Raw genomic sequence first — 136721 nt, forward strand, 5'->3', positions numbered from 1 at the left:
TTCACCATGTTGCCCAGGCTGGTCTCGGACTCCCGGCCTCAGGTGATTTGCCTAGCCTCCTAAAGTGCTGGGGTTACAGGCGTGAGCCACCACACCCAGCTTATTTTTTATTTTAGGTTTGGGGGTACATGTGAAGGTTTATTACATAGACAGACACCTGTCATGGGGGTTTATTGTACATATCATCACCCAGGTATTAAGCCTAGTACCCAACAGATAAATTCTTTACTAAATGACGGAAGATCATTGGGTGATGAAAGCTGGGCTGATGAGACAGCCCTATTTTATTTGCTGGAGTTATGGGGAAAGCTATACTCTTTCTGCCAGGGTTGTTTAAGCTGGTAGAATGAGGCTTGGCTATTTTGCTACCTACGAGAAGACAACCTGCCTGAGAATGAAGACAGTCCAGGGAGCCAGGCATGGTGGGTCACACCTGTGGTCCCAGCTACTGGGGAGGCTGAGGTGAGAGGATCGCCTCAGCCCAGGAGTTCGAAGCTGCAGTAAGCGATGATTGTACCACTGCACTCCAGCCCAGGTGACAGAGCAAGACCCTGTATCAGGAAAAAAAAAAAAGAAAAAAGAAAAAGAAAGTCCTGGGAAAAGCAGAACTAAAAGAGACTGAGACCAAGTTCAAATCAACATTGTTTGAGCCTCAGGCTCCAGCCATGCCTGAAGTCATTCTATCTCTGATTTTTCAATTATTTAAACCAATAGACCCCCTCTCTTTTCATGTTTAAGTTAGCTGAAATTAGGGTTTCTAGCAGTTATAGCGGAAAGCATCCCGAGTTTTACATCCCTGCTTTTGAAGAAGAAGCGTTTCTCCCCTTCGTATTAATGACTTAACCTGGGCCCTGGGTAATGTCCCCACCAACCTTCCCCGCAACCTTGCTCCTTCAGCGACCATCCTCCCTACTGATTCCTTTCCCCTTAACATTTCCAACAAAATCAGATCTTCCTCAAGATAGAAACAAACAAGCAAACCTTTCTACCTTCTCACACTTACAACCTGCCTTCTCTCTCTCCTTCCCTTTTCAGCCAAACTGTGTAGAACATCTCTCCACATCTTTCCTCCCACTTCTCGAATTTTTTTTTTTTAAGACAGAGTCTTGCTCTATCGCCCAGGCTAGAGTGCAGTGGCACGATCTTGGCTCACTGCAACCTCTGCCTCCCAGGTTCAAGCGATTCTCCTGCCTCAGCCTCCCAAGTAGCTGGTATTTCAAGCACACACCACCATACCGGCTAATTTTTGTATTTTTGGTAGAGATGAGGTTTCGCCATGTTGGCCAGGCTGGTCTCAAACTCCTGACCTCAAGTGATCTGCCCACCACAGCCTCCCAAAGTGCTGGGATTGATTACAGGAGCCACCACGCGCGGCACTTTTTTTTTTTTTGAGACGGAATCTTGCTCTGTCGCAGCAGCACGATCTCGCTCACTGCAAGGTCCGCCTCCCAGGTTCATGCCATTCTCACAGGCGCCCACCACCATGCCTGGCTAATTTTTTGTATTTTTAGTAGAGACAGGGTTTCACCGTGTTAGCCAGGATGGTCTCGATCTCCTGACCTCGTGATCTGCCTGCCTCAGCCTCCCAAAGTGCTGGGATTACAGGCGTGAGCCACCGTGCCCGGCCTTTTTTTTTGAGATGGAGTCTCGCTCTATTGCCCAGGCCGGAGTGCAGTGGGATGATTTCGGCTCACCACAGCCTCTGCCTCCCGGGTTCAAGTGATTCTCCTGCCTCAGCCTCCCAACTAGCTGGGATTACAGGCATGTGCCACCATGCCCGGCTAATTTTTGTAGTTTTAGTAGAGGTGGGATTTCACTATGTTGGCCAGGATGGTCTTGAACTCCTGATCTCGTGATCCGCCCACCTCGGCGTCCCAAAGTGTTGGGATTACAGGCGTGAGCCACCGCACCCTGCCATCTTTGAACATTCTTAGGTGAGTCAGGATATTTATCCATCTTCCCCTCTTGGGTTATTTGTCTTCGTGTTCCAGGATGGGCACTTGATCCAATCAGCTACTCAGTTCTGGAAATTTCATTGGGAATCTCAGAAAAGAGGCATGCTTCTTCTAGGAGAGTTGCTAAGCTATTAGGGTTCAAGCTTGGAGCTACAAAAAGCCATTTTGCCACTGAGAGAGGAGAGCCTGCCTGAGGGTGAAGCCAAATGCACCAGGAAGCCAGAACCAGAGATGGTGAGCCACAGGTTCCTATCTCTTCTGGCCCCTGTGTTCACCTGTCTGGAATCTGTCTGCTCTGGACTTTTCGATTACTTGGGCCATGGCTTCCTTTATTGTTTAGGCCAGCTGGAGCCGGGTCAATGAGAGACTGGATGGGTGGAGGATCTCACTGTGCTCATGCTTTCCACTACCCTCCATACTTTAATTGTTCTCGATTTCTCTAACTGGCCTTGATGTCTCTTCTGATCTCCAGACCACATGCCCACAGATGTCCCAAAAGCACGTCTGAAATTGACCTCGTTATTATTGTTGTTACTATTTTTGAGACAGAGTCTCGCTCTTTTGCCCAGGCTGGCAATGGCAGTCTTGGCTCACTGCAACTTCCGCCTTCCGGGTTCAAGCGATTCTCCTGCCTCAGCCTGCTCCCAAGTAGCTGGGATTACAGGCGCCTGCCACCACGCCCAGCTAATTTTTTTGTATTTTTAGTACAGACGGGGGTTTCACCATGTTGGTCAGGCTGGTCTCAAACTCCTGACCTCAAGTGATCACCGCGCCCGGCCCTGACCTCATTAATTCTTTTTTCTTTTCTTTTTTTTTTTGATAGGGAGTCTAGCTCTGTTGCCGGGCTGGAGTGCCCTGGCGCCATTTCGGCTCACCGCAATCTCTGCCTCCCGGGTTCAAGCTATTCTCCTGCCTCGGCCTCCCGAGGGGCTGGGACTACAGGCGCGCGCCACCACGCCCGGCTAACTTTTGTATTTTTAGTAGAGACAGGGTTTCACTGTGTTGGCCAGGCTGGTCTCGAACTCCTGACCTCGTGATCCACTCGCCTCGACCTCCCAAAGTGCAGGGATTACAGGCGTGAGCCACCGCGCTCTGATCTCATTATTTCTACCTCCCATCTTCATCTCCAGTTTCAGAGATACAAACTCCCGGACCGCCTGCCTCTCCTCAGATAAACCAAGGTCGTTAAGTTCAGGCTCCGCCTCCTCACAGGGCCGCCCCAAGGTCAGCCGCTTCTTCCCCCGCTCAGCTCCTTGGGGGCGTTGTCCGCGTGCCCCTCCGCAGCGGGGCCGGCGCTCTAGGCTGCAGCGGGCCGTTCACACAGCCTCATCATCTCGCTGGTTTCCGGTGCTCGGCGGCTACTCTAGCCCTCAGCCGGGCCCTGGGACTCTATCCCCTAAGGCGGCTTCTCTATGGTCTACATCGTCCCTTTGTCCCGAATTTCCTCCGGGAGGACGCTCTGGTGGGATCCAAGCCCTTCCCCCGCCGCGTCTGTGGCCGCTTTTAGGTGCAACTGGAGAAGGCACTGAAGCCCTACGAGATTCACACCGTCTTCGGTCTCCCGGGGTCGGCGCCGAGCGGGAGAATGGCGGAAGTAAGTATGGAGGTGCCCTTCCCTCCCGCCGCTCTTCTCTATGGTCGCTTCCGTCAGCGACGGGAAAGGGGGTCCTGGCGCCTGCGCGGAACCGGGCTGGGCGCTCGTCGCGTAGTGGGTGGGGGCGCAGGGAGCGGGAGTCGCCGCTGCCGCCGGAGCTAACCGCGGGGACCGAGATGCAGGTGGGACCGGAACCGGAACCCCCCTCTTCAAGTGCCTCTTCCCTCTCCGCGACCCGGCCCTGGCGCCCGAGAGGATCCCTGGGTGGGGGTGGGCGTGGAGGGCCGGGGGCTGGAGGGGCACTCGGCCCCGGAGAGTGCAGCAGACAGGGCTGGTCCCGAGGCGGATGCGGCCCCGGAGAATGGGCGGCTGGGGGGTGTCCAGGGAGTAGGGTCGGGTCGGAGTGGATGGACCACCGGGCCCGGAGGGTCCGAGCCAAGAGCGGAGCCTGCACCCTCCATCACCCGCCCTTCGGGAAATATCAGAACTGAGCCAGGAAGCAGGTGCACCGGGAAACTGTGTCTGAGTCCTGCTTGGCAGAAGAGAAACTGAGTCACCAGCTTAGGAGCCGCAGGGTCAGCGGGCCTGAAGGGGGCTGGGTCTGTCTGCGGTGCAGAGGGTTGGGTGGGCCTGTGTGAGCGGAGGTGGCCGCTGGCTGGAGATTGGTCTGCACCTCTTGGCTGGGTTCCCCCCTGCTCCATGACTCCTGCATCTCCTGACTCTTTCTCGTTGGTTTGGAGTCGTCCCTGCAGTTGGAGCCATCTGAGCTTGTAGGGTCGAGGCCCAGGAGGAAGGGGAGGGTTCGCCGACTTACAGCCTGGCTGTAGGTTTGAACAGGAGTCTGAGGTCGCTGAGGGTTTGAGAAGACTTTCCTGGGCTGTCCTGGCCCCAGTCCTGGGGCTGTCACCTTCCAGTATTGCGTGGGGGGGAGGAGCGCTAACAAAAGAGCCAAGGGTTGTAAATTCCACACCCAGCTCTGCCACTTTATAGTTGTAAGACCTTGAGAGGGCTCCTGCTATCTCTCATTTCTCTTTTAGAAAACTGGAACTATAATGTTTTTCTCCCACATGAAGATGGTAACAATGGCAGTCGTTTAGCGGATGCTTACTTTGCATTCAGCGCTGACATATCCCATTCCATGTAATTCTCTCAACATTTCGAGGGGGGAGGGATCATGAGCTCTGTTTAACAGATACAAAAACGGAGGCTCAGAGAGGACGTGGGATTTGTTCAAGATAACATCGCTTATAAGGTGGCTGGACTGGGCACTCATAAGGTGGTTTCAGCCCTGGTCTGACTCTAGTCCATGGCCTTAACCAGAAGGCTAACCTGCCTTTAGGGCATACTCCCCAGTGGGAGAAGAGGAAGGTGAAAAATCCTAGGGCCCCAGCTCTCCCTGTGATGTTTTGTTTATGTGAGGCCAGCAAAGACTTGACCTGACCCAACCTAGTTGCTCCTCTGGGGTCCTTGCGGCCTCTGGCCCCATACTGAAGGGATACCAAAGAAGTGGGCTGCAGCTATTTCAGATCTCCTTCACGCAGTGCGTGTGTGCTGGACTCTGGGGTCAGCTTTCAAGACAATTACTGTTTTGGTCCGTCATGCATCCATCCTCCTTAGTGAATCGGCCCCCTTCGAAGAGCTGGACCCTAAGATGTGTGAGGCAGGCTTTCTAAGGTCTAGAGTCCCAGCTCCCCTCTAGCCCCCTGCGAGCTAGGGCGGTGAGGTGCTATGGCTGAGGTTGGCCCAGCTGGTCCCTGGGGACAGGGACTGTGGAGAGGGGAAAACAGTAGACTTGGAGTTCTGAAACTTTTCTGAGCTTCGGTTTCCTCATCTGTTTGAGGGGTCTTTGAAACCTCTCACAGAGAAAGGTAAGATAACCAAGAGGGAGCCTCTCAAATGGCTCATGGGAAGTGTGACATGAATATTGGAGGATCCGACGTAGAGAAGAGGGGTGATCTGGAAAAGTTCTCTTTTTTAGGGGGAAGGTGCTCCAAAGCCCTCTACCGCTGGATCCAAAGCTAAGGAAATTGGGGACAAACGCGGCAGGCTGGGGCAGGCTGCTGGAGAACCAGTTGGCTGGGGCCTGCGGGGTGCTAGGATCTGGGAGAGGGAAGGGAGGTGTTGGGCTCCCTTCCCCATGGCTCTCTGTGGAGTCTGAAGTAGGGATGAGCGTCTCTGGCTGGGGGTGGGATGCAGCCCCCAGTGCGCCCTCAGCAGTGACCCTCGTGTGTGCCTCTCTCTTCCTTCCGCAGCTGCTGCCGCCCACCCCTCGTCTTCTGGCTGCCTCCCTCTTTGTGCCCCGCAGGCTCCCCCTCTCCACCTCCTGGGGCCCATCATGAATGGTGCCCCTTCCCCAGAGGACGGGGCCTCCCCCTCGTCTCCCCCGCTGCCCCCACCCCCGCCCCCTAGTTGGCGGGAGTTCTGTGAGTCCCACGCCCGGGCTGCGGCTCTGGACTTTGCCCGCCGTTTTCGCCTCTACCTGGCCTCCCACCCCCAATATGCGGGGCCCGGGGCTGAGGCTGCCTTCTCCCGCCGTTTTGCTGAGCTCTTCCTGCAGCACTTTGAAGCCGAGGTGGCCCGGGCCTCTGGCTCCCTGTCGCCACCCATCCTGGCTCCCCTGAGCCCTGGTGCGGAGATCTCGCCACATGACCTGTCCCTTGAGAGCTGCAGGGTGGGTGGGCCCCTGGCTGTGCTGGGCCCTTCTCGATCATCTGAGGACCTGGCCGGCCCCCTCCCTTCCTCAGTCTCTTCCTCCTCTACAACCTCCTCCAAGCCGAAGCTCAAGAAGCGCTTCTCCCTGCGCTCAGTGGGTCGCTCCGTCCGAGGCTCAGTCCGTGGCATCCTGCAGTGGCGGGGGACCGTTGACCCTCCCTCCTCGACTGGGCCCCTGGAGACCTCATCAGGTCCCCCAGTCTTAGGTGGAAACAGCAACTCCAACTCCTCTGGCGGGGCTGGGACTATTGGTAGGGGACTGGGCAGTGATGGACCGTCCCCTGGGGAAAGATGGACTCACCGTTTTGAGAGGCTGAGACTCAGTCGGGGAGGGGGCGCCTTGAAGGATGGAGCAGGGATGGTCCAGAGGGAAGAGCTGCTGAGTTTCATGGGGGCTGAAGAGGCAGCCCCTGACCCAGCCGGAGTGGGCCGGGGAGGAGGGGCGGCTGGGCCTCCTTCAGGGGGAGGAGGGCAGCCTCAGTGGCAGAAGTGTCGCCTGCTGCTTCGAAGTGAAGGAGAAGGAGGAGGAGGAAGTCGCCTGGAGTTCTTTGTACCACCCAAGGTGAGGCCCCATGGAGGGTGGGTGACTGGGAGCGAGGGAGAGAGTGCTCAGAGTGGTCACAGCCCTGCAGATAAGCTCTGGTGTTTACCAGCCCACGGCCCTGGCGTCGCTCACTCTTTGTTTGTAAAGCTGGCTCCTGGCTCTCTTAGCAGCTGTGGGAAGGACTGAGAAAGCAGTGTGGCTGCCTTTAGTCTAACTTCCCGAAGATGTAGAAGGAAAGATGACTGTCTAGAGGGAAGGGAAGGGTGGTCTTTGCAAACCAAACACCTGGATCTATTTCTTTCTCCTGACCTAGGCCTCTCGGCCCCGACTCAGCATCCCCTGCTCTTCTATCACAGACGTCCGGACAACCACAGCCCTGGAGATGCCTGACCGGGAGAATACGTTTGTGGTTAAGGTAGGAATTCAGCTTCCCACCCGCCGGCAGTGCTTAAGTGTGTTAAAGAGAAAGTCCTCAGCGCATTTAAGCAAGTGGCGTCACTGAAAGGAGGTATGTATATGTGTCCAGTGCCTTGAGAGTGTGTCCCTGGGGCTGCAGCTTTTCTGGGATAGGGGAAGACAGGGAAATGTTCTTACTCAAGAATAATGCCTCCACTTCAAAGGGAACTGTGGGGTTTTTGTTGTGGTTGTTTTAGAGAGACAGGGTCTCCCTCTTTAGCCTAGGCTTCCTCTTTTGCCTAGGCTGATTATAGCTCACTGTAGTCTGGTGTAGCCTCGAACTCCTGGGCTCAAGTGATCTTCCTGCCTCAGTCCCTAAGGAGCTGGGACTACAGGCATGTGACACCATGCCTGGCTAATTTTATTATTTATTTACGTTTGAGACAGAGCCTCACTCTGCCCCCCAGGCTGGAGTGCAGCGGCGCGATCTTGACTCACTGCAACCTCTGCCTCCCAGGTTCAAGTGATTCTCATGCCTCAGTCACCTGAGTAGCTGGGATTACAGGCATGCACCACTACGCCCGGCTAATTTTTTTGTATGTTTAGCAGAGATGGGGTTTTGCCATGTTGGGCAGGCTGGTCTCGAACTGGCCTCAAGTGATCCACCCCCTTGGGCTCCCAAAGTGTTGGGATCACAGGCCTGAGCCACTGTGCCTGGCCTTACTTTATTTTATTTTTTTATTTTTTATTTTTGAGACGGAGTCTCGCTCTGTCGCCCAGGCTGGAGTGCAGTGGTGCGATCTCGGCTCACTACAAGCTGTGCCTCCCGGGTTCACGCCATTCTCCTGCCTCAGCCTCTCCAGTAGCTGGGACTACTGGCGCCTGCCACCATGCCCGGCTAATTTTTTGTATTTTTATTAGAGACAGGGTTTTACCATGTTAGCCAGGATGGTCTCGATCTCCTGACCTCATGATCCGCCCGCCTCAGCCTCCCAAAGTGCTGGGATTATAGGCATGAGCCACCGCACCCGGCCTATTTTATTTTATTTTATTTTTATTTTTTATTTTTTTGAGACAGTGTTTCACTCTGTTGCCCAGGCTGGAGTTGAAGTGGCATGATCTTGGCTCACTGCAACCTCCGCCTCCTGGGTTCAAACGATTCTCTTGTCTTAGCCTCTTGAATAGCTGGGACTGCAGGCACCTGCCACCATGCCTGGCTAATTTTTGTATTTTTAGTAGAGCCGGGGTTTCACCATATTGGCCAGGCTGGTCTCGAACTCTTGACCTTGTGATCCGCCCTCCTGGGCCTCCAAAGTGCTGGGATTACAGGTGTGAGCCACCGTACCTGGCCTCCAGAGAGAATTGGAATGCATCTTGTTTTTAGACATCCTACATACATTGCTCTCATTAGGTGTGGATTAAGCCGCCTCCCTGCCCCTGCCCCAGCTGAGGTGTCGTCTCGTCTCTGTAGGTGGAAGGTCCCTCTGAGTATATCCTGGAGACAGTGGACGCCCAGCATGTGAAGGCCTGGGTGTCTGACATCCAAGAATGCCTGAGCCCAGGGTGAGGAGCCTGACTTCCGTCGCTGAGGGACATAGGGTGGGGTTGGGGAGCAGCCTCGCGCCTCTTACCTGGTGACTTTCCTCCCAGCACCATCTTCCCTGTCTCTGCAGACCCTGCCCTACTACCAGTCCCCGCCCCATGACCCTCCCTCTGGCCCCTGGGACCTCATTCCTTACAAGGGAGAACACAGACAGCCTGGAGCTGTCCTGCCTGAATCACTCGGAGAGTCTACCCAGCCAGGACCTGATGCTTGGACCCAGCGAGAGCAATGACCGCCTGTCGCAGGGTAAGGGTGGAGCCTTAGAGAGCTCGGAGCCTCAGAACCTGCCGTGCGGGGCCCCTGCTGTCAGGCGCCATGACCTCTCCAGACTCCACTGTGCCCCCATCCCTGTTTTCCAGATGCCCCACCCCAACCCCACCAAATGTTGGCCTTTTGTCCCTGAACACAGCCACAGTTTGCTGTTTCGAATCATCGCGACCCCACGCAGGCCCCAAGCAAACCTTAGCCAGCCTTCTGCATCCAGCCTTGTCACTTTTTCAGTCAGTTTCCTGCCGGCCAGCACTCTAGCTGGAAATAATGGTTGTTTTCTCCAAGCTTCTGGAATACTTCGTAGAAATCTTTGTTTTGCTCTTACTCTGCATCTCTGTGTCTGTCAGGGGCAGCTACATTTTCTCTTGACTCCGTACTTTTTGTATACCCAACCCACACACACACACACACACACACACAAAGATGTGTTGCCCGGTCCCAACTCATATCTCCAGATTAGGCCTCCACTATAGCCTTTTCTCCTGACCCTCTGTTCTGAGTTCCAGCTGCATAGTGCCTAGCACACAGGCTGTATTCAGTGAATGAACACATGAATCATGGAATCTTAGATCTAGAGTGGACCGTGCATCTCATCAGATCGCAGTAGCTAAGACCAGGGAGAGGACACTTGAGGGTCACTGAGGAAGACGGGCTGTGCCACCCTGTCTCCCAAGCCATGCTGTCTGTGCACCACACGCCTGTGTTCTGAGCACTGCCTGCCTGTGACATTTGTGTAGGCTGTGGCCTGCCATTGGACAGACTTGGAGGATGCCCCTAGTGCATACCTGGCCCTGCGCTGTGTCCCGGGCCAGGATGGGGTAGCTAGGATGCCTGAGATGAGCTGCTTGTCCTCTGGAGGTTTTCAGCTGGGTTCACGTCACTCCCTGTAGAAAGCTTAGTGTCCCCTGAGCAGCACAAGCAGGAAGCATGTTGGGAGCTCAGGGGAGGAAGAGAGCAGGGGAAGGTGGGAGAGACAGGGACTGTGACGCCAAGGAGAGGAGAGGACACGCCTGGGGATGCAAAGGGCAAGAGCAGAGACCTGTGGAGAGGGCCCAGGATATGGGGACAAATTGGATGGGATAATTTGGTTAAAGTGGAAGAGACATGAATACAAGGTAAGGTAAAGATCAAGTTGGTGTGGGTTGGGGGAGTAATAGAAGGAGCATCTTTGATGCCTCCTAGAGTTAGGGGACTTTGTCCTATAGTTCAACAAAGGACACTTTTTTTTTGTTTGCTTGTGTGTTTTTGAAATTTTTTTATTTTTAAAAATTACTGTTTTTGTTTTTGAGATAGGGTCTCGCTCTGTCTCCCAGGCTGGAGTGCAGTGGTGCCATCACAACTTCCTGCAGCCTTGACCTCCCTGGCTCAAGCCATCTTCCTGCCTCAGCCGCTCAAGTTGCTGGTACCATAGGCGTGTGCCACCACCACACCTAGCTAATTTTTTTTTTTTTTTTTTTTTGTAAGAGATGGGGTCTCACCATGTTGCCCAAACTGGTCTTGAACGCCTGGGCTCAAGTCATTCTTACACCTTGGCCTCCCAAAGGGCTGGGATTACAGGCGTGAGCCACTGTGTCCAGCCAGAATTCTGTGTGTGTGTGTGTGTGTGTTTTGAGACAAGAGACTTGCTCTGTCACCCAGGCTGTGTGTGTGTGTGTGTGTATGTGTGTGTTTTGAGACAGAGACTTGCTCTGTCACCCAGGCTGCAGTGCAGTGAAACAATCTCAGCTCACTGCAACCTCCACCTCTTGGGTTCAAGCAATTCTCCTGCCTCAGCCTCCTAAGTAGCTGGGATTACAGGTGTGCACACCACGTCCAGCTAATTTTTGTATTTTTAGTAGAGACGGTGTTTCACCATGTTGTCTAGGCTGCTCTCAAACTCCTAACCTCAAGTGATCCTCCCACCTCAACCTCCCAAAGTGCTGGGATTACAGGTGTGAGCCACTGCACCCGGCCCAGGACTCCTTTTGAATGTCAAAATATTTCGGGCAGCTGGGCACGGTGGCTCATGCCTGTGATCCCAGAGCTGAGGTGGGCAGATCACTTGAGTCCAGGAACTCAGGGCTGACCTGGGCTATTATATAGCGAGACCCCTTCTCTACAAAAACACATATGTATATATTTAAGACATTCTATTCTCCGTTTCTGCAATAGTCTTTCAGCTGTTGATTCAGAAAAAGATAGAGACACATTTGGACTTTAGGACCTCCTTGCAATAACTCTGCAGTGCCTCAGCAGCACAGGAAGCATCAGTTGGGAGCCATTGGTAAAAGCATCAGGGGTCACTACCCACAGAGCTGTCTGGCATCTTGGCCAGCGACTACACACAGGGTAGACTACTGATGAGGAAATGGGCCCAGGACAGTCCTTAAGAAGAGGAGTTTCTTGGGTTCTCAGCTTTGCCCTTTTTCTTTCCAGGGGCATACGGGGGCCTCTCAGACCGCCCCTCGGCATCCATCTCCCCCAGCTCTGCCTCCATTGCCGCTTCCCATTTTGACTCGATGGAACTGCTTCCCCCAGAGTTGCCCCCCCGCATCCCCATTGAAGAGGGACCCCCAGCAGGGACAGTTCATCCCCTCTCAGCCCCCTACCCTCCCTTGGACACTCCGGAAACAGCCACAGGTACCAGAGGTGTGAGTGTGCATGTCTCCAGGCTTGGGTGCCTGCCTTCCTGACCACCCCTCCTGGGATCCCGAGGGAGCTGGCCCGGGGGAGTTGGGGACGCATGCGGGGAGCAGGCGCCTCGAGGGGAAGGCAAGGCTTTTTTCTCCCAGGATGGGGGAGGCTGCCCTGACACCCCGGTTTCCCTCCCTCTCTCCTTCCTGAAGGGTCCTTCCTGTTCCAGGGGGAGCCAGAGGGCGGTGAGGGGGACCAGCCCCTCTCAGGGTATCCTTGGTTCCACGGGATGCTCTCTCGGCTCAAGGCTGCGCAGTTGGTGCTGACTGGTGGCACTGGCTCCCACGGTGTCTTCCTGGTGCGCCAGAGTGAGACAAGGAGGGGTGAATACGTCCTCACCTTCAACTTCCAGGGCAAGGCCAAGGTGAGCCACCCTTCAGGAAAGGCTCTGTTTTGTGCAGAGTTGGCGGTGGGGTGGCGGAGTGCTGCCGGGGGAGGGGGTTTGTACCTGGCAGGGTCTTTGCCTCCTACCTCACCTCACCCATACCGCCCTCAGCACCTGCGTTTGTCGCTGAACGAGGAGGGTCAGTGCCGGGTCCAGCACCTGTGGTTCCAGTCCATTTTCGATATGCTCGAGCACTTCCGGGTGCACCCCATCCCTCTGGAGTCAGGAGGCTCCAGTGATGTTGTCCTTGTCAGCTATGTCCCATCCTCCCAGCGACAGCAGGGTGAGCAGAGCAGGTCTGCAGGGGAGGAGGTGCCCGTGCACCCAAGAAGTGAGGTGTGTGTGCCAGAAAGATGGGGCGGGGGGTCTATGACAAGGAGAAGCTTTGCTTGGGAGAGCAGGGTAGAGGAGGCTGCTGTGCCTGGGGGTTTGGAAGGGAAAGAAATGTGCTGATAGGACACAGGAAGGCAGAAGGCTCCTGGCTGGAGCCGGGGCGGCAGCTGAGAGGTGGGCGGGCGCATCCCCATTCCATCGGATCCTCTGTTCCATTGTCTGTCTGTCTCCTGGACCCATCCTGGCCTCGTCTTTGCCCACCATCGCAGCCTGGCCTTGGGCCTGCCCTTCCCGGGGTCACTCGGTCTGATCCCCCTCCCTCCTCCCTCAATGTCTCATGTCCCTGTCTGATCTCTCCCTTTCCCCTGCCCCACCGTCCCATCTGTCCCCACGTTGCCCCTCCCCCCAGGCCGGGAGCAGGCTGGGAGCCATGCGGGGGTGTGCGAGGGAGATGGATGCCACCCCGATGCCTCCTGCACCCTCATGCCCTTCGGAGCGAGTGACTGTGTGTAAGTGTGGTCCTCCTCTCACCACCGCCCATGATCCATCTTCCATGGATGGGGGGTTGCTCAGGAGATGGGATGTGGGGAGACAGCCACGCTCCTGGAGGGCAGAGTGAAGGGGAGGCTGCGGCAGGAGCTCACCTGCCTCCACAATTGGTCTGTTTTCTTACCATTCCTATCCAGAACCGAACACCTCCCATGACCCACCCCAGCCCCCTGAACCCCCTTCATGGACAGATCCCCCACAGCCTGGGGCAGAAGAGGCGTCGAGGGCGCCAGAAGTGGCGGCAGCAGCAGCCGCAGCAGCCAAAGAGAGGCAAGAGAAAGAGAAAGCGGGCGGTGGAGGGGTCCCGGAAGAGCTGGTCCCCGTGGTTGAGCTGGTCCCCGTGGTTGAATTGGAAGAGGCCATAGCCCCAGGCTCGGAGGCCCAGGGCGCTGGTTCTGGTGGGGACTCGGGGGTGCCCCCAATGGTGCAGCTGCAGCAGTCACCACTAGGGAGTGATGGAGAGGAAGGGGGCCACCCCAGGGCCATTAACAACCAGTACTCCTTCGTATGAGCCAACCCCACCCACTCCACCCTTTTTAAGCGCCCCCCCAGCCCTGCTCGTGAGATTGGGCTGCGTAGGGACAGAGGAGGCCGAAATTCCTCCCCCATGCTTCCTGACCCTTGTCGGCCAAGGGCATCTTCGATGGTACAAGCAGAGGCTCAAGAGAGGCTCCCATCACACACTACAGGTCCCCTCCCCAGGGCAGGGGATTTGGGCTCTATGAGCTCCTTGAGGGGCTCTTCTGGTCAGCCCCACCCTGGGGGCCATTTCCCCATTAACCACCCCCAGCCCGAGGCAGGGTGAGGGGGAAGGGCTGTCAGTTATATTAAGGTGGTTGTTGTTGTTGTTTTAAACAAAATGGAGAAGCATAAATAAATAAAAAGGTTTATCTCGGTTCTATCGTGATGGCTATGGCCAGTGTTTGCTATGGGGACTGGGGCAGTTGGGTTGGGAAGGCGGCTCACTCAGTGCCCACAGGCCAGAGGGCTGCTCCAGGCTGAGTCCCTGTCACTATGCAGTGCTGTGCTTTCGGTGCCATCCCTGTCTCTGACAGCCTTGTTTGTGGAGCGCTAAATGATGCTCTTGGGGTCTCCTGTGAGTTCTTGTCATGGAACGGTGCTGTGAATGGCAGGCATAGGGATCTCCAGCGGCCCTTCCTGAGTTATGGCTTCCTACCCTAGAGAGAGCTGGCAGCGAGATGGGGGACATGGTGGCTGTGCTGGGAGAGATCGAATGTGGCAGTCGCAGAGGGGCCCGATGCCCCCCTTCTCAGAGCCAAGCTGGGGGGTGGACGGCAGAGAGCACTGGCTTCTGTCCTGGTTTTGCCACTCACTAGCCTGGGCAAGGCGTAGCCACGCTGGGCCTGAGCATCCTCATCTGTGACATATGAAGTTTCATCTGCTGACATGGTTTGCTTGGCCTGGACATGGTGTCCATTTGAGTTTCACATTAAAAATTCAGATCACAGGCCGGGCGCAGTGGCTCATGCCTATAATCCCAGCACTTTGGGAGGCTGAGGTGGGTGGATCACCTGAGGTCAGGAGTTCGAGACCAATCTGACCAACATGGAGAAATCCTGTCTCTACTAAAAATACAAACAATTAGCCGAGTATGGTGGTGCGCGCCTGTAATACCAGCTACTCAGGAGGCTGAGGCAGGAGAATGGCTTGAGCCCAGGAGGCGGAGGTTGCTGTGAGACGAGATGGCACCATTGCACTCCAACCTGGGCAACAAGAGCAAAACTGTCTCAAAAAAAAAAAATAGCCGGGCATGGTGGCATGCACCTATAGTCCCAGCTTTTCAAGAGGCTGAGGCAGGAGAATCTCTTAAACCCACGAGGTGGAGGTTGTGGTGAGCGGAGATTGCACCGCTGCACTCCAGCCTGGGCAACAGAGCGAGACTCTTGTCTCAAAAAAAAAAAAAAAAAAAAAATTCACTGGCTTCTCTTGAAAATCAGAAGATCCAGTAGTGCAGGTCCACTTCCACATCTGCCCCATCCCCACCAGCTCACTTTGCTCCCTGGGAGGGCTTGGCCTTGTGGGCATTTGAGTTTATAACACCACCCACATTGTGGCACACCCCTCCACCTCATCAAACACAGGCTCTGCTGTTGGAATCAGTCTTCCTGATCCGCGGCTGTGCCCTCCAACAGAGGGCACCCCTGGGCTTCCCAGCTCTGGGAGCAGTGGGTGCCAACAAGGAGGGGCCTGGGGCTGAAGAATCCCACCCGCTGAGCTCGGCCCTCTCCCTTCCCCGCTGTCCAGCTCTGCCTTTCAGCATCCTGCCTCACTCCCCGCCCAGGCAGCATGGAGCCCACACCCTCATGCCCCTCAGCCTCAGCCCCCACCTCCAGGAGGCCCTACCCACGCTCATGACCTTGCTATTCTGGGCCTTGTGTCCTGTCGGGAGATGGACAGGAGACAGCTGGGTTTCCAGGCCACTCAGGCGGGGGGCTAGCAGAGGGAAGCCTGCTGGCTCTCCTGCTTACTCTAATTCCTGGGGCTCCCCAAACCTTGGCCTCAGGAGACTGGGGATAGGACCAGCCTTGAAAGTGGGGGAAGCTTTGGAGAGCCGGGTGCTGTGTTCTTAGTGAGATGACCAGCGAAGGCTGTGGCGCCCGGGGGTAAGCAGGGCCTGATCCCCTCCTAATCTTCCAGCAGCAACTGGTGCTCTGAGGCTCCCCTCCCCCAGCCCTGCCAGGGACCTGCCTTTCAAAGATGGGCAGGGGAGGGGGACGGGGACACCCACCCACTCCTCAGACCGGCACGTCTTGGCTGTTGGGGCCTGAGAGACTTTCGCTCTAAGCCTTTCTTTACAGATGGTTAAACCAAAGTTCTGCACTCATCAGGGACTGGCCAGGCTGTCTCCATGTCCCATGCTTTTAGCTCCAGCCCTCAGGTGGGATAGGAGGATCACTTTCCATCCCTGGGCTTGGAGACCCCTGTGGGAAGGGATCCCCAAGGGCGCCTCTGGCTCAGCCTCCCTCCATGGCAGTTCACATCCGCAGCCTCCCCGAGGGTGGCCCTTCCGCAGCTCCTGGCGGATGGCTTTCCCTCCCTGGCTTATTTCCCCCTCTGGGAAGCCGGGGGAGGTAGAAATGAATAACCTTAAAGGCCTGTTGGCAGGAATGTGCTGCCAAGCCTGCCCCCTGCCCTCTGTCTCAGGCTCTTGACTCCCTTGAAGCTGCCCATCTCTCGGTCTGCCCCTCTCCATGTTTGGGCATTCCCACTGCTGTAAGACAGTAGCCCCTGTCACTCCTCCAGGTGCTGGTGGGGAGACGCTGGCCAGCGCCAAAAGCCTTGGCGGGTGTGAGCCTGAGTCCAGCAGAGATGGTGGGTGCCGGGCCGTGTGGAGGTGCCGGGGGCTGTGTCCCTTGGAAGAGAGGCTGCTAATTAATGCCCTCCTGCACCCTCAATTCAGCCCACTGTCCCCCACTCCCCTCAGGTCACAGCAGGACTCTGCTTCAGGGGAGGGGTTTGTTGGAACTGTGAAAAGGAGGGGGGAAGGAACGCCTTGTCCTCAACTCACCCGGGAGGCCGCGCCTCCCCCAAGTTCAGGCAGAAGAGATGCATCTGGGAGGCTGAACCCTCAAGTTCCATCCACCCCTGCTGCCATCCCCCTCCCCAAAAGTGGAGGCCTCCCTTTTCGTTGCTCTGCTGTCTCCTATTCTGTCCTCTGCCTCGGTGTTTGAGCCCCAGAATGGAAAGCAGCCTTAAGAAGCTACACTTAGGAAGTCCACATGCCTCTGCTCATTTCAGGAAACAGGCCTAGATGGAGGATGGACTTGAGCCCAGGGCACCAGGCCCCTTCCCCTCACCGACCTTTCACACTGACTCTCATCCAGCCTCTGCCTGCCTGTCCTCCCCTTCCTGCACCCCAGTACCCTCCCTCGACTTCTCCAGCAGCTGCCCTGGTGGTAACCAAGAGACGCCCCCATCCTGGAGCAGGGGTGGGGAGGGGCAGCTCAAAGCAGCTGCTTCTCTGAGGAAGCTGACACCAAGGCCAGCGTTCAGCAACAACTTGTGGCTTTGCACCCAGCGCCGGGGTCCCCGCCCACCTGGCTCCCTGCTGTCCCTCTTCCCCACTGCTCCTCAGACTTCCCTCTGACCCTGGTTACTCTGTGTCTCTGCTCCCTCTCTCCCTAGGTCTAATCTGTCCTCATTTCCCCCAGACCTGTCCCCAGAAGTCCACCCTTCCCCATTCCTTTGATCTGGAACCCCTTCTTGGTCCGGCTTCCCCAGGCCCCGACACCTTTCTGTGGGGCCTGCCTAGCTCCTCGGCACACACAGCATGGGCCTGATCCTGTTCCCCTTGTGGGCAGATGCAGCAGGGCAGAGTGCAGCACAGACCACAGGCCTCTGGGGCTGGCCATGGAAACCCCGTGGATTAGAGCACAGTGTGGGATGAAGTGACCCTCAGTGCACGACTTGGGGTGACCCCTGCCCCCATCCTGAGACAGTTACCCTTCCCCCTCTGCCATCAGCACATTCTGTAGCCTCTTGGGTTACTTGGCTGCCTTGGTGTCCCATTTTCTTGGGGGGGGGTGGGGATTCCCTATCCAGGATGGGGCGGCCCTGAGGGCTCTGTTCCCGGAGGCTGAGTTAGAGCGATGGGGAAGGGGGGGCAGTTTTGGGGAGAGACAGGCAGTGCTCACCAGGGCCTGGACACTAAATCCCTTGTTGATGGCTGTGGCAACCCCTCCCTAGGGTAGGGTTACCATCTTCGGCCCTGTCCCCTTGACTCTCTCCCCTCTTCACTTCCCCTTGTCCCTCTAGGAGCCATTTCCTCTATCCCCCAAAAGATGTCTCCCTTCATCAGTCCCCCAAAGGCTTGGGGTATCTCTGCCACTCCTTCAGCGAAGCAGGTGAGGAGGAAGGAGATTGCGGCAATGGAAACAGGCTCCGGGCAGATGAGGCAGGAAGGGGGACAGGTGAGGCCGGGGATGGAAGAGGGTTCAGGGAGGAACTAGGGGGATGAGTTTGGAATGGGAAATTCAATGCAACTGGGGAAGTCGAGGCAATGGGGGGGCGGGGTCAGTCGCAGATGACAGAAAGTGAAGTCTCCCTACCCCACTTCCCTGGGGCTGGGGCTACCTTTGCGTCCCTCATGAGTGACATCTCAGGCTGCAGCCCCACTGTTCCCCCTCTGTCAGCAGAAATATCTCTCTTCTGACCCCTCCTGCTGGAGTCTCAGCCAGCCAATCCCTGATCTGGAGGAGGGGGGAGCCCGGCCTCCCCCCTGCTCCCTCATAAGGACCAGCCGGGGGCCAGGGGGTGGCCGGCTGCTCAAGTGGGACGGGGGTCAGAGCTTTGTGGAAGGAAGAAAAACCTGGAGGGGGCAGGAGAGTAAAAAGAAGAAACCCAGGCAGACAGGCAGTTGGACACACTGAGGAAGACCCCCCACGAGTGGGAACCCCTTGGAAGGAACACACCGGCCCCGGCCCCCAGGAAGGGAGCGCAATGGAGGCCGCTCACGCTAAAACCACGGAGGAATGTTTGGCCTATTTTGGGGTGAGTGAGACCACAGGCCTCACCCCGGACCAAGTTAAGCGGAATCTGGAGAAATACGGCCCCAATGGTAAGTGTCCCTTGGAAGAGAGGCTGGTAATTAATGTCCTCCTGCACCCCCAAAACACACGCACACGCATGCACGCGTTTCTCCCTTCAGGGTATCTTAAGGAAGAGCTGGGCCCTTGTCCAATGCTCGCAGGGGTAAGAGGATACTGAGAAAACAGAGTCCCGAGATCCAGAGTTTTGGGAGGTTTTAATGGGATGACCTTGATGAACCTCAAGGTGGCCTGATTCTCTTACCTTAGCCACAAAGTCTTGGGTGTGGGGGGCATGAGGCTGAACCCCAAATGAATCTGTCTTTTTCTTCTTTTTCCTGGGTAGAGCTCCCTGCTGAGGAAGGTAAGTTACTGAAATCCCTGAACTCTCATAGATGACCACCCCTCCCTCCCGCCCCATCCCACTCCCTCCTCCCTGCCTTTTCTTTAGATTCCTTGAGCAAATACCCCTTCCCAAAAGGCAAATCTCCCTCCCTAAAGGTTAGAGTCCTGTCCAGGGCAGAAGTCTCCCAGACACTTTCTCCTTGAAGCATCCAACCCTTGAACTGCTCCCCACTTTGCCGAGTCTGTTTCTGTACTCTAGGCGAGATTCTCAGTCCTTCTCTGGGCACCAAGCTGCCTGCCCACCACCCTAGAGCCTCTTCACTGCAGGCCGGAGTCCAGGGGGCTCCATCCCAGACCTTCACCCCCTAGACCTTAACCCGGGGCCCTCCCCTTGCCTCCTTCCCCAGGGAAGACCCTGTGGGAGCTGGTGATAGAGCAGTTTGAAGACCTCCTGGTGCGGATCCTCCTCCTGGCCGCATGCATTTCCTTCGTAAGTGTGGGAGGGTCTCTGGGGGCTGGCTGGGGGTGTGAGGCTGGGATCGGGTGAATGCGGGGTTCGCAGTCACTGGATCCTCCCGTCCGAGCCCTGAGCATCCCATTGTACAGACGGGGCGGGCTCGGGGGCAGCAGCGGGTGTGATTCGCTTCCTCCTCTCTCCTCCCCCGCACCCCACAGGCAGGTTTTATTTTAAGCTTTAAGGGTGTTCTCAGCCAAAACACCGAAGCTAAGCCACCCTCGCGGCTTCAAGAGCTTGGAGGGCTCGGGTTACCCCCCGAGCCCCGGGCTCCGGGTCCCGCAGCGATGCCGGCTGCAGCTCGGGGGCCACTGCCACTCCCGGCATGCCCCGGGCGGGCGGCCGTTCCACCAATCCCCGCGCCCGCCGGCGCCCCTTCCCTGCCCTCCCCGGCCGCCTGACGCTGATTGGTCGAGAGGAGGACTCGCTCCTAGTGGCGGGAAAGCGCGGTGGTGCGAGGATGACTCCAAGGAGCCCGGCGCCCAGTCAGGGAGGGCACTGGCATCTCTCGCCTCACCGCCCAGCCTGGCCCTAGCCCTTCCCCGCGCTCCCTAGGACCCCCCACCGCCGCGGGGCATCCCCAGGGCCCTGCCTCCTCTCCCGCCCTGGGGGCTACTTCCCATCCCGCAGTCCATCTGCATATCGCGGGTTCTTCTCCAGCATGAGTCTTGCTGGGGCCTCTGGAGGCAACGAAAGCCTCCCTGTACCTTGGTTTCCGAACGCAGGCCCCGTTGAGTTAAGCACAAGCTGGCAGGGCCTCTCCTTTCCCTTCTCAGATTTGCTCCTTGACATTTGCCTGCTGCCTGGCGGTGGCAACAGCTGGGGCGGGGCGCGCGCAGGAGGCCCCGTAACCCTATCCCCGCTCTGGCTCCCTCGTGAAACCGGAGCTTCCCTGCCTTGGCCGAGGGGGAGGGCTGCGGGGGTCAGACGGCCTGCGAGGACCACAGGGTTTTTCCTCTCGGGTTTTGGCTCCCGTGGGATGGATGTGGCTGTGCGGGGAGTTGGCCTGAGCTTCGCTTCTAAGCCAGCAGCTTGGTTAGGGAAACCTGAAAGCATTCCCAGCTAATCCCCCTACTGGTGCAAGTCTGTGCGCGCTCATCCCGCTGAGTAAGGCGGTGGCAGGGCCTGCAGTGGGTGGACAGACCCACAGACGAATGTGGGGCCACAGCGTCCCCATCATACCCGGTCCCCCTGCTGGCTACTGCGCAATTCTCCCCTCTGCAGTGGGCCACTTCCTTTCTCCACCCCTTTCCGGGCCTCATTACCTGTCATTCTCCTTTCCCCTGCTCTCCAGGTGCTGGCCTGGTTTGAGGAAGGTGAAGAGACCATCACTGCCTTTGTTGAACCCTTTGTCATCCTCTTGATCCTCATTGCCAATGCCATCGTGGGGGTTTGGCAGGTTAGCTTTGACCCTTCCTCACCCCTTCATGTCCCAACACTGAAGGAGAGGCCAACCCTTCCTCCAGTCTCCTCCTCCTGCATCACCTCCCCCATACTTGCCTCTTCCTCTGGTCCTATCCCCTGGTCTGGAATGGGATGGAGTGTGGGGAAGAGGTGGGAGACTGTGACCCACTGTCACTTCCTGGCTGTGTGACCCTGAGCAAGTTCCTTCATCCCTCTGAGCCTCAGTTTCTTCATCCATAAAATGGGGCTAGCAATCCAGTGTGAAATCGACTAAGATGATGGATGTGCCTGGCACACAGTAAGAATTCAATAGACGCTAGCTTGATTTCCTTCTTCCTCTGACCTGACCACCCTCTACATGTCCTGTCCTCTGCTTCCTGGGTTTTTTTTTTTTTCTGTTGTTGTTGTTCTTGTTGTTGTTTTGTTTTGTTTTAGGTCGTTTCCATAGTGAAAACCCAAATGCTACCTTGCTTTGGTTCTAAGGAATGTCAGGCTATAAGCCATTTTTTGGTGCTCACTGGTTTCTGAACACTGAGGATAGAAATAGCCACTTTCTCACTTTGGGAGGCCGAGGCGGGTGGATCACTTGAGGTCAGGAGTTCAAGAGTAGCCTGGTCAACATGGTAAAACCCCATCTCTACTAAAAATACAAAAAATTGGCTGGGCATGGTGGCGGATTCCTGTAATCCCAGCTACTCGGAAGGCTGAGACAGGAGAATCACTTGAACAGGGAGGTGGAGGTTGCAGTGAGCCAAGATTGTGCCATTGCATTGCACTCCAGCATGGGCAACAGAGTGAGACCCTGTCTCAAAAAAAAAAAAAAAAAAAAAGAAAGAAAAAAAGAAAAAAACAGAAATAGCACTTTCTCTTTGCCCCAGTGTTACAGGTACAGCAGAGCCACGGTGTTTGTGGTGCTGGCAGGTCTAGGACAACATCTGCAGGGCAGCCTCTGATTTTCTTTGATTTTTTATTTAGATTTTTCTTTTGAGACAGGGTCTTGTTATGTCGTCCAGGCTGGAGTGCAGTGGTGTGATCTCAGCTCACAGCAACCTCTGCCTCCCGGGTTCTAGTGATTCTCCTGCCTCAGCCTCCCAAGTAGCTGGGATTACAGGCACGTGCTACTACGCTAGGCTTTGTTTTTTGTTTGTTTGTTTGTTTTGTTTTGTTTTGTTGTACTTTTGGTAGAGATGGGGTTTCACCATGTTGTCCAGGCTGGTCTTGAACTCCTGACCTCAAGTGATCCACCTGCCTCAGCCTCCCAGAGTGCTGGGATTACAGGTGCGAGTCACCACGCCCAGCCTGATTTTCTTTGATTCTTCTTTGTTCTCTCCCCAAAACCCTCTTACCTGTTTTCAGCTGTAGGTGACAGTTTCCTCAACACACACACACCCCTGCCCGTGTGGGGTTTTGTTGCCTCCCCTGTGCCAGGAGCCACAACTCCATAACCCTGCCTCCTGTGCATAACCATGCCTCCTCCACCCTGTCTCCTCAGGAGCGGAACGCAGAGAATGCCATCGAGGCCCTGAAGGAGTATGAGCCAGAGATGGGGAAGGTCTACCGGGCTGACCGCAAGGCAGTGCAAAGGATCAAGGCTCGGGACATCGTCCCCGGGGACATCGTGGAGGTGGCTGGTGAGTGACAGGGACGGCTGGTCCAGGATGCGAAGCTTTGGGACTGAGGCCTAGGAGACGCTGGGGGCTGGTCAGGCTCAGATCCCGGTGTCCAGGAGGATGGCGGAGTCTGCTTCTCCTTCCGACTCCTCAGAAGGTCATCCCAGGCCACTCCGGCCACGGCCCCCCTTCACCAGCAGAGTCTCAGCAGGAACAGCCAGTCCTGTCCCTGAGGCTGCAGGCAGACCCCCTGCTCTCCATCCTCTCACCCTGCACTCGCACTTGCAGGCAACAGGTGGAACTCGGTCCCTGCCAACGGCCCCGTCTCCACCCCCTCCCGGGGCCTGGCTTCCCCCTCCTTCCACCCACCCCAAGCTTGGTCAGCTTTCAGTCTTGACCTCTCCGTGCCCTTGAGGCCTCTCAAAGGGGAAGGAGCGAGGGTAGAAGGGAGGAGGGAGGCCGAAGGCTCGAGCCCCCGGCCATGTAAGGGAAACTCAGGCCCTGCACGGAGCACGGGACTGGGGAGGAGGGAGCTCAAGGAGGGCCCCGCCCGAGGCAAGGGACACTTAATGCCTGGCCAGGGAGGGGTGGGGGCTGGGTGGCTAAGATTACTGGGATTCTGCCCCCTTCAGCGGTTTTTATATTTGCCCTGAGCAGGCCTTCCCGAAGCTCCAGGCCCCTGCCAGGGGGAATGGCTCTTCTGAGGCCTCCTTCCCTGTAGCAGACACCCGAATCACCACCCCAGGGAGCCTGGGGATAGGGAGTGAGGGCAGGCCGAAGACCCCGGCACCCCATTACCGCCGTGACAGCATGGAGTCAGCGCCATGAATGTCTATAAATATCACACGGGCTTGGGTGACAGGGCGTCCCGCCTGACTCCATCCCGACCTCCCTCCTCCCTCCTGGGTCCATTTCCTCTGGCACAGGAGGGGGCCTTAGAAACAGAGGGAAAGGAAAGCGATTGGATCCGGTCCCCAGTACCATCCCTGGGACCAGTGTGGAATTAGGCAGCGGCCCTGGGAGGTTCTTAGGCTCCTCCTAAGGTCTCTGAGTCTGGCTGGGCATCCACCTCTCCAGCCGCCCCCAAGGTGGTTTCCATGTGTCTGTCAACCCACCTGTGCACTCCCTGGCCTCACCTCCACCCATTCACTCTCCAGCCTGTGCTGCCGGCCCTGCTCCTCCACACCTGTTTCCTGCTCACCCCCCCCCCCCCCCCCGCTTCTCTCTCGCCCCATCCGTCCTGTCTTGTCCATGTTCCCAGCTTACTTTCCCCAGCTCCTCACCTCCCTGCCTCCCTGAGATGCTCAGACCCAGCTGTCAGGTTCCTGATATGTGGTCCCCTCCATGACCACCCTACGCCCCCTGCTGCCTTGAGTCCTGCCCACTCATACCTTCCGCTCACTCCTCTCCTGCCTTGCCCTCCACTGTTCTCTTGGTTGCCCTCGATTTTCTCAATTTCCATATTTTCTCGTTTCTCCCTGCCTTCCCTGGCTGTCCACTTCATTCTCTCACCCCAATACTCCTTCTCTCTAACACACCCTGTTTTTCCTGAGTTCTTTCCTTGCCTTTCCTCTTTGCCTTTCTCACTCCTGTCTCCCATTCTCAATTCTAGCTTCTTATCCTACAGCTGGACTGTCCTTAATTTCGCCTCCAGTCATTCAGTGGGCATTTATTTAGCATGTATTATGTGCTGAGCAGTATGCCTGCCCATCCCTTCTCAGGGCTCACAGCCAGTGGGAAGAGATGTGGGAATTCAAGACCAATGAGACTCCAGCTCACCATGGACACGGGGGCAGAAGGGATGGGTGTCACGATGGGTGGTTGCCAGCTTCAGGAGCTCATGCCAAGGGCCTGATGCAAGCCCTGGGAGCCTCCCTGAGACCTGAAGGATGGATGAGGAGAATGAGTCAGACACAGATTGGGTTTTTCTTAGGAAGGAAGAAAATTCCATTCCCAAGTGACCTCCCTCTTCCCTACTCTCTCCACAGTGGGAGACAAAGTCCCTGCAGACATCCGAATCCTCGCCATCAAATCCACCACCCTGCGGGTTGACCAGTCCATCCTGACAGGTCTGCTGGCCTGGGTGGGAAGATGCATGGGGGTGGGATGTGGGAAGGAAGAGGCAACAAGGGGGAGGTGAATGGAAAGACAGAGAACCCTCACTGTCTGAGCAACATAGAGAGACCCTGTCTCTAAAAAAATTTTTTTAAATTAGCTGGGCATGTTGTTGAGTGCCTATAGTCCTGACTACTCAGGATGCTGAGGTGGGAGGATCACCTGGGTACAGGAGGTCAAGGCTGCAGTGAGCTGTGATCACACCACTGCACTCCTTTCTGGGCAACCCTGTCTCTATCAAAATACGAACAAAAGGCTGGGCAAAGTGGCTCATGCCTGTAATCCCAGCACTTTGGGAGGCCAAGGTGGGTGGATCACCTGAGGTCAGGAGTTAGAGACCAGCCTGGCCAACATGGTGAAACCCTGTCTCTACCAAAAAATACAAAAATTAGCCAGGCATGGTGGCAGGCACCTGTAGTCCCAGCTACTCAGGAGGCTGATGCAGTAGAATCGCATGAACCCAGGAGGCTGAGGCTGCAGTGAGCCAAGATTATGTCACTGCACTCCAGCATGGGCAACAAGAGCAAGACCCCATCTCAAAAAAAAAAAAAAAAAGCAAAAGACAAAAAAAAAAAAAAACCAGCACTGGGGCCTCCCCCGGCTCACTAGCAGTGGCTGTGGCAGTGGCAGCACTGTTTGACGTTTTCTTTTTTTTTTTTTTGAGATGGAGTCTTGCTCTGTCACCCAGGCTGGAGGGCAGCGGCGCAGTTTCGGCTCACTGCAACCTCTGCCTCCCGGATTCAAGCAATTCCCTGCTTCAGCCTCTGGAGTAGCTGGGATTACAGGCGTCCACCATCACACTCAGCTAATTTTTGTATTTTTAGTAGAGACAGGGTTTTACCATCTTGGCCAGGCTGGTCTTGAACTCCTGACCTCGTGATCTACCTGCCTCAGCCTCCCAAAGTGCTGGATTACAGGTGTGAGCCACCCACTGCGCCCAGCCTGCTTGATGTTTCCATCTGTCCCAAGCCTGAAATGGGATGAGTAGTGGGAGAAGGCTGGACGCTGTTGCCCACTCTCTAGATAGCCGCGAGCCCACCCCTTCCACATGGACATAGGGTCACACACACCTCGAGAACTGTCCTGTCTCCTTCAGCCTCCTAAAAAATCCTCCAGGGAGGAGACATGAGATTCTACGACAAGATAGGGGGTTCAGATACACCGAAAACCATGGCTGCTAGGCAGGGCGTGGTGGCTCATACCTGTAATCCCAGTGCTTTGGGAGGCTGAGGCAGGAGAATTACTTGAGGTCAGGAGTTTGAGACCAGCCTGGGCAACACAGCGAGACCCCATCTCTATAAAAAAATTTAAAAAAATTAGCTGGGTGTGGTGATGTGCACCTGTAGTCCCAGCTACTTGGGAGGCTGAGGTGGGAGGATTGCCTAAGCCCAGAAGCTTAAGGCCACAGTGAGCTATGATTACCACAGCAGTCCAGCATGGACAACAGAGCAAGACCCCATCTCTATAAATTTTTTTCTTTAATTAGTTGGGCATTGTACTGCACACCTGTAGTCCCAGTTGTTTGGGAGGCTGGGGTGGGAGGATCACTTGAGCCCAAGAGTTTGAGGTTGTAGTGAGTTATGATCACACCACTGCATTCTAGCCTGGGCAACAGAGCAAGACCCTGTCTCTATAAAACCACCATAGCTGCTTCTGTTTCTGCACTGGCAGGGAGAAGCGAAGAAGAGGCAGAAAACATTCCCCATGGTCCCAGGGGTCAAGGGCTAGGCTGGCCCAGGCCTGCTGCTGAGCCCCTGCTCTTAGGGTGAGGGAGGCATGGTTCTAAGGGTGGGTCCCCCTTCCTCCCAGAAACATGCTTGACAGTTGAAAGTGTGGTTCCAAATATGTCCACTTATTTGATTTTTACCCAATATATTGTTTTGCAGTGTACATGTCCTTGTCCCCATTTTACAGAGGAGCACATGGAAGTTAGGTGATCAGTCACACAGCTTGTTAGTGGTCAAGCCGGGCTCGGGTCTTTTTTTTTTTTTTTTTGAGACGGAGTCTTGCTCTGTCGCCCAGGCTGGAGTGCAGTGGCCGGATCTCAGCTCACTGCAAGCTCCGCCTCCGGGGTTTACGCCATTCTCCTGCCTTAGCCTCCCAAGTAGCTGGGACTACAGGCGCCCGCCACCTCGCCCGGCTAGTTTTTTGTATTTTTTAGTAGAGACGGGGTTTCACCGTGTTAGCCAGGATGGTTTCGATCTCCTGACCTCGTGATCCACCCATCTCGGCCTCCCAAAGTGCTGGCATTACAGGCTTGAGCCACCGCGCCCGGCTCAAGGTCTTTTTAAGAGCAGTAGACTTCTGGCCGGGCACGGTGACCTGTAATCCCAGCACTTTGGGAGGCTGAGGTGGGCAGATCACTTGAGGTCAGGAGTTCGAGACCAGCCTGGCCAACATGGTGAGACCCCCGTCTCTACTAAAAATACAAAAAAAAATTAGGCAAGTGTGATGGCATGTGCCTGTAATCCCAGCTACTTGGGAGGCTGAGGCAGGAGAATTGCCTGAACCTGGGAGGCAGAGGTTGCAGTGAGCTGAGATCTTGACACTGCACTCCAGCCTGGGTAACAAAATCGAAACTCTGTCTCAAAAAAAAAAAAAAAAAAAAAGGGAGCAATGGACTTCCTAGCTGCCTTCAGTGGCTTCTTCCAGAGTCCAGACATCCCCCAGGATGGCTACTTGGTCCTTACCAGGAGCTGTCCTGCTGAGCAGGGAGTTAGGCGCGGGAAGCCTGGGAGAAGGACATGATGTCATCTGAAAACCCCTTGGCCCCTTCTCCACAGGCGAGTCTGTATCTGTCATCAAGCACACGGAGCCCGTTCCTGACCCCCGAGCTGTCAACCAGGACAAGAAGAACATGCTTTTCTCGGTGAGCAATCTGGGACCAGCTGTCACACGCTTAGTCAAGCCAGGTGCCCGGGTTGGAGAGAAACATGGCGGTGTGAGAAGAGATGGCGTGGGGGAATGCGGCATGAAGGTCACCTCTTGCCTGATTCCCTGCCTTCTCTTTCCCTTCCCAGGGCACCAACATTGCAGCTGGCAAGGCCTTGGGCATTGTGGCCACCACCGGCGTGGGCACTGAGATTGGGAAGATCCGAGACCAAATGGCTGCCACAGAACAGGACAAGACCCCTTTGCAGCAGAAGCTGGATGAGTTTGGGGAGCAGCTCTCCAAGGTCATCTCCCTCATCTGTGTGGCTGTCTGGCTCATCAACATTGGCCACTTCAACGACCCTGTCCATGGGGGCTCCTGGATCCGCGGGGCCATCTACTACTTTAAGATTGCTGTGGCCTTGGCTGTGGCTGCCATCCCCGAAGGTACGAAAGCCTTTCTTTTCTCCTCCCATTTGCAATCCCATCTGCAAAGACTCCTTTTCTTTCTTTCTTTCTTTTTTTTATTTTTTTCTTTTTTGTTTTCTGAGACAGAGTCTTGCTCTGTCACCCAGGCTGGAGTGCAGTGGTGTGATCTCGGCTCACTGTAAGCTCCGCCTCCCGGGTTCATGCCATTCTCCTGCCTCAGCCTCCCCAGCAGCTGGGACTACAGGCACACGCCACCACGCCTGGCTAATTTTTTTGTATTTTTAGTAGAGACGGGATTTCACTGTGTTAGCCAGGATGGTCTCAATCTCCTGACCTCGTGATCTGCCCGCCTCGGCCTCCCAAAGTGCTGGGATTACAGGCGTGAGCCACTGTGCCCGGCCTTTTTTTTTTTTTTTTTTTTTGAGATCGAGTCTCTCTCTGTCACCCAGGCTGGAGTGCAGTGGCACAATCTCGGCTCAGTGCAACCTCTTCCTCCTGCGTTCAAGTGATTCTCCTGCCTCTGCCTCCCAAGTAGCTGGGATTACAGGTGCACGCCACCAGGCCCGGCTAATTTTTGTGTTTTCAGCAGAGACGAGGTTTCACCATGTTGGCCAGGCTGGTCTCGAACTCTGGGCTCAAGCAATCCACCTGCCTTGGCCTCTCAAAGTGCTGGGGTTACAGGCATGAGCCACCACGCCCGGCCCAAAGACCCCTTTTCCAAGTAAGGTAACATTTACAGGCTCCAGGGATTAGGATCTGGTATCTTTAGGGACCATTATTGTTTGTTTGTTTGTTTGTTTGTTTGTTTAATAGAGACAAGGTCTCACTCTTGTTGCCCAGGCTGGAGCATGGTATCACAATCATAACTCACTGTAATCTCAAACTCCTGGATTCAAACAATCCTCTTGTTCCAGCCTCCCAAGTAGCTGGTACCATAGGCAATCACCACCATGCCCAGCTAATTTTTAAATCTTATCAGAGGAGTCTCGCTGTGTTGCCCAGGTTGGTCTCAAACTCCTGACCTCAAGTGATCCTCCCACCTCAGCCTCCCAAAGTGCTAGGATTACAGGTGTGCACCAATAGCAGCTGGGAGCTACTATTTAGCAGACTACAGACCACACCCTCCCTCCCCTTGCAGGTTCCCTCACGCCCTCCCTCCCTCCCCACAGGTCTTCCTGCAGTCATCACCACCTGCCTGGCCCTGGGTACCCGCCGGATGGCAAAGAAGAACGCCATTGTAAGGAGCTTGCCCTCCGTAGAGACCCTGGGCTGCACCTCTGTCATCTGTTCCGACAAGACAGGCACCCTCACCACCAACCAGATGTCTGTCTGCAAGGTCAGGAGCAGTGTGGGCAGCGCACTCAGTCAGAAGGCTGCCTGTGGGGGTAAAAGGGGCCCTCCAAAGATAGAGGTCTCCCTTCATCACTGCTGGCTTCTTATCTGGGCCTGCAAAATGCTCAAAGGGCAGTAGAACACCATCCTGTCTGCCATGAAGGGGATCAGAGAGGACCCTTGTGTCCCAGCCAGACAGCTCACTCTGACAACCATCCATGCACCAGGCACTGCCACACATTGTCTCTCATCCCCCACAATAGCCCATTCAGAGGACGGTCTCATTAACTTCATTTTTTTTAATTAAAGAAAATTATTATGATTTTGAGACAGAGTCTCACTCTGTCACGCAGGCTGGAGTGCAGTGGTGTGATCTTGGCTCATTGCAACCTCTGCCTCCTGGGTTCAAGCGATTCACCTGCCTTAGCCTCCCTAGTAGCTGGGACTACAGGTGCCTGCCACCATGCCCGGCTAATTTTTTTGCATTTTCAATAGAGACAGGATTTGCCATGTTGGCCAGGCTGGTCCTAAACTCCTGGCCTCAAGTGTTGTGCCCCCGTTGGCTTCCCAAAGTACTGGGATTATAGGTGTGAGCCACAGCACCCAGCCTAACTTCCTTTTTTAGAAGAGAAAAAGGCTCAGAGATTACATGACTTCCCCAAGATGCACAGTTAAAAAGTAACAGAGTTGAGTTTCAAACTCAAGTCTGTGTGGCCCCAAAGCTTCTGCCTGTGAAGTGGATGGCTCTCCTAAATGGTCACTCATGACAGGGCCCGCCCAGCCTGCCAACACTGACCGTGAACAGCATTTCCTAAAGCATGGCTCTTAATCTTTTCTGTGCCTCACACCCCTTTGCAGTTGAGCTCTTCTCAGGATAATATTTCAAATGCATATTAATAAAATAAAACAGGCCAGGCGCAATGGCTCACGCCTATAATCCCAACACTTTGGGAGGCCAAGGTGGGCAGATCACGAGGTCAGGAGTTCGAGATGAGCCTGGCCAACATGGTGAAACCCCATCTCTACTAAAAATACAAAAAGTAGCTGGGCATGGTGGTGTGTGCCTGTAATCCCAGGTACTGGGGAGGCTGAGGCAGGAAAATCGCTTGAACCCAGGAGGCAGAGGTTTCAGTGAGCCGAGATCACTCCACTGCACTCCAGCCTGGGTGACAGAGTAAGATTCTGTCTTAAATAATAAAATGAAATACAAAGAAATAAAATAAAATAAAATAAAACAGGCTGGGGGTGGTGGCTCACGCCTGTAATCTCTTTGGGAGGCCAAGGTGGGAGGATGGGGATCACTTGAGCCCCGAAGTTCGAGACCAGCCTAAGCAACATAGTGAGAGTCCATCTCTACCAAAAAAAAAAAAAAAAAAAAAAAAAATAGCCCGATGTGGTGGTGTGCACTTGTAGTCCTAGCTACTCAGGTGGCTGAGGCAGGAGAATCACTTGAACCCAGAGGATTGCTTGAGCCAGGAGGTCAAAGCTACAGTGAGCAGTGATCACACCACTGTACTCCAGCCTGCACAACAGAGTGAGACCCTCACACACACAAAAAAAATAAAATAAAATAGGGCCAGGTACAGTGGCTCATGCCTGTAATCCTAGCACTTAGGGAGGCTGAGGCAGAAGGATCGTTTGAGCCCAGGAATTTTAGACTAGCTTGGGCAACACAGTGAGACCACATCTTCTTAAAGATAAAATAGAAAATTAAAAAATAAATAAACAACACAGGATTCTGGGTTTTTTTGTTTTTGTTTTTGTTTTGATGGAGTCTCACTCTGTTACCCAGGCTGGAGTGCAGTGGCACAATCTCGGCTCACTGCAACCTCCACCTCCCAGGTTCAAGCAATTCTCCTTCCTCAGCCTCCCAAGTAGCTGGGACTATGGGCACACGCCACCACGCCCAGCTAATTTTTGTATTTCTAGTAGAGACGGGGTTTTGCCATGTTGACCAGGCTGGTCTCTAACTCCTGACCTCAAGTGATCTGCCTGCCTCGGCCTCCCAAAGTGCTGGTTTACAGGAGTGAGCCACTGCGTCTGGCCAGGATTCTGTTTTAAAAAGACATAGGAGGCAGGGCACTGTAGCTCACGCCTGTAATCCCAGCACTTTGGGAGGCAGAGGCAGGCGGATCACAAGATCAGGAGATCGAGAACATCTTGGCTAACAAGGTGAAACCCCGTCTCTACTAAAGATACAAACAATTAGCTGGGCATGGTGGCAGGTGCCTGTAGTCCCAGGTACTCGGGAGGCTGAGGCAGGAGAATGGCGTGAACCTGGGAGGTGGAGCTTGCAGTGAGCCGAGATTGTGCCACCGCACTCCAGCCTGGGCAACAGAGCAAGACTCCATCTAAAAATAATAATAATAATACATAGGAAGCCAGGCACAGTGGCTCACGCCTGTAATCCCAGTACTTTGGGAGGCCAAGGTAGGTGGATCACCTGAGGTCAGAATTTCCAGAATAGCTTGTCCAACATGGCAAAACCCCGTCTCTACTAAAAATACAAAAATTACCTGGGTGTGTTGGCGGATGCTTGTAGTCCCAGCTACTAAGGAGGCTGAGGCAGGAGAATCGCTTGAACCCAGGAGGTGGAGGTTACAGTGAGCTGAGATCACGCCATTGCACCCCAGCCTGGGCAACAAAAGCAAAACTCCATCTCAAAAAAAAATAAAAAAGCCTAGGCACAGTGACTCACGCCTGTAATCCCAGCACTTTGGGAGGCCGAGGTGAGCAGATCACCTGAGGTCAGGAGTTCGAGACTAGCCTGACCAACATGGAGAAACCCTGTCTCTACTAAAATACAAAATTAGCTGGGCGTGGTGGCACATGCCTGTAGTACCAGCTACTTGGAAGGCTGAGGCAGGAGAATCACTTGAACCTGGGAGGTAGAGGCGGTGAGCCGAGATTGTGCCATTGCACTCTAGCCTGGGCAACAAGAGCGAAACTCTGTCTCAAAAAAAAAAAAAAAGTAGCCAGATGCGGTGGCTCACACCTGTAATCCTAGCACTTTGGAAGGCCAAGGCGGACAGATTACCTGAGGTCAGTTTGGTCAACATGGTGAAACCCCGTCTCTACTAAAAATACAAAAAATTAGCCGGGCATGGTGGTGGGCACCTGTAATCCCAACTACTTGGGAGGCTGAGGCAGGAGAATTGCTTGAACCCAGGAGGCGGAGGTTGCGGTGAGCTGAGGTCTCACCATTGCACTCCAGCCTGGGCAACAGAGAGAGACTTTGTCTCTAATAATAATAATAATAATAATAATTTAAAAATGAAAATAACAAAGTAAAAAATATAAAAATACATATGAAAAATACATAGGGTTACAGAGGAAATCAATGATTGTGAAATATAGTTCTATCAAAATATTTTAAAAACAACTTTGTAATTTGGCAACATACATGCTTCTTTATTAAGGCATTAAATAGGGAGTTCTCGCAGTGGGTCTAAGCACTATCATAATGTTGAAGCAGTGGTGAGCGTAAATTATGCTATTTTGAGAGATCTGCAACAGCGGTAATGTGATAGGAGGAAAGTATCTGTGATTAAATTGGTGACAGTCACAGGTTTTGCTAATACTAATGTGGTCTGTTGACAACATGCATAACTGGAAGGAAATGTCAAATGTCAGCGTGAGAACAAGAAAAGCTGTCATTTTTTTCTTGGCTGTCTCAGTTCTTGGGCTCCTTGAGGGGTCTTCCACTGACCTCAGGCCAAGAACCTCCTGCCCTACACAGAGTTTTGTGGAAGACTACACCCATGAACTAGAAATTGCTGTTCTGAGAAGCGAGGGCTGTGTGGTCAGATCAGGGCGAGATACCAACGCCTGCTGGTATTTGAAAGCCTTAGAGGAGGCTGACTGTGTAAAGAAGACGGATTCTGCTTTGTTTAACCCAGAGGTTCCCAAGTTTTTTTCTGACCACAGAACTTTTTTGTCTTGGAACCCATCTTAACAATCTCTCTTCTTGGGAATGAAAAGCCCAGTCTCTGTTGCGTTTGCCCAGGGTTCAGGGTAGGCCACTCCTGGGCACTGCGTTCTCCACATCCCTCTAACGCACAGGCCACAAAGCCAGACCACAGACTCGTGTGACTCGGCTCCTGTCGTGTTTCATAAAAATGAATGAATTCTCACACCTGTAATCCCAGCACTTTGGGAGGCCAAGGTGAGTGGATCACTTGAGGTCAGGAGTTCGGGACCAGCCTGGCCAACATGGTGAAATTCTGTCTCTACTAAAAATACAAAAATTAACTGGGTGTGGTGGTTAATTGTACTTGCCTGTACTCCCAACTGCTCTGGAGGCTGAGGCAGGAGAATCACTTGAACCTGGGAGGCGGTGGTTGTGGTGAGCCGAGATTGCACCAGCCTGGTCAGCAAGAGTGAAACTGCATCTCAAGAAAAAAAAAAAGAATTGCCCATATATTTGAAAGTCAAGAGGCTGGGCATGGTGGTTGCCTGTACTCCCAGCATCATGGTGGGTACCTTTACTCCCAGCACTTTGGGAGGCCAAGGCAGGAAGATCACTTGAGCCCAGGAGTTCAAAACCAGCCTGGGCAACATAGTGAGACCAAATTTCTACCAAAAAAAAAAAAAAAAGAAAAGAGAGAGCGAGAGAGACAGGCATGGTGGCATGTGCCTGTGGCCCCAACTACTTGGGTAGGCTGAGGTGGGAGGATCACTTGAGCCTGAGAGGTCGAGGCTGCAATGAGCTATGATCACACCACTGTATTCTAGCCTGGGCAACAGAGCAAGAACCTGTCTCAAAAAAAAAAAAAAAAAGAAAGAAAGAAAAAGTCAAGAGATTTCACAGGAAGATAACCTGAATTTCTAGCTCTTCCTGCAAAACTGGAAGATCTGGCCACATGCAGCTGGAGCTATAGACAGTCCAGGTGCCAACAGGTCGGCCGTTTTCCACAGTCCCTACCACACCTTATTGTGTTCCATCTTATTTTATTAACTGATCTACAGAAGCTCCAGCATAGCTTGCAGTCACTCTTGTTTGTGTGTGTGCGTGTGTTTTATTTATTTATTTTTTGAGAGTTTGGCTCTTGTTGCCAGGCTGGAGTACAATGGCACGATCCTGGCTCACTGTAACCTCTGCCTCCCGGCTTCGAGCGATTCTCCTGCTTCAGCCTCCAGAGTAGCTGGGCTTACAGGCACGTGCCACCATGCCTGGTTAATTTTTGTATTTTTAGTAGAGACAGGGTTTCACCATGTTGGCCAGGATGGTCTTGAACTCCTGCCAGGTGATCCACCTGCCTCAGCCTCCTAAAGTGCTGTGATTACAGGTGTGAGCCACCTCGCCCAGCCTCAGTAACGATTGTTTTAAGGCTTTGATGGAGAATTATTGCAACAGCTTGGTGGGAAGTGGGTAGGGTATACGGGGGGTGGGGGACAGGGAGGGGTGAGTAGGAGGGTGGGAGGGTAGGTGTTGGCAGCACAGGCCTCCTTTGATGCAGGCGCCCACCTTGGGATGGGGAGAGGTGGACATCTGTGTGCCTGCCCTTCTCCCCTGCAGATGTTTATCATTGATAAGGTGGATGGGGACATCTGCCTCCTGAATGAGTTCTCCATCACCGGCTCCACTTACGCTCCAGAGGGAGAGGTGTAAGTCACCCAGGCAACTTCTCCCCAGCTCCTCACGCCCCTCCCCACACCCCCTTTCTCCCTGGGACCCTCCATGTGGTTTTGCTTTCCTTTCACTCTCCCCTTCCTCCCTGACCTTGTTCTCTCCTGATATCCAAGTTGGCTCTCCCTACTGTCCTTCCTGACCCTTGGCTGCCTGCTCTTCCTGTGCCCTCTCTGCATCTCATTCCCTGTTCTTCTCCACTGTCTCTGTCCCTTCCTCCTCCGACCCTGCTGCCAGCTTGAAGAATGATAAGCCAGTCCGGCCAGGGCAGTATGACGGGCTGGTGGAGCTGGCCACCATCTGTGCCCTCTGCAATGACTCCTCCTTGGACTTCAACGAGGTAACCTCTCCTTCCCCTTCCAGTTGGCTCAGAGTCTGAGCCTCCTCTGAAGGCCAGGAGGAAAGGGTTGGAGGAAGGGGACCCAGTACACCCAGTCCTCTGCCAGCGTGCAAGGGAGGCAGTGGCTTGCTTCCTTCTTACACTAGGTGGAAGGTGGGTGTGACAGGTGGGAGCCTGGGGCACCTACTTCCTCTTCCTCCTCTGCCCATCTCAGGCCAAAGGTGTCTATGAGAAGGTTGGCGAGGCCACCGAGACAGCACTCACCACCCTGGTGGAGAAGATGAATGTATTCAACACAGATGTGAGAAGCCTCTCGAAGGTGGAGAGAGCCAACGCCTGCAACTCGGTGAGCCTGCAGAGCCCCTGCCACAGGGCCATCTCCACTCTATGCTGCACAGACCAGAGGAAGGCAGAGGCCCTAGTTGGACTGGGTAGAGCCTAGTGCCTGTGCTGGGACCCCACCCAGGCAGTGGACGGCCCCCCGCAGCTTCTCCGCAGGCTGATGTGGGTGGGACTCATTGTCCCTGGGGCTGCCTGGCAGCTATGCCCTTGATGGATCTATGATCACTTTTGCCTGCTGTGTCCTGAGTTGAAGTGGACAAAGCTGGACACGGAAACTACAAGGGACCCATCCAGGAGCAGCCCCAACTTCATCTGTTATCCCTTTGTTTCTAGAAGCACACTTGCTTTCAGCAGATCATGAGTCCTGACTTAGGATTTAGGAAATGTGGCTGCTGCACCTACAGGGAAAGCCTTTCCTTGCCCAGATGAACTCAGCCACTTCTGGGACTGTCACTCCCAGTTATTGCTATTGATACTTGCTGAACGTCTCCATTAAGCACCTCTCTCTGGTGAATTATATTCCCCGTATTTCTCTCTTTCTCTCTTTTTTTGTATATACAGAATGCTCATTGCTACTTTATTTAATATAACAAAAAAGCAGGTGAGACACAGAGACTCACGCCTGTAGTTCCAGCGTTCTGGGAGGCTGAGGTGGGAGGATCACTTGACCCCAGGAGTTCAAGACCGGCCTAGGCAACACAGTGAGACCCCATCTCAAAAAAAAAAAAAAAAAAAAAAGATAGAAAAATATTAGTTGGGTGTGGTGGTACAAAACTGTCCTCTAGCTACTAGGAAGGCTAAGGTGCGAGGACTGCTTGAGCCTAGGAGGTCAAGGCTATAGTGAGCAGTGATTGCACCACTGCACTGCAGCCTGGGCAACAGAGGGAGACCCTGTCTTAAAAATAAACAAACAAACTGAAAGCAACTTAAATACCTATCAATAGAGGATTAATTTTAAAAATTTATAAATTATAATGCAAACATAAATTTTTATTTATTTATTTTTGAGATGGGGTCTTGGCCTGTCGCCCAGGCTGGAGTGCAATGGCTATTCATAGGTGCGATCATAGCGCACTGTGGCCTTTAACTCCTGGCCTCAAGTGGTCCTCCTGCCTCAGCCTTTCAAGTAGATGAAGCTATAGGCATGCACCACTTCTCCTGGCTATTGATTTTCTATTCCTTTTATTTTTGTTTTGTTTTTTGGAGAAGTATCCATGATACATTTGGTGAAAAAGGCTCTCATTCTTTTTGTTTGTCTGTTTTGAGACAGTCTTGCTCTGTCACCCCATTCTGGAGTACAGTGGCACGATCTCAGCTCACCACAACCTCCGCCTCCCAGGTTCAAGCAATTTTCCCGCCTCAGCCTCCCTAGTAGCTGGAATTACAGATGCAAGCCACCACGCCCAGCTAACTTTTTGTATTTTAGTAGAGGTGAGGTTATTTTTTTTGAGACAGAGTCTTTCTCCTTTGCCCAGGCCGAAGTGCAGTAGAGTGATCTCGGCTCACTGCAACCTCTGCCTCCCAGGTTCAAGCAATTCTCTTGCCTCAGCCTCCTGAGTAGCTAGAATTACAGGCATGCACCACCACACCCAATTAGTTTTTGTATTTTTAGTAGAGATGGGGTTTCACCATGTTGGTCAGGCTGGTCTCGAACTCTTGACCTCGTGATCCTCCTGCCTCAGCCTCCCAAAGTGCTGGAATTACAGGCGTGAGCCACTGCACCCGGCCTTCATTTTTTTTTTTTTTTTTGAGACAGAGTTTTGCTGTTGTTGCCCAGGCTGGAGTGCAATGGTGTGATCTCTGCTCACCGAAACCTCCGCCTCCCAGGTTCAAGTGATTCTCCTGCCTCAGCCTCCCGAGTAGCTGTGATTACAGGCATGTGCCACCACGCCCAGCTAATTTTGTATTTTTAGTAGAGACGGGGGTTCTCCATGTTGGTCAGGTTGGTCTACTACTAAAAAATACAAAAATTAGCTGGACGTGGTGGCGTGTGCCTAAAATCCCAGCTACTCAGGGGGCTAAGGCAGGATTGCGCCACTGCACTCCAGCCTGAGCAACAGAGCAAGACTCCATCTCAATATAAATAAATAAAAATTAATTCAAATTAAATAATATACAGAGCGCCTCCAATGCTCCACAGCAATTGCTCAGTTGTACCAATTGTACAGTGCAGATCACAGAACATTTCTATCATTACTGAAAGTTATAGGGCCAGGTGTGGTGGTTCATGCCTGTAATCCCAATGCTTTGGGAGTCCAAGGCAAGAGGATTGCTTGAGGCCAGGAGTGAAACCAGGCTGGACAACATAGGGAGACTCTATCTTTTTTTTTTTTTTTTTTTGAGACAGAGTCTCGCTGTGTCGCCCAGGCTGGAGTGCAGTGGCCGGATCTCAGCTCACTGCAAGCTCCGCCTCCCGGGTTTTTACGCCATTCTCCTGCCTCAGCCTCCCGAGTAGCCGGGACTACAGGCGCCCGCCACCTCGCCCGGCTAGTTTTTCGTATTTTTTAGTAGAGACGGGGTTTCACCGTGTTAGCCAGGATGGTCTCGAACTCCTGACCTCGTGATCCGCCCGTCTCGGCCTCCCAAAGTGCTGGGATTACAGGCTTGAGCCACCGCGCCCGGCCGACTCTATCTTTAAAACACTTTTTAAAAATTAGCCTGGAGTGGTGGCATACACCTGTGGTCCCAGCTACTCAGCTGGCTGGGAGGCTGAGGCAGGAGGATTGCCAGAGCCAAGGCTGCAGTGGGCCATGATCACGTTACTGTACTTCAGCCTGGGAGACAGCGCAAGACCCTGTCTCTAAAGAAAAAATAAGTAAATAAACAAACAATGAAAGTTTTTTTTCTTTTATTTGAGATGGAGTCTTGCTTTGTCACACAGGCTGGAGTGCAATGGCGGGATCTTGGCTCACTGAAACCTGTGCCCGGCTAATTTTTGTATTTTTAGTAGAGACGGGGTTTCACCATGTTGGCCAGGCTGGTCTCGAACTCCTGACCTGAAGTGATTCACCCGCCTCAGCCTCCCAAAGTGCTGGGATTACAGGCATGAGCTACCGCGCCTGGCCGATAATGAAAGTTCTATGGGACAGTGCCACAATAGGCCATCCTGTTTCTCCTGTGCTTTAACCTGGGACCCTGAAGCACCATGGCAACACTAGCCTTGGGATTTTCTCCTTTTGTGCTGTAGGGACCAGACTTAGCGTTCATCTCAGCCTTAGCTTGGGGTCTGCTCTGACCTCCAGATTCTTTTTGACCATTTTTAAGAGACCTGGTCTCCCCTCCCTGTCTCCTCTCCAGGTGATCCGCCAGCTAATGAAGAAGGAATTCACCCTGGAGTTCTCCCGAGACAGGAAGTCCATGTCTGTCTATTGCTCCCCAGCCAAATCTTCCCGGGCTGCTGTGGGCAACAAGATGTTTGTCAAGGTCAGAAATTAGAATGCACCTCAGCCCCCTCTTCTTCCTACTCCTGGCCCCTGTCACTGTGCCCTGGAAGGAAAGTGGTGGTCTCTGAATGCTGTTCTGGTCTCCTAGGGTGCCCCCGAGGGCGTCATCGACCGCTGTAACTATGTGCGAGTTGGCACCACTCGGGTGCCACTGACGGGGCCAGTGAAGGAGAAGATCATGGCAGTGATCAAGGAGTGGGGCACTGGCCGGGACACCCTGCGCTGCTTGGCCCTGGCCACAAGGGACACCCCCCCGAAGCGAGAGGAAATGATCCTGGATGACTCTGCCAGGTTCCTAGAATATGAGGTAAGCAGCTGGGAGCCTCCCACTCTCATGAAGCTGGTAAAGGGCCGGGTCCCAGCCGTCCACTCACAGCTCCACCACCCGGATCATTTCCTACCTTGTCAGTCAAGTCGATGGCTCCTTAGTACAGGCCATGGAATCACAGGACACTAGAGTTTCAAAGAACCTTGGAAGGCCCAGGTGCAATGGCTCACGCATATAATCTCAGCACTTTGGGAAGCTGAGGTGGGAACGGCACTTGAGCCTAGGAGTTCAAGACCAGCCTGGGCAATGAAGTGAGACTCCATCTCTATAAAAAAAAAAAAAATTTTTTTAATTAGCTGGTTAAATTCATGGGGGTCTGAGTAAAAAGTAAAATACATTTTTTAAAATGTTAAAAGAAAAGAGATGAACTGGACATGGTGACACACACCTGTAGTCCCAGCTACTGGGGAGCCTGAGGTGGGAGGATCACTTGAGCCCAGGAGTTGGAGGCTGCAGTGAGCCATGATTACACCACTGCACTCCAGCCTGCATGACAAACAAGGCCCTGTCTCTAAAAACAAAATACAAAAAAACACACACACACAAAAAAAGAAAGAATGAACCTTGGGAATCGTCTAGCCCAGTGTTACTCTAATTGTGATCTGTGCTCGGCGGTGACAAGGTGAGCCACTGGAACCAGAACATGAGCCAATGCCACTGAGCACATAGGGGGTTCAGCTGTTGTGTTTTCTGTAGCGAGACTGTCTTGAGGCAATTGATCTGTGTTCTGGCAAAGACTCCTTACTTGTACTGGACCAGCACCCAGAACAGCACCAGTCCCTCCTTTCATTTTATATAGGGGATTTCTTTTTTTTTTTTTTTTTTTGAGACAGAGTCTCGCTTTGTCGCCCAGGCTGGAGTGCAGTGGCGCGATCTCGGCTCACTGCAAGCTCGGCCTCCCGGGTTCACGCCATTCTCCTGCCTCAGCCTCCTGAGTAGTTGGGACTACAGGCGCCCGCCACCGCGCCTGGCTAATTTTTTGTATTTTTAGTAGAGACAGGGTTTCACCGTGGTCTCGATCTCCTGACCTTGTGATCCGCCCGCCTTGGCCTCCCAAAGTGCTGGGATTACAGGCGTGAGCCACCGCGCCTGGCTGGATTTCTTTTAAGTTGTGGGTCACAGAGTGACACTGCCAAAAGCAGAAAGCAGTACTTCACTTCCAGTTCACATTCTTTCTATGAAAGACACATTTTGGCTGGGTGTGGTGGCTCACGTCTGTAATCCCAGCATTTTGGGAGGCCAAGACAGGCAGATCACAAGGTCAGGAGTTTGAGACCAGCCTGGCCAATATGGTGAAACTCCGTCTCTACTAAAAATACAAAAATTAGCCAGGCGTGGTGGTGGGCACCTGTAATCCCCGCTACTCCAGAGGCTGAGGCAGGAGAATCGCTTGAACCCAGGAGGCAGAGGTTACAGTGTGCAGAGATCACACCACTGCACTCCAGCCTGGGCAACAGAGCGAGACTCCATCCTGAAAAAAAAAGACACAATTTAGGGGCCATGTATCAGGGCTCACACCTATAATGCCAGCACTTTGGGAGGCCAAGGCCAGCAGATCACTTGAGGTCGGGAGTTTGAGACCAACCTGGCCAACATGGTAAAACCAGGTCTCTACTATAAAATAAAAAAATTAGCCAGGCATGGTGGTGCGCACTTGTAATCCCAGCTACTCAGGAGGCTGAGGCAGAGAATCGCTTGAACTCAGGAGGCAGAGGTTGCAGTGAGCTGAGATCATGCCATTGCCATTGCACTGCAGCCTGGGTGACAGAACAAGAGTCCATCTCAAAAACCAAAAAAGAAAAAAAGGAAAGAGACACAATTTGGGCTGGGCATGGTAGCTTATGCCTGTAATCCCAGCACACTGGGAGGCTGAGGCCAGAGGATGTATTGCGCCCAGGAGTTTGAGACCAGCCTGGGCAACATAGCAAGATCCTTTCTCTACTAAAAAAAAAAAAAAAATTAGCTGGACACGGTGGTGCATGCCTGTAGTTCCAGCTACTTGGGAGGGTGAGGTAGGAGGATCGCTTGAGCCCAGTAGATTGAGGCTGCAGTGAGCTATGATCACTCTGTTGCACCATTGCACTCCAGTCTGAGACAGAGCAATACCCTGTCTCTTAAAAAGAAAAAAAAAAAGGTATGATCTGGACCCATGATGGGCCTGGCACCATCAGCACCTGCAGGTGCTTAGATGAATGAGACATTTCCTGCCTCTGAGCTTCCAAGGCCCCACTGAGGTCTGACACCAGGCCCTGAGGCTGCAAGTCTAGGGTTCAGTCTTCCCGCCCCCCACCACCACTTCCTGACCTTTCACCCCATCCCCACCCCCTACCAGCTTCCTCTAGGGGAGTTTTCCAGATCCCCATCTGACCGGTGGCTCTCTGCTGTATCTTCCCAGACGGACCTGACATTCGTGGGTGTGGTGGGCATGCTGGACCCTCCACGCAAGGAGGTCATGGGCTCCATCCAGCTGTGCCGTGACGCTGGGATCCGGGTGATCATGATCACTGGGGACAACAAGGGCACAGCCATTGCCATCTGCCGGCGAATTGGCATCTTTGGGGAGAATGAGGAGGTGGCCGATCGTGCCTACACGGGCCGAGAGTTCGATGACCTGCCTCTGCCTGAACAGCGGGAAGCCTGCCGACGTGCCTGCTGCTTCGCCCGCGTGGAGCCCTCGCACAAGTCCAAGATTGTGGAGTACCTGCAGTCCTTCGATGAGATCACAGCCATGGTGAGAGGCCCCAGGCGGCTGGGCCTTAGTGTTCATGGAGATGACCAGATGACTGTGCTGGGGAGAATGGGGCCCAGGGCAGGAGGGCCCTGGTAAGATGCAAGAAGGGTGGGGATTCAGATCCTGAAGGAAGAGTCTAAAGGAGGATATGTGGGCTGGGCCTGTAATCCTAGCACTTTGGGAGGCTGAGGTGGGCAGATCACTTGAGGTCAGGAGTTCGAGACCAGCCTGGGCAACATAGCAAGACCTCATCTCTACTAAAACAAAAATTTTTTTTTTTTTTTTTTTTTTTTTTTTTTTTTTTTTTTTGAGGCGAGGTACCATGCTGTCACAGGCTGGAGTGCAGTAGAATCTCGGCTCACTGCAGCTCCCGCCTCCCAGGTTCAGAGCCATTCCTCCTGCCTCAGCCTCAGAGTAGCTGGGACTACAGGCCCTTCACCACCACTGACTAGTTTTTGTGTTTTTAGTAGAGGCGGGGGGTTTCACCATGTGCTTAGGATGGTCGATCCTCCTGACCTGCGTGATCCAGCGCCTGAGCCTCTAAAGTGCTGGGATTACGGAAACTGAGCCAGCCGACCTCAAAACAAAATTTTAAAAATAAATTTAGCCTCACAGTGGCACATGTTTGTGGTCCTAGCTACTTGGGAGCCTGAGGTGGGAGGATCACTTGAGCACTGTAGTTTGAGGGGTTCAGGTAGGCTGGCTAAGCTACTGAACTTCAACCCTAGGCAGCAGAGTGGACCCTCTCTCAAAAAAAAAAAAAAAAAAAAAAAAAAAAAAATGAAGGCCGGGTGCAGTGGCTCACACCTGTAATCCCAGCACTTTGGGAGACCGAGGCAGGTGGATCATGAGATCAGGAGATCGAGACCATCTTGGCTAACACGGTGAAACCCTGTCTCTACTAAAAATACAAAAAATTAGCCAGGCGTGGTGGCGGGCGCCTGTAGTCCCAGCTATTCAGCAGGCTGAGGCAGGAGAATGGCATGAACCCGGGAGGCGGAGCTTGCAGTGAGCCAAGATTGCGCCACTGCACTCCAGCCTAGGCATCAGAGCAAGACTCCGTCTCAAAAAAAAAAAAAAAAAAAAAAAGCCAGGCACAGCGGCTCACGCCTGTAATCCCAGAACTTAAGGAGGCTGAGGCAGGCAGATCACCTGAGGTCAGGAGTTTGAGACCAGCCTGGCCCAACATGGCAAGACCCCATCTCTACCAAAAAATACAAAAATTGGCCGTGCATGGTAGCATGTGTCTGTAGTCCAGTTACTCGGGAGGCTGAGACAAGAGAACTGCTTGAACCTGGGAGGCGGAGTTTGCAGTGAGCCGAGATTGTGCCACTCCATTCCAGCCTGGGCGACAGAGTGAGACTCAGTCTCAAAAAAAAAAAAAAAAGTATGCCAATTTTTGTTCTAAACTGAGCTTTTGACCAGGTGTGGTGGCTCATGCCTGTAATCCCAATACTTTGGGAGGTTGAGGCAGGAAGACTGCTTGAACCCAGGAGTTCGAGACCAGCCTGGGCAACACAGTGAGACCTCATCCCTAAAATAAAAACTTTTTTAAAAAGGAGGGATGTGGGAAGGTGCCCTAAGCCCACCTCCTCCTCCTCCCTCAGACAGGTGATGGCGTCAATGACGCCCCTGCCCTGAAGAAGGCCGAGATTGGCATTGCCATGGGATCTGGCACCGCTGTGGCCAAGACTGCCTCTGAGATGGTGCTGGCTGACGACAACTTCTCCACCATCGTAGCTGCTGTGGAGGAGGGCCGCGCCATCTATAACAACATGAAGCAGTTCATCCGCTACCTCATTTCCTCCAACGTGGGCGAGGTGGTCTGGTGAGCAGCTGGGTGGGCGTCCAGGAGGAAGCCGGGGTCAGGGTGGGGTGGCTGCAAGTCTGGGAGGCAGGACAGAGATGTGACCACCTCCTTCCCGCAGCATCTTCCTGACTGCTGCCCTGGGGCTGCCCGAGGCCCTGATCCCGGTGCAGCTGCTGTGGGTGAACTTGGTGACTGACGGGCTCCCAGCCACAGCCCTGGGCTTCAACCCACCAGACCTGGACATCATGGACCGCCCCCCCCCGGAGCCCCAAGGAGCCTCTCATCAGTGGCTGGCTCTTCTTCCGCTACATGGCAATCGGGGGTGAGCTGGAGGGGTTCCTTGATCCTCCCCACCCCTTGGGACTAACCCCCTCTCTGGGACACCAGCTTCCCCACGCAGGTGCTGAGAGGGTCTTCTTCCTTGGCCAGCCTGTCCATGGCCATTTGAGGCCCTCAACCCTCGATGCCTCCCATCTCCCCAGCTCTAACCCCCAACTCCCCTCTCTCCACCACAGGCTATGTGGGTGCAGCCACCGTGGGAGCGGCTGCCTGGTGGTTCATGTACGCTGAGGACGGGCCTCATGTCAACTACAGCCAGCTGGTAGGGGGAGGCCACAGAGGAGGGGACCAGGAGGGTGCGGGGATGCAGGAGGGGACCAGGAGGGTGGCATGGAGGTGGCCCTGGAGCTCGGTCTCCCATACCTTCCTTGCAGACTCACTTCATGCAGTGCACCGAGGACAACGCCCACTTCGAGGGCGTAGACTGTGAGGTCTTTGAGGCCTCCGAGCCCATGACCATGGCCCTGTCTGTGCTGGTGACCATTGAGATGTGCAACGCACTCAACAGGTGGGCCCTCCCCCGCTATGCCCGCCACCCTCCCCTGAGGCCACTGCCCATGTCCTCCACTGTGCCACCTGCCTCCTCCCTCCTCACTGCGCCTTCTCCCTCCCCTTTCTCTCTGCAGCCTGTCCGAGAACCAGTCCCTGCTGCGGATGCCACCCTGGGTGAACATCTGGCTGCTGGGCTCCATCTGCCTCTCCATGTCCCTGCACTTCCTCATCCTCTACATTGACCCCCTGCCGGTGAGGTTTCTTCCACCCAGGGCCACCCCCCCAGCGCTGGGGAGCCCACGGCATGGCCACTCCCACCAGGGGTGCCGATGTGGGAGGCTGGTGGGAGTGGGCTGGGCAGTGCGGGTCTCTGGCTCTCTCCCCACCCGCTCCTGAGAGGGCGCTTGTCCCCTGCCCCAGATGATCTTCAAGCTCCAGGCCCTGGACCTCGCCCACTGGCTCATGGTCCTCAAGATCTCACTGCCGGTCATTGGGCTCGACGAAATCCTCAAGTTCATTGCTCGGAACTACCTAGAGGGTAAGGAGTGCCCTCTCTGTCCCCAAGCCCTGGCTCCACCACAGCCCCTTCCCTCTGACACTGCCCCTGCCCCGCCCTGCCCCCTACTTTGCAGGTGGTAAGTTCCTCAGCCCTGGCAGGACCCGTGTCCGCCCGTTCCCCCTGCGCCTGCAGGGGCCATGTCTCCAGGGCAGCCCCACTGCCTCCTCAGCCCCCACAGCCCCCACACTGCCTCCCCGCCTTGATAACGGTGCCTCTTGTCCTCTCTGGCCATAGGATAACTGTTCCCCCTCCTCCATCTCTTTGAGCCCGTGTCACAGGTATCACCCCCTTCTTGCCCTCACCCCAGCTGCTGTGCCCCTGCCACCCGCGCCCCCTCAGCCCCTTGCGCATCGCATCCAAGGTCACTTGCGCTCGCAGCTCCACCTGGAGCCATTGCCGCTGCTGCTGCCGCGCTTCCAGTCGGGGTGGGCCGCTGGCCTCCCACTGGGCGTCAGTTCGGCTCCCAGGCCCTGGGCAGTGCCAGCCTCCGGACCCGTCTGCTGCGCTGCGTTGCGCTGGCTGTGTGCTGCGCTGTCTCTGCTGTGGGGCTGCAGTGGGGGGGCGGGGTGTCTGGGGACGCAGGTGAGTAGAGGAGGAACTGGCGGGGTGGTAAGCTTCTGAGCCTCCAGGTAAGTATGTGCCTGGGAGATGCACCTGGGAGGGACCTCGCTGCCCTCCCGCCGCCTGCCTCATCTCTTCTCTTTCCCCTTCCAGATCCAGAAGATGAAAGAAGGAAGTGAACATCCTTTTGCCCTGTCCTCCCCACCCTGATAGTGACGCATCTTCAGGCACAGCTGTGGCACAGACCCCCGTCCTGTCCCCCACACCCCTGTCATGTGTCTGTTTATAAACATGACCCCTTCCCTTTCCTTCCCCCTCGGCCACCCACCTCCCTCTCAACCTTGTAAATCCCCTTTCCCAACCCCGAGGGGCTTGCAGGGACAAGGCGACCGACTGCGCTGAGCTGCTTATTTATTGAAAATAAATGACAGAAAAGTCTGGCCTTGCTTCTGTGCGCGCTTGGAGGCGTGGGTCGCCGCTGTGGACAAGCGTCTTAGTGTCATGCAGACCAGAAGGCAGCTGCCTGTCCCAGGGCCAGGGCCCACCTCACTGCCTCTGATAGGGACTCCCAGCCCCCATGGCTCGGCTGTGCCCTGGGCAGGGGACGGGCTGGGGGCAGGGGAGGGCTGGAGCCCAGGAGGCAGCACAGCAGCCAGAAAGTCGCAGGCCTGAGCCTGCACCTTTGGTTCCAGGAGGGGCTTGGGCCCCTCACCCAGGTGTAATCCCTGAGAGCAGGAGGCCCAGCCACCCTGGGAGGAGGCGCTGGAGGGTAGGGCAGAGGTGGCCCCATCAGTCCCCTCAACCCCAGGCTCGGGGACGGTGGAGAAGCCACCCAAGACCCCAGAGCCAGGCCTCACGGTTCTGGAGTGGGGAAAGGCGTCTTTCCCAGGGCGGGGGTGGGGACACCCTGACCCCCTCAGGTGTCCTTGATGTCCCTGATGTCCGTGAGTGGCGCCTCATCCATGATGCTGCGCACCTGCTCCAGGGTCTCTGCCTGGCGGATCCGCTCCAGGCGCACCTGCGCGGTCAGACGAGGGGAGCAGAGGGCACTTGGTGGGGAAATGCAGCCTCTACCCCACCTGCTAGCCCCCAAGGGCAGGGCCTGCGACCAGTGGACCCAGTGGCCACCTCTGTGGGGCTGAGGCCACAAATGCCCTGAGCGTCCACCATGCCCTGTACTGAGGGCTTCAGGTGACTGACCAAGGTGCACACGAGAGTTTCAGGGTTTTTTGAGCAATAGCTCAGGACAGGACCATGCCAGCCCCAGGAGGAAGAAAGGACTCCCCTAACCAGGGGACTGTCCTTGCAAGACCCAGGAGACGTCACCCGGAGTGGAGCCAGCCAGTCCGGCAGGGCTGGGACAGGCCGTACCTGGAGGGCCTGGGACAGTCGCACGAAGTCCCTCTGCACCTGCTCACTGGTCTCCAGCTCTGCCTGCAGCCGCAGCACCTTGGCCCTCTGTTCTGAGAGGTCTGGGAGCTGGGCCTGCGGGGACAGACACCACACTGAGCTCGGCCTGGCTCAGCCTGGGCCAGATGGGAGGGTGTGGGGCCCCAGCACGGGAGTTCCCAACACAGTAGCCCCTTCTACACCACCCCTGACTCCAACCTCCTCTGTCTGGCTTCGCCAAGCCCAGTCGTTGCCCCAGGGCTTCCTCCCACCTGGCCTGAGGGAGACACAGAGGGCGGGAGGGGCAGGGGAGGGTCCCTCTCCTCCCAGTCCCCCTGCCCTTCCCCTCACCTTGCTCTCTTCCTGCTGCACCCGCTCCATCTCCGTCCTCAGGCTGCACAGGGAGGCTGAGAAGTCAGGGCAGGGCGAGACGTCAGGGCCACGCCTTCTCCCTTTCCCCACCTAGCCCAGCCAGCGTGGGCGATCCCCAAGATCACCTCCAGCAGACACTCACCCTCCAGCACCTCTGTGGGAAGGAAAGAGAGAGAGGTCAAGGCCAGCGGTGCACCACCGCCTCTCCCCCACCGCCTCTCTCCCCTCCCCGCTGCTGCCAAGGAGCCCCGGTGGCTCCTTGCAGGGCCGACAGGGGCCCTGGGCCCGGGGTTGGGGGCTCGTGCCCCTCCCCTCACCTGTGTCCTCCCGCTGCACCCTCAGCTGCCCCTCCAGGCTGGCCCTGGCTGCCGTCTCCTCCTCCAGAGCCTCCCGCAGCGTCACAATCTCGATCCGCAGGCGCTCTGCCCCGTGTTCCTGGGCCTGCAGCCGGGCCCTCGCCTCCTGCCGCGTGCGGCGCAGCAGCTGCTGCAGCTCCTGGAAGGGACGGAGGAGTCACCTGCTGGGCCGGGGCAGGAGGTCAGCAGGGCAGGGGCCACCAGCCAGACGGGGATTGTGGGGAGGAACGAGGAAGGAAGGAAGGAAGGATGGAAGCAAATGGCTAAAGCAGGGAAGAGCCCAAAATGCCCATCGTTTGGGTGGCGGATAGACGCGCTCCGGTCCAGCGGAGGAAGCTCAGGACATACGGTCACGCCCCACACCGTGGAGGGCGCTCAGGAAGAGTCCCAACCAGAAAGTTCAGCAGATTACCTATAGCAAGAGCCCCTTGCCGGGTGCGAGGGCTCACACCTGTAATCTCACTACTTTGGGAGGCCGAGGTGGGCGGATTACGTGAGGTCAGGAGTTCGAGACCAGCCTAAGCAATAAGATGAAATCCCGTCTCTACTAAAAATACAAAAATTAGGCCGGGCGCGGTGGCTCACGCCTGTAATCCCAGCACTTTGGGAAGCCAAGGCCGGCGGATCACGAGGTCAGGAGTTTGAGACCAGCCTGGCCAATATGGTGAAACTCTATTTCTACTAAAAATACAGAAAATAGCCGGGCGTGGTGGTGTGCGCCTGTAGTCCCAGCTACTCGGGAGGCTGAGGCAGAAGAATCACTTGAACCCAGGAGGCGGAGGCTGCAGTGAGTTCAGATCGTGCCACTGCACTCCAGCCTGGGCGACAGAACAAGACTCCATCTCAAACAGAAACAAAAAACAACAACAACAAAAAAGCCAGCTGGTGGCCTGCGCCTGTAATCCCAGCTACTCAGGAGGCTGAGGCAGGAGAATCGCTTGAATCAAGGAGGTGGAGGTTACAGTGAGTCGAGCTGGCGCCACTAGACTCCAGCCTGGGCAACAGAGCGAGACTCTGTCTCTAAAAATAAAATAAAATAAACCCTTTCGTAAAACTCAAGAACAATGAAAGTTAAGCACCACACTGTACTGTAATGAAAACACCAAAGAAGACCGCGAGGGCAAAGCAGAGTCAAGGAATGGGGAGGAGGTGCCCGGAAGCGGACAGATCTCAGGGTGGGGAGGGCACCTCAGGGATCTTTTTTATTGTTTTTTGTCTTTTGCTTTTTTTTTCTGAGACAGGGTCTCACTCTGTGGCTCAGGCTGGAGTGTAGTGACACGATCACAGCTCACTGTAGCCTCAACCTCCTAGGCTCAAGCGTTCCGCCTCAGACACTTGAGTTGCTGGGACTACAGGTGGAGGCCACCACACCCGGCTAATTTTTGTATTTTTTGTAGAGACAGGGTCTCAACTATGTTGCCCAGGCTAATCTTGAACTCCTGGGCTCCAGTGATCCTCCTGTCTCAGGCTCCTAAGTAGCTGGGACTATGGGCACAAGCCACCAAGCCCAGCTAGTATTTTTATTTTAGTTTTTTATAGAGACAGGATCTTGCTTTGTTGCCCAGGTTGGTCTTGAACTCCTGGGCTCAAATGATCCTCCTGCCTCAGCCTCCCAAACTGCTGCGATCATAGGTGTGAGCCACTGTACCCAGCCACCAGGTGATCTGTCTATTTCTAATCAATTTATTAATAAGCCATATTATTATTTTGAGATGGAGCCTTGCTCTGTCGCCCAGGCTGGAGTGCAGTGGTGTGATCTTGGCTCACTGCAACTTCCACCTCCCAGGTTCAAGTGATTCTTCTGCCTTAGCCTCCCGAGTAGCTGGGATTATGGGCATGAGCCACCACGCCCAACTAATTTTTTTTTTTTTTTTAAGACAGAGTTTCGCTTTTATCGCCCAGGCTGGGTGCAATGGCGCAATCTCAGCTCACCACAACCTCCGCCTTCTGGGTTCAATCGATTCTCTAGCCCCAGCCTCCCGAGTAGCTGGGATTACAGATGCCCGCCACCACACCAGGCTAATTTTTGTATTTTTAGTAGAGATGGGGTTTCAACATGTTGGGCAGGCTGGTCTCTAACTCCTGACCTCAGGTGATCCACCCACCTTGGCCTCCCAAAGTGCTGGGATTACAGGCGTGAGCCACCGCACCCGGCTCCGACTAATTTTTTTTGTATTTTTAGTAGAGATGGGGTTTCACCATGTTGGCCAGGCTGTTCTCAAATTCCTGACCTCAAGTGATTCGCCCGCCTCAGCCTCCCAAAGTGCTAGGATTACAGGTGTGAGCCATCATGACTGGCTAATAAGCCATATTATAAAGAAATTAAGTTGACAAAGGCCAGGCATAGATCCATGATGGCAGCTTGCTATGAACCAAAGATTATGATGAATTCAATCTTGTGGCTCATGTGTCACTTAAAAATAGCAAACCAACCAAATGACTGCTTCCTTCCTGCCAAGCATTCCGTTAACTCATTTTCTTTTGATGCCAGTGCTGGAAAGGGTGTATGGTTCCATTTCTCAGATGAGGAAACTGAGCCTTAGAGAAGGCAAATGAGTTGGCCAAGCAAATATACAGCACCCTGGCTGGTCCCGAGCAATGCTCTGCTCTGCCTGGGGAGGAGGGGCCCTCACGGTGGCTCCAGGCTCTCAGTGCCCACACTCGGCTTACTGGCACAGAGCTGGGCAGTGATTCCTCCTCGCCCTGCTCCTGCTGCAGGCCCTGGGGGGCTGAGGATGGCAGCTGCTCGGCCCGGAGCCCTTGGTTTTCCTCATTCAACCGCTTTACCTCGTGGTGCAGGCACTTGTGGGTGGTGACCAGCTCCGCCTGTGGATGGACAGTTAGTACAAGGTAATGAAGAGGACAGGCGTCTCCAGGCCCTAGGAGGCCAAACCTCCTTGAACCCTCCTCCCAGGCTGACAGCAAGAGAGCCCACGCCCCCTCTGCTCCTGAGCAAGGAAGGATCACTTTTTGCTACCAAGCTCTTTAGACACCCCGTCCCTGCTAACACGCAGGTTACAGGCTGCTGCCAGGGCCCAAGCTGGGTATTTTATTTGGTCCATACACACACACACACACACACACACACACACATATATATATACACATTTATTTAAATATATATAAATTTAAATTTAAAAAACATATGTTTTTTTGAGACAGAGTCTCCCTCTGTCACCCAGGCTGGAGTGCAACGGCGTGATCTCAGCTCACTGCAACCTCCGCCTCCCAGGTTCAAGCGATTCTCCTGCCTCAGCCTCCCAAGTAGCTGGAATTACAGGCGCCCACCATCATGCCTGGCTAATATTTGTACTTTTAGTCAAGACAGGGTTTCACCATGTTGGTCAGGCTAGTCTCAAACTCTTGACCTCAGATGATCCACCTGCCTCGGCCTCCCAAAGTGCTGGGGTTACAGGTGTGAGCCACTGTGCCTGGCCCATATATATTTCTTAAACCCTAAAGTAGTTGCCAACTCTAAAAATTGAGAGACAAGCCAGGTGTGGTGCTACACACCTATAATCCTGGCTACGGGGGAGGTCAAGGTGGGAGGGTCACTTGAGGCCAGGAGTTTGAGACCAGCCTGGGCAACATAGTGAGACCCCAACTCTACAAAAAAATTTGTAAATTAGCTGGGCATGGTGGTGTAAGCCTGTAGTCCCAGCTGTTCAGGAGACTGAGGCTGCAGGATTGGTTGAGCCCAGCAAGTTGAGGCTTCAGTGAGCTATGATTGCACCACTGCACTCAAGCCTGGGTGCTGAGCAACAACACACCATCTCTTAAAAAAAAAATAGCAGACAATACATAAATATTCATATTTTTGGTTTCTCTTGAAAAATCAGAAAATCTGGCAGCAGTGAACCTGTGTTCTTAGGTGGCCACGGTCAGCAGAGCCCAGAGGCAGGAGCACCTTGCAGGAACCTCTGGTTCCAGGCTGCCTACTGCCCTCCTGCCCTCCTGCCCTACACCTGGCCCTGTTCAATCACGTATGTCTCCTCCCTAGTCTTGGTCAGCATCTGATTTGCTTTTTTTTTTTTTTCTTTGAGACAGAGTTTTGCTCTTTCACCCAGGCTGAAGTGCAATGGTGTGATCTTGGCTCACTACAACCTCTGTCCCCAGGTTCAAGCGATTCTCCTGCCTCAGTCTCCTGAGTAGCTGGGATTGCAGGTGCCCGCCACGATGCCTGGCTAATTTTTGTATTCTTAGTAGAGATGGGGTTTTGCTGTGTTGGCCAGGCTCGAACTCCTGACCTCAGGTGATCCAACTGCCTAGGCTTCGCAAAGTGCTAGGATTACAGGTATGAGTCACCTTGCCCAGCCAGATTTGCTTTTAATCCTCATGACTGCAAACTAGGCCCCATTATGTCAGTTTTATAGATGGTGAGACAGAGGCTGGGAGTCTGGGATTAGCTCAAGATCAAACAGCTCTGTGTGGCTGCAAAGGCCCTGTTCTGGCCACGGCACCAGCTGCCCCAAAACCCTCTTACCTACCTGGCACCAGTTCCGGGGTGCGGCCTGAGCAGCTGGAGACAGGACAGGTGCCTTGACTTCCCACGTGCCCCCTTCCACCACACGCAACTGATTCCTGCTGGACTCCTCACCCTCCTTCCTCGGGGCTCGCAGGTACTCACCATCTGCAGCTGTACCCGCTCCTGGGCCTGGCTCACAGTCCCCTGCAGGGTCTGCAGCAGCTGCTCTGAGTTCTGGACCTGGGCCAGGAGCACCTGCATCTGGGTTGGAGGGAGGGTGAAAGTGAGGGCAGGGCGATGTCAGGGGGTGGAAGGCAACCAGAGGCCTGGCTGGGGCTGCAGTGGCGGCAGGGACCCACCTGCTTGGCACAGTCCTCATTGCTCCGTCTCAGGCCCTCTTGGAGCTCGTCCCGCTCACGGCTGACGCTCTCCAGGTCCTTCTGCAGCTGTCGGCCCTGCCACAGACCCTGCCTTCAGCCTGCATCTCCTGGGAACTTAGGACCCCCTCACCACACTTCTCGTGGCCCACCTCTGCAGGGAGGTGCCCTCATCCACACAGTCCATTGAGTTACAGGCCCAGCCATCCATTCTCTTCCCTTCACTCCCCACCCATCAGCAGGCCCTGCTGGGTCCATCTCCAAAGTGGATTCCACAGTGCCAGGTGCAGTGGCTCATGCCTGTAATCCCAGCACTTTGGGAGGCTGAGGCGGGTGGATCATTTGAGGTAAGGAGTTCAAAACCAGCCGGGCCAACATGGTGAAACTCCATCTCTACTAAAAAGTTAGCTGGGTGTGGTGGTGGGACACCTGTAATCTCAGCTACTTGGAAAGCTAAGGTAGGAAAATCACTTAAACCCAGAAGCAGAAGTTGCAGGGAGCCGAGGTCGCGCCACTGCACTCCAGCCTGGGTGACAGAGTGAAACTCCATCTCAAAAAAAAAAGAACAGGGCCGGGCACGGTGGCTCATATCTATAATCCCATCACTTTGGGAGGCCGAGGTGGGCGGATCACGAGGTCAGGAGATCAAGACCATCCTGGCTAACACGGTGAAATCCTGTCTCTACTAAAAATACAAAAAAATTAGCCAGGCATGGTGGCAGGCACCTGTAGTCCCAGCTACTCAGGAGGCTGAGGCAGGAGAATGGCGTGAACCCGGGAGGCAGAGCTTGCAGTAAGCCGAGATCGTGCCATTGCACTCCAGCCTGGGCGACAGAGCGAGACTCCATCTAAAAAAAAAAAAGTGGATTCCACATCCACCCATTTCTTCCTGTCTCTGTGGCCATCCCCTGGTCCAAGGTATCACCTTCCCGTACACCACAGTCCCAGCCTCTCAGCTTCTCCTGTGGCCCCTACCCCAACACACGCCCAAGTAAGCTTTTTTTTTTTTTTTTTTTTTTTTTGAGATGGGGTCTCACTCTGTGACCCAGGCTGGAGTGCAGTGGTGCACGATCTCGGCTCACTGCAGCCTCGACCTCCTGGGCTCAAGCAAGCCTCTCACCTCAGCCTCCCAGAGTAGCCTGGATCATAGGCATGTGCCACCGCACCCAGCTACTTTTTTGTATTTTTTTGTAGGACAGGGTTTCGTCATGTTGCCCAGGCTGATCTCAAACTCCTGGGTTCCAGCATTCCGCCCACCTCAGCGTCCCAAAGTGCTGAGATTACACACGTGAGCCACTGCACCCGGCCCCAAGTGAGCTTTTGAAAGCCTGGAGCTGGGAGGCTTCTCCCTTGCTTAAAATTAACCCTGCAGGTGCTTCCCACATCTCCTAAGATGCACAATGCACAACCGGCCCCCAAGGCCGGACTCATGTGGTCCTGCCTTTCTTTCTGATCTCCTCTTCTCTCCTCCCCGGTGGCCTTCCTGTTCCTCAGACACACTGTGGTCTCTCCATCCTCAGGGCCTTTGAACTCACAGGTCCTTGTGCCCTTGTCTTTTTTTTTTTTTTTTTTTTTTTGCGACGGAGTTTCACTCTTGTCCTCTTGTTGCCCAGGCTGGAGTGCAATGGCGCAATCTCGGCTGACTGCAACTTCCACCTCCTGGGTTCAAGTGATTCTCCCGCCTCAGCCTCCCAAGTAGCTGGGATTACAGGCATGCGCCACCACGCCTGTCTCCATGTTGGTCAGGCTGGTCTTGAACTCTCAACCTCAGGTGATCTGCCCGCCTCGGCCTCCCAAAGTGCTGGGATTACAGGAGTGAGCCACCATGCCCAGCCTGCCCTTTAAGAGCTCCTCCTCCCACCATCTGGGTCTCAGCTCCAGCCTGAACCCAGGTCAGTCTCCCTCACTGCCAGTCTCTATCCCATAACCCTGTTTAGTTTTTTTTCTGGGCATCTCCCTGGTGACAATGTCTTCCCCATGTATCCATGTGTATTTTTGTTAAAAGCACCTTTACTGAGTTATAAGTTCTTTACCATATAATTTACCCATGTGAAATGTACAATTCATTTTTTTGCATCACATTACTATTATTATTATTATTATATTTCGAGACAGAGTTTCACTCTTGTTGCCCAGGATGGAGTGCAATGGCAGGATCTCGGCTCCCTACAACCTCCGCCTCCCCAGTTCAAGCAATTCTCCTGCCTCAGCCTCACGAGTAACTGGGATTACGGGCATGCACCACCACACCCAGCTAATTTTTATATTTTTAGTAGAGATGAGGTTTCACCATGTTGTCCAGGCTGGTCTCGAACTCCTGACCTCAGATGATCCACCCACCTCGGCCTCCCAAAGTGCTGGGATTACAGACATGAGCCACCACGCCTGGCCTTTTCTTTTCATTTTTTTTTTTTTTGAGACAGGTTCCCACTCTGTGACCCAGGATGGAGTGCGGTGGCATGATCTTGGTTCACTGCAGCCTCAATCTCCTGGGCTCAAGCGATCCTCCTGCCTCAGCCTCCCAAGTAGCTGGGACTACAGGTGCACGCTTGGCTTTTTTTTTTTTTTTAATTTTTGTAAAGAGACAGGGTTTCACTATGTTGCCCAGACTGGCTTTGAACTCCTAGCCACAAACAATCTTCCCACTCAGCTTCCGAGTGGCTGGGATGGCAGGTGTGAGCCACCGCACCTGGCCCCTGTGCATGTTTACATCTGCCTGCCTTCACTAGGAGAGGGGCCTCTCTTCTCTGTGGAAGCTCCGGCTCTAGCTCTGTCTGAACACAGGTGGTGCAGGGGAAGCATCCAGCAGAGAGGGGGATGGCGCACCCCGCCACCCTGCCCACAACACTCACCTCCATCTGCAGCTGCTCCCACTGGGTGTCTGGGACAAGCTGGTAGCCAGGAGGGGGCAGGTAGATGCCCTCGGGAACCAGGGTGCCCGTAGACACCAGCGAGGCCGTCTCTTCCTGTTCAGGGCTCAGGCCCTGGCGGCTGCGGGGCAGGGAGGAGCTGCTGCCCACCCCACCGCCAAGAGAGAAGGAGGAGATGGAGGCGCTGTCATCGCAGTTGTGAGCGAAGGCCTCAGCTGCCGGACCCCCATCTCCGCTCAGCTCCTCCAGAGGCTCCAGCGGGGGCGATGGGTCCCGGGACAGGGGCAGCAACTCCGTGGAGTCGTGCAGGGAAGGGGCATGCCGGGGACGTCTCTAGGGAAGGGGGCAGGGAAGAGGCTGGGGGGCCAGGGTCCTCTGGCACCCCTCCTTCCCCAGCGCCCCCTGGCCGCGCCCTCACCTGGATCTCCTGTATCAGCTCCTCGGCCCTCAGCAGCTTCGCCTTCAGCTCCTCGATCTCCTTCTCCATGGGCAGAACGATCTCCCGCAGCTTCTCCGAGTCCTCGTGGGCCTGGAGGGAGTGGCGTTTGGCAGCAGTAGTTCCCCCCTCCCGAGTGCTGAAGCCCCAGGTCTGTTCAGAGCTTCCTCTGCAAGCACATCAGCTCTCCTAATCCTCCCTAGAAGGTGCTGTCTACCCTCATTCCAGAGATAAGAACACAGAGGCTCTAGAAGCTTCCACGACTTGCCCCAGGGCATAAGGGCAAGGATGAAGGTCACGACTTCTTCCTGTGGCCCTGTCACTCACCATATCTTCCTTCCCCAATATCCATTTTTTCCTTTTGTCATAGAACTTTACCTTTTTTTTTTTTTTTTGAGATGGAGTCTTGCTCTATCACCCAGGCTGGACTGCAGTGGCACGATCTCGGCTCACTGCTACCTCCACCTCCTGGGTTCAAGCCATTCTCCTGCCTCAGCCTCCCCAGTAGCTGGGATTACAGGCACACATCACCATGCCCAGCTAATTTTTGTATTTTTAGTAGAGACGTGGTTTCACCATGTTGGCCAGGCTGGTGTCGAACTCCTGACCTCGTGATCTGCCAGCCTCGGCCTCCCAAAGTGCTGGGATTACAGGCTTGAGCCACCGCACCCGGCTTTTTAAAAAATTTTTTTTAAAGAGATGAGCTCTCTTTCCGTTCCCCAGGCTGGAGTGCAGTGGTGCAATCGCGTCCCACTGTAGCCCTCCATCTCCAGGACTCAAGCCATCCTCCTGCCTCAGCCTCCTGAGTAGCTGGGACCACAGGCATGTGCACCAATGGGCTAATTTTTATATTTTTTGTAGAGACAGGATATTGCTATGTTGTCCAGACTGGTTTTGAATTCCTGGACTCAAGTGATCCTCGCACCTCAGCCTCCCAAGGTGCTGGCATTACAGGTGTAATTCCCAGCATCTGGGTTGGGATTACACCAATGCCCAGCGCACCTCACATTGTTAGTTGGGCATGTGGCCTAAATCCTAGAATACCATCCACATTTACCTGCTTCCTTGCAACTAAACAGATCATCTGGCTAAGTTCCAGCTACTGAGATAGAAACAGATGAGCCAAGGGGACCTTCCAGGACAACTCTTTATTTTATATGTATTATTATTACATTTTATTTTAGATGGAGTCTCACTTTGTTGCCCAGGCTAAAGAGGACTGGCATGATCTCGGCTCATTGCAACCTCTGCCTTCCAGGTTCAAGCAATTCTCTTGCCTCAGCCTCATGAGTAACTGGGATTACAGGCACCCCGCCACCACGCTCGGCTAATTTTTGTATTTTTAGTAGAGATGGGGTTTCACCATTTTGGCCAGGCTGGTCTCGAACTCCTGAGACCACCCACCTTGGCCTCCCAAAGTGCTGGGATTACAGGTGTGAGCCACCGTGCCTGGCCCAGGACAACTTTTATTTATTTTGATAAGAAGTTTCATTCTTAGGCCGAGGTGGGCGGATCACAAGGTCAGGAGATCGAGACCACGGTGAAACCCCATCTCTACTAAAAATACAAAAAATCAGCCAGGCGCTGTGGTGGGCGCCTGTAGTCCCAGCTACTCAGGAGGCTGAGGCAGGAGAATGGCGTGAACCCGGGAGGCAGAGCTTGCAGTGAGCCAAGATCACGCCACTGCACTCCAGCCTGGGGGACAGAGCGAGACTCTGTCTCAAAAAAAAAAAAAAAAAAAAAAAAAAGTTTCACTCTTGTTGCCCAAGCTGGAGTGCAATGGCACTATCTCCTCTCACTGCTACCTTTGCCTCCCAGGTTCAAGCAATTCTCCTGCCTCAGCCTCCCAAATAGCTAGAATTACAGGTGCATGCCACCACGCCCAGCTAATATTTTTGTATTTTTAGTAGAAGGGGGTTTAACCATGTTGGCCAGGCTGGTCTCGAACTCCTGAGACCACCCACCTCAGCCTCAAATGATCTGCTCGCCTCAGCCTCCCAAAGTGCTAGGATTACAGGTGTGAGCCACCGTGCCTGGCCTAGGACAACTCTTTAAAGGAAGAGGGTGTGCCTTTCTTTATTCCTCCTTCTCCTCCTTTTTGCTGGCTGGAATGTGGACATGATGGCTGGCACTCAAGCAGTCATTTTGGACCATGAGGCAATATATTACCTATGGCAAAACAGCAATATAGATGGAGCCTGCTTGACAACTTGTCAAGCTGCTTTACCAGTCCTGAAATGTCTACCTCTGAACTTGAAGGAAAAAACAAATTTCTGAGCCAGGTGCAATGGCTCACGCCTGTAATCCCAGCACTTTGGGAGGCCAAGGCGGACGGATCACCGTTAGGAGTTTGAAACCAGCCTGGCCAACACGGCAAAACTCTGTGTGTACTAAAAATACAAAATTAGCCGGGCGTGGCAGTGGGCACCTGTAATCCCAGCTACTCAGGGAGACTGAGGCACGAGAATAGCTTGAACACGGGAGGTGGAGGTTGCAGTGAGCCGAGATCGCACCACAGAACTCCAGCCTGGGTGACAGAGTGAGACTCCGTCTCTGAAAGAAAAAAAGAAAATTTCTGGCCAAGTGCAGTGGCTCACGCCTGTAATCCCAGCACTTTGGGAGGCCAAGGTGGGCAGATCACAAGGTCAGGAGTTCGACACCAGCCTGGCCAACATGGTGAAACCCCGTCTCTACTAAAAATACAAAAATTAGCTGGGTGTGGTGGTGCGCGCCTGTAATCCCAGCTACTTGGGAGGCTGAGGCAGGAGAACTGCTTGAACCGGGACCTGGGATGCGGAGGTTTCAATGAGCTGAGATGGTGCCACTGCACTACAGCCTGGCGGCAGAGCAAGACTCTGTCTCAAAAAAAAAAAAAGATGTCGCATTTAAGCCACTGTTAATTTGGGTTTTCAATCACATGCAGGCAAATTTCATCCTAATCGATTTGTTCTCCCACACTCCCAACACCACCATAGAGCTGACCATATTTTCCCATCTCTTTTCAAGCTTACGATCCTGCTGACGTTGAGCAGCCAACAGCCTCTACACATCTCCACTTGTATGTCCCACAGGCTCCTCTAACCATAGACATCCAAAACAAACCACTCAGGGATGCTGTTCTTCCTGCCACAAGCACTCAGTCAGTGAGAACGGCCCTGCTGGCCACAAGCTGTTCAAGGCAGAAATCTGCCAGTCATCCCTGTCCCCGTCACTCCCCACTTCTAGTTCATGCCCTTTCCACTTCTTGAATCACTTGAAATCTTCTCAAGCAAGCTCAGTTTAATCCTCCAAATCTCTTTTTCTTTTTTGAGATGGAATCTTGCTCTGCTGCCCAGGCTGGAGCGCAGTGGTGCGATCTCGGCTCACTGCAACCTCTGCCTCCTGGGTTCAAGAGATTCTCCTGCCTCAGTCTCCCGAGTAGCTGGGATTACAGGCGCCCGACACCATGCCTGGCTAATTGTTGTACTTTTTTAGTAGAAACAGGGTTTCCCCATGTTGGCCAGGCTGGTCTCAAACTCCCGACCTCAAGTGATCTGCCCACCTCAACCTCCCAAAGGGCTAGGATTACAGGCGTGGGCCACCACGCCCAGCCCTGATGCTCCCTTCACTGTGTTGGGCGGCTTTCATTGAGCGGGGCCCTGTCCTTTACCAACCTGCTGAGGTGCTCCCTGAGGAACACTCCGGATGCACGGGGCAGCCCGGATGCTGGAAAGATGTGGCTTGAAGGTCTTTGTTTCATGGGCTCCTGTCTTCATCTTTGTCTTTCTAACTAGGTAATTGACACCATCCCTGAGCCTCAGTTTCCTTATGCATGAAATAAGAATATTAATTGAAGTATCTATCTCACAGGTCTGCTGTAGGATCAAATGAAGTAACAATGCAAATTTGCTTTGAAAGATGAAGCATGTGATAATAAATATGTGCTTCCTATAATTGTTAATAACAGCAATAATAAAGGAGGTGACATATCATAGAGATTAAGAACACTTTCGAACCAGCCTGGGCGCGGTGGTTCACGCCTGCAATACCAGCACTTTGGGAGGCAGAGGCGGGCCGATCACTGGAGGTCAGGAGTTCGAGACCAGCCTGGCCAACACGGCGAAACCCCGCCCCTACTAAAAATACAAAAAAATTAGCCAGGCATGGTGGCAGGTGCCTGTAATTCTAGCTATTCAGGAGGCTGAGGCAGGAGAATCAGTTGAACCCAGGAGGCAGAGGTGGCAGTGAGTCGAGATCACGCGACTATACTCCAGCCTGGGTGACAGAGCAAGACTCTCTCAATAATAAATAAATCAGTAAATAAAACCAGCCTGCCTAGACTTTTTTTTTTAAGAGACAGGGTCTTACTCTGTCACCCAAGCTGGAGTGCAGTGATGTGATCATAGCTCACTGCAGGCTTGATTTCTGGCTCAAGTGATCCTCCCATGTCAGCCTCTTGAGTAGCTGGGACTACACGTGTGCACCACCATGCCCAGCTAATTTAACAAAAAAATTTTTTACAGATGGGATCTTGCTATGGTGCCCAGGCTGGAGTGCAGTAGTAAGATCATAGCTCACTGCGGCTTCAAGCTCCTGGCCTCAAGTGATCCTCCTGCCTTGCCTTTTCAAAGTGCTGGGATTATAAGCATGAGTCAGGCTTCTGCTTAGATTTTAAAATCTCAACTCCATTCCCTTTTATGTGCATAAACAGGAGAAGTACTGAATTTCCCTGAGCCTTACCGTACTCATCTGATAAATGGATCTAATAGACCTCCCTTACAGGGAATGGACGGGGGAGGCTAACTCTGTCAAGCACTAAGCACAGTGCCTAAAGCATCAGAGGCATCTTTTTTTTTTTTTAAGACAAAGTCTCGCTCTGTTGCCCAGGTTGGAGTACAGTGGCACAATCTTAGCTCACAGCAGTCTCTGCCTCCTGGGTTCAAGTGATCCTCCTGCCTCAACCTACTGAGTAGCTGGGATTATAGGTGTGCGCTACAGGCTGATTTTTGTATTTTGAGTAGAGACAGGGCTTCACCATGTTGACCAGGCTGGTCTCGAACTCCTGACCTCAAGTGATCCACCTGCCTTGGCCTCCCTAAGTGTTGGGATTACAGGTGTGAGTCACTGCACCAAGCCAGGAGGTAACAATATATCACCAAGCGGTAATGTCCGCCAGGAACAGTCAATATTTAATAACAGTAAGAAATTTTTTTGTTACCCTTAAGTGTAAGTTTCCTTTCCTCTACATAACTTAATTTTGGAGCTAAGCGAACTTGGTCACCCACTAATAAGGGGCAAGCCAGGACCCTATGGAGCACAGAGCCAAGCTCTCAACAACACCTGGTAACTCTGTGCTATTCCTAGATCACTGCTGGGTGCCCTGCACCCCATGACCGGGCAATGGGACATCCACAGTCCTTAACATCCTTTCAAATCCCAGGGCAGTGGGGAAACCATCCCAACCCCAACCTTTTCCATCTGCTTCTCCAGGGAGTCCAGGGGGTGGGCCCGGGACAGCAGCTGCTTCAGGCGGCCCAGTTCCCGCTCCTTCTCCTCACAGTGCTGCTGCTGCTGCTGTTGCTCCTGCTTCAGGGCGGCGATCTGGGCTTCATAGCTACTGATGGAGTCTGGTGGGGGAGAGGGAGGGTCAATGAGCCGGTCCTGCCTGTGGGCGAGCAGGGGACCTTGATGCACTGACTCTTTCTGTGAGACAATCTACCATAGCGGTTGCCATGGCAGGCTTTGCAGAAATTGACCTGGGCAATCACTCAGCCTCTCTGTGCATCAGTGTCCTTAGGTGCAAAATGGGGAAACTACTGATCATCCTTCTGGTGGCTACAGATTAAATGAGATGACATATCTAAGATAGTGTACAAAAAAATAAAAAATAAAAATAGATGAGATGACACAGGCAAGGTGTCCAGCCCTTTCTCAGGCACACAGAAGATGTGACACTGTTCCTATTAATATATACCAGGAACAGTCAATATTTAAGAACAGTAAGAATTTTTTTTGATTATTATCATTATTATTTTGAGACAGAGTCTCACTGTCACCCAGGCTGGAGTGCAGTGGTTCAATCTTGGCCCACTGCAACCTCCGTCTCCCGGGTTCAAGCGATTCTTTTGCCTCAGCCTCCCATGTAGCTGGGATTACAGGTGCCCACCACCACGCCCAGCTAATTTTTCTATTTTAGTAGAGGTAGGGTTTTGCCATGTTGGCCAAGCTGCTCTTGAACTCCTGACCTCAAGCGGTCCACCTGTCTTGGCCTCCCAAACTGCTGGGATTATAGGTGTGAGCCACTGCTCCCAGCCTCATTTTTTTTAATTTTTGAGAAAGGGTCTCACTCTGTCACCCAGGCTGAAGTGTAGCGTCGCAATCATGACTCACTGCAACCTCAGCCTCCTGGGCTCAAGCAATCCTCCCACCTCAGTGTCCCGAGTAGCTGGGACTACAGGCACATCCTAGCACGCCTGGCTAAGTTTTGCATTTTTTGTAGAGACGGGGTCTCACCATGTTGCCCAGGCTGGTCTGGAACTCCTGAGCTCAAGCAATCCTCCCGTCTCAGCCTCCCAAAGTGCTGGGATTACAGGCATGAGCCACCACACCCGGCACTTAATCATGGTCATAAATATTTACGCTGGATCAGACTCTGAGCTGGGCTCTGGAAATACAGAAATCAATCAAACACAAAGCCTGCCACCGGGAGCTCACAGTCCAATGAAGAGGGCGGCTGTGGCAATAGTTAGGATGCAGTATGGGAAGAGGTAAAGGAAAGGACCCTTCCTGGGCTTGGAGATGGCAGAGGAAGGAGCCCTCACTCTGCCTGCCTGCCCAGGCAGGAGAGGACAGTGGTAGACAGTGAAGGAGGGAAAGGATGCATGAGTTAACAGGACCAGTGTGAGCAGCGGAAGAGCGGCTGGCATGGCTGCGGCATGGTGAGGTATGCTGGAGGTGTTGGAACAGCAAAGGCACCCAAGGAGACACTGGAAAGGAGGCAGTAGGTGGCTCCCAGGGCCTTGCATGTGACGCCAAGAGGTTTGGAACTTATCCTACAGGCCAGCAGGAGATGGAGGTGATGTTGGATAGATTATATACTTTTTTGTTGTTGTTGTTAGGGAGTCAGGGCCTGGCGCCGTGGCTCACACCTGTAATCCCGGCACTTTGGGAGGCCGAGGTGGGCAGATCACCTGAGGTCAGGAGTTCGAGACCAGCCTGGCCAACATGGTGAAACCCTGTCTCTACTAACACAAAATTTAACCAGGTGTGGTGGTGGGCACCTGTAATCCCAGCTACTTGGGAGGCTGAGGCAGGAGAACTGTTTGAACCCAGGAGGCGGAGGTTGCAGTGAGCTGAGATTGTGCCACTGCACTTCAGCCTGGGTGACAGAGCAGGACTCTGTCTCAAAAAAAGAAAACAAAAAAAAGAGAGTCAGGGTATCCCTCTGTCACCTAGGCTAGAGTGCAGTGGCGAAATCATAGTTCACTGCAGCCTTAAACTCTTGGGCTCAAGTGAACCTCCCACCTCACCCTCCCAAGTAGCAGGGACCACAGGCACTTGCCACCATACCCAGCTAAGGGTCTCATTTTGGTGCCCAGGCTGGTTTCAAACTCCTGACCTCAACTGATCCTCTTACCTGAGTAACATGGACTTGTTTTACTTTTGGTAGAACCTGGTCATTTTTTGTTTGTATAGGGATTGACCTATTACTGTGCACTAACAGTAGAAGTAAAGGTTCAGCTGGGCCGGGTGTGGTGGCTCACGCCTGTAATCCCAGCACTTTGGGAGGCCAAGGCAGGTGGATCACAAGGTCAGGAGATCGAGACCATCCTGGCTAACACAGTGAAACCCGATCTCTACTGAAAATACAAAAAATGGGGCCGGGCGTGGTGGCCCACGCCTGTAATCCCAGCACTTTGGGAGGCCAAGGCAGGTGGATCACGAGGTCAGGAGATTGAGACCATCCTGGCTAACACGGTAAAACCCCGTCTCTGCTAAAAATAAAATTAAAATAAAATTAGCCGGGTGTGGTGGCAGGCACCTGTAGTCCCAGCTAGCTGGGAGGCTGAGGCAGGAGAATGGCGTGAACCTGGGAGGCGGAGCTTGCAGTGAGCCGAGGTCGTGCCACTGCACTCCAGCCTGCGTGACAGAGTGAGACTCCATCTCAAAAAAACAAAAAAAAAACAAAAAAACAAACAAAACAAAAAAATACCCAAAAAATTAGCTGGGTGTGGTGGCACACACCTGTAGTCCCAGCTACTTGGGAGGCTGAGGCAGGAGAATCGCTTGAACCCAGGAGGCGGAAGTTGCAGTGAGCTGAGATCGCACCACTGCACTCCAGCCTGGGTAACAGAGTGAGACTCCATCTTAAAAAAAAAAAAAAAAAAAAGGTTCAGCTGTTAGGCTGCTTGGCTGTTTTCCAGCTGTATGACTTTGGGCAAGTTATTTAACCTCTCCCGGCCTCAGAGCTTCCTCTGTAAAATGGAGGTGGATAATAGTTCCTGCCTCACAGAGTTTGTTATGAAGATTAGTTACTCATAAAGCATTTAGCTCAGTGCCTGGCACACAGTGAGTGCTCAAAACATGCTACCTGGCCAGGCGTGGTGGCTCACACCTGTAATCCCAGCACTTTGGGAGGCCAAGGCCGGCAGATCATTTGAGCTCAGGAGTTCAAGGCCAGTCTGGGTAACATAGTGAGACCCTGTTTCTACAAAAAGTACAAAAAATTAGCCAGGCATGGTGGCATGCACCTGTAGTCCTGGCTACTTGGGCAGCTGAGGTAGGAGGATCTACGTGAGCCCAGGAGGTGGAGGTTGCAGTGAGCTGAGATCACACCAGCGTGGTGTGACACACTCCAGCCTGGGCGACAGAGTGAAACTCTTATTGACTCAAGAAAAAAAAAAAAAAGCTAGCTATTGTTATTATTTAGGACACACCTGGTTTTTCCCATATAGTAGAGAGAACAAGTTTCCCTTAACAAATGTATGTAAAATTTTAAAATGTGGATCTATTTAAAGAACAAATACTAAGTTAATAGCAGAGTAAGTTGTACAAGGATGTATCTACATTGCACAGGCACGTGGATCCTGAAATGTGGGAAATACAGCCCCAGAGAAGTCTCCAGGAGCGGCTGTTAGAAAGGGAAATCGCATGGTGGGAAGGGAATTTTAGGAAGTTTACTCTGGAAGCCAATGTCAAGGCCAGACTATAGAGGGAGATCCGTGAGAAGGTTGGGACAAAAGTCCAGGAGAGAGTTGACAAGAGCCCCACCACAGCAGGGGCAGAGCAGCGGGGCAGCTCTGACATCTGTTTCAGAGGCTCTGGCTTCTGCTAGAGGAAGAAGAGTAGAAAACAGGATGAGCAGCTGGGGCTTCTGGAGCCAGAGGAGCAAGTACAGAGAACATGGGGTGGAGGCAGGGAAGCTGGTGCATGGCGTGGGGTGGAGGAAGGAGTGTCTGGGGAAGGCTAGAGAGCAGAGCATTAGACTCACAGAGACTGGGCCAGGGCTGATTCTATTTCCCAGAAGTCCAGACTAAAATGAGGTTGGTCTGGGGAACTGAGAAGTTTCTCACCCATCTTCAGGGTTGATCAATCATCAGTGAGGGACAAGAAATGACATGGGCAAGGCAACAGATAGAAGCTGGGAGCTAAACTTAGCTGTAACTGACAGAGCTGCTGCTATCACATGGAGTGCCTCTATGCAAATTTTAAAAGGGCGGCCCTTCCTCCGGCCATAGGCATGCCCTGAGCTAGGCAGCCCTGCTAACTTATCCCACAGCTTATCTGTGCCCCCGCATCCTTTTCTCGTCATGCACTCCCCAGTATGGGGCTGATGGGGAGTCTAGGTGATTCCCCCGTCTCACCTTTCAGGATGGCCTGCAGCGAGGCCACCTCCTCTTGGCACTGCCGCTGCACCGCAGCCACAGCCTCGGCCTTCGTGCTCTCGCTCACCTCTGCCACAGCCTTCATGGTTTCCATTTCTGCCAGGGCGCCTGCCAGCTCAGCCCGAAGCCGGCTGAGCTCACCTGACTCGGCCTCACCATTTGCCCCTTCCTGGGGCTGGGGGTCCTCCAGTGCTGTGGGGGACAGGGATAAGCTTCTCTTCCCATCTCTTAACACCCCAGGCCACCTACCGGCTTAGCAAGTCCTGCAACCTAGTAATGTTGCCTTCACCCGGGACCGCCTTCACCTGGGCCCGCCCCGCTCACCTGGCACCGCCCCTGCCCCGCCCCCTTTCCACTGGCTCTGCCGGGTGCTGCCTACACTCCATCTCTTCGCGGTGGCCAGTTTCACTCAATCCTCTCCTCAGTCCAACCCGGCCCCGCCCTCCCAATGGCCGCGCCCCTTCCTCACCGGGCCCCACCTCGCACCTGTCACTGGCTCTACCCCTTGAATGGCCGGGCCACGCCCCATTTCGCGGAGAGCCCTAGGCCCCGCCCCCTTTTCCGACGGCGTGGCCCCGCCCCTTCCTCCATCACCCTTCTCCACCCCCCATCCGCAGGTGGCTAGCTCGGCCCCGCCCCCAGTTTTACCGCCCTCTGCGTGCACGGACGCCCCCTCACGTACCAGCCCCCGGCCGCCGCCGCCGCTTGTCGTTGTCCGCGGCCACCGGCGCAGCTGCCGCCATTGCCTCAGAGCAAACGGCGGATTCCCGCACTCCCTGGTGACGGAGCGCACCGCTTCCGGGTCCTCTCGGCTGTTTCCGGATCCGCTCGGCTGTTTCCGGATCGGCCCCGGGCTGGAGGCCCCGGACGGAGGATGGGGGGATTGCCGAGCCACGGCCGGAGATTCCCGAGTCGGCCCCCGGCCCCGCCCCGGCTCTTCTTGGCTGGGTCGAGCGGTTTGGGGGGTACTCCTGCGTTTCAAGCCCGGACGAGGATCCTTAAGAGGTCTTCCCAGGCGTCTCTCCGTGACCTCGGAAGCCCTGCTCCAATTATGCCTCCTCCGGGACACCGGCCTGCGGAGCGCTCCCCCTCGCTCCTTCGCTGCCCCTGCCCGGAGCCAGCCTTTGATCGGCTCCGGCCGCCCTTCCGCCCGAGCCTGGCTTGCGTTACAGCGAATTGTGGCGGGGCCCTCCCTGCACCTCCGCCCTCGTGGAGTGTCCCTCGGGGCAGGGCCGGGTCGGCTTCATTTTTCTGAGCGCTTCGGAGTCCCCGCGTAGTTAGTCGGAGTCTGAAACTTGCACGTCCCCACCCCCATTTTGTTATTCAGCCAGTCACCGCTTCCTGCTGGCCCCCCTTTCCCCCTCCCAGCGCCTTCAAATCCCTCCTCTCCTCTCCGCCTGTGTCTAGATCAGGCTCTATCTGTGACCTCCACCCGGACGGTGACAGGCAATTCAGATTTATGTCCAGAGCCTTGGTTCCCCTTCCCCCAAACCTTTTTCTCCCTCTGTAAAGGACACGCCAGGAACCTGAAAGTCCTTGATTCTCGTGTCCTCCTGCAAGTCCCGTAAACTCTACTTCCAATGTGCTAACTATTCCAGAATGTGCCCCTTTTTCTCCATCTCCAGCGCTAGCACTCCGTCCCAGCTCCCATCACCTCTCCTGAACTTCCACAGTGTCGACTCGGCTCTTTAATTAATTAATTCTCCTTAAAGCAGCTGGAGTGATTTTTGTAAAACAGACAATGCAGTTTGAAAATGGCCAAAGGTAGAACGCTTTTACACTGTTGGTGGGAATGTAAATTAGTTCAACCATTATGGAAGACAATGTGGTGATTCCTCAAAGACCTAGAACCAGAAATACAATTTGACCCAGAAATCCCATTACTGGGTATATACCTAAACGAATATAAATCATTCTATTACAAAGATAAATGCACGAGTATGTTCGTTGCGGCACTATTCAAAATAGCAAAGCCATGGACTCAACCCAAATGCCCATCAATGATGGACTGGATAAAGAAAATGTGGTACATATACACCATGGAATACTATACGGCCATAAAAAGGAACGAGATCATGTCCTTTGCAGGGACATGGATAGAGCTAGAAGCCGTTATCCTCAGCAAATTAATGCAAGAACAGAAAGCTAAACACCACACGTTCTCACTTATAAGTGGGAGCTGAACAATGAGAACACATGGACACAGGGAGGGGACTACATACTTGGGGGCCTGTGGGGTGGGGGTTGGATGGGGGGAGGGAGAGCGTTAGCAAGAGTGGCTGATGCATACTGGGCTTGATACCTAGGTGATGGGTTGATGTGTGCGGCAAACTACCATGGCAGACGTTTACCTATGTAACAAACCTGCACATCCTACACGTGTATCCCAGAACTTTAAATAAAGAAAATGGACAAAGGATATGAATGGACATTTCACTGCTCTCACAGGTGGCAATATGTGCTTGAAAAGATGTTAAACATCATTAGCTATTTATTCGGGAAATACAAATTAAAGCCACAATCACTTTCATCACTATGCACTTCTTGGAATGGCTAAAATGAGAACGCTAACACCAAATGCTTGTGAGTATGTGGAGAAACTGGGTTTCTCATCTTTTGTTGATGGAAATGTGAAATGGTATAGCCACTCTGGAAAAATAATATGGCAGTTTTGAACAAAACTAAACACGCACTTACTTTTTCACCAAGTATGAAACCAAGTGTTTTCCACCAAGCTTTGAGCCGGGGTCTCGGTTCAGATGTTACCTCCTCAGTGAGGCCTTCCCTGATCACCCTAACTAAAATGGCCACCTCTGGCTGCATGTGATGGCTCACGCCTGTGATGCTAGCACTTTGGGAGGCCGATGGCAGGAGGATCACTTGAGCCCAGGAGTTCGAGACCAGCCTGGACAACATAGTGAGACCTCATCTCTACAAAAAATTTAAAAATTAGCTGGGCATGGCCAGGTGCGGTGTCTCACGCCTGTAATCCCAGCACTTTGGGAGGCTGAGGAGGGCAGATCACAAGGTTAGGAGATCAAGACCATCCTGGCTAACACGGTGAAACCCTATCTCTACTAAAAATACAAAAAATTAGCCGGGTGTGGTGGCACGTGCCTGTAGTCCCAGCTACTCGGGAGGCTGAGGCAGGAGAACTGCTTGAACCCGGGAGGCGGAGGTTGCAGCGAGCCGAGATCATGCTATTACACTCCAGCCTGGGCGACAGAGAAAAAAAAAAATTAGCTGGGCATGGTGGTGTGCATCTGTATTCCAAGCTACTCAGGAGGCTGAGGCGGGGAAGATCTACTTGAGCCCTGGAGGCCGAGGCTGCAGTGAGCTTGATTGTGCCACTGCACTTCAGCCTGAGCGAGAGAGCAAGACCCTGTTTAAAAAAATAAAAATCAATCAGTCAATCCAGACTCCCTGGGCATGCAGCAGGGTTTCTGGGGAAGGGGCTGAAATGATGACTAGAAATGATCCTCCCGTCAGTTTTGGGAGGGCCTTCCTGACAGCTCTCAGGCTTGAGTTTATCCTGCAGGCCCTGGGAGCCACTGAAGGCCATTGAGCAGGGGAAGTACATGACTAACATCGAAGAAGTTCTCTTGACATGCGGAGTGTAGATGGGAACCAAAAGACATAGGAGACGGGGAGCCCAGGAGAGAGGCTGTTGAATTGCTTCTGATTGTGAAGAAAGGATTCAGAGGGGAAAATTGATTCTATCAATATTTAGGATATAAAATGGACTAGCCTAGATGATAGAGTGCATGTGGGAGAAGAGAAAATAAAATTTTCGGCCGGATGCAGTGGCTCATGCCTACAATCCCAGCACTTTGGGAGGTCGAGGCGGGTGGATCACCTGAGGTCAGGAGTTCGAGACCAGCCTGGCCAACATGGTGAAGCCTTGTTGCTACTAAAAATAGAAAAATTAGCTGAGCGTGGTGGTGCATGCCTGTAATCCCAGCTGCTTGGGTGGCTGAGGCAGGAGAATCACTTGAACCTGGGAGGCAGATGTTGCAGTGAGCCGAGATCGCATTATTGCACTCCAGCCTGGGCAACAAGAGTGAGACTCTGTCTCCAAAAAAAAAAAAAAAAAGAAAATTTTCTTTCAGCTAGGTATGGTGACTCATGCCTGTAATCCCAGCACTTTGGGAGACTGAGGCAGGAGGCTCTCTTGGGCCCAGGAGTTCAAGACCAGCCTGGGCAATGTAGTGAGAAAGGAGAATAAAAAAAGTTTTCCTCGCCTCTACAAAAAAAGGGAGAGAGTTTTCTTCCTAACTTATTTTGGTTGTTTTTTTTTTTTTTTTTTTTTTGAAACGGAGTTTTGCTCTTGTCTCGCAGGCTGGAGTGCAATGGCGCGATCTTTGCTCACTGCAACCTCCGCCTTTCAAGTTCAAGCGATTCTCCTGCCTCGACCTCCCAAGTGGCTGGGATTACAAGTGTGCGTCACCACACCAAGCTAATTTTTGTATTTTTAGTAGAGATGGGGTTTCACCATGTTGGCCAGGCTGGCCTTGAACTCCTGACCTCAAATGATCCGCCCCCCTCAGCCTCCCAAAGTGCTGGGATTACATGAGCCGCCTCGCCTGGCCCCTAACTTCTTTTCTTTCCTTTATCCAGCAAATACCTATCGAGTGTCTACTAGATGCCTGTTCACAGCTAAGGATGGTAAATATTTCTGTTCTCAAAGAAAGAACATTCTGGTGCAGGAGGCAGATGAGAAGACTAGCAAATACACATGCATAATTTGAGATTGGGGGCAAGTGCTGAGAATGAAATAAGGGCATGAGATCAAAAAAGCATGTAAGTAAGGGGAATTTGAGGAGGTTTTCTTTTTCTTCTTCTTTTTTTTTTTTTGAGACAGAGTCTCACTCTGTCATCCAGGCTGCAGTCCAGTGGCGCAATCTCGGCTCACTGCAACCTTCGCCTCCTGGGTTCAGGCAATTCTCCTGGCTCAGCCTCTTGAGTAGCTGGGATTATAGGCATGAGCTATTTTTTTATTTTTATTTTTATTTTTATTTTTAGTAGATACTGAGTTTCACCATGTTGGCCAGGCTGGTCTCGTTCTCCTGACCTCAAGTGATCCGCCCGCTTCAGCCTCCCAAAGTGCTGGGATTACAGGCATGAACCACTGTGCCTGGTCTTTTTTTTTTGTATTTTCTGTAGAGATGGGGTTTTACCATGTTGCCCAGGCTAGACTTGAACTCCTGAGCTCAAGCGATCCTCCCACCTCAGCCTCCTGAGTAGCTGGGACTACAGGTATGCACCATCATGCCCAAATAAATTTTTTTGTATTTTTAGTAAAGACGGATTTCTCCATTTTGCCCAGGCTGGTCTTGAACTCCGGCTCAAGTGATCCGCCCACCTGGGCCTCCCAAAATGCTGGGATTACAGGCGTGAGCCACCGCACCCAGCCAACATATAATATCTATCTATCTATCTATCTATCTATCTATCTATCTATCTATCTATCTATCTATCGAGAGAGAGGCTCTTGTTGCCCAGGCTAGAGTGCAGTGGTGCCATCTCAGCTCACTGTAACCTCCATCCCCCGATCCTCCCACCTCAGCCTCCCAAGTAGCTGGGAACACAGGCATGCGCCACCACACCTGGCTAATTTTTTGTATTTTTGGTAGAGATAGGTTTTGCCATATTGCCCAGGCTGGTCTCCAACTCCTGAGCACAAGCAATCTGCCTGCCTTGACCCCATAAAGTGCTGGGAGGTGTGAGTCACCTCCCCCAGCCTGAGATTTTTTTTTTTTTTTTTTTTTTTGAGACGGAGTCTTGGTGTGTTGCCTAGGCTGGAGTGCAGTGGCTGGATCTCAGCTCACTGCAAGCTCCGCTACTCCCAGGTTCCTTCATTCTCCTGCCTCAGCCTCGAGTAGCTGGGACTACAGAGCCCGCCCCCTCGCCCGGCTAATTTTTTGAATTTTTAGTAGAAGCGGGGTTTCACGGGTTAGCCAGGATGGTCTCGATCTCCTGACCTCGTGATCTGCCCTTCTCAGCCTCCCAAAGTGCTGGGATTACAGGCTTGAGCCACTGCGCCTGGCCGATATTTTTTTAAAAATAATAATATATATATTTTTGAAGCACCGGGGGGCACAGGGAGGCCTCTTTGAAGAAGTACCACTTGAACTGAGACCCGAGTGATGAAAAAATTCAGTCAGCCAAAAGAACCAAGAGCCCCAGCAGAGATGCAGGAAGAAGGGCTGCAAGTGCAAAGGGTCCTGAGGCAGGGAAGCACTTGACAAGGGGGAGAGTGATGAGGCATGAGGTGGAAAATGTAGGTAGGTCAGCAACACTCGGCCTACTAGGCCTTGAGTTGGAGTTTTTATTTTAAGGTAGATGAAGTAACTGACATTTTGTGTTTTAAAAAATTTCTGGGCGGTGGCTCACGCGCCTGTAATCCCAGCACTTTGGGAGGCCGGCGAGGCGGATCTAAAGGTCAGGACATCGAGACCACAGTGAAACTCAGGTCTCTATTAAAAAAAATACAAAAATTAACCCGGTGCCAGTGGGCGGGCGCCTGTAGTCCCAGCTACTCAGGAGGCTGAGGCAAGAAGAATGGTGTAGCCAAACTCAGGGGAGGCCGAGGCTTGCAGTGAGCTGAGATCACAGCCACTGCACCTCCAGCCAGAAGCGACAGGCGAGACTCCGTCTCAAAAAATTTCTGTAAAATGGGGGTCGCTGTGTTACTGGGCTGGTCTCAATTCCTGGTCCCTCAAGGGATCCTCTTGCCTTGAATGCTCCTAAAGTGTTGGGATTACAGGCTTGAGCCTCTGTGTCTGACTGTAACCCAAACTTATTTTGAGGAGGCGGAGTCTCAGCTGTTAGCAGGCTGGAGGCGTGGCGGATCTCAGCTCACACAAGCTCTGCCTCCCGGGTTCCCGCCATTCTCCTGTCTCAGCCTCCCGAGTAGCTGGGACTACAGGCGCCCACGCCACCTAAGCCCGGCTAGTTTTTTGTATTTTTAGTAGAGGCGGGGTTTCACCGTGTTAGCCAGGGTGAGGTCACCGATCTCCTGACCTCGTGATCCACCCGTCTCGACCTCCCAAGTGCTGGGATTACAGGCTTGAGCCACGGCGCCCGGCCTTTTTTTGAGGCGGAGTCTCGCTCTGTCGCCCAGGCTGAAGTGCAGTGGCCGGATCTCCCAGCTCACTGCAAGCTCCGCCTCCGGGTTTCACGCCATTCTCCTGCCTCAGCCTCCCGAGTAGCTGGGACTGCAGAAGCCTGCCACCTACATGGCTGGTTTTTGTATTTTTTAGTAGAGGCGGGGTTTCTGGGGTTAGCCAGGATAATTCGATCTCCTGACCTCGTGATCCGCCCGTCTCAGCCTCCCAAAGTGCTGGGATTACAGGCTTGAGCCACCACGCCCGGCGGTAACTGGCATGTTTTAAGCAGGGGAATGACATGCTCTAGTGAAAGCTAGTCTGGGCAGCTGGGTAGCTAATGAGGGGATTAGAGATTTTGTTGAATGAAAGGCAGATTGAGTCCTGCTACTTGCCCCCTTCATTCCCCAGTGCTTCACTCTTCCGCCCCCCAGCCCCCTCAACTGGCCAAAGGGAAGTGGGGGCCCTGCCACCTGTAGGGAGGGTCCCCTGGGGTTTGCCCACAGCAAACAGGAAGTCACAGCCTGGTGAGATGGGCCTGGGAATCAGCCACTGAGAAAGTGGGTCTCTTGGGTCCCTGAACTCTTTTTTTGAGTCCCTGCAGCAGTGAAAAAGACACAAAGGCACATAGAGAGTTAGAGAGAGAGAGAGAGAGAGAGAGAGAGAGAGAGAAAGAGAGAGACAGAGAGAGAGGAGAGGCATGGGGCAGAATGAGAACAGATTCAGGAGTTAGAACTCCTGGGTTCTTTTAAAACAATTTTTCTTTTAAAGACAAGGTCTTGTTGTGTTGCCCAGGCTGGAGCACAGTGGCTATTCCTAGGCATAATCATGGTGCACTGCAGCCTTGAACTCCTGGGCTCAAGCGATCCTTCTATCTCAGCCTCCCAAGGACCTGGGACCATAGGCATGCACCACTGTGCCTGGGTTTTGCCTGGTTTGGAACTGAGACAGGATGACTTGAGCTCTTAGCCATTAATTGAGCCACTGCGCCTGGCCGATATTTTTTTTTAAATAATAATATATATATTTTTGAAGCACCGGGGGGCACAGGGAAGTCCTCTTTGAAGAAGTACCACTTGAACTGAGACCCGAGTGATGAAAAGAACCAGTCCAGCAAAGAACCAAAGAGCCCCCAGCAGAGATGCAAGAAGAAGGGCTGCAAGTGCAAGGGTCCTGAGGCAGGGAAGCACTTGTATCTCATTAACTGAGGATTTGCTATGTGCTGGACACTGGGTTAATAGTGCCGAACATATTGTCATTTTTAATCTTCACAAACAAACAGTATTTGTATAGGAGTCTTTTCTTTTGTTTCTTTTTTTGAAACAGAGTCTCACTCTGCTGCCCAGGCTGGAGTGCAGTGGCATGATCTTGGCTCACCGCAACCTCCGCCTCCCAGGTTCAAGTGATTCTCCTGCCTCAGCCTCTCAAGTACCTGCGATTACAGGCACGCACCACCATGCCCAGCTAATTTTTCTATTTTTAGTAGCAACAAGGTTTCGCCATGTTGGCCAGGCTGGTCTCGAACTCCTGACCTCAGGTGATCCACCCACCTCGGCCTCCCTAAGTGCCATGCCCGGCTAATTTTTTTTTTTTTTTTTTTTTTTTGAGACGGAGTCTTGCTCTGTCACCCAGGCTGGAGTGCAGTGGCGCCATCTCGACTCAGTGCAAGCTCCACCTCTTGGGTTGACGCCATTCTCCTGCCTCAGCCTCCGGAGTAGCTGGGACTACAGGCACTGGCCACCACGCCTGGCTAATTTTTTTGTATTTTTAGTTGAGATCAGGTTTCACCATATTAGCCAGGATGGTCTTGATCTCCTGAGCTCATGATCCGTCTGCCTCTGCCTCCCAAAGTTCTGGGATTACAGGCGCGTGCCACCGCACCTGGCCTAATTTTGTATTTTTAGTAGAGATGGGGTTTCACCACATTGGCCAAGCTGGTCTGCAACTGCCGACCTCCTGTGATCCGCCTGCCTCAGCCTTCCAAAGTGCTGGGATTACAGGCATGAGCCACCTCGCCCAGCCTGTATAGAAATATTATTATCCCCAGTTGACAGAGAAATAAACTGAGGTTTCAGATGATGAAGTTTAGCCGAATAGTGGAGGTGCAAGATTCAAACTCAGGTCGGCTAGAACCCAAAGTCTATTAATGGGTGGATGTGGAGGTAGAGGGAGGACTGGTAAAATGTTTGCTGAACGAATGAATGGGGTGTGTGTGAGTGAAGAGACATGGATTCAGAGCCCGGGGTTCAGAGGAGGAGGGAGAGGGAGAAGGAGGGAGCCCTGAAGGCTGAATCCGCTCAGGCAACAAATATTTATCAGGTGCCTACTATGTACCCAGCACTGTTCTAGGGCACTTGCAATTAGTGGTGAACAACACAGTCTCCACTCCAAGGGGCTCATATTCTTGTGCAGAAAACAGAAATGAACAAGTAAACCCACAAGATCATTTCCCATGGTGGTGAGAGCTGGGATGAAAATAAAACAGCGTGGCAGGGAGGAGGCAAATGTGAGTCTGGAGGGTTCCTGGAGAATGGGGCCTGAGGCGTGACCACCCCCTTCCTCTCTGGGGGGACTGCCTGCCGCCTCCGCAGACACCCATGGTTCAGTGCCCTCCAGGCCCCTACCTACCCCAGCATCCCCTGCGCGAAGCTGGGTGCCCCGGGGAGTCTGACCACCATGCCACCTCCTTGCCTCCTCTTCTTCCTCCTCTTCCTCACCCCCATGGAAGTCAGGCCCCAGGAACCTCTAGTGGTGAAGGTGGAAGGTATGTCCAAAGAGCAGAAAGGGAAGGGATGGAGGCTGGAAACTTGGGTTGTGGCTGGGTGTCCTTGGCTGAGTAACTTACCCTCTCTGAGCCTCCATTTTCTTATTTGTGAAATTCAGGGAGGGGTTGGAAGGACTCTGCTGGCTCCTCCACTCCCAGTTTTTAGAGTCCTCTGATCTATAACCCGGTGTGAGGAGTGGGGGGGCTTGGAGGTCCCCCCGTCATGCCCACACCTCTCTCCCTCTCTCTCCACAGAGGGAGATAACGCTGTGCTGCAGTGCCTCGGGGGGACCTCAGATGGCCCCACTCAGCAGCTGGTCTGGTGTCGGGACTCCCCGTTTGAACCCTTCTTAAATCTCAGCCTGGGGCTGCCAGGCATGGGAATCCGCATGGGGCCCCTGGGCATCTGGCTTTTAATCTTCAACGTCTCTAACCAGACGGGGGGCTTCTACCTATGCCAGCCGGGGCTCCCCTCTGAGAAGGCCTGGCAGCCTGGCTGGACAGTCAGTGTGGAGGGCAGCGGTGAGGGCCGGGCTGGCCGGGCTAGGGCAGGGGCAGGAGGAGAGAAGGGAGGCCACCATGGACAGAAGAGGTCCGCGGCCACAATGGAGCTGGAGAGAGGGGCTGGAGGGATTGAGGGCGAAACTCGGAGCTAGGTGGGCAGACTCCTGGGGCTTCGTGGCTTCAGCATGAGCTGCTTCCTGTCCCTCCACCTCTCACTGCCTTCTCTCTCTGTCTCTCTCTCTCTGAGTCTTTGTCTCTATTTATCTCTGCCTTTGAGTCTCTATCTCTCTCCCTCTCCTGGGTGTCTCTGCATTTGGTTCTGGGTCTCTTCCCAGGGGAGCTGTTCCGGTGGAATATTTCGGACCTAGGTGGCCTGGGCTGTGGCCTGAAGAACAGGTCCTCAGAGGGCCCCAGCTCCCCTTCTGGGAAACTCAACAGCTCCCAACTGTATGTGTGGGCCAAAGACAGACCTGAGATCTGGGAGGGAGAGCCTGTGTGTGGCCCACCGAGGGACAGCCTGAACCAGAGCCTGAGCCAGGGTAAGGTGATGATTGGGGAGATGCCAGGAAGTGGGGGTCCAGAGACGGAGGGGAGGGGAAACTGAAGAGGTGTGAGACCCTGAGGATCAGGCTTTCCTCGTCTTATCTCTCCCTGCCCCAGACCTCACCATGGCCCCGGGCTCCACACTCTGGCTGTCCTGTGGGGTACCCCCTGACTCTGTGTCCAGGGGCCCCCTCTCCTGGACCCATGTGCGCCCCAAGGGGCCTAAGTCCTCATTGTTGAGCCTAGAGCTGAAGGACGATCGCCCAGACAGAGATATGTGGGTAGTGGACACGGGTCTGTTGTTGACCCGGGCCACAGCTCAAGACGCTGGGAAGTATTATTGTCACCGTGGCAACTGGACCAAGTCATTCTACCTGGAGATCACTGCTCGGCCAGGTAGAGTTTCTCTCAACTGGGAGGCATCTGTGTGGGGTGTACTGGCAAGAAGTGGAAGCCAGTCAATCTTAGGTTCCCCCAACCTGAGGGCTACTCCCAGCCTCACCCCAAACCCCAACTTCCACACAGAACATTGACTCCAAGTCTTTTTTTTTTTTTTTTTGACGGAGTCTTGCTCTGTCGCCTAGGCTGGAGTGCAGTGGTGCCATCTCGTCTTGGCTCACTGCAACCTCTGCCTCCCAGGTTCAAGCGATTCTCCTGCCTCAGCCTCCTGAATAGCTGGGATTACAGGTGCCCACCACCATACCTGGCTAATTTTTTTTTTTTTGAGAGGAGTCTTTCACTGTCACCCAGGCTGGAGTGCAATGGTGCAATCTCAACTCACTGCAACTTTCGCCTTCCAAGTTCAAGTGATTCTCCTGCCTCAGCCTCCCGAGTAGCTGGGATTACAGGCGCTCACCACCACGCCTGGCTAATTTTTTTGTATTTTTTTTTTTGAGATGGAGTCTTGCTCTGTCGCCCAGGCTGGAGTGCAGTGGCCGGATCTCAGCTCACTGCAAGCTCCGCCTCCCGGGTTTACGCCATTCTCCTGCCTCAGCCTCCCGAGTAGCTGGGACTATAGGCACCCGCCACCTCACCCGGCTAGTTTTTTGTATTTTTTAGTAGAGACGGCGTTTCACCGTGTTAGCCAGGATGGTCTCGATCTCCTGACCTCGTGATCTGCCCGTCTCGGCCTCCCAAAGTGCTGGGATTACAGGCTTGAGCCACTGTGCCCGGCCAATTTTTTGTATTTTTAGTAGAGACGGGGTTTCATTATGTTGGCCAGGTTGGTCTCGAACTCCTGACCTCGTGATCCACCCGTCTCGGCCTCCCAAAGTGCTGGGATTACAGGCATGAGCCACAGGGCAGGGTCAGGCCTAATTTTTGTATTTTTAGTAGAGATGGGGTTTCTCCATGTTGGACCAGGCTGGTCTTGAACTCCTAACTTCAGGTGATCCGCCTGCCTTGGCCTCCCAAAGTACTGGGATTACAGGCGTGAGCCACCACACCTGGCCTAGACTTCAAGTCTTTCTTCCCTCGCTTCCAATACACTACTTTTCCGGGTCTTCACCTACCATTGCTTGTGCCTGCCCACCAGCTTGGGTGGAGTCTTCCTTCCTCTCCAACTCCTCACTCTTGGAGCCCTGGGCCCTCTTCTTATCCCTGTCTGCACGCTTTCCCATTTGACCTTGACTCCCAATGGCTTTTTGGGTCACTATGCCTTGGTGACTCTATTCCAGGCTCCATATTCAGCCGTCCCCTGTGCCATTTGATGTCCTATGGACACCTCAGGCTCAACAGATACAAAATCAAACTCAATGTCTTCCCCAAGTATAGTCTTCTTGGTGGCCCTGTGCAAGCAGAGGGCACCACCACCTGCTCCCCTGCCCAGGCTAAGAACCTGGGCATCCTTCCTTTTCCTCACCCTGTCCAGCAAACTGGTCACAGTGTTCTGCCAGTTCTCTCTCCTTCATACAATCCTATCATGCTATCCTAACCGCAATTTACAAACTCAACCCCAACTTTCACTCAAAACTTGATCCAAGCAATGTGCTGGATCCCAACTGTAACCTTGCAAACTCAACTCTGCCCTTCACTTTGACTGTTACTGTCCTTAATTGCAGCAGGAAACTGATCATTATGCTCTCCTCAATCCACACATTGCCTCTAAATACAGCCATGGTTTGTCTGTGATTTACTCAAACGACACTGCCCCATGTCATGTGCCAGGCTCTGTGACAATCCCTGACCTCCTGGGACATGACTCCTTAGAGAGAGGAGAGCCTTTCTCACAGTTTGGGACTTTGAGTCTGTCTTTTTTTTTTTCTCTTGAGACAGAGTTTCGCTCTTGTTGCCCAGGCTGGAGTGCAGTGATCTCCGCTCACTGAAATCTCCACTCCCGGGTTCAAGCGATTCTCCTGCCTCAGCCTCCCAAGTAGCTGGGATTACAGGCACCCGCCACCATACCTAGCTATTTTTTTTGTATTTTTAGTAGAGACAGGGTTTCACCATGTTGGCCAGGCTGGTCTCGAACTCCTGACCTCAGGTGATCCACCCGCCTTGGCCTCCCAAAGTGCTGGGATTACAGGCGTGGACCACTGCACCTCGCCAAGTCTGTGTCTTGCCTCTGTGCCCCAGACTTGCGGTTCTTTGAGATCTCGGGATTGGAACGTAAGATGCCAGCCTGGGGTCCTCATCTCATAGCCCCTTCCCCCTAGCACTATGGCACTGGCTGCTGAGGATTGGTGGCTGGAAGGTCCCAGCTGTGACTTTGACTTATCTGATCTTCTGCCTGTGTTCCCTTGTGGGCATTCTTCAACTTCAAAGAGGTGAGTCATGTCCCCAGTGGGTCTGTCCAAACCCTACTCCATCTTCCCCAGGATAAGCCGGCTTTGGCCAGTCTGACAACCATCTTTCTTTCCTCCCATCCCTCCCTGCAAGACCCCAGAATCCTGTTCCCCCCAGTCTTCCTCTAGCCTCCCTCAAACTTCCCAAGCCTCTTGCATTTTTTTTTTTTTTTTTGGAGACAGGGTCTCATTCTGTCACCCCAGCTGGAGTGCAGTGGCACAATCTGAGCTCATTGTAACCTCTGCCTCCCAGGCTCAAGTGATTCTTGGGCCTCAGCCTCCTGAGTAGCTGGGACTACAAGTGTGTGCCACCGCGCCCAGCCGATTTTTTATATTTTTAGTAGAGACAGGGTTTCGCCACGTTGCCCACGCTGGTCTTGAACTCCTGAGCTTAGGCAATTCGCTGGCCTCATCTTCCTAAAGTGCTGGGAATATAGGCGTGAGCTACAGCGCCTGGCTCCCTCAAACTTTTTTTTTTTTTTTTTTTTTGAGATGGAGTTTTTGCTCTGTTGCCCATGTTGGAGTGCAATGGCATGATCTCTGCTCACTGCAACCTCCACCTCCTGGGTTCAAGCGATTCTCTTGCCTCAGCCTCCCTAGTAGCTAGGATCACAGGCGCCCACAACCACGTCCGGCTAATTTTTATATTTTTAGTAAAGACGAAGTTCCCCATGTTGGCCAGGCTGGTCTCGAACTCTTGACTTCAAATGATCCGCCCACCTCGGCCTCCCAAAGTGCTGGGGTTACAGGCACTAGCCACCGCGCTCGTCCCCCTTGCAATTTGAACTCCTGTCTTCTCTGTTGAACCAAGTGACCTCCGCAGTACCTGGCCCCACAAATCCTCACCCTGCCAAGCAGCGCCTCCTCTGATCACTCCCTTTAACTCCCACCAGCCCTGGTCCTGAGGAGGAAAAGAAAGCGAATGACTGACCCCACCAGGAGGTAATGCAACCAGTGCACCCCTCGGTAACACCCTCCACCTTCACTTTATGCCTTGCACTTACTGTTTCCTCTGCCCAGGGGTTCTTTGCTCCGTCTCTACTGTTTCAAATACTGCCCAACCTCAAAGCCCAGCTCCAAAGCTACCTCCTCTGTGAAGACCTCCTTGGAAATGATCATCTCAGACTCCTCTATTGGCTGTCCCAGCACAAGTGATCACGTTTAACCTCTGAAGGCCTGGACAGAATCTTGAGTGGGTCCGCCATTCCATTCCAAGTCGGCCCTCACCGTGCACTTCCCTTTCTCCCGCCAGGTTCTTCAAAGTGACGCCTCCCCCAGGAAGCGGGCCCCAGAACCAGTATGGGAACGTGCTATCTCTCCCCACACCCACCTCAGGCCTCGGTAAGAGGCACCGCCCCTCCAGCCTATAGCTCCGCCCCAGATCCAGGGCTCCACCCACACTGTCCTCATCCCTCCAATCCGCTGTGCGCCATGCTTTCTGGAGCTCGAACTCCGCCACCGGGGAGGGCAGTCCCGCCCATCTATGAGCCCCACCCCTAGAACAAGGCCCCCCCTCCAGGGCTCAGAGCCACGCCCCCAGGACCCAGAGCCTGAAGTCCAAATCAGAAGCAGAACCTCGCCCCAGAACTGAAGGCCTCGGCCCTAGATTTAGATCCCGCCCTATGGTTCAAGGCCAGGTGCCTAGACTCAGAGTCCATTCGCAGAGCCCAAAGCATTCTCTCCCCGTGCCCCGCCGCGCGGACCCTTAGCCTTGACCGCCCCCATCTCTTCTGACCCCGTCTTACAACGCCCGCCCCTCTCGCCAGGACGCGCCCAGCGTTGGGCCGCAGGCCTGGGGGGCACCGCCCCGTCTTATGGAAATCCAAGCAGCGACGTCCAGGTGGATGGAGCCGTGGGGTCCCGGAGCCCTCCGGGAGCGGGTGAATGATTGGGGGAGGGAAGGGTCGTTCCCCACATGGAGGGGGTTGGAGCGGTCTGTGGCCCAAATAGTGGACTGGGGCCTGGAGGAGAGGGGGCGTAACTCGGTTCCCCATCCCCATCCCGAAACCCCTAGGCCCAGAAGAAGAGGAAGGGGAGGGCTATGAGGAGCCCGACAGTGAGGAGGGCTCCGAGTTCTATGAGAACGACTCCAACTTTGGGCAGGACCAGCTCTCCCAGGGTAAGGCTGCTCTCCTCCGTGGTCCCCCGCCTCTCTGCGGTGGCCTGTGGACTCCCATGGACACCCCTCCTTCTCCACCAGATGGCAGCGGCTACGAGAACCCTGAGGAGGAGCCCCTGGGTCCTGAGGATGAAGACTCTTTCTCTAACGGTAACTTGGGGCCTTTGTGGGACCTCAGAGACTTAGGTGTAATTGCAGCGCTGTGACACCCCTAGAAGGGGTCCCTGGAGTTCTCTCTCTTCTGCCACAGCTGAGTCTTACGAGAACGAGGATGAAGAGCTGACCCAGCCGGTCGCCAGGACAATGGGTGTGTGTGAGGATGGCAACAGTCTAGGGGGGAGGTGGAGGACGCCAGGAGGCCAGGAGGAATAGTAACCTCCCTCTTCCCTTTCCAGACTTCCTGAGCCCCCATGGGTCAGCCTGGGACCCCAGCCGGGAAGCAACTTCCCTGGGTGAGAGATACTTTCGACCAGACTGCCTTACCCAGCTTGGGTGACCTGGCCTGAGCTCTGACACCAGACCCAACTTTGACCTGACCTTGACCCCAAACCCGAACCCAATCCTGACCTTGGATTTGACTCCTCTCACCTCAATACTAAGCCCCATCCCCCATCCTGACCCCCAATATTTACCCCCTCCCTAACTATGAATATCAACACCGATCCTGATCCAGTATCAACCTGGACTTGACCTCCACCTCACTTCAGCCCCTCAGTGCAGACCTCAACTTGGACCCCAGCTCACTCTGCAGCTTCTTCATGACTCTGACTCCTTCCAGTTTTTTCTTTTTTCTCTCTCTTTTTTTTTTTTTTTGAATTGGAGTCTCGCTCTGTTGCCCAGGCTGTAGTGCAGTTGCCACCTCTGCCTCCCAGGTTCAAGCGATTCTCATGCCTCAGCCTCCTGAGTAGCTGGGATTACAGATGTTTGCCACCACACCTGGCTAATTTTTGTATCTTCAGTAGAGACAGGGTTTCACCATGTTGGCCAGACTGGTCTCAGACTCCTTACCTCTAATGATCTGCCCGCCTCGGCCTCCCGAAGTGCCAGGATTACAGGTGTGAGCCACCATGCCCAGACCAGTTCTGTTCGTGACCCCTTCTCTAGCAATAATCTAACCCATATCTAGCCGTGACTCTACAGCTAACCGGGGCCCCAAACCCGATGCTGACCGAATCACCCCTTCCCAGCGCAGCATAGGTGATGCCCCTCACCTTCCTCTGCCCCTCATTCTTCCTCCTTACCATAGGCTGTACTTCCCGTGCCCTAGCCTCCAATTCTCCATCCCCCGCCCAAGCAGGGTCCCAGTCCTATGAGGATATGAGAGGGCTCCTGTATGCAGCCCCCCAGCTCCGCTCCATTCGGGGCCAGCCTGGACCCAATCATGAGGAAGGTGGGTGCTTCTGCCGCTGTCCCCTGCTGTCCCCTGGGCTGACTTTGCCTCCCAGCCTACTTCCAGTGCCACCCGTGTTCTCCTCCCTGGTCCTATCCAGATGCAGACTCTTATGAGAACATGGATAATCCCGATGGGCCAGACCCAGCCTGGGGAGGAGGCGGCCGCATGGGCACCTGGAGTGCCAGGTGATCCTCAGGTGGCCAGGTGAGCTGGGACTGCCCCTAGGGAAAGGGGGGAGGGAGGGAGATAGGCACGAATGACAGTGGCTGCTGGCTCTCAGGGAGGGAGAGGGAACAGGGCTCCTAGGGCCTGGTGGGCAAGGGGAGGGCTGCTGGACCCCTCCCCATCACTGTTTCTTCTTCATAGCCTGGATCTCTTCAAGTCCCCAAGATCCACACCTGACTCTGAAATCTGAAGACCTCGAGCAGATGATGCCAACCTCTGGAGCAATGTTGCTTAGGATGTGTGCATGTGTGTACGTGTGTGTGTGTGTGGGTATACATGCCAGTGACACTTCCAGTCCCTTTTGTATTCCTTAAATAAACTCAATGAGCTCTTCCAATCCTATGAAGTAGTGCCCTTGTGTGGGAAGGGAAGGAAAGGCGTCTTAAATCCCATGGAGGAGGGAGGGCTGCCTTCTGCATACAAAGGGCCTTTTCCCGGTGCGGTGGCCCACACTTGTAATCCCAGCACTTTGGGAGGCCAAGCAGGTGGATCATTTGAGGTCAGGAGTTCGAGACCAGCCTGGCCAACCTGGTGAAACCCCGTCTCTACTAAAAATACAAAAATTAGCCAGGTGTGGTGGCGAGCCTGTAGTCCCAGCTACTCAGGAGGCTGAGGTTGGAGAATCACTGGAACCTGGGAGGCGGAGGTTGCAGTGAGCGGAGATGGTGTCACTACACTTCAGCCTGGGCGACAGAGCGAGACTCCATCTCAACAAAAAAGAAAAAGAAGAAGAAAACAAAGGGGCTTTCCCTTTCCATGGCCTAGCCTTCACCTACTGCCCTCTTTTGCCCACTGCCAATGGATCCCTCACTATCAGCCCCCTCCTACCATCCAGCCACCCAATTATCATTCATTCAGCAGTTGCACGCTGGGTGCCCAGTGGAGGAAAAACAGCCTAGGAATTAGCAGTCTAGTTAGAAGATGCTATTCGTTGTCACTGAGTACTTACTTATTGAGCATCTATTTTATATATATATATTTTTTGAGACAGACTCTCCCTTTGTTGCCCAGGCTGGAGTGCAGTGGTGCAATCATGGCTCACTGCAGCCTCGACCTCCCAGGCTCAAGAGTTTCTCTCACCTCAGTCTCCCAAGTAGCTGGGACTACAGGTGTGCACCACTACGCCCAGCTCTATCTTTTTTTTTTTTTTTTTTTTTGAGATGGAGTCTCGTATTGTCCCCTGGGCTGGAGTTCAGTAGTGCGATCTCAGCTCACTGCAACCTCCGCCTCCCAGGTTCAAGCAATTCTCCTGCCTCAGCCTCCCGAGTAGCTGGGGTTACAGGTGCCTGCCACCACGCCCAGCTAATTTTTCATATTTTTAGTAGAGATGGGGTTTCACTATGCTGGCCAGGCTGGTCTCGAATACCTGGGCTCCAGTGATCCTACCAACCTTGGACTCCCAAAGTGCTGAAATTACAGGCGCCCACTACCACACCTGGCTAATTTTGTATTTTTAGTAGAGATGGGGTTTCCCCATGCTGGCCAGGTTGGTCTTAAACTCCTGACCTCAGGTGATCCACCTGCCTCAGCCTCCTAAAGTTCTGGGATTACAGGTGTGAGCCACAGAGTGCCTGACCTTACTATGTTCTAAGCACTAATATCAATGAGCAAATTTTATCCTTACAATAACTTCACAAAGATATTAAACACCTATTATGTGCCAGGATTGTATTCAAATATTTTATGTATATTTTATGGATATGTTATGTGTGTTTGTGTATATTCATTCATTTTATCTTTACCAACCCTATGAGGTAGGTATACTATAAATATTATTTTCACCATTTCTTTTCTTTTTTTTTTTTTTGAGACAGGGTCTCACTGTGTCACCCAGGCTGGAGTGGGTGGTGCCATCTCGGCTTACTGCAACCTCTGCCTCCTGGGTTCAAGTGATTCTCCTGCCTCAGTCTCTCAAGTAGCTGGAATTACAGGCCTGCGCTACCACGCCTGGCTGATTTTTGTATTTTTAGAAGAGATGGAGTTTCTCCATGTTGGCCAGGCTGGTCTCGATCTCTTGGTCCCCAGTTAACAGCCCCTGCCTCGGCCTCCCACCCTGTTTTGTTTTGTTTTTTTTTTGAGTCTGGTTCTGTTGCCCAGGCTGGAGTGCAGTGGTGTGATCTCGGCTCACTGCAAGCTCCGTCCCCTGGGTTCACGCCATTCTCCTGCCTCAGCCCCCCGAGTAGCTGGGACTACAGGCACCTGCCACCACGCCTGGCTAATTTTTTGTATTTTTAGTAGAGACGGGGTTTCACCATGTTAGCCAGGATGGTGTTGATCTCCTGACCTCGTGATCCACCCGCCTCGGCCTCCTAAAGTGCTGGGATTACAGGCGTGAGCCACCGCACCCGGCCCCCACCCTGTTTTTGTTGTCGAGATTTCTTCTTTATCTCAGCATGTAAAACTTACTTCTTTTTTTTTTTTTTTTGAGACAGAGTCTTGCTCTGTCACCCAGGCTGGAGTGCAGTGGCATCGTCTCGGCTCACTGCAACCTCTGTCTCCCCTATTCAAGCGATTCTCCTGCGTCTGCCTCCTGAGTAGCTGGGATTATAGGCACACGCCACCACACTTGGCTAATTTTTGTATGTTTAGTAGAGACGTGTTTTCACCATGTTGGCCAGGCTGGTGTCGAACTCCTGACCTCGGGTGATCCGCCCGCCTCAGCCTCCCAAAGTGTTGGGATTACAGGCGTGAGCCACTGTGCCCGGCGTATCTTTTTTTTTTTTTTTTTTTTTTTTGAGACGGAGTCTCGCTCTGTCACCCAGGCTGGAGTGCAGTGGCCGGATCTCAGCTCACTGCAAGCTCCGCCTCCCGGGTTTACGCCATTCTCCTGCCTCAGCCTCCCGAGTAGCTGGGACTACAGGCGCCCGCCACCTCGCCCGGCTAAGTTTTTGTATTTTTAGTAGAGACGGGGTTTCACTGTGTTAGCCAGGATGGTCTCGATCTCCTGACCTCGTGATCCGCCCGTCTCGGCCTCCCAAAGTGCTGGGATTACAGGCTTGAGCCACCGCGCCCGGCCTTTTTTTTTTTTTTTTAAGACAGAATCTTGTTCTGTCACCCAGGCTGGAGTGCAGTGGCTCGATCATAGCTCACTGCAACTCCTGGGCTCAAGCGATCTGCCTACCTTGGCCTCCCAGGGTGCTGGGATTACAGGCTCCCAGCCCCTAAAACTTCTTTTATCTGTATTAACATTACTACGATGGCCCAGGCATTGTACCATTCTCACTGGTGGTGACTCATTTTATCTTTACCACCGTCCTATGAGGAAAGTACACTAAAATTATTATTATTTCCCAGCTCAGCAGACTGGAGCACAGATAAATTAAATACATCAATTGCTAACTGACTTCAGGCAACTTAACCTGACCCTCCATGCCTCAGCTGTAAAATCCCATTAAGGCAGAGGCATGCTGTAGTTACTATTACCTTTACGTGGCATGCAAAAGAAGTCAAAGAAACCTTCCATGGAGGCAGGGAGCACTGGCTTATGTCTGTAATCCCAGCACTTTTGGAGGCCAAGGTGGGCGCGATCAACTGAGGTCAGGAGATCGAGACCAGTCTGGCCAACATGGTGAAACCCCGTCTCTACTAAAAATACAAAAATTAGCCAGGCGTGGTGTCACGTGCCTATAATTACAGCTACCCGGGAGGCTGAGGCAGGAGAATTGCTTGAATCTGGGAGGCGGAGGTTGCAGTGAGCCGAGATGGCACCACTGCACTCCAGCCTGGGGAACAGAGCAAGACTCCCTCTCAAAACAATAACAACAACAACAACAACAACAATCTTCCATAGTGACCCCATGAGCCATGAGAATGGAAGTCCCCATGGAAAGTTTCTTTGATTTCGCGGAAGATGTCTTTGACTTCTTTGTGTTTCTCCTGCCTGTGACCACCTCATGGGTTCCTGGGGTCCCACTGACTACCCCTGGGGCTGGCTTGCTTTGGCTCCTGCCACAGTCTTACAGGCTGCACAAGATTCTGACCATTTTATTTATCAGTTCCTCAGAACAGGTTTCTGCACCAGAGGTTTGGGCTAACTCTAAGCCTATACTTTGGTCAGCCTTGGGGTTCTGAGTGCCTGAATGGCTTTTTCCATCCACTCTTAGGTGGCTTGCTTCTACACTGTGTGGCAGGGCCTAGTGGATGGAATTTTTTTTTTTTTTTTAGATGAAGTCTTGCTCTGTTGCCCAGGCTGGAATGCAGTGATGCGCTCTCAGCTCACTGCAATCTCCACCTCCTGGGTTCAAGCGATTCTCCTGCCTCAGCCTCCTGAGTAGCTTGGATTACAGGTGCGTGCCACTACACCCACTAATTTTTGTATTTTTAGCAGAGACGGGGTTTCTTCCATGTTGGTCAGGCTGGTCTCGAACTCTTGGCCTCAAGTGATCCACCCGTCTCAGCCTCCCAAAGCCCAAAGTGCTGGGATTACAGTCCAGGCTGGAGTGTAGTGGTATGATCTCGGCTCACTGCAACTTCTGCCTCCTGGGTTTAAGTGATTTTCCTGCCTCAGCCTCCCGAGTAGCTTGGATTACAGGTGCCTGCCACCATGCCCGGCTAATTTTTTATATTTTTAGGAGAGACGGGGGGTGGGGGTTTACATTATGTTGGCCAGTCTGGTCTTGAACTCCTGACCTCCTGATCCACCCACCTTGGCCTCCCAAAGTGCTGGGATTACAGGTGTGAGCCACCTTGCCCGGCCCCCGTGTGGGTGTTAAAATGCCAGTCATAGGGGATTCCTGCATTCCCATAGGCAGCTTGACTTCACTGTCCCCACTGCTCCCACCACTGTGGCTTTGATTTTCCTCCTTATTTCTGGAACCAATAAGATTCTGTTTTCCTTTTGAGCTTAGCTACCTATTAAAAAAAAAGAAAAAAAAAAAAAAAGCAGCACTCCTCATTATATTTTGCTTAGTGTATGCATGCATTTGGAATACAAACCTCTAGCACTTCTTCATGCTTGCATCTTGAACACAAGTTTCTGAGACTCTAAAAAAAAAAAAAAAAATTCCACATCATGTGGTGCAGCATTGCTCCGCTCCCCACCAGCTGCTCGCATTGCCATAATCCCCTACCTTAACCTTCAGCTAAAATAAGCTCTCACATGGCTATAATCCTTGCCGTTCCCTACTACCTTTCTCCCAGCCTGCTTCATTCATCTTGGTTTCCTGCCTGTCTGAAGCACCTGAGCCTGTGACTCTTGGTGAAAATATCCTGCTGGCCAGGCTTGGTGGCTCACGCCTGTGATCCCAGCACGTTGGGAGGCGGAGGCGGGTGGATCATGAGGTCAGGAGTTCGAGATCAGCCTGGCCAACATGGTGAAACCCCGTCTCTACTAAAAATACAAAAATTAGCCAGGCATGGTGGCTTGCGCCTGTAGTCCCAGATACCTGGGAGGCTGAGGCATGAGAATTGCTCGAACCCAGGAGGTGGAGGTTGCAGTGAGCCGAGATCGCGCCATTGCACTCTAGCTTGGGCAACAGAGGGAGACTCTGTCTCAAAAAATAGAAAACAAAAAGAACACATCCTGTCTTGCTGGGGTCAGATCCGTGTCCAAGTCATCTCTGTGCCCCTGCTCCCCAGCTGGGGGATGAGAAGGGTCAGGGAATGAGTGGGGAAGGAGGAGGAGGAGTGAATGAAGGGCTGTGGGAAGTGCTGTGGTGCGTGCTTTATGCATTCAGGGTGCAGAGGAAGGAGACACCCTTGTGAGCTCTGCCACTCTGGGGAGTCTCCCAGAAGTTGAGGTTGGAACAAAGGTGTGCTGCCTCCCACCAAGTGCCCTGGAATCAGACTAGCTGTTTTTTTTTTTTTTTTTTTTTTTGAGACGGAGTCTGGCTCTGTCGCCCAGGCTGGAGTACAGTGGTGCAATCTTGGCTCACTGCAACCTCCACTTCCCAGGTTCAAGCGATTCTCCTGCCTCAGCCTCCTGAGTAGCTGGGACTACAGGCACACACCACCATGTCCAGTTAGATTTTTTTTGTTTGTTTGTATTTTTAGTAGAGAGGGGGTTTCGTCATGTTGGCCAGACTGGTCTTGAACGCCTGACCTCAGATGATCCGCCTGCCTCAGCCTCCCAAAGTGGTGGGTTTACAGGCGTGAGCCACTGCGCCTGGCCCAGACTAGCTGGGTTTATGTGAATCCCGGCTCCACCCCTTTCCCGCTACATGACAAGCTCTCTGCAGTTTCCTGGGCTGTAAAATAGACCATGAAATAGTAATTCAGAAAATGAGGACGTTATTAATGAGTCTTAAATGACATGTAAAGCATACAGCATACAACAATGTCTTAGCAAGGACTCAAATATGAGTTTTTATTATTTGACATCTTTTTTTTTTTTTTTTTTTTTTGAGATAGGGTCTCACTAGGCTAGGCTAGGCCAGGTTAGAGGGTAATGGCACAATCATAGCCCACCGTAACTTTGAACTCCTGGATTCAAGTAATTCTCCCGCCCCAGCCTCCCGAGTAGCTGCTACTATAGGCGTGCACCACCACACCCAGCTGGCTAACTTCTGTATTTTTGGGTAGAGAAGGGGTTTTGCCCTGTTGCCCAGGCTGGTCTCGAGCTCCTGGCCTCAAGTGATCCTCCCACCTTGGCCTCCCAAAGGGCTGGGATTACAGTCATGAGCCACTGCGCCTGGCCAAAAAATACTTTTTTTTTTTTTTTTTTTAAGAGATGAGGTCTCGACTGGGCACGGGGTAATCTTAGCACTTTGGGAGGCTGAGGGGGGGATAACGAAGTCAAGAGATTGAGACCATCCTGGCCAACATGGTGAAACCCTGCCTCTACTAAAAATATAAAAATTAGCTGGGCATGGTGGCACACGCCTGTAGTCCCCAGCTACTTGAGAGGCTGAGGCAGGAGAATCGCTTGAACCCAGGAGGCGGAGGTTGCAGTGAGCCGAGATCGCACCACTGTACTCCAGCCTGGCGACAGAGCAAGACTCTGTCTCAAACAAAAACAAAAACCAAAACCAGAGATGAGGTCTCGCTATGTTTGCCCAGACTAGCCTTGAGCTCTTGGACTCAAGCAATCTTCCCATCTCACCGTTTCTAGTAGCTGGGACTTACAGGTGAACTTTCAGCTCTTTTTTTTTTTTTTTTTTTGAGGAGGGGGTCTCGCGCTGTCACCCAGGCTGGAGTGCAGTGGCGCGATCTCGGCTCACTGCAAGCTCCGCCTCCCGGGTTCACGCCATTCTCCTGCCTCAGCCTCCTGAGTAGCTGGGACTACAGGCGCCCACCACCGCGCCCGGCTAATTTTTTGTATTTTTAGTAGAGACGGGGTTTCACTGTGGTCTCGATCTCCTGACCTTGTGATCCGCCCGCCTCGGCCTCCCAAACTTTCAGCTCTTGAGCAAGGTTTGGGGAAAGGAGACTTGAAAATTTCAGACTCTCAGGGCCACCTCTTGCTTGCAGTTTGCAGTGGCTTCCCGGGGGCGCCCAAGGTTGGCCTGCAGCCTGGCTACCGAGAGGGGGCTGAAGGCCTCCTGGGGCTGGGAAGTCGGCGGAATCCAGGAGCCTCCGTTCCCTGGAAAACAGCTCCACCTGCTGGCTGTTGTGCGCCTGCAGTCTTGACCTTGGCCGAATCTGCACGGGGAAGGGAAATGCGTGCTGGTCCAGCTCGGGGGCGCATGGAGGGGACATCGGTGCCGCGGTTGGGATGGAGGCGTATGGGATGGGACGAAGGCAGAGGTCGACATGCCGTTCTGCGTGGATGTATGAGGCGCGAGTTTTGTGAGCACCGTGGGTGTGCGAGCAGCATGTGGTATTGGGTGTGTGCCGTGTGGGTATCCTGCGCGACGTATGGCGTAGGACGTAAGTGTGAGGCGGCAGGGGGTTGTGCGGTTGGAGGCAAAGTGGGAAGCGTGAAGTGTTGAAGGGGCGTGTTTGTGTTGTGTTGGGATATATGTTGTGCAAGAGTTGCCAACGCTGTGGATGTGTGGAGGGCGTGTAGTCTCTGAGGTGCACAATATTGTTGGTAGGAGGTGTTGGGGAGTGTGTTCGGGAAATATAATTAAGAAACAAAATATCTCAACCCAACAAACTTCTCCACATAGTAGAGACAGAAAACAATTTTGTTATTATTTTTGATTAAAAAGTTGTGAAATGGGCCGGGCGTGGTGGCTCATGCCTGTAATCCCAACACTTTGGGAGGCTGAGGCAGGCGGATCACCTGAGGTCGGGAGTTCTAGACCAGCCTGACCAACATGGAGAAACCCCGTCTCTACTAAAAGTACAAAAAATTAGCCAGGCATGGTGGAGCATGTCTGTAATCCCAGCTTCTCAGGAGGCTGAGGCAGGAGAATCACTTGAACCCGGGAGGTGGAGGTTGCAGTGATCCGAGATTTGCGCCACTGCACTCCAGCCTGGGCAACAAAAGCAAAACTCCATCTCAAAAAAAAAAAAAAAGTTTTAAAATGTATTATTATTTTTAATACAGTTGGGGGTTTTACTATATTGCCCAGGCAGGTCTTAATGCTCAGCCTGAAGTGATCCTCCCACCTTGGCCTCCCAAAGTGCTGGGATTACAGATGTGAACCACTGTGCCTGGCCTTAAATTGTATGTATTTATTTATTTTTAGAGAGAGGGTCTTGCTCTGTTGCCCAGGCTAGAGTGCAGTGGTGAGATCATAGCTCACTGCCGCCTTGAACTCCTCGGCTCAATCAGCCTCCCAAGGACTACAGGTGTGCATCACCACACCCACTAATTATTATTACTTTTTGTAGAGACAGGGTCTTGCTATATTGCCCAGGCTGGCCTCGAACCCTAGACCTCTAGTGATCCTCCCACCTCAGGCTCCCAGTTGCTGGGATTACAGGCATAAGCCACCGTGCCTGGGCTGGTTTTATTATTGAATAAGCATAATTTTTCTTTCTTTTTTGACATGGAGTTTCACTCTTGTTGCCCAGGCTGGAGTGCAATGGCACGATCTCAGCTCACTGGAACCTCCGCCTCCTGGGTTCAAGTGATCCTCCTGCCTCAGGCTCCCGAGTAGCTGGGATTACAGGTGCCAACCACAATGCCTGGCTAATTTTTTGTATTTTTGGTAGAAAAATACACCACCATATTGGCCAGGCTGGTCTCGAACTCCTGATCTCAGGTGATACACCCGCCTCAGCCTCCCAAAGTACTGGGATTACAGGCGTGAGCCACTGCGCCCAGCTTGAATAAGCATTAAGTTAGAATCATCACTGGCAATCTGCTAAAAGATTGCAAAGGCAGAAAGAAATATCTCATCCTTCATTACAGCCAAGCAGGTATAAACCATTATCCTGTTTTCAAGATAAAATTTCAAATGCCATACTGTTACAGGAGTTGCAGGTTCATATGCCCACTGTGTAGTCACAGCTCTGTGACTCTGAGACCGTGGGGACGCAGCAGAGAGAGTTTAATGATCGCAGGGTGCCGAGCGAGGTGATGGGAGGAGACCCTCAAATCTCTCTCCAAGGAGTTCTGGGCTGGGGCTTTTAAGGGGTTTGTGGAGGGTGATGGGCTGGAAAATTGGGGTCATTGATTGGTTGGGAAGGGGGATGAAATTGTCAGGGTGTAGAAGCTGCATTTTGAGGGGAGTCAGCTCCTTGTGGGGTCCTTCAGCTCAGCTGAGTCAGTAGTTCCATCAAGACCTGAAGGAATATCTCAAACGGAATACCTAACGTGATGTCCAAGCTGTGATTCGAGAGCAGTTAAGGGGAACTATAATCTTGTGACAGGGGCTATGTGACTGTGGGGCCACAGGCACCGGATGGCTTTGGGGAAGCAGGTCAGGGAGCAGCTGCCCTGAGATCAATGCTGAGTGCACCGCAAGCTTGGTTTCTTTACATTTCTCCTGCTCCCTTCTTCCCAAGTTTATAGGGGCGGTTGCAATACCATGTTTTCAAGATAAACAATGACTGGTCCTCAAGTAAGAGGACTTGACAACATCTTTAGTCAAACATAGTTCAGCCTTTTTTTTTTTTTTTTTTTTTGAGACGGAGTCTCGCGCTGTTGCCCAGGCTGGAGTGCAGTGGCCTGATCTCGGCTCAGTGCAAGCTCCGCCTCCTGGGTTCACGCCATTCTCCCGCCTCAGCCTCCCGAGTAGCTGGGACTATAGGTGCCCGCCACCTCGCCTGGCTAATTTTTTGTATTTTTAGTAGAGAAGGGGTTTCACCGTGTTAGCCAGGATGGTCTCGATCTCCTGACCTCGTCATCTGCCCGCCTCAGCCTTCCAAAGTGCTGGGATTACGGGCGTGAGCCACCGCGCCTGGCCTTATTTTTTTTTTTAATTTTTTTTTTATTTTTTGCCACAGAGTCTGGCTCTGTCACCAAGGCTGGAGGGCAGTGGCTCGATCTCAGGTCACTGACACCTCCACCTCCCGGGTTCAAGCGATCCTCCTGTCTCAGCCTCCCAAGTAGCTGGGAATACAGGAGCACACCACCATGCCCAGCTAATTTTTTTTTTTTTTTTTTTGCATTTTAGTAGAAATAGGGTTTCACCATGTTGGCCAGGCTGGTCTCGAACTCCTGACTTCAGGTGATCCGCCCGCCTCGGCCTCCCAAAGTGCTGGGATTACAGGCGTGAGCCACCGCGCCCGGCCAGCCTTATTATTTCTTTAAAGCATTTTTGAGACAGGGTCTGGCTCTGTCACCCAGGCTGGGGTGCAGTGGTGCGATCTCCGCCTCCCGGGCTCCAGCGAAACTCCCACCTCAGCCTCCTGAGTAGTTGGGACCACAGAGGGGTGCCACCACGCCGGGTAATTTTTGCATTCTTAGTAGAGACGCGGTTTCGCCACATTGGCCAGGCTGGTCTCAAACTCCTGAGCTCAATCAATCTGCCCGCCTCAGCCTCTCAAAGTACCGGGATTACAGGCGTGAGGCACCGCGCCTGGTTAAATCCGCGGTTTCCACAAGGAATTCCAGGCCGGTCTTCCTCCTCCCGGAAACCTTACCACTCGAGGACTACATTTCCCAGGATGCCCTGCCCCTAACCAAGCCGGAAGATGGGTGTCTTGGATGGGCGGGTCCGGGAGAGGCTAGGCTGTGGAGAGGAGGCCCAGCCAATGGGTGAGGCCGACTGAATCGAAACCTATGGTGATTGCTCCGAGGTGATTGGAATCTTTGGCGCCTTGGTTTCAGAGGTGGGAGCATGATGAGCGGGTACAGAGACCAATGAAAAGGCGGGAAGGCGGATCCCGCGCGTGTGGGCGTGAAGAGGTGCTGACGAGCAGGCTGTTTGTCCAATGCAAGGCGAAAGTCGCTGAAGGGGGCAGGGCGAGGCGAGAGGAGGCGGGCGTGTGTTGTGGAGGAACGTGTGCTATGGCGGAGCCTGTGGGGAAGCGGGGCCGCTTGTCCCGAGGTAGCGGTGCGGGCCGAGGGGGTCGGGGCGGCTGGGGCGGTCGGGGCCGGCGTCCTCGGGCCCAGCGGTCTCCATCCCGGGGCACTCTGGACGTCGTGTCTGTGGACTTGGTCAGCGACAGCGATGAGGAAATTGTGGAGGTCACCAGTGCTCGCTGTGCCGCCGACGAGGTTGAGGTTGCACCCTCGGAGCCCCCGGGGCCGGTCGCGTCCCGGGATGACAGCGACAGTGACAGCGAAGGGGCGGACGCGCGGTCCGCAGGACCCCCGCGGGAGCCGGTCAGGCGGCGGCGGCGGCTGGTGCTGGATCCCGGGGAGGCGCCGCTGGTTCCGGTGTACTCGGGGAAGGTGCGTCCGGTCCCGGGGAGGGGACAGGCGGAAGGGCCAGGGGCTTGGCCTCCGGGGAGGGTAGGGCTGTAGGGGTGTTGAGGCTGGGGTTCTGGGGCTGGTCCTGGGGGGCTAGCGTGTTGGAGGCAGGGAGAGGCAGGGCTCCGGGACTTTCTGCAGACCGGGGTGGTGAAGGAGGGTGGGATGCGTTGGAAGTTTAGGATTTCTAGGAGCTAGAGTCTTGGGGGCACAAGGAGGCTGAAGAACTGGGGTTCTTGAGGGTTTGGAGAGGGACTGGGAGGACCTGGGGCCGTTGGATTTCGAGGTTGGGGCCCGTGGCAAATGAAGCCAGGGAGCTGGGGTATTGGGGGTTGGAGTCCATGCGGGTTCAGAGAGGACTGGGCAGCTCCAGGAGGCTGGGGTCCCCCGATGGTCGCGTGAGCTAGGGGGCTGAGAATCCCTAAGAGTCTGGGGTAGAGGGGCGACTAGTAACCTAGTTAAAAAGGACAAGGAAACACACATCTTCAGAGTGTCTTAGGCAGATGGAGGAAAGGGTGAAGGGTACTTCCATTCTGAATCCTGGGGAAGCTGGATTCCTAGGTTGCCAGGAGAGGGCCAAGGTGTCCACGATCTTAGGGAGGATTTGGAAGCTGGGTGTTAGGGAAGAATCACCCCCAGTTTTTTCTTTCTGTAAGGGGAGGACTTGGGTCTGACCCCTCTCCCTCCTTGTCTTTGCAGGTTAAAAGTAGCCTTTGCCTTATCCCAGATGACCTATCCCTCCTGAAACTCTACCCTCCAGGGGATGAGGAAGGTAAGGGAGGGCGTCCAGGGAGAGGCATGCAGCGCTGGCTTCTCTTAGGAGACTTCCTGTGGTTTATGTTCCTGCAGTCAGTTGTCTCCTGAGGCTCAAGGGAAGAGTGTGGGAGAGGGGATTCCTGCATCCCAGCCACAGGAGCTGGATTGTTAACAAGCATAGAATGTATTAATGTATACATTTCTGGTGCCACCTAAAGAGATGCTGATTCCGTAGTCCTGGGCGGCGCAGGAGGCAGTGAGGTGTTGAGAATCTGTGACACCTTGTTACATCTATAGCAAGTTCCTTGGGAACACTGGAGCCAGCAGGGTGTTCTCTGAATCTTATCAGGGATGCCCTGTCTTTGTCCTCCCCCAGTGATGCATTTTTTCTCTGAATCTTATCAGGGATGCCCTGTCTTTGTCCTCCCCCAGTGATGCATTTTTTGCAAACTCAAGGGCAGGGAATAGGAATGAAGTCTAAGAAGGAAATAATCCAGTGGGCAAATGGAGACCTTGGACCAAGACTCTTGTGCCATGAGGGAGTATGGTGGGGTGATTAAAAGCAGATAGGAGCCATCTGGCCTGTGTTTGAATCTCAGTTCTTGCTCTTTTTTTTTTTTTTTTTTTTTTTTGAGACAGTTTCGCTCTTGTTGCCCAAGCTGGAGTGCAATGGCGCGATCCCTGCTTCCTGGGTTCAAGCAATTCTCCTGCCCCATCCTTCCCAGTAGCTGGGATTACAGGCGCGCACCACCACGCCTGGCTAATTTTTTGTATTTTTTAGTAGAGATGGAGTTTCACCATGTTGGCCTGGCTGGTCTTGAACTCCTGACCTCAGGTGATCCGCCCATCTTGGCCTCCCAAAGTGCTGAGATTACAGGCGTGAGCCATTGTGCCCAGCCTCAGCTCTATCTCTTAATAGCTGTGTAATCTTAGGCAAGTTTCTGTTTTCTTTTTTTTTTTTGAGACAGTCTCACTTTGTCACCCAGGCTGGAGTGTAGTGGCGCGATCTCAGCTCTCTGCAACCTCCATCTCCCAGGGTCAAGCCATTCTCCTGCCTCAGCCTCCTGAGTAGCAGGGATTACAGGTGCCCACCACCATGTCTGGCTAATTTTTGTATTTTTAGTAGAGATGGGGTTTCGTCATGTTGGCCAGGCTGATCTTGAACTCCTGACCTTAGGTGATCTGTCCGCCTTGGCCTCCCAAAGTGCTGGGATTATAGGCGTGAGCCACTATGCCCGGCCTGGGCAAGTTTCTTAATTTCTCAATGCTTCAATTTCCTCATTATGAAAGTGGGGATAATAGTAGACCCCATTTTGGTGCAGATTTTGGTGAGAATTAACGAAAGGGAATATAGGGAGAGCTGCCTCTTGGCTAGATATATGCTTTAGGACAGTACCTAGGACATAGAAGTGCTATGCAAAAGGTACCCCTATCCCTGATACTCAAAACGTGGGCCCAGCTTGCTAGAAATGCAGAATCAGCTGGGCGCAGTGGCTCAAAGTGCTATAATCCCAGCACTTTGGGAGGCTGAGATGGGAGGATTGCTGGAGCCCAGGAGTTCGAGACCAGCCTGCGCAATATGATGAGACCCTGTTTCTACAGAAAAATAAAAAAACCAGGCATGGTGATGTGTACTTGTAGTCCTAGCTACTCAGGAGGCTGAGGTGGGAGAATCACCTGAGCTCAGGAAGTCGAAGCTGCAGTGAGCCATGATCATGCCACTGCACTCCAACCTGGGTGACACAGTAAGACCCGGTCTCAAAAAAAAAAAAGAAAAAAAGAAATGTAGAATCACAGGCCTCTCGCAGCTGCTATATTTAGTTAGGACAGGATTTCACGATTTCAGCATTACTGGCATTTTTTGGACTGGAAAATTCTTTGGTGTTAGAAGCTGTCCTGTACATTGTAGAAAGTTTAGCGGCATCCTGACTTCCATCCCTGGGAAGTATTATACCTCAGCCCCCTCGCCCTCCACATTTTGATAACCAATATTGTCTCTAGACATTGCTACATGTCCCCTCAGAGGCAAAATTGTCCCTGGTTGAGAGCCACTGATCTAGTGTTTCTTATCATTTTTTAATTTTCACAGTATTTATTTTCGTGGTTTGTGATGATCTTTTATTGACAGTGGGCAAATAGAAATTTCTGTATTATAGAAAATAATACCTGGTTTCCTTTCATGAGAAATTTAAGTTAATTTTAAGTTAATATCAGCTATCTTTATACTAAATAGCAGTCTCATCCCCTGCCCCCTTTCCCAGTATTATCGTGTGGCCCTGTGTGTGCCAGGGGCTCCGTGGTCTCCTCCTTTCCTGGGATCTTCTTGAAGCCTCTGACTTGTTTCTTCTTGGCCTTCGGTGGCCTCCCTTGGATAACCTCCTTCTACCTTCTCTTCCTTTGCCCCCAGAGGTGGAGCTGGCAGATTCGAGTGGTCTCTACCATGAGGGCTCGCCATCACCAGGCTCTCCCTGGAAGACAAAGCTGAGGACTAAGGATAAAGAAGAGAAGAAAAAGACAGAGATTCTGTGAGTGAGGCCAGGGCCCTTGGGCCCTGGGAGCAGGAAGTGAGTTGGAGGGGTAAGCGAAGGCAGGTAGGACCCTTGGGTGGCTCCTGAAAGGGTAAGAAGAAGGGATAGAAGGACTGTTGAGGTTCATGTGGGGAATGAAGTGCTTGGGAAAAGAGGTGGCTTACCCCGGGAGGTGACAGTGAACCCTTCAGGACCACCCTTGGGAGTGGATTCTGAGACCCTAGTAATGCGAGCTTAAGGTGTGGTTCCAATCCGGCTTCCCTGTCCTCTCCATGCTTCTCTTTCTTCATCTGTAAAACCCCGTTTTACAGCCTGGGAAGCAGAGAGAGACCCTGTCTCTATAAAAAGTAAAATAAAAAGTAGCCTGGCGTGGTGGCATACTCCTGTAATCCCAGCTGCTCAGGAGGCTGAGGTGGGAAGATCACTTTATCCCAGGAGTTGGAGGCTGCAGTGAGCCATGATCGTGCCACTATACTCCAGCCTGGGTGACAGAGTGAGACCCTGTCTCTAAAAAGCAAACAGACAGACAGACAAAAAAACCCCCCAAACCTGGGAATAATAGTGGCACTTGTGTCAATGAATTGCTAAGTCAATCAAGAGTTAACACTTGACTGGACACAATGGCTCTTGCCTGTAATCCCAGCACTTTGGGAGGCCAAGGGAAGTGAATCACTTGAGCCCAGGAGTTCAAGACCAGCCTGGGCAACACTGGACATATAGTAAGTACTTGCCGTCTGTCAGATATTATTGGACATTTTCCTGGGAAGTGACAATCTCAAAAGTGAGGCATTTTCTTCCCTAATATTCAGGTCATATAAATATAAAAATGATGCCTCAGGCTTTCCCTCTCCCCTACCCCTGCCTTCCAGTGAAATGGGGTTATTGGAAGCTGCTCCCTCTTTATTTTTTAAATGTATTTTTACATTTTTAGAGATAGAGCCTCACTCCATTGCCCAGGCTGGAGTGCAGTGGTGTGATCATAGCTTATTGCAGCCTCAAATTCCTGGGTTCAAGTGACCCTCCCACCTCAGCCTCCTGAGTAGCTGGGACTACAGCTGTGTTCCACTATGCCTGGCTAATTATGTAGAAATAGGGTCTCCCCATCTTGCCTAGCCTGGTCTTGGACCCCTGGGCTCGAGTGATTCTCCTGGCTCAGCCTCCCAAAGTGCTGGGATTACAGGTGTGATCCATTGTGTCCGACTGTGCTTCCTCTTGATTGTCCAAGAATCTGGTTTTTAGGGATTTGTGGGGCCAGACTCCCTCCATTGCCTCCGTCCTACCGTCTCTTGCTTCTACAGGGATCTGGACAACTCTCCTCTGTCCCCACCTTCACCAAGGACCAAAAGCAGAAAGCATACTCGGGCACTCAAGAAATTAAGGTGCCAAGTGCAGGGGCTCTGGCTGGGATGGAAGAGGGCAATCTGGGAGGGTAGCTGACTCCAGTTGACCCAGGGTCCTGTCTGCACTGCAGTGAGGTGAACAAGCGCCTCCAGGATCTCCGTTCCTGCCTGAGCCCCAAGCCACCTCAGGGCCAAGAGCAACAGGGCCAAGAGGATGAAGTGGTCTTGGTGGAAGGGCCCACCCTCCCAGAGACCCCCCGACTCTTCCCGCTCAAAATCCGTTGCCGGGCTGACCTGGTCAGATTGCCCCTCAGAATGGTGAGTGCCTGAGGCCCATGGGAGAAGGACCCAGGAGCTGCTTCTGGAGAGATGGTGGTGTCCAGCAGGGGTGTCCTGGCAGAAGGGACTGTCATCCTTTTCCCATCCTGCTCTCTGGAGCTGCCCATCATTCTTTTCAGTCTGTCCTGCTTTCACACTTTCTGTTTCCTCCATCTGCATTTTCCCAATGCTCCCCTCTCTTTCTGGCAAACTTTCTACCCATTCTTCAAAGCTCCTCATAAGCATCCTGTGTTTTTTTTTTTTTTTTTTTTTCCTTCAAAAAGTGGTCTCACTGTGTCCAGGCTTGTTCCAAAATTGTCCCTCATTGACCTCCCAAAGTGCTGGGATTCCAGGTGTGAAGCATCCTGTCAGTTCTCAGAAGCTTTTTTTGGGAGTCTCTCTTACCTTCCTCCCTAGGAACCTCGGCTTCCCTCTTGGACTTGCTCTCACTGCCCTGGACACAGCAGATGTCACTCAGTAACCCTGAGCTCCCCCAGCTTCCTGGCAAAGCTTGATACTTTTGTAGGGATAAACCTGTTTCAACACCAGGAATGATAACAGACGTTACCATTACTGATGCACTGTGCATCAGTCAAGCAACTAAGGCAGAGGTTGCAGACTGGCAGCCCATGGCTTTTTCAACCATATGTCTGCTTTCTTTGCCCTGTAGACTTATTTTATTTTATTTTATTATTTTTATTTTTTGAGACAGAGTCTCACTCTGTTGCCTAGGCTGGAGTGCAGTGGCACAATCTTGGCTCACTGAAAACTTCACCTCCCAGGTTCAAGCGATTCTCCCACCTCAGCCTCCCAAGTAGCTGGGACTACAGGTGCCCCCACCATGCCCGACTAATTTTTGTATTTTTAGTAGAGGCAGGGCTTCACCGTATTGGCCAGGCTGGTCTTGAACTCCTGATCTCAAGTGATCCCCTGAGTCGGCCTCCCAAAGTGTTGGGATTAGAGGCATAAGCCACTGTGCCTAGCCTATTTTATTTTTTAAACATAGAGATGGGGGCCAGGTATGGTGGCTCACTCCTGTAATCCCAGCACTTTGGAAGGCCAAGGTGAGAGGATCACTTAGAGGCCAGGAGTTCAAGACCAGCCTGGGCAAAATAGTGAGACCTTGTCTCTACTAAAAATAAAAAAATTAACCAGGCATGGTGGTGCAGACCTGTAGTCCCAGCAACTTGGGAGGCTGATGCAGGAGGATCTTCTGAGTCCAGGAGTTGGAGGCTACAGTGAGCTGTGATTGTGCCACTGCACTGCAGCCTGGGTGACAGAGCAAGACCCTGTCTCTAAAAAAAAAAAAAATGAAGGTGGGATCTTGCTTTGTTGCTCAGGCTGATCTTGAACTCCTGACCCCAAGCAAGCCTCCCGCCTCGGCCTCTCAAAATGCCGAGATTATAGGTGTGAGCCACCATGCCTGACCAAGTGCTTTAAAAATATACAAGTTTGTTGTCACCTTTTTGATGGGTGATTTCATACAAAGGTCCAGATTTCTGGCTGGGTGCGGTGCCTCACGCCCGTAATCCCAGCACTTTTGGGAGGCCAAGGCAGGCAGATCACCTGAGGTCAGGAGTTTGAGACCAGCCTGGCCAATGTGATGAAACCCCATCTTTACTAAAAATACAAAAATTAGCTGGGCGTGGTGGTGGGTGCGTGTAATTTCAGCAACTCGGAGGCTGAGGCAGGAGAATCACTGGAACCCAGGGGGAGGAGGTTTCAGTGAGCCAAGATTGCGCCACTACCCTCCAGCCTGGGTGAAAGAGCGAGACTCTGCCTCAGATCTCACTTGAGATCAGGAGTTCAAGACCAGCCTGGCCAATATGGTGAAGCCCGTCTCTACTAAAATTATACAAAGAAAGGAAAAAAAAAAAAAGGTCCAGATTTCTGGCTTCTCTTAAAAAATAGGAAGATGCGGCCAGGTGTGGTGGCTTACACCTGTAATCCCTGTACTTTGGGAGGCCGAGGCAGGTTGATCACCTGAATTCAAGAGTTCGAGACCAGCCTGGCAGGAGAATCACTTGAATCTGGGAGGCGGAGGTTGCAGTGAGCCGAGATTGTGCACCACTACACTCCAACCTGGTTAACGAGTGAAACTCCCTCTTAAAAAAAAAGAAAAAAATAGGACGATGTCACACTGGCCCACGTTCCCACGCAGTGCCAATCAACTGGAGCTGTGTAACAGCCAGCCTATCTAGGTGGCATGTGAGTTCCAGTTTGCTACAATCGCCATCACCCCTTTCTTTGTCCTAACCCATGGCTGCTATATTTCTTTGTGTTACTTGCCTGTACCCCTTGCTGACATGATTTTATTCTATACCTTACTAGGTAAATATGATGAAACTCACAGCTGAGGAGCTTAGCAAGTACCTAAGGCCAGAGCTTGTGTTTGGGTGGTGTGGGGGGCGGGTGTGTGGATTTCAAGGCAGGAAGACCTCTTTTGCTTCTTGTCCCCATCCCTAGTCGGAGCCCCTGCAGAGTGTGGTGGACCACATGGCTACCCACCTTGGGGTGTCCCCAAGCAGGATCCTTTTGCTTTTTGGAGAGACAGAGCTATCACCTACTGCCACTCCCAGGACCCTAAAGCTCGGAGTGGCTGACATCATTGGTGAGAGGAAGGCAGGGAGGTGGGGCCTTGAGGCATTTGCCAGGGGAAGGGGATACAGGGAGAGGTTCAGCACGGGCCCTGCTTCCAAGCCCCCATTTAGCCCTGGCTTCCTGATTCTGCCTCCCACAGACTGTGTGGTACTGGCAAGTTCTCCAGAGGCCACAGAGACATCCCGACAGCTCCAGCTCCGGGTGCAGGGAAAGGAGAAACACCAGACACTGGAAGTCTCACTGTCTCGAGTGAGTGGGAGAGATGGCTCTCCACGCCCTTCACCCTGTCCTCTGCTGCCTCTCGTCTCTCTTGTCAGTTAATGGAGGATGGATTCCCCTAATCTTGACTTGCAGGAGACACTGCCCTCCATGTTCTTGGGTTCCCAGCCATCCTAGGTAGTGGGAAAACCCATCGTTCAGCTTCCCTCCTCGCTACTGCTGGTACCGTCTGCCCTAGTCTGGGTGCCCCCTCAGTCTCCTGACTCCTTCTGATTAAAACAGAAAGGACCCTTGGACGGTAATCAGTAAAACCCATCAAAATAACAATGAAGGCCACACGGCTAAGTGCCACTCCCTGTGCCGAGGATAATTTCCTCACGTTCAGGATCTTATTTAATTTCACAACAATCTGATGTGGGAAAGCACTGTTATCCTCATTTGGCAATAAGAAGACTGAGTTCTAGAGAGGTGGAATAAGCAACTTGGTGCAGTCACTTTTTTTTTTTTTTTTTGAGAGTCTCAGTCTGTCGCCCAGGCTGGAGTCTGGCACGATCTTGGCTCACTGCAACCTCCGCCTTCCGAGTTTCAAGTGATTCTCCTGCCTCAGCCTCCCGAGTAGCTGGGATTACAGATGCACGTGCTGGGCTAATTTTTGTATTTTTAGTAGAGATGGGGTTTCACCATGTTGGCCAGGCTGGTCTCTAACTCCTGACCTCAAGTGATCCACCCGCCTTGGCCTCCCAAAGTGTTGGGATTACAGGTGTGAGCCACCACGCCTGGCCTGCTGCATTCATTTCTTAAGTCTACTGTAATAAAATACACAAACTGGGTGGCTTAAAACAATAGAAACCTATTCCCTTACACTTCTGGAGGCTAGAAGTCTGAATTGAAGGTGTTGGCAGGGCCTGGTTCCATCTGAGAATCTGGGTGGAAACCTTCCTTACCTGTTTCTAGCTTCTGCTGGTGGCCAGAGTTCCTTGGCTTGCAGCTGTGTCACTCCAGTCTCTCCCTCTGTGATCACATGGTGTTCTCCATGTGTCTCTGTGTTCATTTCTCTTCTTGGAAAGACATAGGTCATGTTGGGCTAGCCCCACCCTAACCAAGCACAACCTCATCTCAACTTGATTATATCTGCAAAGTCCCTACTTTCAAATAAGGTTACATTCATATTTACTAGGGGTTAGGACCGCAAAGTACCTTTTCAGGGGAATACAGTTCAATCCTTAACGCACTGTTCTCTAGCCCCCATCAAATTCATGGCCTTCCCATCTGCAAAATATATACATCCCATTCCAGTATCCCTGCAAGTCTTAACCCATCCCAGCATCAACTCTTAAGCCCAAAATCTCATTTAAATATAATCAATTCAAGAAGTCCTAATTTTATTTTCTAAATCATTAAATCAGTTTTGGATGAGACTTGGTATGGTCCATTCTAGGACAAAATTCCTCTCTCTCTGTGAACCCATGAAATCTAGAAAATAAGTTATTCACTTCTAAAATACAGTAATGGGACATAGGATACACATTCCCATTTTAAAAGGGAGAAATTGGGCCAGGTGCGGTGGCTCACACCTGTAATCCCAACTCCTGTAGTCCTAGCTCCCCAGGTGGCTGCGGCAGGAGGATTGCTTGAGCCTGGGAGATCGAGGTTGTAGTGAGCCATGATTGCGCCACCTTTATCGGAAGGTTTTATTCCAGTTTCCAATAACATATTCCTCATTTCCTCCAGAGACCTCACCAGAAACACCTTTAATATTCATACTTCTAGCAGCCTTCTGTTCATAACAATATATGCATCCTCTTAAGATGATAGGAGCTTTCTCTGCACCTCTCCTCTTTGTGAGTCTGCAGGGACATTCCCTTTAATGTCCATATTTCTGCCAGCAGTTTCTTCAAGGCAGTCTAGGTTTTTTCTAACATGCATCTCAGAATTCTTCCAGCTTCAGCCAGGCGGGTGCGTCACATCTGTAATCCTAACACTTTGAGAGGCCAACATGGACAGATTGCTTGAGCTCAGGAGTTCAAGACCAGCCTGGGCAACATAGTGAAACCCTGCCTCTACAAAAAATACAAAAATTAGCCCAGCATGCTGGCGCATACCTATAGTTCCAGCTACCCAGGAGGCTGAGGTGTGAGGATCGCTTGTGCCTAGGAGATTGAGGCTGCAGTGAGCCAAGACTGGGCCACTGCACTCCAGCCTGAGAGACAGAGCAAGACCTTAGCTCAAAAAAAAAAAAAAAAAAATTATTCCAGCCTTGATCCAATTCTAAATCCACTGTTACATTTAACTATTTATTCCAGCAGCATCCCACTTTTGTATTTTGGCTGTTGTAACAAAGTACCACAAATTGGGTGGCTTAAAACAACGCAAATTTATTCTCTCATTGTTCTGGAGGGTAGAAGTCTGAAATCAAGGTGTTAGCTGAGCCAGGGTCTCTGAAGATATGGGGGAAAAAAACAAACTCAGGATTTTTTTCTTTTTTTTTTTTTAAAGGTATGTGTGCACCTGTAGTCCCAGCTACTCAGGAGACTGAGGCAGAAGAATCCCTTGAACCCGGGAGGCGGAGGTTGCAATGTGCCAAGATCAAGCCACTGCACTCCAGCCTGGGCGACAAAACTAGACTTTGTCTCAACAACAAAAAAAGAGAGAGAGCCAGGGTCTTGCTCTGTTGCCTGGGCTGGAGTACAGTGGTGTGATCTTGGCTTACCACAGCCTCAAACTCCTGGGCTCAAGTGATCCTTCCACCTCAGCCTCCTGAGTAGCTGGGACTACAGGTGTGTGCCACTACCTTTGGTTAATTTTTTAATTTTTTTGTGTAGATGGGGTCTCACTGTGTTGCCCAGGCTGGACTCAAACTCCTGGGCTCGGCCCAGCATGGTGGGTCACGCCTGTAATCCCAGCACTTTGGGAGGCCGAGTCGGGTGGATCATGAGGTCAGGAGATCGAGACCATCCTGGCTAACATGGTGAAACCCTTTCTCTACTGAAAATACAAAAAATTAGCCGGGTGTGATGGCAGGCGCCTGTAGTCCCAGCTACTCGGGAGGCTGAGGCAGGAGAATGGCGTGAACCCGGGAAGCGGAGCTTGCAGTGAGCCGAAATAGAGCCACTGCACTCCAGCCTGGACAACAAAGCGAGACTCCGTCTCAAAAAAAAAAAAGAATAAAAAAAAACTTCTGGGCTCAACCGATCCTCCCACCTCGGCCTCCCAAAGTGTTGGGATTACAGGCATGAGCCACCGTACCTGGTCCCCTCCTTGGGTTTAATTTGCTAGAGCAGCTTACAGAACTCAGGGAGACACTTGCATTTACTGGTTTATTATAAAGGATGTTAACAAAGGGTACAGATGAAGAGATGTGTAGGGCACAGCATGGGAAAAGGGTGCAGAGCTTCCATACCTTCCCTGGGCATCATTCTCCAGGAATCATCACATGTTCAACTATTGGGAAGTTCTCCAAACCCTGTCCTCTGGATTTTTATGGAAGCTTTGTTATATAGGCATGACTGATTAAACCACGGACTATTGGTGGTAGCTCAACCTTCACTCTCTCCCTCCTTCTTGGAGGTTGGGGGGTGGGAAAAAAGTCCCAACTCTCTTATCCTACCTTGGTCTTTCTAGTGACCATCACCATTCCTGAAGCTCTTTAGGGGCTGCCAGCCACCAGTCAACTAATTAGCATGCAAAAAGATACTTAACTCTTTCCCAGGGATTTTAGGAATTTTATACCAGGAAACATACAAAGACCAAATATGTATTTGACAACATCACACAGTCCCTCGGGGTCTCTCTGTGGAAGCTGCCCTGTCTCCTCCTGGCTCCTGCCAGTGGCCCGCAGTCCTTGGTGTTCTTGCTCTGTCATCATGCGTGCTCTCCCCTCATGTCTGTTTCTGTGTCTGTTTCGTGAGCATACCAGTCCCAGGCTGGGCGCAGGGGCTGACGCCTGTCATCCCAGCACTTTGGGAGGCCAAAGTGGGTAGATCATCTGAACTCAGGAAGTTTGAGACCAGCCTGGGCAACATAGAGAAACTCTGTCTCTACCAAAAATACAAAAACTTAACAGGGTGTGGTGGCCTGTGCCTATAGTCACAGCTACTCAGGAGGCTGAGGCGGGAGAATTGCTTGAACCCAGGAGGCAGAGGTTGCAGTGAGCTGTCTACCAGTCACACAGCGTTAGCACTCATTCTAATCCAGTACAATCTCAACTTGATTGCATCTGCAAAGGCCCCATCTGCAAATCAGATCACATTCACACTTAACCAGGGGTTAAGACCACAAGGTGTCTTCTCTGGGGGACATAACCTGTAACATTTTTTTAAGGTCACACATCTAATAGGTGCGAGAGCCTGGACTCCAGCTTGGCTCATCCTTACTCTAGAATCTGGGCTCTCTTAGTCATTGGTACACACTTCCGTTTCATAGGGGAGGAGGCCGAGGCTGGGAGGACTTGCCTGACTCAGAGCCTACACCCCTAAGCCTTGGGCTTGTGGCCCCCGCCCTCTACCTGAGCAACTTGGAGCCCAGAGGGATGACAGGATTTGTCCCAGCTCCCAGAGAGGAGCCTGGCTGGGCTGGCTTCTTTGTCCTCTCTCCTTTCCCCACATGGGGCCCTGACTTTATTGTTTCCGCCCCTTCCCCTGTCCTCCGTGTCCCAAGTTCCCTGTCTGTCCCTACAGGATCCCCACCCCCTTTCATGTTCTGATGTCCATTTTCATTTCTTTCCATCCAGGATTCCCCTCTAAAGACCCTCATGTCCCACTATGAGGAGGCCATGGGACTGTCGGGACGGAAGCTCTCCTTCTTCTTTGATGGGACAAAGCTTTCAGGCAGGGAGCTGCCAGCTGACCTGGGCATGGAATCTGGGGACCTCATTGAGGTCTGGGGCTGACACCCCACTCCCTGTTTGATGGCCCAGCCTGGACTTGGGGAGAATGACTCCCCGTTTTTTGCCCCATAAGGGCTAGCAGAAGCTGAGGTAGAACTTATCTTTAAGCTGCAGCAAAATCAAGGAGTGACTTTTGTCCCCTCCTGTTGACCCTGGTTTAGAGCCGTTAACCACTTGGTGAGTTGTGTGGGTGTTGTTGCCCTGGATGGCCTGTGGCTCCGTCCACAAGTCATGCTGAGTTCTGCAGTCTCTGTGACATGGAGATGTCCCCTCACCCCTCCCCTTTCACCATCATCCTCTTTTCCTCATGGAAATGTCTGCTCTATGAAACTATGCACATATTGAAAGTGAACTGAAACAAATGAGGGTTGGGTGGGAGCTTCCAGGCCTGGGACTTACACCATGCCTAGCCTAGCAGAGGCCTTAGTCCCATTTGGGGCTTGGGAGTGACATTTACTTGAGGCTTATACACTGGTGTGGTTGCCTGGTTTGCAGGAAATGACCAAGCTCACACCTGCTGGCTGCAGCGTAAGCAGACAACTGGGGTACTCTTTTGAAGGATGAAGGTGGTGGATTCTCAGCCCTGGGGGTCTTCCTCACCCGAGAACCCTTCAGAGCCACCCTTTCTAGTTTACGTTTCCTGGTGCACACATTTAAGGCATAACAGCACATTCATCCCTTTGGTTTGGGATCTCAGGAATACAGTCCCATGCAAAGATTCTCTGGTTTTATGGCTTTTTTCCCTTTCTTTACACCATCCTCTCCCATAAGCACCCACATGTCTCTGAATATGAATGTATTTGTAAAATACCAGGTTTCATGTGTGAATATATGCTTTTACTGTACATAGTGCTATTGTGCAATACGTCTTACGCCGTTTTCATTCAATGTGTGCTAAGATCTAGCCCCATTGCCTCTTCTAGAAATGCAGTATTGCTTTGACCTGCCACGTGGCACTCCACAATGTCAATTGCCACTTACACACATTGCCTCAAGTGGGGGACACCTGGGTGCCTCTGACCCCTCGGCACTGGATACAGGCCACGATAAACATCCTTTCGTGTGTTCCCTTCTGTGCTTGTGTGGCATATGTACCCAGGGTGGGCTTATAGGTCACAGAGGTCAGTTTCTCTATGGTTTTCCAGATTTTCTTTAGAATGGTGACTGACCCCCCTACTTGAGGCCACCCTTTTCTCCTTATCCTTGCCAGCACTTGTATTGCCAGACTACCTAATTTTTGCCAGTCTGATAGGTAGATAGTGGTGCTGTGCTTTAATATACATTCATCTGATCAGCATTTGGGGAATTTTTTCATTTAGCCTTTCTGGTTTCCTTTCCTGTGCATTGCCCATTTTCTCATGGAGTTTCTTACCTTTTTTGGTTTATTCTCAGGAGTTGCTTGTACATTCCTAGGCAATTGCAAATAATTCCAAGAATGCACATTTGGGCTGGGTATGGAGGTTCACCAGTAATCCCAACACTTTGGGAGGCTGAGGCGGAAAGATCGCTTCAGCCCAGGAGTTCGAGACCAGCCTGGGCAACATAGCGAGACCTCGTTTCTACAAAAAAAATTAAAAAGGGGACTTTGGGAGGCCGAGGTGGGTGGATCACGAGGTCAGGAGATTGAGACCATCCTGGCCAACAAAATTAGCTGGTCATGGTGGCACATACCCTGTAGTCCCAGCTACTCTGGAGGCTGAGGCAGGGGAATCGCTTAAATTCTGGAGGTGGAGATTGCAGTGAGGCAAGGTTCTACCACTGCACTCCAGCCTGGCGACAGAGCAAGGCTCCATCTCAAAAAAAAAAAAAAAAATTTAAAGGGGAAAAAATTGAAATTTTCTTTGTATCTAGGGGTATCCTTCACTGAACAGAAATTCTTAATTTTGGCTAGGCGTGATGGCTCATGTCTGTAATCCCAGCACTTTTGGTGGCCGAGGTGGGTGGATCACTTGGGGCCAGGAGTTCAAGACCACCCTGACCAACTTGGTGAAATCCCATCTCTACTAAAAATACAAAAATTAGCTGGGCGTGGTGGTGCATGCTTGTAGTCCCAGCTACTCAGGAGGCAGAGGCAGGAGAATCACTTGAACCCGGGAGGTGGAGGTTGCAATGAGCCGAGACAGCGCCACTGCTCTTCAGCCTGAGTGACAGAGAGAGACTCTATCTCAAAAAAATAAAAAAGAAAATTTTAATTTTAGTGTAGACAGTATTATGAACTATCTTGTTCTGCAGTTGGTTGCTTTTTAATTGCTTATTTGATAGAGTTGTTAAGATATTTTACATTTTCTCCTGTTAGCTGTTTAGCTTTTCCTTTCATATTGAGAACACTACACAGTGCTAAAGTCCAGCTGGTACACACAGGGGCGGCACCTTGGCTGCATCTGTTCTCAACAGTCAGACACTTCTTCTGATTGGTTAATGCTGGGCTGTACTGGTTGCTAAATATTGAACATCATTTTAAAACTATTTGAGATGCACTTTTGTACTCAGGAGGCCAAGGTAGGAGGATTGCTTGAGCCCAGAAGTTTGAGACCAGCCTGGGCAACACAGTGAGACCTTGTCTCTTAAAAAAAAGAAAGAAAGAAATCAGCTGGGCATAGTTTCTTATGCCTTTAATCCCAGCACTTTGGGAGGCTGAGGCGGTGGATCACCGGAGGTCGGGAGTTGAAGACCAGCCTGGCCAACATGGTGACACCTTGTCTTTACTGAAAATACAAAAAAACCCCCAAAAAACAAAAAACCTGTGTGGTGGCGCGCGCCTTTAATCCCAGCTACGTCGGGAGGCTGAGGCAGTAGAATTGCTTGAACCCAGGAGGCAGAGGTTGCAGTGAGTCGAGATCGCGCCATTGCACTCCAGCCTGGGCGACAAGAGTGAAACTCTGTCTGAAAAAAAAAAAAAAAAAAAAAATCCAGTGAAATACACCTTTGTATATGAGATCCAAGTTTCACTTTTTGTGATACAATAAGCCATTTTTTCAGTAATGTCTACTAAAAAAAAAAAGCCATTAACCTTTCTCTGATATTTGCATGATTTTAACAAAAGTATGTCAACTTCTTAAAATGTTTTGTTGGAAAGTGGCATTCTTTTCAATTTTATAACATTAAAAGAATCCACGACATGGTATAGCTCTCTACTTTTTCAGCTTTTTAAATGTCCATTAATAAGTTTGAATATGTTAAAATTATACATTTAACCTCAACAGAATAAATGGCAATATGTTCAACTTGTGTATACTGGAGGATTTTTGTCTTTGTGACCCTCATGTGACCCCCCACTAAGACCCTTGTGACAGAAACTGTTAGTCCTTCACATCCATTTTTCCTCCTTCTGCGGTACTAGAACCCATGGTTTTTAGCAAGGCACAGAGACACTCAGAATAAAAACAGTGGCCGGGCATGGGGGCGCACACCTGGAATCCTACCTAGCACCCTGGGAGGCTGAGGTGGGAGGATCACTTGAACCCAGGAGGTTGAGGTTGCAATGAGCTACGGTTGTGCCAACCCACTCCAGCCTGGGCAACAATCAAGATCCTGTCTCCAAAAAAAAAAAAAAAAAAAAATTAAGACAGTACTTCCTGGCCTCCATTGTAGCTAGATGTAGCCAAGTGCCAATACAGGCTCCTGGGGTATAAGTGGAATGGAGTATCACTTCCCAGAAGCGTGCATAGCGGGCAGCTTGTCCCCTCTCCTTCGCTTGCCTCCTGCCTGCTTACCGGAAGTGGAGCAGCCCTGCTGACTTTAGGTGACCTCTGGAACAGAAGCCACATGGGCCAGGATGGTGAGAGAAGGCGCCTGGATCACAGCATCCATGTGGCACCTCATTGGCCTGGCAGTGCTGACCTCTGGGCTTTCACATGAAAGAGGGACTGCTGCCTCACTTTAAATCACTTATTTTAGGGTTTCTATCACTTATAACCAAACCTAGTTCTAATTCCAGCATGTCGCTATTGCAAGCAATGTAGTGTTTGTTCCCTTTGGGGTACCTGTGTGGGATTTTTCTCGGGGGCTTCCATCTGAGAGTGGAATCACTGGTCACTAATTCTTGAATACTATCAGATTGCTAACCAAAGTGCATGTACCTTTTTACGTGTGCCCTAGCAAGTGCTGGAAGTCTCCAGTTTCCTCATGCCTTCCCCGACTTAATCTGGGAAGGATATGGGAAAGAATACTTACTCATTGTAAAAGACTGCATTTCTTTATCTTTTATGATGAGAGCGTTCATCCTTTTACATGTCTAAAAGAATATCTAGGGTGATGTTTCCTTCTTTCTTTTTCTTTTTTTTTTTAATAGGGTCTTGTTCTATCACCAGGCTGGAGTGCAGTGGTGTGATCTTGGCTCACTGCAACCTCTGCTGCCCGGGCTCAAGTGATCCTGCCACCTCAGCCTCCTGATTAGCTGGGACCACAGGTGCATGCCAACATGCCCACCTCATTTTTTTGTATCTTTTGTAGAGGGGGGATCTCACTATGTTGCCCAGGCTGATCTTGAACTGCTGAGCTCAAGCAGTCTGCCTCTGCCTCCCAAAGTGCTGGGATTATAGGTGTGAGCCATCGTTCCCTGCCTTGTTTTGTTTTCTTGAGATAGGGTCTTCTCTGTCACCTAGGCTGGAGTGTAGTGGTGCTATCATAGCTCACTGCAGCCTCGATCTTGTGGACTCAAGCAATCCTCCCACCTCAGTCTCCTGAGTAGCTGGGACTACAGGTGCATGACATCACACCTGCTAGTTGTTAAATTTTTGTGTAGAGATGGAATCTCCCTGGGTTTCCCAAGCTGGTCTGGAACTCCTGGCCTCAATCAATTTTCCTGCCTTGGCCTCCCAAAGGGCTGGGATTATAGGCGTGAACCACTGCACCTGGCTCTGAATGAGCTTCCTCAAACTCTCCTGATTAGAGACCTTTGAAACTTTAATGCGCCTTTACTCAGTGCCACATACCAACCTTGGCTCTTTTTATAACCTCATTCATCCTCGGAGCAATCCTGTGAGGTAGGTGTTCTTATTCCCATTTTACAGAAGAAAAACAGGAGCTTAGGGCCGGGCACAGTGGCTCATACCTGTAATCCCAGCACTTTGGGAGGCTGAAGCGGATGGATCATTTGAGGTCAGAAGTTCGAGACTACCCTGGCCAACATGGTGAACCCCTATCTCTACGAAAAAATAAAAATAACCAGATGTAGCGAGGCACGCCTGTAATCCCAACTACTCGGGAGGCTAAGGCAGGATAATCGCTTGCGCCCGGGAGGCGGAGGTTGCAGTGAGCTGAGATTGTGCCACTGCACTCCAGCCTGGGCGACAGAGTAAGACTCTGTCTCAAAAAAGAAAAGAAAAGAAAAACAGAAGCTTAGAAAGATGAATGAACCTGCTCCAGACCACAGGGCCTCCCATTGCACAGCCCGGTGTAGATGCAAGTGGGTCTGATGTATGGCTCAAAATTCTCAAGGAGACCAGAGACTCTCTCTCGTCAGTGTGCACACAGGTTGTCTGGGGACTTCGTTAGTGTGCAGATGCTGGATCAGCAGCTGGGGTGGGGCGTGAGATGCTGCATTTCCAGCAAGGTCCCAAGTGATGTGATGCAGCTGATCACACTTGAAGTAGCAAGATACCATTTTGCCTTTTTTCTCTATGCCTTTACAGTTTCCTACCTCCCTACCCCTGTCACCTCCTCCAACTCAGGGTCAGTTCCTCCGTAAGGCTCCTCATAGGACTGGTCACATCGTCTTTTGTGTGTCCCACCTCTGCTTGGATTCTGGCTTGGTACACCCATCCACGTGTCCAGGTTTTGCTCCCCTATGGGACTATAAGCTCCCTGAAAAATAAACTCTTGTTCTTAAAAATCTCTTGGCTGGGCCGCAGTGGCTAACACCTGTAATCCCAGCACTTCAGGGGGCTGAGGTGGGAGGATCACTTGAGGCCAGGAGTTCCAGACCAGCCTGGGCAATCTAGCGAGACCCCATCTCTACAAACATAAACAAATTAGCCAAGAGTGTGGTGCATGCCTGTAGTCCCAGCTACTCAGGAGGCTGAGGCAGGAGGATCGCTTGAGCCCAGGAGTTTGAGGCTGCAGTGAGCTGTGATTGTGCCACTGCACACCAGCCTGAGCAACAGAGCAAGACCCCCATCTCAAAAAAGTTTCTTGCTTGGTGTCTGACACCTTGACACAGTAGTATCCTAACAAATGTTTGCTGAATGATTGAACTCCTGTGTCAGAGAATCCTAGCACCATCCATCTCTGCATGAGCCAGAAACGCTTCATTCTTGATCCCTCTTCATCCCCCACACCACTGCATCACCCATTCAACTTAACAGCCCAGCTCCCTCCCAAATCAGCTCCCTCTGCCCCTCTCAATGCTGTCCTAGGCCAACCCACCACTGCCTGCAGCCTAGGCTAGTGCCACAGTTGCTTCACGAGTGGCTGTTTTCCCTCTGGCTTCTCAAAGCCATCTTCCTTGCTGCAGCCAGAATGGTATTTTCTTTTCTTTTCTTTTTTGAGACGGAGTCTCAGTCTGTTGTCCAGGCTGGAGTGCAGTGGTACAATCTTGGCTCACTGCAACCTCTGCAGTGAGGTTCAAGCGATTTTCCTGCCTCAGCCTCCCAAGTAGTTAGGATTACAGGTGTTCACCACCACGCCTGGCTAATGTTTGTATTTGTAGTAGAGACAGGATTTCCCCATGTTGGCCAGGCTGGTCTCGAACTCCTGAACTCAAGTGAGCCACCACTCCTGGCCTATTGTAGTTTAATTAGTATACCTAAATATTGACTCATTTTAAACATACAGTTAAGTGAATTTTTTCAAAAAATTATTTATGTAGAGACAGGGTCTTTCTGTGTCACCCAGGCTGGCGTGCAGTGGTGCAATCATCGCTCACTGCAGCCTCAAACTCCTGACCTCAAACAGTCTTCCCATTTCAGCCTCCCTAAGTGCTGGAATTACAGGTGTGAGCCACCGTGCCTGGTCTTCAGTGAGTTTTGGTAGATGTACAGGGTTGTGCAAAAGTTTCCTTTTCTTGCCCGTGACCCCAGGCAACCCCTAATCTGCTTTCTATCACCTTACTTTTGCCTTCTCTGGATGTTCATATAAATGAATAACACAGTATGAGTGTTTTGTGTCTGGCTTCTTTCACTTAATACAATGTTTCTGAGTTTGTATCAGTAGTTCTGTTACAGGACGGGGTCCCAATCCAGACCCCAAGTGAAGGTTCTTGGATCTTTTTTTTTTGTTGTTGTTGTTGAGACAGAGTCTCGCTTTGTCACCAAGACTGGAGTGCAGTGGCCGGATCTCAGCTCACTGCAAGCTCTGCCTCACGCCATTCTTCTGCCTCAGCCTCCCAAGTAGCTGGAACTACAGACGCCCGCCACCTCGCCTGGCTAGGTTTTTGTATTTTTTAGTAGAGACGGGGTTTCACCGGGTTAGCCAGGATGGTCTCAATCTCCTGACCTCGTGATCCACCCGTCTTGGCCTCCCAAAGTGCTGGGATTACAGGCTTGAGCCACCGCGCCCGGCCAGGTTCTTGGATCTTGCACAAGAAGGAATTCGGGGCTAGTCCGCAGTGTGAAGTAAAAGCAAGTTTATTAAGAAAGTAAATTGGGCCAGGCGCAGTGGCTAACGCCTGTAATGCTACCACTTTGGGAGGCCGAGGTGGGCTTATCACCTGAGGCCAGGAGTTCAAGACCAGCCTGGCCAACATGGTGAAACCCCGTCTTTACTAAAAATACAAAAATTATCTGGGCGAGGTGGTGGGGGACTATAATGCCAGCTACTTGGGAGGCTGAGGCAGGAGACTCACTTGAACCCGGAAGGCAGAGGTTACAGTGAGCTGAGGTCATGCCATTGCACTGCAACCCATTGCGCTGGGCTACAGAGTGAGACTCCATCTCAAAAAAAAAAAAAAAGTAAACTGGTGAAAGTACAGCTACTCCATAGACAGAGTAGGACATTCCTGGAAGTAAGAGGAGGAAGGCGTCCACCTTATGTACAAGACTCATACGTATGGGGAGATGTGCTCTGCTACAAGGGTTTGTGATAAAAGGATTTTTTTTTTTTTTTTTTTTTTTTTTGTGATGGAGTCTTGCTCTGTTGACCAGACTGGAGTGCAGTGGTGCAATCTCAGCTCACTGCAACCTCCGCCTCCTGGGTCCCGATTCAAGCAATTCTCCTGCCTCAGCCTCCCAAGTAGCTGGGATTACAGGAACACCATGCCCAACTAATTTTTGTATTTTTAGTAGAGACAGGAGTTTCACCATGTTGGCCAGGCTGGTCTTGAACTCCTGACCTCATGATCCGCCTGCCTTGACCTCCCAAAGTGCTGGGATTACAGGCATGAGCCACTGCGCCCGGCTAATTTTCTTAATTACTATATTTAGCAAGAATCAATATTGTTATCTTTAAAGCAAAATTAGAAATGCCTTTGTTCTCCATATATTGGGATATCTGGACACTCCCAAGTCTGGGTCTGTTTAGTAAACATTGTTATATTATTATTATTTGAGATGCAGCTTTGCTCTTGTTGCCTGGGCTGGAGTGCAATGGTGCTCTCTCAGCTCACTGCAACCTCCGCCTCCCAGGTTCAAGTGATTCTTCTGCCTCAGCCTCCTGAGTAGTTGGGATTATAGGTGTGTGCCACCATGCTCAGCTAATTTTTTTTTTTTTTTTTTGAGTCTCACACGGTTGCCCAGGCTGGAGTGCAGTGGCATGATCTTGGCTCACTGCAGCCTCTGCCTCCTGGGTTCAAACAATTCTCTGCCTCAGCCTCCCAAGTAGCTGGGATTACAGGCATCCACCACCACGTCTGGCTAATTTTTTTTTTTTTTTTGTATTTTTAGTAGAGATGGGGGTTTCACCATCTTGACCAGGCTGGTCTTGAACTCCTAACCTCGTGATCCACCCGCCTCAGCCTCCCAAAGTGTTGGGATTACAGGCATGAGCCACTGCCCCCGGCTTAGTAAACGTTATTAATTTGTTCCCTTAACCATAAACATCTCGAGTCTAGGAATGCCTTACTTTCTGGAATTCAGTCCAGCAAGTCCCAGCCTTATTTTCCTAGCCCTCACTCGAAATGGAGTCACTCTGGTTCGAATGTCTCTGACAGTTCATTCCTTTTCATTGCTAAGCTATTCCCATTGTATGAATAGATTATGCCCCATTGATGGACATGTGGATTCTTTTCATTTTGGGGCTGTTATGAATAATGCGTTTATGAATATTCATATACAGGTTTTTGTTTGGACACGTTTTCATTTCTCATTGATAGTTACCTAGGAGTGGAATTGCTGGGTCATATGGAAAATGTATATTTAATTTTTATTTTTTTAGTTTTTTATAGAGATGAGTCTCGCTTTGTTGCCCAGGCTGATCTTGAACTCCTGGGCTGAAGTGATCCTCCCACCTCAGCTTCCCAAAGTGCTAGGATTACAGGCATGGGCCACTGTGCCTGGCCGAAAACACAATTTTTAAAATGGACAAAAGAGCCAGGTGCAGTGGTTCACACCTGTAGTCCTAGTATTTTGGGAGGATGAGGCAGGAGGATTGCTTGAGTTCAGGAGTTCCAGACTAGCCTGGACAACAGAGTGAGAACTCATCTCTACAAACATAAAAATTAAAATGACACCGGGCATGGTGGCTCACGCCTGTAATCCCAGCATGGTGGGAGGCCAAGGCGGGCAGATCACTTGAGGTCAGGAGTTCAAGACCAGCCTGGCCAGCCTAGTGAAACCCCATCTCTACCAAAAATACAAAAAATTACCCGAGCGTGGTGGTGTGTGCCTGTTATCCCAGCTACTTGGGAGGCTGAGGCACAAGAATTGCTTGGACCCGGGAGGTGGAGGTTGCAGTGAGCCGAGATCCCGCCACTACACTCCAGCTCCAGCCTGGGTGACAGAGCAAGCCTCTGTCTCAAAAAAAAAAAAAAAAAAAAAAAAGTTCTTTACATGGATGCAAGTCCTTTGGCAGATAGATGCTTTATAAATATCTTCATTCAACCTGTGGCTTGCCCTTTCACTTCACAGGTGCAATTTACAACGTGTATCACTCTCTAGATACGGTCCACCAGGGAAGCGAGTGAGTCTGCCTTTCCCTGAAACCTGGTAAAATGCCAGGCATGTAGATGTTCAATAATATTTTGTTGAGGGAATTAAATGGCTGCAACCTGAAGTTCCTGTCTGCCAGGGGAAACCAAGCTTAAGGTTCTGAAACACGAGGCACCTAATATGGGGGGCAAAGCCGATTATGGGTATTCGGACTCGAAATAGTTTCTAATAAGGCGTTTTGGGGTGGGGGGGATGCTCTCCCCACGAGATTCCAGAATTTCAGTAGAGGGGCTTCAAGGGCTGGTTGAAAGCTGGGTCTTCACGCTGTATTTGCACAGAACTATACTAATTTTATTTAGAGTGCCTGTTTATTAGATGTACCTTGGAGATTATAGGGTGCCACTAAAGAATCACTCCAAGTTATCCCTTTGACCCCAGTCCTGTAGCGGGAGTCTCCTTAGGCTCGGAGTCCCTGCCTGCCCTACAAAAGCCTACCGGAGGCTCCGCTGAAGGGCTGCAATCCCGACTGGAGTGAGGAAAAACATGCTCCAGGAGGGGCGGGTGGAGACGCTTCCTTTAATAGGTATTTAAGTGTCCACGGTGAAGGCTCAGGAGTTTACAAGGCTAGCAGGGTTGGAGAATCTCAACAAAGGGCGGGGCGCTGCTCAAGCTCCGTCTGTCCCTCCATCCCTCCATCCCTCCATCCATCTATCCATCCATCCATCCATCCATCCTTTACTGAGCGTAAAAAGCCTCCAACCAGACCCTGGGAGGAAGACAGGATGGTTCCCGAGAACTAGGGCTGCTCCTTGGTTTTTAGAGGTATCTACTGCTTCCAAAACCTTTTGAGACCCCATTATCCCGTTTGATGAAGAAGAAGTCTGCCACGTGGGGGTTCCAGATAAGACAGCTGAAATTCGGAAGGGCAGGCGACTCCACCAAGTCACCGAGACGCCCTTTTTGACGCTCCAGGGACCGCAGGATCTGGGAAGACTCCTGGTTACTCCGGCGACCGGTCGGCCGCCACAGGACGTGTGAGGCCGGGCAGAACGCCCAAGAAGCTTCCGTAGTCGGATGGCGGGTCACGTGTCGAGGGCTTGCCCGTGGGGACCCCTCCACCCAGGCTCCCGCGTCACATGACCGGCTGTGAGCAACATGGCGGCTGCCGTGGTGCAGCGCCGGGGCTGAGCGACAGCAAGTGCAGCGGGCTCCTGTCCCGGGTGAGGGGTGGCCTCAGCGCGGGATCGTGCCCTCTTCAGCCCGCTCCTGTCCCCAACATTACGTGTATTCCGCACGTCCCCTCCGCGCTGTGTGTCTACTGAGACGGGGAGGCGTGAAAGGGCCCGGGTCCCTTCTCAGTCGTGCTCTGTGCTTCGGGGCAAGCTCCCCGTCTCCGGGCGCACTTCCCTCGCCTGGGTTCAGTCTATCCTCCTTTCTCCAGCCTCCTCCCCTCGCAGGTGGGATCGTCGGTGGGACCGGAGCGCGGGCGGGCGCGGCCCCCCGGGACCATGGCCGGGTCCGACACCGCGCCCTTCCTCAGCCAGGCGGATGACCCGGACGACGGGCCAGTGCCTGGCAACCCGGGGTTGCCAGGGTCCATGGGGAACCCGAAGTCCGAGGAGCCCGAGGTCCCGGACCAGGAGGGGCTGCAGCGCATCACCGGCCTGTCTCCCGGCCACTCGGCTCTCATAGTGGCGGTGCTGTGCTACATCAATCTCCTGAACTACATGGACCGCTTCACCGTGGCTGGTAGGGACTCACTTCTGGGAGGAAGGTAGTCTAGGAGAGGGGAGCCAGGGTCCCGAGGGTGGCGCTGCTTTTCCGGACCATCCTGAATTTTTTCCTTCTCAGGCGTCCTTCCCGATATCGAACAGTTCTTCAACATCGGGGACAGTAGCTCTGGGCTTATCCAGACTGGTGAGTGGGGACACCTCCTGGTCACACAGCCTCTCCTCTTTCTGTTCTGTCCCAACTGGGACCACATGCTTTCCTGCCTGGGGGCTCATTAATGGAGGTTTTGTGGCCAGTGAGGGGAGGTGATGGCCCTGATGTCGCTCGGGGGTCAGCTGGGGCACTACATTTAAAGAGGGAGTCAGTTTAGTATAACTAAGTATAACTTCACCCAGGTGAAGACAGACCTGGGTTTAAATCTCAGCTCTTCCACTTCTTGTGTGATGGTAGGCAAGGCACTCAACCTCTCTAAGCCTCATTTTCCTTGTCTATAAGATGGAACGACTAATAACACAAATCATCTTTTAGGACTGATGTGAAGATTAACTGAAAGATTGCCTGTGAAGGGCCTAGTGCAGTGTTTGGCAGATAGTAGATACCCAGTAAATAATGGCAGGAGGGTAGGGTGCGGTGACTCACGCCTGTAGTTCCAGCACTTTGGGAGGCCAAGATGAGTGGATCACTTGAAGTTAGGAGTTCAAGACCAGCCTGGCCAACATGACGAAACCCTATCTCGACTAAAAATACAAAAATTAGCCGGGCTTGGTGGCAGGCGCCTGTAATCCCAGCTACTTGGGAGGCTGAGGCATGAGAATTACTTGAACCCAGGAGGCAGAGGTTGCAGTGAGCCTAGATCGCACCACTGCACTCCAGCCTGGGTGACAGAGCGAGACTCCATCTCATAAATAAATAAATAAAGGCAGGAGAGGGTGTCTGGAATGGGGAGAGGTGCGTTTTACTTGTTCACAACTCTGGGGCTTGTGGGAGAGGCAAAGCTAGAGTCAAGCCCTCTTTTTCTTCCTTCCTTCCTTCATTTCTCAACCATTTCTGAGTACTCATTGTGTGCCAGGCCTGGAGGAAGTGATGATTACATCTGTAGGACTTTGCTAAGAACTTTTATGCTCCTTGTCTTCTAATCCTTCCATCAGCCAAAAACAGGTATTATTGTTCCTATTTTGTAGAGGAAGTAGGTAGTGATATCTACAGCTTATAAAGAAACTGAGGCTTGGAGAAGAGTTAAGACTTGCCCAGGGTCACAGCACCAGTTGGAGGTGGAACAGGAATTTGAAACCAGGTCTTGCAGTGTTCTTTTCTTTACTCCAGGCCAATGAGGAACTGGAGGTATTTGAGGCAAAATCTGGAGCAATGAGAATGGGATCATAGGGCAAGGTCTTCAAATCTCTGAAGAAGTGTTGAGTTAGAGCAGCAGCTCTTTCTAGGCAGCTGCATTTATTCACTTTTTAATTCAGCACATGCTTATTGAGCACCTATTTTGCACTAGGCTGTGTGTTAAACGAGTGAAAGAAGCACAGTCATGGCCAATACAGGCAAGGACCTTGCCTTGGGAGCTGATGGTATGCTATGCATGAGGGAGCAACAGTCAGTAAAACCCTAAACTAAAGTGGGACAGTTTTCCCATAGGGATAAGTATTATGTAACAGAAAATAGTCCAGGCACTGTGGCTCATGCCTGTAATCCCAGCACTTTGGGAGGCTGAGGCTGGCGGATCATGAGATCAGGAGATTGAGACCATCCTGACCAACATGGTAAAACATCATCTCTACTAAAAATACAAAAATTAGCTGGGCCTGGTGGCATGCCCCTGTAGTCCCAGCTGCTTGGGAGGCTGAGGCAGGAGAATCGCTTGAACCCAGGAGGCGGAGGTTGCAGTGAGCTGAGATCGCGCCACAGCACTCCAGCTTGGCAACAGAGCGAGACTTTGTCTAAAAAAAACAAGAGAAAACAGTAAATGTGAGAGTCAGGGACTGGATGTATGCTCACCTGGGCATGCTGGGCAAGTGTCTGAGCTGGAACCTGAAGGAACTATGCTCTGTGAAGTTTCAGGGGAGAGGAGAGAATGTCCTTGATAGAGGAGACAGCAGGTGCGCAAACCCCTAGTGGTATTGACCTTGACAATTGGGCCATTGGGATGCAGAGAGAGGAAGGGAAAAAGGCTGACCATGAGTTTGGAGAGGTAGGAGGGGCTAGATCGGACGGGGGCATTGTGAGCCATGGTATATATGGAGTTTGGAGCTTGTCTTGGCTAGGTGGGAGGAATTGACAAGTAGTGGGACCATCCATGTACAATGGGAAATTTGGAAAGGTGTTCAGGATGGAGCTGGAGTGTCCGCCTGGCAGGAAGCTCTGATGGGATTCAGGCTGGGATGTGGGGGTGTTGTGAATTCCGTGAGGAGAAGGTGGGCATCTCTTGTGCTTTGGTGGTTCCAGCTGGGGTGGGAGTGGGAGGTAGGGGTACCTGGACTGAGCTGTGACTCTCTCCTTCCCCCTAGTGTTCATCTCCAGTTACATGGTGTTGGCACCTGTGTTTGGCTACCTGGGTGACAGGTACAATCGGAAGTATCTCATGTGCGGGGGCATTGCCTTCTGGTCCCTGGTGACACTGGGGTCATCCTTCATCCCCGGAGAGGTGAGGCCCCGAGCTGGCTCCCGCTTCTGCCCACACCCACTCCCTGTCAGTCTCTGATGCTGCTCCTTGGAGCCATGGCAGACTGGGCCTCAGGGACTCCTGCAGTTTCCCTGGTCCATGCCATTTTATACCCTTCCTTGCCTGAGTTAACCTGCCCCACCCCATCCTCTCCCCTTTTCTTCCAGAGCGTTCTCTGTCCATCATCCCCTCTTCCCTTGACCACTGACTCCTTCTACTCCATACCTAAACACTCCAAACCCTACCTGGCCTGCCCTCTCTCCCTCCTCTCCTTCCTGATCAGACTTCCTGAAGGGCCCCAAGAGCGTGGCGCCAGTGTGGGTGAAAGAGCGGCCGGGGAGATGCCGTCACTGCCTGCACTTCCTCACGCCTGCTCACCCCTCGAGCGCTGCCGCTAACTTCTACTCCCACCACTCCATGGACCCTGCTCTTGCCAAAGTCAACAGTGGCCTCCTGGTTGCTAAACACAGCTCCAACTTCCTGGTCCTGTTCGTGCTAGGTCCCCTGGGAGCTTCTGGCGCTGTTGACCCATTCTTCCTTCCTGAAACTCTCTCCTACCTTTGCGATGTCACACTTTTCTGGTTTTCCTCCTGCCTCCCTGGCTGTTGCTTCTTTGTTCCTTTGAAGTCTCCTCTGCCTGTTCTCACTCCATCCTGGAACTCTGTCCTCAGCCCCAGGACCTACGTATTTTCCTTGGGTGACTGGACCCATCCTTAGCTTCAGGTGTCTTTGGTAGACACATAAACTCCCATCTAAGGTCATTATTCATTTAAAAAAAATTAAAAAACTTTCCCCTACCAGGCAAGCAGGGGTTGTCTTATTTAGACCTTTTATTGTCTAGTCCTTGCAATAGCTCTGTGAAAAGTTGTTGTTATCCTCCTTTTGCAGATGAGGAAGCTGAGGCTCAGAGAGGTTAAGTTATTTTCCCCAAATCGCAGCTAGTAAGTGGTGGAGCCAGGATGCAAGCCCAGGTCTGTGTGATTCTAAAACCCAGGCGTCTCCCGCCATCCCTGCTGCCTCTTGGGAGCGGGCTGGTGAGGTAGCCCGGAGGCTGGCTGCAGGCTGGGGTGCCACCTCTCCCCGGTCTCTCTCCCCAGCATTTCTGGCTGCTCCTCCTGACCCGGGGCCTGGTGGGGGTCGGGGAGGCCAGTTATTCCACCATTGCGCCCACTCTCATTGCCGACCTCTTTGTGGCCGACCAGCGGAGCCGGATGCTCAGCATCTTCTACTTTGCCATTCCGGTGGGCAGGTGAGCAGGCCTGGGGCCTGGGGGAAGGCAGAAGGGCCTGGCGTGGGGGACTGGACTGACTGGCTGTCCCCACTTTTTCCCTTCTCTCCCTCCCATAGTGGTCTGGGCTACATTGCAGGCTCCAAAGTGAAGGATATGGCGGGGGACTGGCACTGGGCTCTGAGGGTGAGTCTGGTCTTGGCCTGGGGGTAGGTCAGTGACATTCTCACTGATCCCCGTTTCCTACCTTCGAACCCCTTCCCACTGCCCATTTTTCTTTTAAGAGACAGGGTCTTGTGTCATCCAGGCTGCAGTGCAGTGGTGCAATCATAGCTCACTGCAGCCTGGAACTCCTGAGCTCAAGTGATCCTCCCACTTCAGCCTCCCAAGTAGCTGGGACTATAGGTGCCCGCCACCATGCCTGGCTAATTAAAAAAACTTTTTCTTTTTGTAGGCTGGGTGTGGTGGCTAACACCTGTATCCCAGCACTTTGGGAGGCTGAGGCAGGTGGATTACTTGAGGTCAGGAATTCAAGATCAGCCTAGCCAACACGGTGAAACCCTGTCTCTACTAAAAATACAAAAATTAGCTGGGTGTGGTGGTGCATGCCTGTAATCCCAGCTACTCGGGGGGCTGAGGCAGGAGAATCACTTGAACCCAGGAGGCGGAGGTTGCAGCGAGCTGAGATTGCGCCACTGCACTCCAGCCTGGGCGACAGCGTGAGACTCCGTCTCAAAAAAAACAAAATTTTGCCAGGTGTGGTGGCTTGCGCCTGTAATCCCAGCACTTTGGGAGGCTGAGGTGGGTGGATCCCCTGAGGTCAGGAGTTTGAGGCCAGCTTGACCAACATGGCGAAACCCTGTCTCTACTAAAAATGCATAATTAGCTGGGCATGGTGACGCATGCCTGTAATCCCAGCTACTCGGGAGGCTGAGGCAGGAGAATCACTTGAACCCGGGAGGCAGAGGTTATAGTGAGCAGAGATCATGTCATTACACACACACACACACACACACACATTTTTTTGTTGTTGTAGAGACGGAGTCTTTTTTTTTTTTTTTTGAGACGGAGTCTTGCTCTGTCACCCAGGCTGGAGTGCAGTGGCCGGATCTCAGCTCACTGCAAGCTCCGCCTCCCGGGTTCCCGCCATTCTCCTGCCTCAGCCTCCGGAGTAGCTGGGACTACAGGCGCCCGCCACCTCGCCCGGCTAGTTTTTTTTGTATTTTTTAGTAGAGACGGGGTTTCACCGTGTTCGCCAGGATGGTCTCGATCTCCTGACCTCGTGATCCGCCCGTCTCGGCCTCCCAAAGTGCTGGGATTACAGGCTTGAGCCACCGCGCCCGGCCAGAGACGGAGTCTTTATATGTTGCCCAGTTCAAGGTTGGTCTTGAACTCCTGGCCTCAAGTAATCCTCTTGCTTCAGCCTCCTAAAGTGCTGGGCTTACGGGTGTGAGCCATGCGCCTGGCTCCAAACACCCCTTTTTTGAGGCAGCACTCATTCTGCTGAGCCTGCAGGAGGCTGGCTGCCCTTACCTGGAAGCCATGTGCTAGACAGAATTCTTGCGTGCGGGTGACGGAAGCCCATTGTAAAACTGTAAGCCCCCTAAAGGGGCTGTCTTGACTTTCTTCCTGAAAGTCCCAGGTGAGCTTCAGTCAGGTAAAGCTGGATCTAGGGCTCCTACACTGCCGTTCTCTTCTGAGCTTTACTTTCCTCTGTGTTAACATCATTCTTAAGGACGTGAGAGCTCCAGATGGTTATCTTTCCATTTAGCAACATTGGCATCTTGGACCCTGGGGCCGTGTTTCCAGGATAGTGTCTGACTAGATGAACATGTGTCACATACCTCTGCAGAATCTGTCACCGAGGCTGGGGTGGTTAACAGTCTTCTTGTTGGCCAAGCCTGGGAACCTATTTAAACCAAGTGGATTGAGAGAAGTAGGGGTACTGGTTTCCCACAAGAAAATTACCAAAAAGGAAGCAAAGCTAGGCTTGCAAAAATAGGGTGGACCCTAGTGGCAGCCCCCTTCCCCCAAATTGCAGGTTTGGCTTCTTGGAGCAGGCACTTAACTGGGTATTTTAGGTCTCAGGCTGGAGTTATTGCACCCCACACTCTCCTCCAGCCCAGGGCTTAAGTGTGTCTCTGCCTGTGCCTATCCTGAAGCCCTCTGTCTCCCAGGTGACACCGGGTCTAGGAGTGGTGGCCGTTCTGCTGCTGTTCCTGGTAGTGCGGGAGCCGCCAAGGGGAGCTGTGGAGCGCCACTCAGATTCGCCACCCCTGAACCCCACCTCGTGGTGGGCAGATCTGAGGGCTCTGGCAAGAAAGTGAGTTTATTCCCACCCTAGACCACCATCTGAGGACCCCTGGCGTCTGGTTTGAAGTTTAAATGGGGATGTTCCTGTTCCTGGCCACACCCCAAGGCCAGGAATTCGGTCGTTACTGCCCCCTTGTGGCAGCTGCTTGAATTACAGGCCCAGATCCTGGGAGCCAGAACCGCCTCTGCACATGGTGTTGTGACCTTACTAAAATAAGCCAGGAAGGGAGAAGAGAGGTCCCCTCCGCCCTGGACACCTCCATGGGGTCTTACTCTCTCCCTCCCAACTATCTGCAGTCCTAGTTTCGTCCTGTCTTCCCTGGGCTTCACTGCTGTGGCCTTTGTCACGGGCTCCCTGGCTCTGTGGGCTCCGGCATTCCTGCTGCGTTCCCGCGTGGTCCTTGGGGAGACCCCACCCTGCCTTCCCGGAGACTCCTGCTCTTCCTCTGACAGGTGCCCAGATGGGGCTATGCCGGGGGGCCTGTGGGTGGCAGGGCTGGAGTGAAGAGCATCTGTGGCTCAGACCCAGGCAGGGAGTTTGACTCCTGACTTCACAAGCTGCCTGCTCTCCTGGAATCTCCTATTTCCTGGTCTGGGAAATAAGTGATGGGATGATGTCTGCCACTTAGGGCTATGCGAACCATGTGTCTGTAGGGACCTTGGTTGTGAGGGTGACTAGGATGGACAGCGTAGGGGGCTTGGCAGGCAGAGAGACAACCCCCCACTCCCTTCCCTCACCCTCAGCCTCATCTTTGGGCTCATCACCTGCCTCACCGGAGTCCTGGGCGTGGGCCTGGGTGTGGAGATCAGCCGCCGGCTCCGCCACTCCAATCCTCGGGCTGATCCCCTGGTCTGTGCCGCTGGCCTCCTGGGCTCTGCACCCTTCCTCTTCCTGTCCCTTGCCTGCGCCCGTGGTAGCATCGTGGCCACTTATGTGAGTAGCCAGCAGGTGTCAAGGGGAATGGCGTGGGTCCAGGGTGGAGGAGCAGTCAGTGTAATGGCCACTCGAGGTGGAATGCCTGGTTTTGAATCACAGCTTTGGCGCTTCCCAGCTGTGTGACATTGGACAAGTAACTTAACCTCTCTGTGCTCAGTTTCGTCATGTGTAAAATGGGAATATCAGTAGCACCTGTCTCACTGGGGTGTTGTGAGGATTAAATTAGTTAATAGATGAGCTGGGAACATGGTCAACTTTCCATGTGTTTGCCCTTACTGCCATGAACCCCCCACCCTGTCTCCACAGATTTTCATCTTCATTGGAGAGACCCTCCTGTCCATGAACTGGGCCATCGTGGCCGACATTCTGCTGGTGAGTCGCTGGGCAGCTCCAGTGTCAGCCCAGAGGCTGATGAGAGCAGGGTTGGGGTCAGGAGTGTTGCCTTTACCCCTCAAAGCCCAGCCTCAACCTACCTTCTACAAAAAATAACATCTGTGGCAGACCCCTGGCCTGCCCTGTGACCTCAACCCCAGGCACACCTCTGACCCCGGCCTAGGCGGACCCTTGGTGGTCTCCTGTCCCCTGGAGCCCAGAGCACCCACTGAGCTCCACCAACTCCTCCATAGTATGTGGTGATCCCTACGCGACGCTCCACCGCCGAGGCCTTCCAGATCGTGCTGTCCCACCTGCTGGGTGACGCTGGGAGCCCCTACCTCATTGGCCTGGTGAGCATTGTTTCTTGGCTGGCACAGGGTAGGGGAACTTACATTTCCAGACCTGGCTGGTGGCCTGAGCCTGGACTGGATCAGACAGCCTGGCCCTAGTGAAGTGTCTGTGTCCTGTGCGCTGGGCACTTCTCACCTTCCATTGTCAACTGGAGGAGAAAGATTTTGTCTTTGAATATTTCTACCAGTAAGGCCAGGGACCTCACCCTGGTGGTCCAGACTCCCCCTTTCTTTTTTCTTTTTTTCCTGAGACAAGACCTCACTCTGTTGCCCAGGCTGCAGTGTAGTGGCACGATCACGGCTCACTGCAGCCTTGACCTCCTGGGCTCAAGCGATCCTCCTACCTCAGCCTCCTGAGTAGCTGGGATGATAGGCATGAGCCACTGCGTCTGGCTCAAACCTCCTTCCCTTTCCTGGGCTCCACTTGTCTTTCTCCCTGCAGCTCAGGGGCGTGCCCTTCCTGGCTCATCTGTGAGGCTGACTTCCCAGGCTTTCCTGTCTCCTCTCCCTGCAGATCTCTGACCGCCTGCGCCGGAACTGGCCACCCTCCTTCTTGTCCGAGTTCCGGGCTCTGCAGTTCTCGCTCATGCTCTGCGCGTTTGTCGGGGCACTGGGTGGCGCAGCCTTCCTGGGCACCGCCATCTTCATTGAGGGCGACCGCCGGCGGGCGCAGCTGCACGTGCAGGGTCAGTTAGGAGCTGTGCCCGGGCCAGCTTCTTGATCTGCCTGTCTGTCCGTCCATCTGTCTGCCCACTCCTGTGCACCCGGCAGCTAAGTCCACAGCTCTTGCCTTGTTTGGCCTCCAGTCTGCATCCACCCCTCGGGTGGCTCTGTGACTGCCCCATCCATTTCCCACTGCCTGTTTGCCCTTCTCTGGCTTTGTCTGTCTGTCCGTCCAGCTCACCCTGGCTCTGACCCTCCCCCTGCAGGCCTGCTGCATGAAGCAGGGCCCACAGACGACCAGATTGTGGTGCCCCAGCGGGGCCGCTCCACCCGCGTGCCCGTGGCCAGCGTGCTCATCTGAGAGGCCACCGCTCACCTGCCTGCACATCTGCCACAGCTGGCCCTGGGCCCACCCCACGAAGGGCCTGGGCCTAACCTCTTGGCCTGGCCCAGCTTCCAGAGGGACCCTGGGCCATGTCCCAGCTCCCAGACACTACATGGGCAGCTCAGGGGAGAAGGTGGGGGTCCAGGAGGGGGATCCCCCTCCACAGGGGCAGCCCCAGGGGCTCGGTGCTATTTGTAACGGAATAAAATTTGTAGCCAGACCCCAGGTGCCTGCTCTCGTCTTTCTCTGGGTGGCCTCTGATCTTGTACCCCGTCTTCACCCCAGGGCTCCCGAAGATTGTGGGTCATTCCTTGGGGCTCTGGGTGAGTCTCTGCCATTCTAGGCTGAGTGACTGAGATGGGGGACTGCTCTCCTCCCAGTGAGCTGGCTCAGTGTGACTGTGAGTCACGCCCCTGCTTCTCTGGAGCCTGTCCCTTGCCCCACAGGCCTGGCTGAGGTGGGGGTGGGCACTGCCCTTTGTACCCCAGAATTCCCGCTGTCAGGGCCTCCCTGCTTGCTGCCTCCCCGGGTCCTGGATGTGAAGGCCACGACTGCCAGCTAGCAGGTGGCTGTCCCCATCCGGGGGGGCCAGCAGACCCTTGGTGAGTGCCTGGGGTGGCTCCCGGGCCTCCTCCTGCCCCCTCCCCACTGGTGGGGTGGGGTGGGAAGGGGGCGGGTGCAGCCGGCTGAGAGCTTGATGATTTCCTGCCCTCGCCCGGCGCTCACCACAGCTTCCTGCCGCAGGCGGGTGGGAGGGCGGGCACAGGGAGAGGCGGGCGCCGAGGAGGGGCAGGTAGGGCTGGGACGCAGGGGTGGCTGGATCCCCCGACTTCAGCGCAGGCCCTGGTCTGACCACCCTGGGAGCAGGGACTTTCCACAGCCAGCTGGACGCCCACTCAACCCAGTAAAAGAGGGGACCCATCCTGGGAGCCCCGGGGAGGGCACAGCCGCCTCCTCCTGGGCTCCCCCATCACCTGGTGCCTACCTTCCCCCTGCCCCCTGCTGGGCCTGGTCCTCACCCGGTCCTCACCCCATCTTTGTCTGGCCTTGGCTTTGCCCTTGAGGGGCCTTGGGGTGCAGCCGGCCTGCTCCGAGCTCCCCTGCAGATGGAGGAGGCCATCCTTGTCCCCTGCGTGCTGGGGCTCCTGCTGCTGCCCATCCTGGCCGTGTTGATGGCACTGTGTGTGCACTGCCACAGATTGCCAGGTGAGTGGGAAACTGGTGGGGGTACCTGCGGCCCAGGCACACCGACGGGATCCTCATTCCACTCCCAGCCCCTGTGTCTGTCCTGGCTCTGTCCCTGCCTCCGTCCTGATCCCAGCACGTCTGAGAGTCCCTGGACCCCAGCACCTTCTGCCCTAAGCACCCCCTGTTCCTGCCTCACCAGCCTTGTCTTTCCCAGGCTCCTATGACAGCGCATCCTCAGATAGGTGAGTCCGCCCTGGCCGCCCTGGGTCTCCCTCCACACCCCATGGCGGGGCAGGGCTGGGGCTTCTCCCAGCCCCATCCCCAAGCTGTGTCTCCTTTACCAGTTTGTATCCAAGGGGCATCCAGATCAAACGGCCTCGTGAGTACAAGGAGGATCCCCTGCCTCAGGTTCCAGGGAGAGGGTTCCCTGGTGTGGGAGTGAGCGTGAACCTTCACCTTCCCCCACCGCCCTGGGGCTGCCCACATGGCCTTGACCTGAGCTGGGAGGAGGGGAGACGGCTCCCCCAGGCCTGTCCAGGGTGCGGGGGTTTCAGGGGCTTAGTCTGTTCTTTGAGGCCTTGACGATGTCTGGAGTCCTTCTTTCAACTTGGTTCTGTGTCCTCAGACACAGTCGCCCCCTGGCCACCTGCCTACCCGCCTGTCACCTCCTACCCACCCCTGAACCAGCCAGACCTGCTCCCCATCCCGTGAGTAGCTGCTCAGCCCTTATCCCTCCAAACTCTACTCTCCACCCCCTCATTTTTTTGGATTGGGGGCCCCTTTCCCTTTTGCAACTGCTGTTGCCCCCTGAGTCCCACCTCAGGCATGACCCCTCACCTTTGATTCCCAGAAGATCCCCACAGCCCCTTGGGGGCTCCCACCGGACGCCATCTTCCAGGCGGGATTCCGATGGTGGTAAGTGTGGGGAAGCACTCAGGAGGCCGGGGCTGGGCAGAAGATAGGCCTGGCCTAAGCTGACTCAGTCTCCCTCTCGCCCTCTTTTTGAAGCCAACAGTGTGGCGAGCTACGAGAACGAGGGTGCGTCTGGGATCCGAGGTGCCTGGGTTGGGTAGGGAGGCTGGGGCCCATCCTGGGCTGGGCTGACCCCTGTGTCGTTACCCCCAGAACCAGCCTGTGAGGATGCGGATGAGGATGAGGATGAGGACGACTATCACAATCCGGGCTACCTGTGAGTGGCCAGGTGGGAGGTGGGAGGTTAGGGCTAGTGGCCTCGCTTACCGGCCCTTTTCACTTCTTTTCAGGGTGGTGCTTCCCGATAGCACTCCGGCCGCTAGCACTGCCGCCCCATCAGCTCCTGCACTCAGCACCCCTGGCCTCCGAGACAGTGCCTTCTCCAGTGAGTCAGGCATTTGTTTTTATTATTTAATTTTTTTAGGGATGGGCTGGAGTGCAGCGGTGCCATCGTAGCTCGCTGCAGCCTTGAACTCCTAGGCTCCAGTGATCCTCCCAAGTCAGCTACTCAGCCTCAGCCTCCCAAGTAGCTGAGATTACAGGCGCCTGCCACCACATCTAGCTTATTTAAAACATTTTTTTGTAGAGACAGGGTCTCGCTATGTTGCCCAGGCTGGCCTTAAACTCCTGAGCTCAAGTGATCCTCCCACCTTGGCCTCCCAAAGTGCTGGGATTACAGGTGTGAGCCACCATGCCCGGCCCTGTTCTGATTTTCTTAACTTTCTCTCCTTTCCTATCTCTGTATCCTTTCCTTTTATCATCTGGGAAATTTCCTTGACTTTATTCTTCAACCCTTCCACTGCAATTTTATTTCTGCTATCCAGAAGCTCTTTCTTGTTCTCTGACTGTTCTTTTTTTATAGCCTCTGTTCTTGTTTCACGGAGGCAATACCATCTTGTACATCTCTAAGGATATTAATTAGAGGCTGTCTTATGTGTCTGTGTGTGTTTGTCAGTTTTTTTCTGCTTCCTGCACTGCCCTGTTTCCTTTGAGCTGCTTTTCACCCTTCCTTATGGTCTCATCCTGCCTGGTCACATCCTCTGGGCTTTCCCCAATATCTGACATTCTTTAGATTTCTGTTGCTTTGTTCTCTCTGTGTATACTTGTCCTGGGCTATCACTTCTACACCCTGGCTTTGTTTGCCATCCAAATTCCCAGTTTGCTCTCTCCTGAGCTCCCGACTGTCTATCCAAGTACTTCTTTTCATTCATTCATTCATTCATTCATTCATTCATTCATTCATTCAGCGTTTACTGCGTGCCTCTGCTGGGCTAATGCTATGGATATAACAGTTAAGGAGACAGACTGTCCTGATAAAATAGCTGGCTGGGCATGGTGGCTCACTCCTGTAATCCCAGCACTTTGGGAGGCCGAGGCGGGAGGATTGCTTGAGTCCAGGAGTTCAAGACCAGCCTGAGCAACATGGTTAAACCTCATCTTTACAAAACATAAAAAAAAAATTAACCAAGCGTGGTGGCACATGCCTGTAGTCCCAGCTGCTCAGGAGACTGAGATGGGCAGATCACCTGTGCCCGGGAAGTGGAAGTTGCAGTGAGCCGAGATCATGCCACTGTGCTCCAGCCTGGGTAACAGAGTGAGACCTTGTGTTTTTTTTTTTTTAAAAAAAGATAAAGGCCGGGCGCGGTGGCTCACGCCTGTAATCCCAGCACTTTGGGAGGCCGAGGCGGGCGGATCACAAGGTCAGGAGATCGAGACCACAGTGAAACCCCGTCTCTACTAAAAATACAAAAAATTAGCCGGGCGCGGTGGTGGGCGCCTGTAGTCCCAGCTACTCGGGAGGCTGAGGCAGGAGAATGGCGTGAACCCGGGAGGCGGAGCTTGCAGTGAGCCGAGATCGCGCCACTGCACTCCATCCTGGGCCACAGCGCGAGACTCCGTCTCAAAAAAAAAAAAAAATAAAAAATAAAAAAAAAAAAAATAAAATAAAAAAAGATAAAATAGCTAAGATTCACCGAGGGCCTCCTGCATGCCTTGCTGAGTCTGACATATGTTCACTCACTAACCTCACCGCCCTGGAGCTCCCGGGCCTGCCGTCGCTCTCCTGTGCTCCAATTGTCCCCCTTTGTGTGATGCAGGGTTTATCTGTTTAACAGCACTGTTGTGTCACAGGTCCTATTTTACAGAGGAGAAAACTAGGGCACAGAGAGGTAAGGTCCCTTGGCTGAGGTTATGTGGTTGGTTAGTACTGGAGCTGGGATTGAACCGGGGCGGTCTTCAAAAACAAACATGAAACACATAAGAGAACCAAATAGGCTGGGCATGGTGGCTCACGCCTGTAATCCCAGCACTTTGGGAGGTGGGTGGATCACCTGAGGTCAGGAGTTCAAGACCGACCTGGCCAACATGGTGAAACCCCGTCTCTACTAAAAATACCAAAATTAGCAGGGCGTGGTGGCGGGCGCCTGTAATCCCAGCTACTCAGGAGGCTGAGGCAGGAGAATTGCTTGAACCGGGAGGCAGAGGTTGCAGTGAGCCAAGATCACACCACTGCCCTCCAGCCCTCTGGGCAACAGAGGGAGACTCCATCTCAAAAACAAATAAATAAATAAAATAAAAGAACCAAATAACCAGGCATGGTAGCTGATACCTGTGATCCTAGGACTTTGGGAGGCTGAGGCGGGTGGGTCACTTGAACCCAGGAGTTCAAGACCAGCCTGGGCAGCATAAGGAGACCCTGTCTCTACAAAAAATCCACAATTTAGCCCGGCCTGGTAGGAGCTGAGGTGGGAAGATCATCTGAGTCCGGGAGGTCAAGGCTGCGGTGAGCCGAGATTGCGCCGCTGCATTCCAGCCTGGGCAACAGAGCGAGGCCGTGTCTCCAGAAAAACAAAAACAAACAAAAAACCCCCAAATAACATGGATGGTGACAGGCGCCATGAGGGGCTGACATGGGAGTGGGACACAGGCAGTGGCTGGCAGGGGGCGGGCGGGGATGGGGGTCAGGGAAGAAGAGGTTCCTGCTGGGCCAAGTGTGTCATGTCCCCTCCACACACGCCACCAAACTCCTACTGCTCCGAGCCATACTCCGTCCCTGTTCCCCAGCCTAGGGGCTGTGCTGGGGCCTGACCCTTCGTGAACCCTCCTCAGTCCCGGTCAAGTGGACCTCCTCCCCTGCTCTCCACAGCCCTCGCCCTTGTCTAGGCCACCATCACCATCACCAACACCATCCTTGCCAGCCTGGAGTGCCCTCTCTCCATTCTGTGGGGCTAACGGGGGTGGCTGTGTGGGGAGCCTCTGGGGTCTACTGTTGGGGAGCTCTGCATGACTGAGGTTGGGGGTTCTCTGGGAACCTGTGGCCAAGGGTCTCTGGTCACAGTGCTGAGGTGGGGCTGGCTTTCCCACAGTGGAGTCCATTGATGATTACGTGAACGTTCCGGAGAGCGGGGAGAGCGCAGAAGCGTCTCTAGGTGAGTGACCGGTGCTCCTCGGTGCCTGCCCCTGCACCCCGCCGCCCCACCATGCTCTCAATGTGACCAGACCCCACCCTGGGACTGCCCACACCCTCTGCCCCCTCTGTCTGGGCCTCCCCCTGCTCTCTTGCCCTCCTGACCCCTTTGCATGGCTGCCCCTCCTTCTGATCTGTCTCCACAGATGGCAGCCGGGAGTATGTGAATGTGTCCCAGGAGCTGCATCCCGGAGCAGCTAAGACTGAGCCTGGTGTGTGCTGCGGGAGGTGCAGGAGCTGGGGTAGCTGCCTTGGGCTTGGGGGGATAGCTTGCAAGCTGGAGACCAACCTCCCCTCCCCTACAGCCGCCCTGAGTTCCCAGAAGGCGGAGGAAGTGGAGGAAGAGGGGGCTCCAGATTACGAGAATCTGCAGGAGCTGAACTGAGGGCCTGGGTGAGAGGCCTGCCCTTGCTCCAGCCTGACAACAGCCTGAGAAACCCCCCCGTAACTTATTACCACTTTGCGGTTCGGCCTGTGTCCCCCGAACACTCTGCACCTTCTGACGCAGCCTGACAACAATGACCTGCCCTGGCCCCAGCCCTGCTCTGTGTAATAGAATAAAGGCCTGCGTGTGTCTGTGTTGAGCGTGCATCTGTGTGTGCCCGTGTGTGAGTCTGAATCAGAGATTTGGAGATGTCTGTGTGTGTGTCTGTGTCTGTGTGTGTGTGTCTGTGGGTCTCCATCCTTCATGGGGGCTCAGCCAGGTGCTGTGAGTGACAGCAGACAGTGGCTGGGACACCCCCCTTCTGAATGAGGCCTTCTGACTTGGGCTGGCACTGCTGAGGCTCAGGACACATCGCCCCATGAGACAGTCCCAGGACGCAGCAGCTGCTGGCTGTGACAATGGTTTCGCCATCCGTAGGCCAAGGGATGGGACCTGATGACCTGGGAGGACTCTCTTAGTTCTTACCTTTTGTGGTTCTCAATAAAACAGAACTTAAAAAATCGTCTAAGCAACTGAAAAAGTTAATATGCAGCACAGCACTTTTGAGACTTTGATGGGTAGGTGACTCACCAGCAGACTTTACTGTGGGGCGGGTTCTGACTCAGTTCGCCTAGGACGTGGCCTGCGACTTTGCATTTCTGAGCCGCTCCTGTGTGATTCTGATGCTGCTGGTCTATGAACCTCATCTTGTGGAGCAAGGGCATGGTGAGCATCTATTGCCTTTACTTGACTGGGATCCATTTCCCTATTTTGGGAATTTCACCCTGGCGTTCCTCCGCGATTCACTCCTTTCCCAGTCTCATTTCATGTAGTTTTAGAGATTGTGTGTGTGTGTGTGTTTTTTTTTTTTTAAATGGGGTCTCCCTCTGTCACCCAGGCTGGAGTGCAGTGGCACGATCTTGGCTCACTGCAACCTCTACCTCCTGGGTTCAAGCAATTCTCTCACCTCAGCCTCCTGAGTAGCTGGGATTACAGACCCCCACTACCATATCTGGCTAATTTTTGTATTTTTAGTAGAGATGGGTTTCAGCATGTTGGCTGGGCTCGTCTCAAACTCCTGACCTCAGGTGATCCCACCCGTCTCGGCCTCCCAAAGTGCTGGGATTACAGGGGTGAGCCACCGTACCTGGCCTGTTTTTTCTTTTTTGGAAATGAGGTCTCACTCTGTCGCCCAGGCTGGAATGCGGTAATGCAATCATGCCTCAGTGCAGCCTTGAACTCCTGGACTCAAGTGACCCTCCCAGCTCAGCTTCCTGAGTAGCTGAGACTACAGACGCACACCCCCATGTCCGGCTAATGTTTTATTTTTTGTAGAGATGGGGGTCTCACTGTGTTGCCCAGGCTGGTCTTGAACTCCTGAGCTCAAGTGATCCTCCTGCCTTGGCCTCCCAAAGTGCTGGGATCATAGGCATGAGCCACTGTGCTCAGTGTCTCCCTGGGATTTAAGGTGAATGATCGCATCTGGCCTGGAGATTGTTGAACACATGACCTAGACCTGGGCCTAGGTCACCATCCTTTCCCTGACCATTGCGATTGGCTCAGGTATGGGCATGTGACCCGGCCTGGGCCAATGAGGAGCAGCCCTGGGATCCAGGCGGGAAGTGCTGGGCAGGAAAAGCTCCATCTCTTCCAGGCAATGATTAAGCTGGATGGATACAGGCCTGGAGCCACCACTTGGAGAGCCTACCTAGGAATGAAGCCAACGTGGAGGCAAGAGTGGCCCGGAGAGGGACAGAGCCAGCTTCCTAACGGTGTCATTAGAATTCCCGGAACTGGGCCCGGTGTGGTGGCTCCCGCCTGTAATCCCAGCATTTTGGGAGGCCGAGGCGGGTGGATTGCCTGAGGTCAGGAGCTCAAGACCAGCCTGGCCAACATGACGAAACCTCATCTCTACTAAAAGTACAAAAATTAGCCAGGCGTGGTGGCGTGTGCCTGTAATCCCAGCTACTCAGGAGGCTGAGGAAGGAGAACCGCTTGAACCTGGGAGGTGGAGGTTGCAGTGAGCCGAGATCGTGCCACTGCACTCCAGCCTGAATGACAGAGCAAGACCGTCTCAAAAAAAAAAAAAGACTCCTGAATCTGGACATACCTGAAGCACTGCGTGGGCCTATAATGGCAGTTTTTCTTCAACCAGCTTTACTTGGGGTATCTGTCACTACAGCCAAAGTTGTTCTATGATGAAAAGTTGTTGGTGGTTCTCTATGGATTCCAAAGGTAATAACGGCGGCTCCATTCAAGGCCAGCCAGGTGCAGTGGCGCATGCCTGTGACGGTGACTCCTCAGGGAGCGCCCATTGCATTGCCATGCTCATTACATGCAGTCGTCA

At 53.0% G+C, this 136721-nt stretch overlaps 7 protein-coding genes across 30 annotated transcripts; 6 read left to right on the top strand and 1 right to left on the bottom strand.

The window, feature by feature from the left end:
• Positions 1-2871: 2871 nt before the first annotated feature.
• On the top strand, positions 2872-13921 carry SH2B1 (SH2B adaptor protein 1). 12 transcript variants are annotated; one of them, XM_009196220.4, is made up of 10 exons: positions 3025-3549; positions 5802-6823; positions 7119-7220; positions 8673-8764; positions 8875-9050; positions 11490-11693; positions 11900-12111; positions 12244-12468; positions 12875-12974; positions 13152-13921. In XM_009196220.4, coding segments are annotated over exons 2-10 (2052 nt in total). In that variant the 5' UTR covers positions 3025-3549; positions 5802-5884; the 3' UTR covers positions 13154-13921. The 12 variants fall into 12 exon arrangements, with proteins under 12 accessions (XP_009194481.1, XP_009194483.1, XP_009194484.1 ...); XM_009196221.4 differs by having other exon boundaries at positions 3026-3549; positions 12244-12415; XM_003916725.1 differs by lacking the exon at positions 3025-3549 and adding an exon at positions 3552-3731.
• A 3777-nt stretch (positions 13922-17698) lies between these two features.
• Positions 17699-46194, top strand: ATP2A1 (ATPase sarcoplasmic/endoplasmic reticulum Ca2+ transporting 1). Its single transcript, XM_021931864.1, is given in 24 exon segments — positions 17699-18592; positions 18907-18924; positions 19313-19395; positions 20714-20818; positions 22316-22454; positions 24422-24502; positions 27332-27417; positions 27569-27866; positions 29018-29184; positions 34699-34787; positions 35047-35149; positions 35364-35495; positions 38789-38914; positions 39023-39241; positions 41658-41993; positions 43601-43821; positions 43922-44057; positions 44059-44125; positions 44319-44404; positions 44517-44650; positions 44769-44886; positions 45055-45172; positions 45428-45471; positions 45908-46194. Coding segments are annotated over 23 exon segments (2985 nt in total). The 5' UTR covers positions 17699-18474; the 3' UTR covers positions 45433-45471; positions 45908-46194.
• Positions 46149-67203, bottom strand: RABEP2 (rabaptin, RAB GTPase binding effector protein 2). Of its 3 annotated transcripts, XM_031658353.1 has the most exons (14): positions 66565-66639; positions 65862-66074; positions 61468-61625; positions 59673-59823; positions 56002-56112; positions 55566-55916; positions 52696-52791; positions 52499-52597; positions 50542-50697; positions 47833-48010; positions 47658-47669; positions 47495-47550; positions 47126-47239; positions 46149-46772 (listed from the first exon to the last, which is right to left on the bottom strand). In XM_031658353.1, exons 4-14 carry the CDS (start codon positions 59772-59774, stop codon positions 46671-46673), a joined length of 1377 nt encoding a protein of 458 aa, XP_031514213.1. In that variant the 5' UTR covers positions 59775-59823; positions 61468-61625; positions 65862-66074; positions 66565-66639; the 3' UTR covers positions 46149-46670. The 3 variants fall into 3 exon arrangements, with proteins under 3 accessions (XP_031514213.1, XP_031514211.1, XP_031514212.1); XM_031658351.1 differs by lacking the exon at positions 59673-59823 and having other exon boundaries at positions 66565-67203; XM_031658352.1 differs by lacking the exons at positions 59673-59823; positions 66565-66639 and adding an exon at positions 66207-66229.
• Positions 67204-75432: 8229 nt separating this feature from the next.
• CD19 (CD19 molecule) lies at positions 75433-83661 on the top strand. 5 transcript variants are annotated; one of them, XM_009196212.3, is made up of 15 exons: positions 75433-75752; positions 76008-76274; positions 76592-76795; positions 76917-77195; positions 79454-79564; positions 80476-80524; positions 80835-80923; positions 81349-81462; positions 81597-81701; positions 81783-81851; positions 81952-82008; positions 82097-82153; positions 82948-83091; positions 83192-83298; positions 83461-83661. In XM_009196212.3, the coding sequence occupies exons 1-14, from the start codon at positions 75665-75667 to the stop codon at positions 83281-83283; spliced, it is 1725 nt and encodes a 574-aa protein (XP_009194476.1). In that variant the 5' UTR covers positions 75433-75664; the 3' UTR covers positions 83284-83298; positions 83461-83661. The 5 variants fall into 5 exon arrangements, with proteins under 5 accessions (XP_009194476.1, XP_009194477.1, XP_003916766.1 ...); XM_009196213.2 differs by having other exon boundaries at positions 82996-83091; XM_003916717.3 differs by having other exon boundaries at positions 82999-83091.
• Positions 83662-94119: 10458 nt separating this feature from the next.
• NFATC2IP (nuclear factor of activated T cells 2 interacting protein) lies at positions 94120-108500 on the top strand. 2 transcript variants are annotated; one of them, XM_003916716.5, is made up of 8 exons: positions 94131-94990; positions 95708-95780; positions 98172-98289; positions 99591-99671; positions 99764-99950; positions 102417-102561; positions 102691-102800; positions 107500-108500. In XM_003916716.5, the coding sequence occupies exons 1-8, from the start codon at positions 94457-94459 to the stop codon at positions 107656-107658; spliced, it is 1407 nt and encodes a 468-aa protein (XP_003916765.3). In that variant the 5' UTR covers positions 94131-94456; the 3' UTR covers positions 107659-108500. The 2 variants fall into 2 exon arrangements, with proteins under 2 accessions (XP_017808757.2, XP_003916765.3); XM_017953268.3 differs by lacking the exons at positions 102417-102561; positions 102691-102800 and having other exon boundaries at positions 94120-94990.
• Positions 108501-117590: 9090 nt separating this feature from the next.
• On the top strand, positions 117591-128896 carry SPNS1 (sphingolipid transporter 1 (putative)). 5 transcript variants are annotated; one of them, XR_641369.4, is made up of 13 exons: positions 117595-118897; positions 119135-119426; positions 119529-119594; positions 121919-122055; positions 123171-123322; positions 123421-123487; positions 125479-125624; positions 125912-126067; positions 126359-126548; positions 126858-126923; positions 127108-127276; positions 127791-127962; positions 128206-128549. XR_641369.4 is itself a non-coding variant. In XM_003916715.4 (13 exons), exons 1-13 carry the CDS (start codon positions 118814-118816, stop codon positions 128298-128300), a joined length of 1722 nt encoding a protein of 573 aa, XP_003916764.1. In that variant the 5' UTR covers positions 117598-118813; the 3' UTR covers positions 128301-128549. The 5 variants fall into 5 exon arrangements, 4 of the variants coding, with proteins under 4 accessions (XP_021787551.1, XP_021787553.1, XP_003916764.1 ...); XM_003916715.4 differs by having other exon boundaries at positions 117598-118897; positions 127178-127276; XM_021931859.2 differs by lacking the exon at positions 127791-127962 and having other exon boundaries at positions 117591-118897; positions 127178-127276; positions 128206-128896.
• Positions 128897-129027: 131 nt separating this feature from the next.
• Positions 129028-134897, top strand: LAT (linker for activation of T cells). Of its 2 annotated transcripts, none has more exons than XM_009196209.3 (11): positions 129028-129530; positions 129727-129754; positions 129857-129891; positions 130138-130219; positions 130363-130427; positions 130521-130550; positions 130638-130701; positions 130775-130869; positions 133850-133912; positions 134097-134162; positions 134256-134897. In XM_009196209.3, exons 1-11 carry the CDS (start codon positions 129431-129433, stop codon positions 134333-134335), a joined length of 708 nt encoding a protein of 235 aa, XP_009194473.1. In that variant the 5' UTR covers positions 129028-129430; the 3' UTR covers positions 134336-134897. The 2 variants fall into 2 exon arrangements, with proteins under 2 accessions (XP_009194473.1, XP_009194474.1); XM_009196210.3 differs by having other exon boundaries at positions 130366-130427.
• The last annotated feature ends 1824 nt before the right edge of the window (positions 134898-136721 follow it).

This window comes from Papio anubis, chromosome 18 (genome assembly GCF_008728515.1).
Source record: "Papio anubis isolate 15944 chromosome 18, Panubis1.0, whole genome shotgun sequence".
Taxonomy (NCBI): Eukaryota; Metazoa; Chordata; class Mammalia; order Primates; family Cercopithecidae; genus Papio; species Papio anubis.

Excerpts from the sequence above, each read along its gene's own strand:
- RABEP2 (XM_031658351.1), bottom strand. The coding sequence starts at position 66,625 with ATGGCGGCAGCTGCGCCGGTGGCCGCGGACAACGACAAGCGGCGGCGG. Across the intron at positions 61,626-65,861 it reads GCTGCAGGCCATCCTGAAAG|ACTCCATCAGTAGCTATGAA; the intron begins GTGAGACGGGGG and ends CTCCCCCACCAG. Across the intron at positions 56,113-61,467 it reads TGGAGAAGCAGATGGAAAAG|GCCCACGAGGACTCGGAGAA; the intron begins GTTGGGGTTGGG and ends CACTCCCTCCAG.
- SH2B1 (XM_009196217.3), top strand. The coding sequence starts at position 5,885 with ATGAATGGTGCCCCTTCCCCAGAGGACGGGGCCTCCCCCTCGTCTCCC. Across the intron at positions 8,765-8,874 it reads CAAGAATGCCTGAGCCCAGG|ACCCTGCCCTACTACCAGTC; the intron begins GTGAGGAGCCTG and ends CTGTCTCTGCAG. Across the intron at positions 12,416-13,151 it reads ATCCTCCCAGCGACAGCAGG|AACCGAACACCTCCCATGAC; the intron begins GTGAGCAGAGCA and ends ATTCCTATCCAG.
- NFATC2IP (XM_003916716.5), top strand. The coding sequence starts at position 94,457 with ATGAAAAGGCGGGAAGGCGGATCCCGCGCGTGTGGGCGTGAAGAGGTG. Across the intron at positions 95,781-98,171 it reads CCCTCCAGGGGATGAGGAAG|AGGTGGAGCTGGCAGATTCG; the intron begins GTAAGGGAGGGC and ends CTTTGCCCCCAG. Across the intron at positions 98,290-99,590 it reads AAGAAAAAGACAGAGATTCT|GGATCTGGACAACTCTCCTC; the intron begins GTGAGTGAGGCC and ends TTGCTTCTACAG.
- LAT (XM_009196209.3), top strand. The coding sequence starts at position 129,431 with ATGGAGGAGGCCATCCTTGTCCCCTGCGTGCTGGGGCTCCTGCTGCTG. Across the intron at positions 130,870-133,849 it reads CCGAGACAGTGCCTTCTCCA|TGGAGTCCATTGATGATTAC; the intron begins GTGAGTCAGGCA and ends GCTTTCCCACAG. Across the intron at positions 134,163-134,255 it reads AGCAGCTAAGACTGAGCCTG|CCGCCCTGAGTTCCCAGAAG; the intron begins GTGTGTGCTGCG and ends CCTCCCCTACAG.
- CD19 (XM_009196212.3), top strand. The coding sequence starts at position 75,665 with ATGCCACCTCCTTGCCTCCTCTTCTTCCTCCTCTTCCTCACCCCCATG. Across the intron at positions 75,753-76,007 it reads TCTAGTGGTGAAGGTGGAAG|AGGGAGATAACGCTGTGCTG; the intron begins GTATGTCCAAAG and ends CTCTCTCCACAG. Across the intron at positions 76,796-76,916 it reads GAACCAGAGCCTGAGCCAGG|ACCTCACCATGGCCCCGGGC; the intron begins GTAAGGTGATGA and ends TCCCTGCCCCAG.
- SPNS1 (XM_021931859.2), top strand. The coding sequence starts at position 118,814 with ATGACCGGCTGTGAGCAACATGGCGGCTGCCGTGGTGCAGCGCCGGGG. Across the intron at positions 119,595-121,918 it reads CTCTGGGCTTATCCAGACTG|TGTTCATCTCCAGTTACATG; the intron begins GTGAGTGGGGAC and ends CCTTCCCCCTAG. Across the intron at positions 126,924-127,177 it reads TCGTGGCCGACATTCTGCTG|TATGTGGTGATCCCTACGCG; the intron begins GTGAGTCGCTGG and ends ACTCCTCCATAG.